General features: G+C 43.7%; 7 protein-coding genes across 15 annotated transcripts in view; 2 read left to right on the top strand and 5 right to left on the bottom strand.

Annotated features, from left to right (window-relative positions):
* Positions 1-14256, bottom strand: part of LOC308324160 (interleukin enhancer-binding factor 3 homolog) — an 18043-nt gene extending 3787 nt beyond the window's left edge. For 2 of the 5 annotated variants that reach the window (XM_080776116.1, XM_080776120.1), the window contains exons 1-14: positions 14161-14256; positions 12589-12685; positions 10782-11017; positions 9483-9657; positions 8404-8551; positions 6492-6583; positions 5155-5250; positions 4898-5009; positions 4611-4741; positions 4306-4417; positions 3446-3559; positions 1762-1967; positions 742-921; positions 325-606 (exon numbers count right to left, since the gene is read on the bottom strand). In XM_080776116.1, the coding sequence (XP_080632242.1) occupies positions 325-606; positions 742-921; positions 1762-1967; positions 3446-3559; positions 4306-4417; positions 4611-4741; positions 4898-5009; positions 5155-5250; positions 6492-6583; positions 8404-8551; positions 9483-9657; positions 10782-11017; positions 12589-12591 (1887 nt within the window). In that variant the 5' untranslated portion in view covers positions 12592-12685; positions 14161-14256. The remainder of the gene's footprint in view (positions 1-324; positions 607-741; positions 922-1761; positions 1968-3445; positions 3560-4305; positions 4418-4610; positions 4742-4897; positions 5010-5154; positions 5251-6491; positions 6584-8403; positions 8552-9482; positions 9658-10781; positions 11018-12588; positions 12686-14160) is intronic. The other 3 variants (XM_080776117.1, XM_080776118.1, XM_080776119.1) reach the window with 3 other exon arrangements.
* A 3786-nt stretch (positions 14257-18042) lies between these two features.
* On the bottom strand, positions 18043-47280 carry rab40c (RAB40c, member RAS oncogene family). 2 transcript variants are annotated; one of them, XR_013964887.1, is made up of 7 exons: positions 45758-47280; positions 35899-35959; positions 30546-30606; positions 29748-29825; positions 25216-25438; positions 23339-23698; positions 18043-23307 (listed from the first exon to the last, which is right to left on the bottom strand). XR_013964887.1 is itself a non-coding variant. In XM_080776055.1 (6 exons), exons 1-6 carry the CDS (start codon positions 45897-45899, stop codon positions 23421-23423), a joined length of 843 nt encoding a protein of 280 aa, XP_080632181.1. In that variant the 5' UTR covers positions 45900-47280; the 3' UTR covers positions 23330-23420. The 2 variants fall into 2 exon arrangements, 1 of the variants encoding a protein (XP_080632181.1); XM_080776055.1 differs by lacking the exon at positions 18043-23307 and having other exon boundaries at positions 23330-23698.
* A 1829-nt stretch (positions 47281-49109) lies between these two features.
* On the bottom strand, positions 49110-62164 carry pigq (phosphatidylinositol glycan anchor biosynthesis, class Q). The gene is made up of 14 exons (XM_080774976.1): positions 62035-62164; positions 61293-61496; positions 60590-60776; positions 60076-60287; positions 59703-59899; positions 58899-59030; positions 58151-58271; positions 57262-57388; positions 56630-56783; positions 54404-54515; positions 53354-53434; positions 52550-52664; positions 51645-51706; positions 49110-51347 (listed from the first exon to the last, which is right to left on the bottom strand). Exons 2-14 carry the CDS (start codon positions 61443-61445, stop codon positions 51195-51197), a joined length of 1806 nt encoding a protein of 601 aa, XP_080631102.1. The 5' UTR covers positions 61446-61496; positions 62035-62164; the 3' UTR covers positions 49110-51194.
* Positions 62165-63430: 1266 nt separating this feature from the next.
* anapc2 (anaphase promoting complex subunit 2) lies at positions 63431-79870 on the bottom strand. 2 transcript variants are annotated; one of them, XM_080777116.1, is made up of 14 exons: positions 79543-79870; positions 78746-79001; positions 77537-77864; positions 76826-76958; positions 75934-76144; positions 75213-75332; positions 74813-74930; positions 74093-74271; positions 73205-73346; positions 72986-73061; positions 72360-72563; positions 71835-71967; positions 66775-67016; positions 63431-65274 (listed from the first exon to the last, which is right to left on the bottom strand). In XM_080777116.1, the coding sequence occupies exons 1-14, from the start codon at positions 79639-79641 to the stop codon at positions 65065-65067; spliced, it is 2451 nt and encodes an 816-aa protein (XP_080633242.1). In that variant the 5' UTR covers positions 79642-79870; the 3' UTR covers positions 63431-65064. The 2 variants fall into 2 exon arrangements, with proteins under 2 accessions (XP_080633242.1, XP_080633243.1); XM_080777117.1 differs by having other exon boundaries at positions 74813-74891.
* LOC308324815 (E3 ubiquitin-protein ligase RNF170-like) lies at positions 67427-68245 on the top strand (the record flags this gene model as incomplete). Its single annotated transcript, XM_080777118.1, has 1 exon — positions 67427-68245. One exon carries the CDS (start codon positions 67427-67429, stop codon positions 68243-68245), a length of 819 nt encoding a protein of 272 aa, XP_080633244.1.
* Positions 79871-88676: 8806 nt separating the features above from the next.
* Positions 88677-90709, top strand: LOC308324017 (uncharacterized protein). Its single transcript, XM_080775912.1, has 2 exons — positions 88677-88750; positions 90106-90709. Exon 2 carries the CDS (start codon positions 90122-90124, stop codon positions 90611-90613), a length of 492 nt encoding a protein of 163 aa, XP_080632038.1. The 5' UTR covers positions 88677-88750; positions 90106-90121; the 3' UTR covers positions 90614-90709.
* A 3054-nt stretch (positions 90710-93763) lies between these two features.
* On the bottom strand, positions 93764-140282 carry xylt1 (xylosyltransferase I). Of its 3 annotated transcripts, XR_013964811.1 has the most exons (12): positions 139899-140282; positions 120165-120699; positions 116749-116921; positions 115841-116043; positions 110332-110412; positions 109933-110149; positions 109069-109245; positions 105674-105942; positions 101778-101973; positions 100291-100627; positions 97677-98056; positions 93764-97636 (listed from the first exon to the last, which is right to left on the bottom strand). XR_013964811.1 is itself a non-coding variant. In XM_080774907.1 (11 exons), exons 1-11 carry the CDS (start codon positions 140217-140219, stop codon positions 97734-97736), a joined length of 2832 nt encoding a protein of 943 aa, XP_080631033.1. In that variant the 5' UTR covers positions 140220-140282; the 3' UTR covers positions 93764-97733. The 3 variants fall into 3 exon arrangements, 2 of the variants coding, with proteins under 2 accessions (XP_080631033.1, XP_080631034.1); XM_080774907.1 differs by having other exon boundaries at positions 93764-98056; XM_080774908.1 differs by having other exon boundaries at positions 93765-98056; positions 139905-140282.
* Between the last annotated feature and the right edge of the window lie 3897 nt (positions 140283-144179).

Genomic DNA, 144179 nt, shown 5'->3' with positions numbered 1-144179 from the left:
AAAACTATAGGTTACAAACGTAACCCCGGTTCTTCAATAATACGAACGAGGTGACTCGCTTTGGGAGAGAACGCCTTCTGGTGTGATCACAGGAGCATTATATGATAAGCTCCCAGAGAATTTTATTGGCTCTCAAGTTGAGCACATTCCTGAGGTAGCCGATTTGTAAAATGTCTGTCTGTGATGGCCTCCTTGCTTGCGTTTACATGCAACTTTTGATATTGCCCCCAGATTTTGTATTTCCACAAAAAGCTGTGGAATCATGCACAAAATGTATCCATATACTGGCAGTAGCATAATTAGGATCAGTGCTCTTTGGCCTACCATGGGTGGTCCCTTCTTCTTCTTGGAGGCCTCTGTTACAGAGCCCTCTGGGAACAGCCTCTCCAGAGCGGCCAGGGCAGCGTAGGCCTTGGCCACCTTCTTGTTGGAGCCGGTGCCCTGGAACTTCATCCCATCGATCTCCACCTCCATCACAAAGCGCTTGTCATGGCTGCCGCCCGTCTCCGAGATGAGCTCGTACTTGAGGCCGCGCCGCTTCTCGTTCAGCTCCATCACCGGATTCTTCCCGTGCTTGGTCAGAATTGGTCCCTGCTGGCGAGCGCTCTGCATGAACGTTATTCATGATGATATACAGGAAATGTGCTTTTTTTTAACTAATTAAATCTAAATTTATTGACTGTGCAGATACTGTAAGGGAAATTAGTTTTTGTTATAATGTGTGTGTGTAATGTGTTGTACCTCTGCAGAAGCATCAGTGCTCTCTGTAGTGGCTTGGCCTGTGGTGGCAGTGTCGGGTTCTTGTTTGACAACAAGCTTTGGTATGTCGACAGTGGGAGTAACTGCTGTTGGCTCCTCCGCTTTGACAGGCTCAGCAGTCTTGAGCTCCACCCCTGTGGGAAGACCCATGTCCTGAAGGACCTGAAGGGTGTCCATGCAGACAATTAGCAGGTTAGGGTGAGGAGAAAGGTACACAGTCAGCACCACAGCAGACTCTAAAGCCAGATCCCAATACTCAAAGGTTCTGACTCCACCAGCATGGCTGTGTTACAGTGAAAAGAGGTAGAAATTGTATTGGAATTTAATTATACAGTGCATTCGTTAGGGGCAGAAATGTATCCTGTCCACCCCTTTGTTGCTGAACTAGTTTTACATTCATTAGCCCATTCTGGTTATATCTTAAATTTAATTACAATCTCAGGGGCTACTCCCCCTGGACTTTTATAAAATACCATGCTTTTTAACCCAGATTTACTTAAACGTCCTTTTAGAACTCTGTGGTATGGAAACACTTGCATTTTAGTAGCCGATCTACAAGCTCACAGTAGGTTTGTAGATACTGCTGTAAAATGTATTAAAAAAAAAATCAGCCTAAAAGGAGAATTCCATGCTAGAAGGTTTTCTTACCTTTATTTGTAGTCGTTACATCCCCACCAAAGAGGTCCAGGTGTTATTTTGTGCAAAACCTCCTTATTGGCCATTTCCCCTACCATAAGCCCTCAATGAATTGAATGGGGCTATGGGGTGTTGTGCTAATTCGCTTATTTCCATTGCTTTTTGTATATATCCTCTCTTCATAATGTAAATAATATCCCAAACTGCACAACACCCCATAGCCCCAATCAATTCAATGCAATTCATTGAGGGCTTATGGTAGGGGAAATAGCCAATAAGGAGTTTTTGCACAAAAAAACACCTGGACCTCTTTGTAAGAAAGCCTTCTAGCATGGAATTCTCCTTTAAAGCAGTCTTGGTGCTCACCTTGACAGCTACGTGGAGCTTGGCAGTGCGTTTGGATGGGCCGTTGGCTTCGAAGGCCTTGCCGTCCACCTCTACGGCCATGGTGAAGACCGGGACATGGACGGGCCCTGTCTGAGAGACAAGCTTGTACTGGAGGCCTGGCTTCAGCTGGTTCAGCCTCATCAGGGCGTTCATGGCCTGGGGAGGCTCAGATTTCTCCTCTGGGGCTGGGGAGGGAGAGACAAAAGGTGAAATGATTGTGAGCACAGTATCGCAATCGAGAAAGGCTGTCATAGGCAGACCTGTATCACGAGAGAAGACAGACTATTCACTTCAATAAAGCCCTTTGAATTGAAATTGAAATGAAAGTTTGAACAAAACATTTGTTTACGCAAAAGAGGCATCACAGATTCTTTCAGAATCCTCAAACCACTTTTAACACACTGAAGTGGGAAGTAGACGTTTTAAAGTAAATACAATACTTCCCGGTTCCTAGTTGGCACGAATGAATGGTAAGACCACCAATGTATAAGCCCCCACAACATTTTAGGCAAGACAGCCAGCAGTGATTCTCAGTCTTTCATTTCAAGGGCCCCCAGTTTGACATGCCACAGACACCCATTTGATCTCTGGAAACCCAGTCTACAGTACTGTAAAATCCTGAGTTTGTCGAACTCTGAGTGAGTACTATAGATCAAAATGTGCTCAGTTTTGGCTATTGTCTGGGTGTTACTTTCTATAAATAAATTGATTAATACATTTTCGACTATGGGAGGAAAAAAAAACAACTTTAAAAGATGTTGTGTACACGTCAGTGAAATTAACCGCTAGGAACATCCCAGGGTACAAATTGACCCATTGTTTAAATGGATGCATTTGTACTCCTGGTGGTTCCCAGACCCAACGTTGCGAAGCCGTGTATTACAGTATGCCCTTGATACGATTAAATCAAATAACTTGCTGTCTGGCTCTTTGTGTCTTCTTATGAGCTCTGCACAGTTGCCTGCTGGCTGAGTGAAGTTGCTATAGATTCATACAGATCTACATTACAACCAATGGATTCAAACAGAAACAGTTACTTAAAGTAGCACTTATTTACACTGGTACTATCCGCATAAAATACAGTTCCATTCATCAAGGTTTTTGCAATGCACTAATTATTACTATACAGCATGTGGTGTTTGAGGGTTAGGGCCTACATTCTAAAGTAATTTTATTTACACAGGCCATAAACAGCAAAACCTTTAGTGGTCCATTTACACTTTCAGAATAACAAGTAAGCGGCATACCTACCATACCTATCAAAGATAGTTGAAGAATTTCAAGTGTAGAGGTAATGATAGGAAATACCAGCGAGCGTAGAGGGAGACTGAACTGAAACCTGGTTAGAGTGGGTTTTCAGACTAGGGCGGAAGGTGGAGAGTGACTCTGCAGTGTCCTCACTGGAGGAGGGAGGGCTTTCTACTGCCAGTCTAGGTCACTGGTTGTCAACGGTCCTTGAGGGCGTTCTACAGGGTCCCCGGCTAAATGGCCGATAGTTAGGAACCAAATGGACCCTTACAGTTCTGTAACTGTCCGAGTTCAAATAACATTGAGGATTTTACAGTATAGATTGGTGAAGATTTAAAAAAATATATATACTATGAGGTCTGTGGCCTAATCTGTATAATGAAACCAGGAGTCCTTCAAAATGAAAAACACTTACACTTCTTCTGCAGCTTTTTCTTCTTCTTGTTTGGACTCTTGTCATCCATTCCATCCTCTTCCTCAATTGGTCTCTTCATTGGTGGAGCGTAGGTCGTACTAGGCGGGATTTGCACTGAAAACACAACAACCAGACATAGGTATATTTTATTACATAGCAGTCTGTAGTTTATTCAACGCCAATAAAACCACAAAGAAATTGAGTAAAAATGGAAGAATCAAAGAACCGAGGTCTAGACGGTGCTCAGTAAACAGAATGAAAACAGAAGAGCCAAACTTGTCAAAATTAAACAAGGTTACAAAAACGAAAAGTAAAACAAAAAAGGAAGAAGACCAAACAAAACAAGTGACAAGCCAATAAGCTTATCTTTCTGTCAAGGCTGAGAGAAGGTAGAACCAGTCATTTTATTTTGACTCTGCCTACTTTCTATCTTGGGTTGTGACACATTCTCTCCCACGTTTTCACTCTACTATACCATACTGTATGTATGCATGTATGTATACATGCATGTACGAACACACACCATATGTACAGAAACAAACCTCCAGTACACAAGCTGGTCACATAATACCATGTTTGAGGACAGAAATTGCAGTATTGAATACTATACTATGAAATTGCAGTATTGAATACTATACTAGAGATGGTCATTTGGACACAAAGGGACATTTCACTTAATCGTCCAGTCACTCAATGTGAACACATGCACCCTATGGCCCAAAAATGTATGTAGTCTGTGTGTTTGACTGGATGGCCATAATGCTTTCATGGACTACTCCACCTTGTGGATAGGAGAGGTTGCCAGAAAATGTCCCCTCTACACCCTGCGATCATACTTCCTGGCCATATGGTGTTTCTACCTGTGTAATCGATAATTGTCTCGCTCCGGGGCTTCCTGGGCATCTTGGAGGGGAGTGGATCCATTCCCAGCACTTTGTGAAGCTGTCCGAATGCAGACAGCCGTAAGGCATGCTGAGGACACAAGAGACAAGACGAGGTCAATTTCACATGCAATGCGCTGTTGAAGAACAAGGCGCACACCTCATGCCTGACTTATTCATGACAGCCCATCATTTTGCGCACGAGAACTAGGAATTTTCAGTGCATGACACTGGACCTCAATTAAATAAATCCGTCTTCACTCTTCAGCCAGACCGCAGCTCACCTGTGCGCTCTGTGTAATGTCTTCTCTTTGCTGGCGATCCAAATGGCCGATGGCATCCGTCAGGTCCTTCTCACACGGATCACAGATTCCAGAACCATCTGGAGGTAAAGGAGTCATTTGTAGGCTGCCTTCTTTAGGGCGCCAATAAATGTGTTACTATATGCTACTAAATATTTTCACCTATAATGACATTCCCAAAATAGGGATACTGGTGGATTATTAATCCAAGTATCAATACTCTTTCATAGTCAATGAAATGAATTAGTTTGGTTAACCTAGATGCCTACCTGCCATGAGGACCCCAGAAGCTAGACATTCTAGAACCCTCCGCAGGGCTTCCCCTGCGCCCATTGGTCGGTTCCCTGTGCCGATAGCTTTCTCACACAGCAACTCCAGCGGCTGCAAGGTAGGAAGGAAGAGGAAGATCTCATGATGCTGTGGAACAGGATAGTACCGATGGCAACAACAACACACCACCCTGGCCTGTTTCGCCTGCAAAAACCCGCAACAATTTACTTGCGAGGATGCCAAAGGCGAGACTCACCCAGCCGCGGAGAGGAGCCCATGTGGGGACACGGGCACACAGGTCCCTCAAGATACGGATGACGATGACGCAGGAGCGCAGCCCGTTGGCCCTGGCCTGTGGACACAAAAGGGAGGGAGGACCTTAGTCTTAATAGGACGATGTCAGGAAGGAAAAGCAGACGAGCATAACGATACACATTCAAACTGACAAAAGTAATAAAATAAAAAAATAAAAAAACAAAGCCACACGGACTACAAGGATTTAACTTTTGTCCTTATGGAAGAAATCAACAAGGGCTCTGTAATAGCACACATTAGAGAAGGTCTGTATGTGAACTGTACAAAGACATTCATGGCTGTTAAAAGTAGAGAGCTGGATTGATGAAAGTAACAGTTATTGTGGGCATGGCAGATTTGGTATGTGTGGGTAAACTGTACTAATGAATTTAGTTGAGGAATGAGGCTGTATAGCATATTATGAACAAAACCTACTCACTACTACAAGTGATGTCAGTGATACTTCAGTGGGTCATTTTTGGGGGAGAAAATCAGTAGGAAAATACGTGCGACTCTCAAATATAGGAAACGAGGTGCAATATTCCTGTTCCAATTGCGGCACAAAGAAAACCGAGACATATCCACAGAGCATGGGAATAATCGAGGCCACAAACTCTACAAGAACAAGCGGCAGGTGATGGACAGCTGACAAGAAAATCTGATTTATACTCGTCATAGGACGTGCTGTGAGCCAAAAATAGCTGATCTACAAGCAACTATTTTTGGTGCGCGTCGAGTCGTGCGACAGAATAAATCAAGCATAAAAGTGGAAAAGGCCAAAGATGACACAGTAGTGTGAATAGTTATCCACAGCCTTTTCTAGCAAATTAAACAACTAATAATCATCCTCTTTGATGGTAAAGCAGGTGCTCTACAAGCTTGTATCCAATACGAAATAATATAACAAGACTAACTCACACCATGTTATAGAAATATTGCACCTGGATATATAGATCACTCAAGCAACTTGTATGCTTTGTTAATTTCAATTCAGCAGTGGTTAATGTAAATGATTGCCTGGGAGATTGTTGAAGCATGGGGACTAAAGGCAGCAATGGACTAGTGGTACTACAATAGAACCTGGTTAAGTCAGCAAAGCAACAAAAATGTAATGACAAAGGTTTCCTCAGAAACTCTCGTATGCAAGTGTTACACTTAGAAAAAAAGAGGGGAAAAAACAACGGCCCAATAAAAGACAAAAAACAGCATACATGAAAAAAATAAGTTTAAAAAACCAACTCAAAACTACTTTTGTGTTTTGTTTGTTTTCTTAGAGACAAATAAAGACAAGATGCAAACCTGGAACCACTTGGCGTGGCGGAGAGATGCCAAGGCAGTTAGGCATTTCTGCCTGTCCAGAACATCCGGAGGATCGTTGACTGAAAGCGTTTCTATTGGCGGGTGGAATAAGAAGACAAGGTACAGTTTGACCAAGGGGGGTTCTGTCAGACCGGCCAGGGGGGAACACAGGCAGCCTTCCCAAACCACAGGCAGGAATAGGGGGGAGAGGAGGGGGACCCCTACCGTTGGAGAACAAACCAAACATCTTGCAACCTCCCCCCACTGTTAATATGGCTTTTTAGAATGGTCCCACAACTAAAAGAAAGACTACTTGGGAGTAACAAGTTATACTATGTGATGTGGGTTTGTGTGTGGTACCTGGAAAACAATGTATGTATGGGGGCGTTAAGCAAACTGTCAGAAAGGGAGGTTGCATCTCCATGTTAACTTATGTTGTAAGCCTCAGTTCCAGTGGTTAAAGTTCTGAGGTGCATTTTTCTTTTTTTAAACGGGAGGCAGAACCCCTCCCCTTCGCCCCTGTACTGGGTACACTGCACTTAGCCCCTTCCGAGACAGAGAGCGTCCAGTTGGTCAAAGGTCCAGCGTCCCTAAAATTGACAAACTAGAAGGCTTGACAGAGAGAATCAGAATTGGAACCACAGGCAGCAGTTATCAGATGCACAAAAAAATCGGATATTCAAACAGGTCCACACTGCAGCAAAACTGATGGCTTTTAATAGAAGACCCAAAAGCTTGGGGCATGGCTGCTGGCATGGGGTTACAGATGAATTCAAGGGGTCGACACCTGGTCAACTGATTAACCACATGAACCTTAGCATCCTTATTCTGGGCATGTCATAATAGGTGAACTATCTGTGACCATAGCTGAGCCACAAGCTCACAAAGCGCCACACTGCGATGCGTTGTGAGCTTGTAGGTCAGCTACGGTAATTTGTGAAAAGATGTTTGTGTAGAGGGAAAAAGAGTGGGCCATGGATAGACCCCTGGGGGACAGTCAACAAAATATATAAGGTTTAAAAATGGTTAACAATTTAAGCGCCATTATACTTCGTCATGTGATGAATCGCAAAAATAGCCAATGTGCAAGCTCACGTCTGCCATTTTTGCAGTTTTTCCCCCAACTATGACGACATGCCCAAAATAGGGACACCAGGATGAAAGTGCTTAACCCCATCTTCTTGTTGCAGGCATCAAAAAAATGCAACCACAAGTAAAGCGACCATTATCTCGAGCACTGAATGTTTTCAGAGCCCATCTCCAAAAGAGCAGCCGGTTTCAAGTGTTTACAGTACCTTAAGCTCGTCTAGCCCAGTGAACAATTAGGGTAGGTATTTGACTGTGACTGGGCGAACATGACATTCAGCCATGCAGAGTCAAAGGGGTCCCTGAGCACCATCTCTAACCCCTCGCCCCTTCCCTACTGAGGAATGCCAGACACTGCAGCCAATGGTTGGGTCTAGCGACCAAAGACGTTCTCATCACTCCTTTTGTTTTTGCTAGTCATTTTTGCTGCAATGCAAACCGTTCATCATCAAGATAAAAAACACATGCAAACAAAGTGGTCTCTGGTTTTTTTGTGTTAAATTCTCAGTAAGCCTTCATATAGTCGGTTCTTTGACCATAAAAAGGGGGAGAGAAAGCCATGTCCGATGGTGGTCAGTTAAGACTAGCTGTCCTATACTGTATATTGGGCCATCAAAAAATGTACAATCACATTACATGGAACTATGAGAAATGTCTAGAGAGCTATAAACATAGCACAGGTTCATTATACGACAGCTGGCTCGTATCCCCTAGCTCCATTGACAGCCCAATAAACAATATCTCTCTAGGCTGCCTGCTTGGCTTCTCTGCTCAGCATGGGCTCCGCTGCATGGGGAAGACGTGGAGCCCTTGCGTGGCATCTTACCTCCTGCGGCCGCCTTCTCCACATCCTCGCGGACCAGCGGCGACGTCATGTGAATAGTGAGGGTGAGTGGAGGCTCCTTCGTGGTCTTGATGACAATCGTGGCTTCGCGGATGTGCTGGGTCACCACGTATGTGTCCTCCGAAATCGTCTATGACAGAGGAGGGAGAATATGAAGGCTTATTGTGTGATTTGTGTTGTGCAGATCAGTTGGGGACTAATGGTGTTTTTCCATTGCATAGAACCTGCACATCATTTTTTCTCTCTCCATTGTACATTTCATCGAACAGCGTGGCTCTCTAAAGGCTCATACATACTCCAGTTTTTGGTGATAGCTTAGCTTATCACCGTTTTAGGTGATAGCTTATCACCTAAAATGGTGATAAGAGTTGAGGCCATCATACTCGCAGTGACCCCGCCTCCCTGTGGTTTACATAAATCAAAGGGGCGTGCCCACCCAACTTCTAGACCAATCAGTGAACGGGGTGATAGCTCCAGAGTGAAAAAAACAGAGAGATGGGTCTGTGTCTGCGGTGATAGCTGATCATCACCATCACGCTGATCATTCCAACCCTTTAAAAACTACACCGTGGTGATAAGCTATCACCAAAAACTGGAGTATGTATGAGCCTTTAACCATCCATGAGGCTTGGACGGTTTGTGTGTCTGGAGCTAATCTCACAAACCACTGACTGGACGAGTGAAACTCCCAACTTATTGACTTCCGGGCATGCTCACTTAAGCCAATGATCTAGAATGCTGTAGCACCCTCCCTCCCCATTCAACAGCATAGTTTCTACGCGCACCCACTACAAACTGCTGATGCTCACCTATAAGGCAATTACGCCCATACCGCTCATTGTTTTCCTGGTATCCAAGTTTCCACGAGGCATTACATTGTACTCACTACTACAAGGTAACTACTATGACTAGTTACCTTGTTTTTTTTAACTAGGGCTCCCTTCAACTTAACACATTACACTGTAGTGTAGACTGGGCTCCCAGAGACAGACATTTTATCAATTGAGGACCTGTGGCCTAATCTATATCAAACTGGGTGCCGTTATGCAACCTCCTCTCACCTGGAGCTGCACTGCCAGGTTTTCTGACACTTTCTTCAGCAGGGTGATGGTGGGCTTGTCCTTACAGAGCAACACCAGCTCCAGATCTAAATCTCCCTTCAACAGGAGGCCCTTGGCCACTAGGCCCACCCTCATCACCCCACGCAGAGAGCGGGTTGCCAGCTCCTTGGGGTCACTGAGTGAAGACACCAGAGGGAGGGAAGGAGAGATTAGTTAGAACACATTTTTTTGAGTGGTGCAACCACTCCCTTACGGAGCTGTGTGTTGGTGCCTGGCTGGGTGGGTATGAGCACGAAAATAGCATGGTTGTTTTTCACCACCTGTGCGCAACCTAACACACAAACATATTAACTGTATATATATGATGAATTCGGGTGTGCCAGTACAGTACAGTAGAGGGTACAGTAGAGGGACCCCCACACGGTAACTCTGTCATTTCTCAGCCGTTTCGGGGCGGCTTGACGCCCGCTGGGGTCTGGAACCTCCCGGGGACCCCCACACGGAGTTGCACCACTCACTTCACACAGAGTTAAATATTTAAATATAAATGAATAAGCAGGCAAAAATGTGTTAACAAAAAACAATCCACTGCAGAGTAGGGCTGGGCAAGATGTAGGATTATATTATAGTCTAATAATTGAATGCCATCAGGGCCTGAATGCCAGGAATTGCACAAAAATGTATTGATTCCTGAAAATGCAGCACTTATATGCAGGATATTACTGCACACATTTACAAACATACAGCAATGTTACTAATACAATCAACATGAATGCTGGAGAACTGGCTTACACAGTATACAGTCTATTATGTGCTCTCTCCAGAGTGTCCGCCGTCTGCCACTCTCCACAGGGAACGAGCACCCCTCCGCTAGCTATGCTTATTTATATTTGGGTGTATGTCAGGGTTCCCCAATTCATTTTCCTCAAGGGCCATATTTTGACTAGCGTATCAGGCTGGGGGCCGAGTCTGCACGTGCGAGTCGAGGTCTTGCCCTGAAAATTCATTTTCAGGGCAAGACCCCATTTGAAAAGGATGCTTAGTTTGACATGCATAGGCTACGGACCCCCATGTAATGCCATCTATATCTGGGACCCCTCAAAAAAAATCTTTTGGCCCGCGGGCTGCCTATTGGGGAACCCTGGTGTATGTCATGGTGTTGCGCACCAAAATAGCCGATCAATAAGCTTGTATATGGGCCATTTCTGTGACACCGAAATCATTACCAAACTATAAACCAGGATTCACGTGACGGTTATGTCTAGTTTGTCTACTGTCTGACATTCCATGTTCCTTCACCTCTCTTTTTCAGTCTCTGTGGCATCCGGTTCCGTCTTGATGGTAACAGTAGTAGTACCCTTCTCCTGTTCATCCAACCAGTCGGACACAGCTTTGAGGGCGCGCTCTGTGTGAGACACCATGTTCTGGACACTCTCCAGCTCCTCCTGTGTGGGGTAGATGGCCTGGTGTTTGGCCATGACGTGACGATCGTCATTCATGAAGATGCGAATGCCGCGGTGCCGCATTGGAGGAGGCTGTGAACAGAAAAGAGGACAGCTCTTCAGTAAGAAGATTTATTTAACATGCATTGTTGCGGTCGGGCAGAAACATTCCATCTCCGTGCTTATGTTTTTCCGTAAATGGTAAATTTACATTTTTATTAGCAGAATCACTCCTCGTTTCCTGTCAGACTTCTACTGGAAAAAAACTATCCAGCTAGGAGAGGGTGTTGGGAGCACCCCCTCAGACAGAAGAGACCCCATTAAAACACAAAAGGAAGAATGCAACACCTTTCTTCGCATAATGTAGCCTGGGATTTAAATCTAGTCCCTAAATAGAAGTGTGAATGACTGCATTTTGTTTTCTCAATTCACACCATTGGCTTACTTTTCTAAAAATGTGAATAGTATCTTTTAATATCACAGTTTGTTAGGTTCAACAAAAACACCAATGGCGCTTAATATACGGCATGAATGTTGCCGAAACGTATTTACAGTCAGCAGAGCACTGAAGTGGAAGCAGTGGCATGTGTTTCTACAGTCTAGAGCAGCTTGTACCGAGTGACAACATACTGGCACAGGATGCCACAAGCCTTAAATTCCTCCTATATGGTTAGATTGATCATGTCATGGGACCCATACAGACAAAAGCTGAACAATTTTGGAGAGTCCTTGACGAATGTTAGAATTTATGTTCTAATTCAGAGGTCTTCAAAAAATGTCAGGCCAATGACCCCTTAAGTGCTTTACAGAGTCGAACATAATCGACACAGGAAGCGCTAAGCAACAAAGGGTGAGAGAAAACTCCCCATGCGTCAGCTAAGGAACGAACCCCAATCCAACGGGAGGCGGCCTTTTTTCCGACAGCATTCTAGCCGACGGGGCAACGGTCCGATCCGCAGTGGGGGGACATTCGCTGCGATGCGAAAAAGTGATGGTCCGACATGCGCTGCTCCCGTGCTTGCGGTTAGGGTTAGGTTAGGATTGAGGTTTCGGATCAATATGCTGTCGGAAAAAAGACCTGCACCCAATCCAACTACATCTCAACTCACAACAAAAATAAAGTGGCCGTGTGTCAGTACCTACAGTGTGTACAATCTAATCTGTCATAGCTTCTATCTAGTGGACGAATAGTTGATTGCACATTATAGACCAACGCAAGCCTACAATAGGACCTAGGACTATGTAAGGACTAAATAACATTGCGTTTGTTGTGTGCGTTTTCACTCAGCCCTCCACACGTCAAAACGGACTCTGTCGAGGCCTTCAGCTGAGAGAGAAAGATGAAGCAGGGACCCCCCCCCCACTACATATTGTATAAAATTGTGTTGGAGATTAAACTTTTTCATAGATAGTTTCATAGACTTGTTTGACAGCAATATCCTCAGTGTTGAAGTGTATTTTCAGACATTTAACCACATAAACGGTCAATTACCTCAACCCTTACCTCTAAACCAAACCTTAGATGAAAACATCTACAAGCTTGTAGATTTGCTATATTGATTTGATTGTATCGAGATGCCCAAATTAGGGGCGCAAGGTTTTTAAAGTTGTTACAAAAGTATTGGCATATATCCATGGGTTGATGCCTGGCCATACTAAATTACCATAGTTGGTCAGCAGAGAGTAGACTCCTCTTCAGTCCAGTCAGTGAATGGCAGTGCTAAATGTCTTCACAGCAGCAGAGGACAGCAACTTTGGCCCCTTTTGGAGAAAAGACACGAGATTAAGTAATTTAAAATTATGTTTCAGTTTTGAGGAGAGTCTATGGTTCAACAGGAATGCCAGAGATGGAAAGGGTTCTGCTTATGGCTATGATGAACAGGGAGAAACCACATGAACCCTAGCATCTTCCATATTATGGGGGCAAACATTGACCAAAACCTACAAGCTCACTACACGCTGCGTAGTGCAGATTATGAATTCATAAAAACAACAGTTGTCGACAGGCTGCCTTCTGATTTCCAGGTGGCACTCTACCCACTCAGTCTCAGTTACGCCAACCCAAATATATGTACGAATGTGGCCTACACAGCAAGAGATTTATGATACTGTAACCAAATTAACTCCTTTAAAGATTAGTTTTCTGTTTAGGCTAAATTAAGTGCCATCACTGGCAGAAATGTGAATGATTGTGGGGTGCAGTATTTACTAGTCTAAACTAAGTATGCACCCCTGATTGGGCTAAATTAGTTGCCAGGCACACAGCCTAAATAATCGTGGGCGTCACTTGCAGGGCAGCGGTTACATTCAAAACACCCACGTTTAAGCAGTTACAACCCCAATGAATGACATGAAAACAAAACACATCATGTTAGCAAGTCTTAGAATGAAAGAGCTGAAATTATAAATCTAAGCAGTGATCCGTTACAGGTAGAACTTGTTGAATCGTGCATTCCAACATCTTCGTCTTACGTATGCAGGATTGCAGGTTAATTTATCCACCTCTGAGTGAGTGGACAAAGGGAACCAAATGGATCCACGTTCCATGTGTTACTCTCTGACTTAAATGTACTACGGTACTAGAGATGAAGACTGGCTGAGGCCACTGGTTACCTAACCTCTTCCTTTGTCTTACACAATCAAATCCTCACGTGTTGCATTTCATCCATCTGTTAACTCTGTGCATCAAATGGAACACAAAATGGACGAGTTAAATGTAAGACAGGCCACTGATAACCACACCAGCCTCGCCAGGAAGAGAGAATCGGTCCAGACGAGACGCCATTTTAATTCTAACCCGCTATGTGTGGCTGCTGCCTGGTGGAGCTTTTTTAGTCCCCACCCCCCAAATTATCCTCTCCGTGCTAACTTTAGCCTCATAGCAGTCTTGCGAACACACCACCACCCGGTTAAATGTCTGTGTTTATCAACACTGACCTCAGACAAACAACCCCAAATACACACGAGCAAAATAGGGATTAAAACAGCGAGTTTCACAATGGTCTAGGTTGGAGGAAAGCAGCCATTATCTTCTCTCCATTAACTAGCATTAGCCTTAGCTAGGTTTTGGTTCAATGAACAAAGACTAGTTGCTGCGGGACCGTTTTTCCCGATATGCCGCTACATTAAAAAGGCCTTTTAATACTATTATTTTACCGTTCTTCTCGGCCACTCACTGGGTACAGTCGTCAAAATCTGATAACAATGCATGATATTATATAGATGTTAGCACGTACCGTCAACGTCTTGCTAAATGGACGTCTGCTTGAATGTCTGCCTGCCGCCGCACGTTTTGCTATTGCTAATTTGCTGCTGCTGCTGCCTCCTCTCCGTTGTACAAGACGAAAAGAAACGCCCACGACCCGCAAATGCTTGACCGTCATTGGCTGGCAAAGGTGAATGGCATCAAAATGTGTCCAATCATAGGTTAGAGTAGCCCCAATATGTTCCCTCAGTAGGGACCATAGAGTATAGGGACTGAGGGGCTAAGGTTAGAGAGGAATACTCTTAGAGTATATATACTCTAAGGGAATACTCTGAAGAAGAGGAAGTAACCTCGCGTCACCAGGCTTTTTTTTCACACACAAAAAAATTGAAAAATAAATAAATAATAATAATTTATATTTTGGGCGACATCGTCGACATTGTTCTTAAGCTGTTAAAACGCACTAACCCTAACCTAACAAAAACGACTTTATTGTCCAAAAAGGTAGTCCGCAGTTGTTGGAAAAATCACACCCGTGTGAAGTGACTAAGTGAGGGGCGCTCTTATCATCATATCATATGTCAAGTACATGTATCATCTCATTCTGGCCACTAACCATTTGAGTCCTCACTTTTGTCTTCAATGTTTGTGTTTACACACTTTTGTCTGTTTGTGTTTGCAGTGCACAGATCGACCCTCAAAGCCGCGTCCTGGGTTCGATTCCCGCTGGGGACGCTGTGGGTGCTGGCGGCGTGTTTCCTCCTCCGCGTCATCAGTGCCAATACCCGAGGCGGGGTTGGCGAAAGGGCCTTTCTGTGTGGAGTTTGCATGTTCTCCCCGTGTCCCCTAGGGTAGGTACCCTCACAAAAAACATGCAGTAATCCTGGACCCTAAACTGCCACCCCCTGGCCAGCCTGGAGCAACTTGAACTTGGACACTCAGGCATGAAGGAAGCATGAGTTCAAGTCCGTTGCTCTCCCCATGTCCCCCATATATGGGGACTAGGTTGACGGAGGGTGTGTAGAGCCCAGGATCACATTAGAATCTAATGTGATTAGATAATTGACACAGGGGTCAAAAATGGGTTACAAAATCGTGGGATAAAAAAAGAAAGAAAAGTAGTATGCGGTTGTTGGAAAAGTAGCAGTATAATTAGAACTTGTGAGGTCCATAGAGTCTAGGGCCCTCATTTATCAATCGAGTGTAAAATCTGCCACAGATTCGAGTGCAGGTTTCGTAGTACACCCACGTCGCCACGGCATTTATAAAGTGATCGCAAACAGCTGATCCTTCCTTAATTTCGTTCTGACGTTAATAAATGTGACGGCTGAAATCTATCTGGCACGCCCTATGAAATCAAGCCTCGCCCTCGTTTTTGCGACCTGAAAACGGCAATACGTTTCCTGAAACCATGGTTACATGGACTTGCTGCCCCAGCTCTCTCATACACACACAGACGCACGCACGCACACGCAACTTGCAACTTGTTGTATCTTAAATAAATAAACCTGCATGAATTAAATAAAGCTGTAGGTCTGTTTCTCCTCTCGCTTCGCTTCCCCCTTGCTGCCCGCCTCACCCCCCCCCGCACGCTGACGCACATATCGCAATTTGCAAGCAACTGTCACTGTCTGTTGTTAGTTGTACAGTAACAGTTATATTAAATTATTAAAGTATTTTTAATTTAATATACAACAAGATCTATTAGTGAACGAAAACCTGAACCTGTGAACCATGAATTAAATAACAAATAGGCGCGCGCACACACACACACACACACACACACACACACACACACACGCTGCTGTTTTGCATAGGTGCTGCTCCTCGATCCTGATCCTGTCCTGTCTGCCTGTCTGTCTGTCCGTGACACCGTGATCAACTGACCATGCACGTTCGACAGTCTATTTAGATTGCCTCACAGTCGCTAGTCGCTGCAGTGGATAGGCTGTCAACTCAACTCAACTGTCAATATATGAATGTGCAGCTAAAACCGTAGCCCATGTGGCTGGCACTGGAGGAGTGGTGGTGGTGGGCTGGCTGGGTAGCCTACATCTCCGATGCGGTTCCCACTTGCGCTGGCGGTACATTTGGCATTCGAGCGACGCGTCGGGTTTATTAAACGAGGAGGAGATTGCACATGTAACTCCAGAAAGACATCGGCCTACTGTAGATTAGGCTACAGTATATAGGCTACCCATGCATGTTGGGACTCTCCGCAGCTGCAGGCAGCACTGCACTATAGGCTATACTTTCCAACGTCATGGAAATATTCCAGCACAGACAGCGCAAATCCTCGCATGTATGCGCTCATGCAAAACACTGTTTAAATGGCTTAAATCAAGTGCGATTTTAATTGTAAAGTTGGAAAGCTCCTATAAATTTAATATGACACAAAGACACATCTTGTAGGTCCATTCCTTTTTTCTTTTTCTTTTTTTACATGTAGCCCATATACATACAGTTTTATATTAACATTTTAGGAGTGAATACATATGTTTCGATGCCTTTGGCAGCCTCTCAGCTGGTCAAACAATGCTGCTCCGCCGTTCTGCGGAGAAAAACATGCGTACGCCAGCTGAGGAGCAAACGTGGATTTTCAACGTTGTCACGTTCAATTTCAAGCTTTGGCGGAAATGGTAAATGTCAAAAATGTCGGTAATTTCGGCGTGCACCCATATTTTGGCGTACGCACGGTTGATAAATGAGGGCCTAGATGTTTGACTTCCTAGTCTAGATTCTAGACCACTGGACTAGCGATGTGGCTGCCAAAATTGGGTTCTGTGGTTGTTTAAAGTGCAGTGTTGGCCTGATGAAACACCATAACACTGTAGTGGTGGATAAAGCAGGATACACAACCCCAATCAAATACTCATATCACTCCACAGTATGCTATGTTTTCAGAATTGAAATTCTAAAGAGACGCCTCGTTCTTAGGCTAATATTTTCAGCAGAAAAACAAGCACAGTTCTACTCAATCAACTTTAAATGAATAAGTGTCAACCAGTACGGAGTGAAAACAGCTCTGTATTAGCATAAGGCATAAAAGACTGGGTCTCGCTGTATTACTCAGGCTGCACTGCAGTGTCTATTCACAGGCGCGAACCCACTACTGAGCGGCACGAGGGCTTTGACCTGCTCCGTTTTCGACCTGGGCCGGTTGACCCCTCCTTAGAACTGTAAAAAACACCTGTAAAGAAAATAGGTCAGGCTGCAGAATATGCTTCCTGTCGTGTCCAGTGAAAGCTGTTGATACGTTTTATTTGGACTGAGAACAGATTGAAGCCAGGAATAGTTGAGTAACTAATCAGTTTGGCTTTACAGTCGACAACTTTGTTAGTCAATAAATAATCAACATTAGAATGTTCAGTTCTCAACCTCACTAACTTGAAAACTAAAAGCAGGACTGTGGCAGACACAATGTAATACTTTATTGGAGAGACACATTCTTTAATTAAATTAAGACTTTATTTAGATCTATAAATGTCACAAATGTATACTAGGCTACACTGACTTATCTACAGACAATAGCTTTTATTTAGGTATCCATTTTAAAATGCACTATTTGATGTTTTATAATAATTTCTTCCGTTTTTGTCTATGCACTTAAGATCCAGTAGGTGGCACTCTATCCAAAGCAAAGCACCTTAAGAAACTGCAGCGCAAGCATCCATTCCAAAGGGTCAATGGTTCTCAAACCTTTTCATGTCCAAACTTGAAGGGCCACCAAATGTGGGCCAGGGACTACAATATTTGTGTTGCTAAAATGATATATATATATTTTTAATAAGAAATATATATATATATATATTCAAGATGCCCTGTAAGTTGTAACCCCTGTTGTCCAATGATGCAACATCTTCCTGAAACAAAATGTGGTTGAGGGTAGAAAAATGTATGGCGGACACACGTAAAGTTTATAACATTAACATTTTTATTGTGAAAAAGTCTTCATACCCCTAAGCCATTGTACTGTACAATCAATAATTTAAAAAAGAAAATAAAAAATGTTCAGCTTGGTGTTTGAGGAACATTCACATACACACAAACCCTCACTTTGCTTACTCGGCAGCTTCAATGTCAAAAGAAACACCCCAAAAATAGTGTTTACCAAGTCATTTTCACCATAGTCTTTCCCGCTTACACAAGCCAGTTATCATAGGCTATTCCTATCAGGCTCTCAGAATCCACAACACAGTTACAAATACGCTCTCATTCTCTACAAATCAATCCATCCTTTTTAACCACTTGAACCCCAGCATGCTTATTTGGGGGTAACCACAAATACAAGCTCACAACGCAATAACACATGCATTGTGAGCTTGTAGATTGACAGTTTTTGCAAAGAGATTTGCTGTAGATGGCCCAAGTACATAGGGTTTAAGTGGTTAAACCCTGTCAACAGTTACAAGGTGAAAACCTGTTTGACAGGTAGAAGATAAACTGACAACCCCCTCCCCCAAAAACCAACAGAAGAGGGTGGTAAAACACAATACAAATAAGGCTTGATGTATACTTTGTTGCGTGCGTTGTTGTGCATTGAAAACAGCAGATCTACAAGCCCACAGACAGAACTTGCAGATGTAGTATTATTAGCTGCTGTTTTCGGCACGTGACACCGGCGTGCAACTTGTATGAATCAGGCTTAAGCTTTAAAATGACGAACCAAAACGTCTTTTCTATATCACATGTACTGAAAGGTCTGACGCACATTAATTAAAAAAATATATAATAATAACCACCCACTGAAGTGCCGCTGTCAGTGCCGAGCAACAGTGGATTAAGAGACAAGAGAGGCAGACCTCTTCTCAAAACATCGGCTACGAGTTTTCTCAAAGTCCTTTATTTCAGCGTCTCGTTTGTTCGTCGTGCTCACAACACTGGTCTGCGATGCTAATAAAAGCGTGCTTGAAACAGTGGGGATGGAAGTGTGTGTGTGTGTGTGTGTGTGTGAAAGAGGAAGGTAGGGTAGAGGTAGAGGACTAAAACAATACTCCATCTCATATCCTCCCTTTGGCAGGGAAATAAAACGTCCATTCACACCACTCAGCCAATGCCTGCTTTATATAGGAAGCATCTCTCGTCACAAACGCGAGGACCGGCTCATTCCTATTAACCACATTCACGCAGCGGCCATTTGTTTTGCTCCTATAGGCTATGTCACATGACACCAGAGCCAAACGGCCAGCGTGCGGTCAATTGCCCCACAAGATGAGGTGGGGAATAGGACTTACCCGGAGACTGTAGCCAGAGAGCGAGAGAGTTCTGTCTTAAAAGCAACTAAGCAAGGAGGCTTCATTGGGTGAGTCAAGGCATCTTGAAAGTCTGGAGGTCAAAGGGCAACTCCCTGAGATAAGAGAAGTGAGAGGGGGGGGGGACAAGTGTAGGGGAGAAGAGTGTTCCTACCGTTTCCCAAAATAGCAGATCTACTATTTTTGGCACGCGACACAGGACAAAATGTAAATCGGGCCTAAGACGTCCCATCACATCACACACGAAGGAACAGCAGCAGCCCAAACTAGATTTTTGGAAATGTCAAGACTGTATCCCTCCTGACACAAAACAAGTGAATTTAATTGAATCTGCTTCATACCGATTTTACAAAAGATTGGGCATTCAGAGATTTCTTCAGTTTGAATGTACCCTCGAGCTTTAGGGGCAATGTTGCAAATTGATTGCTAGCATTGAGAGACAAAGAGACAGAGAGAGAGATCGAGACACAGGATGGATTTTGCACTGCAAGAGTTTACATTTGTTTTACATTTCTGAAGTGCAGACTGCGTATCTATGCTCATTTAAGAAAATGTTCAATTAGCAATGACCTGAGTTACACATGGCTTATTCCGTGTGTAGGTAACAGTATTTGGTTACTGTATTAACATCTCTCTTGTTTTCAATGTATTTATTTGATATCTCCCAGACCCGTTTGACAGTGCCACTCCTCCTTAATGTTCACATCTGTTCAGCTAATAGGGTGGCTTGTATTTAAGTTTGTTTTCAAGTTGTGTTGTGTGAAACGAGAAGAGTTTTGACGAGGGCATAGTTCCTGAATTCAAGTGTGATACCTAAAGAAGCTGTTTCAAGGAGAAAGCCCATGTGTCGTCTGGTGTAAAGGGGAGAGAAAGGAAGCCAGGTGCAGGTAGTGACAGGAAAACATTGGTCAGATGATGTCCAGGAGAGTAAAGACTGATAAATAGAAATCTGGAGACCACTCTAGCAGGCTTCCTACTGGCTGCTGGGGGGAGGAGAGAGAGATGAGAGAGAGAGAGTTGGGGTGGACTGATAAAGCCCTCCAGAGATATATGAAAAGAGCATCTATAATTCAGCAGCTATGAATCATGGGGCAGCATGTGGAGATGGTGGGGGGGGGTGGGGGGATGAGAGAGAATGTAGGGACTAGGGAGAGAGATGAAAGGCAGGACAGAGCCTGGAGGAACGGGGTGTGTGCATGTATTCGTGAAACGGAAAAAAAGAGCCCATGTCGTCGATTAGGGCAGATCGTGCCTGGTTTATACATAAGTTGTGGTCGAGTGTCGCACACCAAAAACAAAACAAAAAACAGCTGATCTTTAAACTCACTGCACGTCGCAAAGCGTTGTGAGCTTGTAGATTGGCAGCTATTGTAACGCGACACCCGCATGCATCAGAGTATAAATCAAGTCTCCATAGTGTCTTCATGGGCTTGGCGCACCAACGCCATCTGTTCCTTTAGGCTCATTCTAAATATGCTAAGCATTGGGCTGAACTTTGACCTTGATCTTTGGCCGATAAAAGAAAACACAAAACAACATAAAAATCAATAGCAATAGAACTCAGTTTGATCCGAAGAGGATTAAAACACAGTTATGACTGTGACGGAACGGGTCGATTACAATGCAATACAAAAAAATGGACGCGGTGTAATAAGAGGTTCTTGGGTGGAACATGCCCTGGGGAAATCAGGAGCCGAGATGAGAGAAGTGATGCCACATCTTCTTTCTGTCTGAGCACTGAGCAGACGGATGCGTAAAAACGAAGGACACTGTTTCGATATTAACACAACCCTTCTACCCGACTGCACTCTCTGAACAATTCACAATCTTAGCTTAACGCTGGTCTCCCTAACAGAGCTTGTGCTTCTTTTATTCTTTGTGTCTCTCCTTAGACTCATCACTTTGGCACTCTTTATTCAGCTGGATGACGACCCAATGCTGGAAGGCATGCTTTTGTTTTCAAACAGCCGTGGATACCTGTGCTCTCCATCTCAAGAGCTTTTATGCATGCTGTAGGCCAGACGCTGAACTGAAGGGATGGTAAACCTATTAGTACATGCTATGGATTTGCCTCCTTCTTTTTGGGGGTGGGGGGGGGGCTGGTTTATGGAACAAGAGAAGCATCTTTGAGACCCATGGGGGGGGGGAGTGGAGGTAGAGTTTGGGAATGAAACAGGTTTGGCAAGGAAGTGCTTGGACTGTTGACTGATCTTAAAAGATTTGGCACAGGAGGAGGTGGGCAAGTAACAATACGAGTTATGAGGGTCAGCCATGTGTGTTCTCTTCTGTGTGTTGTGTAACTTGTGTTCACAACAAAGTACAAGTACAGCAAGTACTAGCTTTGCTAGGAGACACAGACCTCATTAGCCATAGCAGGTGGAGGAACACATTCATGAGGATGCAGCAGCTCTCACCACTCAACAGGTGTCAATGGGCTCGGGCCTGTGGGGGTCACTGGCACTAAATATTTCCAGAAGGGGGTCTGCAGCTAAATACATATTAATTTGTGGGTCCCTGGACTCCCTGACATGAAACAGTTTAACAACCGCTGATCTGAACACGTTGGATATAAAATATAAAACGCCAGCCTGTTGGAGAGAACCAACCGGAACTCCATCCATCAGCCAGGATGTGAAGAAGAGGAAGTGGGGGTGGATTGGACACACCCGCCGAAAACCAACAAGACCACATCACAAGGCAACCACTGGACTGGAATCCACAAGGCAAACGCCAGGCTGCGAGAGGATGAGAGAGGAAGTAGGAACTAGGAAACCCAGGTAAAACAGGAGGAGGGAAGAAGGCGACAGTCAAATGAATGTGCATCTGGACCCCAACAGCTCCCTTGGGTGGCGTCTAGACGTGATGCAAATGGAAAGCTGTCCTGTTCGACCTCGTCTTGTACTACGACTCCCAGGGGGTCTGTGGCCGATGAAAACCGATGAAAAAGTGCTCCAACTAAAGATACACCTAGAGTTTGTTTCGACTTGTAAATTATTTGTGATTTCAAAATCAGTGAAGGTCATGTGAAAACGGAACAAAACGTTGTGACTCACAAAGCAGCGTTACAGTCAAATGCAAGGGGGTTGTGGCCAGAACAGACATTCGTAGCCACTAGCCAAAGTTATAAATGGGTAATAGTGGGTTTGTGATCAGCAATAGTATTGATCGCTTACTTGTCAATAGACAAATGTTATATGGACAGAATAAGGAAGGAATACTGATGGTGCAATTGAGGGGGGGGGGGGGGGGGGAGACAGAGACACACACACACACACACACACACACACACACACCAAAGGTCTCAAAGAAAATAAAGAATTCAGGTGACGTTTATGACACAAACCATGAGTGGCGCAATGTAGATTAACTAAATATGGTTGCAAGAGTTTCTTAAGGTTCCTGTACACTTGTTGTCCATTTTGTACATGTAGTAATAATAATGCTCCCGCAGACAGGAGAACCCCGGGACTGAAAGGGATTCTATTCCATATGTCTTGTCCCACTGTCAGTGCTTGGTAGTGGCCAGCAACAAGGCTGTAAAGACGCCACCAGGCTCCTCCTTTGCTCATTAGATGAGTCACTCTAAGAAGGTGGTCTCAAAGCAACAGGCGTGACAGGATGTTAGGGGAGATGGGAGGACTGTCGCTTCACCGAGTTTTATCACATGAACCCCATGGCGCTTTCTGATAGGCGAACATCCTGTGAATATAGCCGGTCTACGTGCTCACAACGTTGTGACAGGCTATTTTCGCAGAAGAGTTTTGGTTTTAAGGGGAAAAGACCCCTGGGGCACACCGGTCAACAAAGTAATTTAGGAGTGGTTAAGCATTCACGATTTACCTCCTTGTTCCGAGCACAAATTCCCAGGACACGGTTTGTACTCCCCACCAAAACCCACCCACAGTCCACACACCATCTGCCTAACCCTAACCCTAAACCCACCCACATTCCACACACCATCTCCCCACAGTCCACACACCATCTTCCTCTACTGGTCTCCTCTCCCGTCATCTCCAGCACTCCCCCCAGTCCACAGAGACTAAGAGATCTTGCAGTTGTTGCGGGTGCAGTTCTGGGGCGGGCTCTGGGGTGGACGGATGGACTTTGATCGCTTCAGACTGTTGCCCTTGGAGCCACCGGCCGGGTTGTTGGCCAGCGAGTAGGAGCGTCCGTGCATCATGACGGCGTTCATGCCGTTGGCCATGGAGAAGGACTTGAGGTGGGACTTGATGGCCACCGGCAGCGGCAGCTTGTCGATGAGGTGGACCGGCGTGCAGGACACGATGGCGCGGCAGCACAGGTCCTGCAGGCTGAACACTGCAGATGGGAGGAGAGAGGGAAGAGTTCAGCACCAGGATGACAGCAGACTACATGAACCCTAGCAGAGTCTCTATTCTGGGGGGTTGGAACAGTATAGGCGTAAATAGCTGCACTATTTGGTGTAGAGCGAAAAAGGGAGGGGACCAAGTATAGAATAGACCCCTTGGGGTATCCCTGTTGAACAAAGTATATTGTCGAAGTCGGGCAGAAACCTCTTATCTCCGTATTCTAACTTTTGGCGGTTGTTGTTTTTTTTCTCATAAATGATGCCCTACTTCATCATACTACAGCGTCACACAAATGCATCAAGATCCATCAAGCAGCAGATACACAAGCTCGAAATGCGGCAAGAATCGGGTACATGCATACTATTGGTCCGACTGTCATTAGACCAACAACCTACCTCAAACCCCAACCTAACCATAACCGAAAGCACGGGAGCAGCGCATGTTCGACCCATTTTGCAGAGGAATAATGTGAACTTGAAGGGAGTTCCTCTCTAACATGGAGGATGACTATTTAAAAAAGCTCCAGGCAGAACAGCTGAGGCTTCTTCTCACTCCGTGGATCTCACACAGCAGACACTCAACTGACTGAACATCAGGCCAGCCAGCCTTGGCAGACCTGAGTCTAGAGCCTTAGTAAGCACTTGTTTTATTTACAGAGGGCGAGCTGGGACATCTCTCTCCATCTGCTTCTCTCTTTCTAATTACACATGATCTGAATAAAGGCAACCATGACAGAGGTAGAATTGGGAAGAACTAATGAGAGAGGAGAGGAGAGAGGGAGGGGGAGAGAGAGAGAGAGAGAGAGAGACAGAAAAAGTATGGCCTCCATCTGAAGACCAGTACATTAGCGTACATTAGCACTCCCAAGATGTGAGAATGAATACACTTATGTATGCTACAGTCAGTCCTGGAACTTCGTCTTTTTAGGGGCACGGCCACTTGGCTTTTGGTCGCGGAAGCCCTGTAGTTAGAATGTGCAGGTATTTTTTCCGACAGCATATTGATCCGAAACCTCAATCCTAACCTAACCCTAACCGCAAGCACGGGAGCAGCGCATGTCGGAACATCGCTTTTTCGCATCAAAGGCGAATGTCCCCCCGCTGCGGATCGGATCGTTGCCCCGTCGGCTAGAATGCTGTCGGAAAAAAGGCCGCCTCCCAGTTAGAATGGTGGTGTGTCGTAATGCCACCCAAATAAAACAATATGAAGTCCACTTCAATAATTAATTTAATTTAAGGGTTGAGAATGAATTTGTGTTAATTATTCACTGCAGTACAACTATGAAAAAAAAAAGAAAGATTGGAATTCACAAATTATCAATATTTGTACAAACTCATGAAAAGTTCAGTCACTGGACTGATTTGAAGATGGACTCAGGCGGTGTGAATAATTCAGAATCTAAACAGACACTGAAATAACAAGACAATTAAACAACCACAATCACCTTAAAGCTCTGCTCCACCCATCCACCCATTAATTAATTAATTAATTAATTAATCCACCCACCTCGGTTGGGCCTCCAGAACTTCTCCATGCCATGCCTCATGAGGACGATGCGCGACAGCTCCGTGAAGGACTCGATGACGTTGAAGTTGCACAGGGGGCTCACCTCGAAGAAGGTCATACCGTTCTTCTCGGCGTAGGCGCGCGCCTGCTCCGTGGGGACCTGCCGCTTGAAGGCCAGGTGGAGCCGGTTGCCCACCAGGATCCGAGGGACGCCCGGTGCATGCTGGGTAGACGGAACGGGAGAGATCAAGTAAGCCATGCAGTAGGTTCATCATGGAAGTTGTAGTTTTCATGGTGTTTTTGGCACTCTTTGCTCCAACTGAAACACCACAATTACTTTTTGGGCACTCAAAACAACAAAAAAATACCCTCATTCTGGGGATACCCGTGTATAGACCCCTGGGGGACTGATTAACTTTCTTTAGTGAATACATTTTTATTGTAACCATTCTGTATTGTAGAGTAAGTACAATAGAGTGGCGGTTAAGTGTGGTCTCCTCGGTCCCAGGCTTACTTATCTGCGAAAAGAAAAGCCTGGTCACAACTTAAGGCAGAGAAGCTATCGGCGAACGTATCCTCCGGAATATCCGTCAGATGTATTTCCCCCGGATACGATATTTTCCCGACCAATCACAACAATTCGCGGAGAATGTAAACTGATTTGCAAAGCATCAACGTCATTTCCTTGGGCAATACTTCCGCTAAAATCCTGCAACTTCCGCTGATAGTTTTTTCAGCGTAGGTCTTTCCCAGGGTGACTTCTATTAGATAATGTGGTCGGATAGGAATAATAGTGGTTGACAAGTGGTACTGCATGAAACTCAAAAGAGACATGAAAGTTACTCATTATTGGCTCATTATTTATGAGCTTGTAGATCGGCTATTTTTGGCAAAGGGACTTGGTGCAGATGGGGAAAAAAGCAGTCAAAGTACAGTTGTAACTCAAGTCCAATTCTCTAAGACTAAATTGCTCCATTTAGAGGCCCAGAGAGAGTGGGAGCAATAGAGCGCTAGACGGAGATGGAATGAGAGGGCCCTGGCACACATTAAATGGAACAAAGTGACTAGCGGTGGTCTGTTACTTATTCATCAGGCCCGGGGCAGGAGAATAACTTGCCCTGTCACTTCGACTTGTGTCTCCCCAATTCACAGCCATCTGTTCTGACTGACATAATAGAAGATGGCAGCCTGGCCCAGTGGCCGCCTCTCTCCTCCTCCATGCACCCTGTCTGTCTGTCCAAGTGTCCATTTGTCTCAATCCATCACTCGGCTACAACAGTCAATATGGTCCAAAATTAGTATCACAACTTAATGTGATGACCAGGAAAACATTTAAGCTAAAACAGTCAAGACTAATATTGATAGGAATTTGTCGACTAATCGATTAGTTGATTTAACCAACAAATTTGTAAAAGTGTGTTTCCCGAATGTACAATCATGCAGAGACCAGCCTTTTCAGGTTGATAAGGTTGATAAATGAACAGCTACGATATTGAAAGTTATAGACTAGACTGTCAACTAACTGTTGACTAACATGGTCTTGGTCGACATAAGACCAAACTACGAGGGCACAGCCCTATTGATGAACTCAAATTAAAATTATTTCACAACTTAATGCAGGGCCAGGAAAATATCTAGTCTCATATCAGGATTTGGATACAGTATTGTGTGGATGTATTGCTCAGCTCTAGGCAGTAATAGTTGAATCAATGACCTAGTATGACTCTGGGATGTACGCGGTCATTGGTACATGGCTCGTCTCCCAGAGCAAAACCACTAAGTCCACTTAATAACTGGGTCTGGGTTGAAGCACCAACGTTCCAGTGTTTTTAAATTTCCAATCTACAACCCTGTTTGCCTGCTCTCCCGTATTCTGTTTCTCACTGCGTTCGGACATTTTCCCTTCGCTTCGCATATGGACCCTTACGGGTCCATATGCAGAAACCCTTACGGGTCCATATGGTTTAATTTCATAGTTACTCTCGGAGTTAAATGAACATTGAGGATTTGACTGCGTTGTGGCTGCGACCCGGCAGCCACAGGATTCTGGGGAGGTGGGGCAGGAAAGGCAGATCTCAAGCACACACATACCAGAGGCCAAAAATACCAGCTAAGCCCCTGCTGCGCTTGCGCGCGCACACAAACACGCACAAGAGAGAAAAGGACATCCTCCACTTCCGAATCAGCAGGAAGGACCTATCAGAGCCAGGGGGACCCCCCCCCCCCCACACACACACACCCACACACACACACACACATCTTATACATAATAAGTTAATAACCTAAGATGGTAGGTGGTTACTGGTTGATAAGAAAAAGTCTCCCGTCATGTTAATAGCAGACAGCTAGAAGCCACCAAAATTGGCAGCGAGTTACTGTGGTTACCACTAACCACTTAGCACGTATCTTTTGCCATACGACATATGATTCTATTTTTTTTTTTTAAGTTTGAAACATTTTGCAGAACTTGCTCTTCGGTGAAGAGCCAGTGGCTTCCTGTGAGGATAAGTACAGTTGTGAAAATTGAGTGAAACTCTGACTTTTTAACTAATTACAGTAAGCTTGCTTTAACCCTGTGCTGCATGGGTCATCCTCACTCTCTCCTCCACGTTAAATAATTAAACACAAATGCCTTGATCTAAAAAAAACAAAAAACAACCACCAATAAATCTAATCATTATACAGTACATGTCCACAAACCTAAAAACCACGATATAGCCTGAGGAAAGCCATCTGTGGGATTCCTCTGTGTTTATTTGAGGCTACTTTGAATCCAGTCCGAGCGAGAGCCACACCATGGCGATACACGTTTGGCTTTGGCAGAGCATATTTTCCTACTTGCCATATTTTCCTATGTCCCATATTCCTCACCACTCAATTATGTACCACCCAATCTTCCAAATGCAATGTAGGCCAGTGTTTCTCAACCTGTGGGCTGGGAACCCACAAAAAGTGGGCGAGATGATGTTCTGAGAGTCGGGGCAGGGCACAGAGAACTTTGAACAACCAGACGGCTGTTTTTATTAGATTTATTTTTATCATTCTAATCCTACTATTTTAGCTTTCTACTCGTTTTCTGTGTCATTGAGTACTTGGAAAAGCACTATACAAGTCTCATGTTTTATTTATTATTTATTTTAACCACTTTCAACCTTGGTGTCTCTATTTGGAGCACGTCATTACAGGTGGAAAGTTTTAAAGGAATTTCAAGAAGTTTCTTCTCAACATCTTTGCTATACATTGTACGAGGAAGTATAAAGGACTTATTTGCGTAATGTGTTGATTATATTAATGTGACTTCTAGGTTTTCTGCATTTCTTCTCAGTATACAATTGTGTTTCATGCGTTGCTGGGGAATGCAGTGGCGTAATTGGCAGAGAGGGATGCGTGTGGCTGATGAGGGAATGACACTGACATTAGTCGTGAGCTCAGAGAGGCTGTGCTTATACAGTAAGTCACAGTACGTGTGAGTTGACAGTTGACACCAAGGGTTCTGGGCCGTTGCATAGCCTGCTCTTTGCTGTGCTGTGTGTCGAGGACCCGGGAAACACAAATGGTTGAGTGCTTCTGACAGAATGACACTACAGACACAAACACATACTGACAATAACCGATCCATTTGTCATAAGCACAATTAATAGGGAATGATGCCATAAGTTATTTAATCCTCATGCACTGAAAATGCCAGATCTGATTCAAAGCAAAAAAAAACAAAAAACGATGCTGCGTTCATGCTAGCGGCACCAAAGCAATGGAAGTCAGTGACATGAAGCTACAAAGTGATGCCCAACTACTGTAGCTGCAAAACGTTTTGCAGTGCTCCAATGAAGTGGTGAAGCCTCAATTATGTTTTTGTTTCCCCAGTTCCACTCTGCTTCTCTCCCCCCAAAATTCAGTGCTGCCTTCCGTAAATGGAAAAAAATCTCATTCTTGCCGTTAACCAGTTCCCTGTGCTATTTAACCCTACGTTTTTTCATTGATATAGTGTGGTCTGAGCAACACTTCAACGGCGAATCGGCAGCAATGTAGTTGGCCACGCTTTTTGTAGCTTTGTCGCTGCTAGAGTGAACACAATATTAGTTTGTTTCTTTTTTTTAATAGCTTTTAATCAGATTTGGCATTAAGCCCGTAATGCAGCAGTGTCGGTGGTCACTTTGTAGCTTCATGTCACTGGCTTACATATCACTGGAGGCAAAGGCCTACCTCCTTTGTTTTCATTGTCCATGAGAACTGATGTTGGACTTCGACCCTAGCCTTCTTTCTCTCAAAATGAGATCTGTGTGGCCTCCTGGCTAGCCGGGTATCACCCAAAATGAGATCTGTGTGGCCTCCTGGCTAGCCGGGTATCACCAAAAATGAGATCTGTGTGGCCTCCTGGCTAGCCGTGTATCACCCAGAATGAGTTGTGTGGCCTCCTGGCTAGCCGTGTATCACCCTGGCTAGCCGTGTATCACCCCCCAACATGCTCATCCATGCCCCAAAATACTTCAGCCCTCTCTTCCATCTCCATTTCATCGCTTCTGCTGACTCACCTCGTCAATCTCATGGATCCACCGGTCGATGCCGTCGAAGGACCACCGGTTAGTGATGTCATAGACCAGCAGGATGCCCTGCAATGAACACAAACACACATACATGGTCAATGCAGCCAGGCACAACATTGTCTTAAACAACCTCTTCCTCTGAATCGTGGTGTTAAGGGCTCATTACTAAATCGTCGCTACCTCGCGGTTACAGTATTAATGCTTCAGATGACTTATAAAAAGACGGTAGGCAAATTAGCTTAGCTTTAGCCAATTTTGCTTCCGGTTCATTTTGGGGTGAATTTTGGAGTCTTCAAAATAAAACGGCCGGCTGAAGGTCGAGGCAGGGAACGAATCAATGCTAGCAGTAAATGACTTAAGGGGCACAGACCATAATGTTATGTGTACTACCTATAGCTGTTCAACCTGACATTCCAATTTTGGGCATGTCCTTATCGGTGTCATATTGGCTATTTTAGCATCGCTACACCGTCATATGGCAAAGTATAAATCAGGCCTACAGTATGTGTTAAGCTATTGGACCTTTAATTTGATCATGCTTTTAAAAGAAAAGGAAAAAAAATAGATTCATGTGTATTCTAGAAACATTAAATGGTGAGTTTCAGATAAACATGTTTTTACAAACCGGTATACAACATTTTGTCTGCTGCCATTTCATAAACCAATGCTGTGTGTGCATACTCTATATACAAGCAACAGTGCGGCACATGTATGCTGTACAGAATCCAGCTTGTTATTCAGTGGAGACTAACAAAAGCAGTAACTGTCTTTTTTAGTTTTCCTCACCTGAGCACCACGGGAATACGAACGGAAGATGGTGCAGAAACGGCCTTGTCCCGATGTGTCCCTGGAGAGAGCAGACAGAAAGAGACAGATAGCGGGAGGGAGAGCATAGATGGTCATTGCCAATGCACAGACCAACAGCCAGTTATAACCTGTGTCTCAGCTGGAATCCAGCAACAGTAATGACAAGAGAATTGGCCTGTGTGTATCCTTTATCTATAAGGCTGGGTACTCAACCAAATGATACAATATGACAGAGCTCAATGAACATCATGAAAATCTAAATTTTAAGACATCAAATGAAATATATATTGTATCTTGTATCATTTACAAAATAATCTCTCTCCCTGTGTTGCTCAAAAGTCTTTCAGTAAATAAAGGCCAAGGCACATTATGTCATTATTTAGCAGGTTAATTTATATGAATCATCTCAATGTCAAACATCCCAATTTGGTCTAACAAATATACAGTAATTGCAACACTTTTAAGTCGCATCACCTTCTTAACCACTTCCAAACTGGTGTGCACATTTTAGGCAGGTTGCAGGCAGGTCATTATAAACAAACATTTCCGAAAGCTACAAGCTCACAAATCACAATATGATGCATCGTGACACTGTGTGATCTTGCAGAACGGCTCCTTTCTGCCATGCGCCACCATTGTACGCAAAAGTCTAAAATAGGTCTTAAGTGGTTAATCAGCCACCAGTGCCTCTCTGTTAGCATGAGCCGTGGCAATCCAAGCCTGTGTGGCCTGGCTAGCACACACTGGCACCTTGCTCTACAAACAGCACTACACTAGAGACTGTGTTTGTCCAGGAAATACACATGGATCAAGTACATGACAGAGGTTGCTCAGCAGTGCTCGGTATAGCCTATTGATATCAGAGAGGAGAAGAAGGCCGGAGCGGAGTTCCTGCCTGTCTGATACTGACCTCTAGGTGTTCGTGGCTTCATTAGCTTTATGGACCAACTGAGTGTGAAGTGTACAAGCACGAGGATGTGTTTGATGGGTCAGTCGCTGTCAAATACAGCGCCAGTGATTAACGGCCTTCTAACATCACAAAACCTATAGCTCTTTGAGCGTGCGAGAGTGAGAGGCTTACAAAATATAGGACGTGGATTCCTAGTGTGTGTTTGTAGAGCAAAGAGAGACATTTCACTGAGTGCAGTTAAGGCATTATAGACCTGAGGAAAATTTGAAAAAATTCTCACTTTTCTGAATCCTGAGTTTTCTGAAAAACCCATGTTTCTATATCAGTGGTTCTCAAACATTTTCATGTCAAGGACCCCCAGAATTATATGTAATATGTAGTTCCAGGGACCCCACAGAAGCAAAGATTTGAGTTAAAAACATTTGCTCACATATTCACGATCTTTCACAAATAGCAGACCAACAAGCTCGTAGTGCGACACCGAGCTTGTGCTTTAGCTATTTTCAATAGCTAAAGTATAACATAATGCTTAAAACACCTAAATGGGTTCCCGCCCAAAATGGGTTAAGGCAAATCAATGGTGCATTGGTGCACAGACCTGATGTTGTCCAGTTTGACTTTAGATCCCCAGAACCACACTAGTAGAGCGGAAATATTTAGGTAAAGCTTGTTCAAATCCGCTTCCCAGAGTGGGGCGAGGTTTCCTCATTTCACCCATGATTAAAACCCAGATAATAAATTAGAATCAGAGACAAAAGCGTAATGTTCATACAAGAAGTGTTTTGGAGTGGTCTACTCTACAGTGACAACATGAAATGCAACCGACAGGGCAGCATAGAGATGACACAGCAGGTCATTCAAACCACTGGCAGCCACTGGCTCTCAAGTCTGAATACTTTGTCCCATTGTCATATTGCCTTTCCAACAGGCAGAATATTGTTTTCCTTGAACTTCAAAGGTCATCTTTACACTTAAAGTTCAAGATGCCACACTTACTACGGCATGGTACTGGGTTGACTAGACTCAACTCGACACTATACTCGCTTTTGGTACAACATATTTTTTCCGTACTGTTTTCCATTGCAGACTCCTAAGACTGCTAAGACCAACCCTCTGCGTAGGAGGAGAGTGCTAAAGAACAATCAATGGCAACTTGTCTGGAAACAATCTCAAATTAACCTACTATAAAGAAGTCCAACTAAAACTCTTTACAGTTTAGGAGAGAAATAGCCCATGCAGTCGCTTAATATTGAATAATTTCACAATTACAACGGCTGGTTAGCTATTCAAAAATAGCAGATACACAAGATCAAGGTGCGTCACTTTGTGCCTCGATGCGAGCTCGTACATCTGCTATTTTTTTATATTCTTAAAAAATCTTGAAAGTGTGAGAACTACTGATTTAGAAGGCATTTGTAGTATCGGCCTCAGGTCTCAATGGGTTAAAGGTTTACCAACAGTAATGGGGAGGAGCTTCCATGCAGAATATTGGAGTCCACTGTGACGATTCTCTCTGACCAGTCAGTAGTCTGCTGTGTTTTCATTCTCTCTGACCAGTCAGTAGTCTGCTGTGTGTTCATTCTGACCAGTCAGTAGTCTGCTGTGTGTTCATTCTGACCAGTCAGTAGTCTGCTGTGTTTTCATTCTGACCAGTCAGTAGTCTGCTGTGTGTTCATTCTGACCAGTCAGTAGTCTGCTGTGTGTTCATTCTGACCAGTCAGTAGTCTGCTGTGTGTTCATTCTGACCAGTCAGTAGTCTGCTGTGTGTTCATTCTGACCAGTCAGTAGTCTGCTGTGTGTTCATTCTGACCAGTCAGTAGTCTGCTGTGTTTTCATTCTGACCAGTCAGTAGTCTGCTGTGTTTTCATTCTGACCAGTCAGTAGTCTGCTGTGTGTTCATTCTGACCAGTCAGTAGTCTGCTGTGTGTTCATTCTGACCAGTCAGTAGTCTGCTGTGTTTTCATTCTCTCTGACCAGTCAGTAGTCTGCTGTGTTTTCATTCTCTCTGACCAGTCAGTAGTCTGCTGTGTTTTCATTCTGACCAGTCAGTAGTCTGCTGTGTTTTCATTCTGACCAGTCAGTAGTCTGCTGTGTGTTCATTCTGACCAGTCAGTAGTCTGCTGTGTGTTCTTTCTGACCAGTCAGTAGTCTGCTGTGTGTTCATTCTGACCAGTCAGTAGTCTGCTGTGTTTTCATTCTCTCTGACCAGTCAGTAGTCTGCTGTGTTTTCATTCTCTCTGACCAGTCAGTAGTCTGCTGTGTTTTCATTCTGACCAGTCAGTAGTCTGCTGTGTTTTCATTCTGACCAGTCAGTAGTCTGCTGTGTGTTCATTCTCTCTGACCAGTCAGTAGTCTGCTGTGTGTTCATTCTGACCAGTCAGTAGTCTGCTGTGTTTTCATTCTCTCTGACCATATTTCCTCATCTAAGCCTCCTGTCACATGGTGACTGGCCCACTGGACTGGCCTGACGTCAGTTGGTCTGCGAGTCCGGCCTCTAATTGGACAGAGGTTGAGCGGGAAAGTGATGGATGTTTAATTTAACAGCACCTCAGAGACAGAGTGAGAGTGTGACTCATCAGAAAGACAGACAAAGAGCCAAAGAGCGAGAGGGAAAAAAAGCCTGATTTATACTTGGTTGCGCACTGGAAATAGTTGATCTATAATAGTCGATCTTCTGGCTCGACTGTATTTGATAAGCAACAAGCATTTCAGGCAAAATTGCAACAGGAGCAGGGGGAGAGGGAAGGAGGGATGCAGAGAGAGACAGAAACAGTTTCAGTACGGTAAGTCCATGGGGTGCATGTGTTTGGTCCGACGAACAGTACTACAGTCATGAGTCTGACACCCTACCCAAAACCCAACCCTAAACCTAACCTCACAGGAAGCCATGGGTTAGTTTTAACCTGCAACGTGTTAGTTGTAACCTGCCACACATGTCAGGAGCCACGGATTAGTTTTAATCTGCCACAGGCATTTTAAGCTGCCACGCATGTCGGGAGCTACAACAAACCGGGCCACGGTGTTGTCGGACTGTTAGTATCATGTCTAACAAATGAAGTCCATGATGCTTCTCACATCCAGCTACAATTTGGCCAAAGTGTGGCACTATAAGAAAATCAGTACGGGTCATCCCCTGCGATTCATGAATACCAACAGAAAGTTCCACAGTAATCCAGCAGAATGGTTTTCATGATATTTTGTTTGTTTGGGAGTAAAAATGTATGCTAGTGGATGTTTGTGTCTATAGTGCTGGAGGAAACTTGAAAGACCATGGGGTCACCAACACCAGGAGGGGCCATGATCTGGGATTCAAGTGTGAAGCGAATTCCATGGCCAATGGCCATCCAGCCAGCAGTTTTCAGAATATCCTTAAAACAAACCCAATGGCTTTTAAAGGACTCTGAGTGCCTCTCAGAGCAACTCTACCAACGTGATGCCCATAATGGTCCAGCCTCGTTCTGTAGAAGATACGGTTTAGACTAGACTGTAGTACACTCACTTTGGTTAAGACCCAATGTTGGTCAACTCAACAAGATGTTCTGACATTTTTGATTCCTTTGCGAATCACTGATCTAGCAAAGGATCCTGCCAATAACTTTAAAACTGAACCAGATAGTTAAACTAGGGACACAATCTTCTTCCCCAAGCACTCAGTACAGAAGCATCATTTATACAGTATTATGTGTTTCTAGAATAATAGCACACTATAAAGTTAATTTCATTAAATAAAGTTTATAAAGAAAATTATTCCCCGCTTCCCCTTCGCAAATTCGTCTAATGTAAATCAAATGAATCTAAGCAATATACTATATAGCTTGCCACTTATCAGGGATGAAAATTCGAAAATATATTTTAAAGATATTCTAAATATATTTTCGAATTGTCAGAGGGTGTAGTTCCAGACTCTATGTAGAATAGGGATGCTTGGGTTTGTGTTGTCAAGCATGGTGGGGAAGCAGAAAGAAAAAGAGAGGGTGTGTTTGAAGGACTCTCTCTGTGGGAGAGACGAGGCGTCGGTTCGCCCCTGAGGAGCCAAATTCCTTGGCCCACTTCCAGTTGACTGGCCCTTGCTCGTGTAACAGTGGGTTGTAGACGCAGGCACTGCCGCTGCATTGCTTTGAAGAATGAAGACTACCATTTCCAAGGCATTTCAGCAGAGCGAGTGCAATGAAAAAGACATAGGGGCTGGGGTGATAAAATGATATCACGGTATATGTGCGGTACAGAAACGCATCAGAAAAACTCTGCTTCCTCTTTCTCTCCTTCAGGAGCCTAAAGTCATAGATTCGGATCAGCCGCAAACACCTATCCTACCGTTTCTATTCAGATTAGATAGCAGGTCAGATTCCCAGAACGTACTATTCCTTGCATGTAAATGTAACCTGGAATGGATTATGCATTGGGCTGTGTGATGGTGCTTACCAAAGCTCCAGCTTCACTCTCCTCCCATCCAGCAGAATTGTGGTGGTCTTATAGTCAATACCTGGAGAAAGAGACAGAGACAGACAGAGATTAGGTCAGTGGTTTTATACATTTTTGTGTCCTAGGCAGGCACACCAATGGGCAAGTCCAAATCTCAAGGCAGTGAAAGAACACCTGTATTCTTTGCAAAAACAGCTATGAATACAGCCCCTCCTGGCCCATCCCCTCTATCATAACCGTCCGAGAAGCCATCAGCTGGGTGAAGCTTAAACTTAATTTCCCTGCTCTGAAACCTCAGAGGGAAGCTGAGCGTTACATCAACAAAGTTTCAACATTCATTAACAACAGAAAACTATTTATGTAACAGCTTTCGAGATGTGATCAACATCTATTTAAACAAACTATTAATACAAAGGTATTACAAACTGGGTAATAAATCATAAAAAGAGTAATTAGGATGGCAGATGTTATTGCTGTCTTATCAGCAGCTCATGGTTAGCCCAGTGTCAGCAAATACCGTACCATAGTTGTCTTTTATGAGATTTATGACATGTCTTTATCAAGGTGCCAGTTGTTCCATAAGGGTACCGCCGTTGCGTAATGTTCTACTCATCCACCACTGTCATTGTTCAACCCCAAGCCTGAGTGGAACTTGGCTTTGGTTCACAAAGTTCCTCTCAGGTCAGCTGGTCTATATTTGTTTTGTGGCCTTGAAGTGACTTACTCCGATATTCCAAGTGTCATTTATTTGCAGCCTGTCACTTGGGTGCCAGCTGTGTGCCATTAGCGTTGCTGCTCCTTCACAACAAAAGACACACAGCATATTGAAATCCTCTCTAAATTTAACTCTGAGAGTGTAGTGTACAAATCAAACCATTTGTACACTCTCTCTGAGTGAAATTAACAGGATTGAACTATGCAGGCTGTAGTTTATGGAGCAGACGTATCATTTCATTCTGATATCGGAATGGTCAAATCAGGGGTGTGTGTGTGACTGAACACAGTGCTCCTGTGTGCTCAGCGGTCATGACAGAGCTAGTAGGTTGGTGGCGCAGTGCCAGACTAGTGTTTAGCCCCGGGCAGCCAACAGATCTCCGTTCTTCTGTGGCACCTCAAACCTCTTACAAACATGTCTCCACTCTCTCAATGCTACTCTGTTGCTACACCTGCCTCTGTGGTGGCTACAAGTCTGAACATGATGTGGATCCGCTTCCCCTGTCACTCTGGTTTTCACCGCGCAGCTTGCCAATATGAGTCGTTTGGAAGAGTTCTCACGATATTTAAGGCCCAAACATGGATATTCAATACGTCTGCCTATTGTCTCCGTATCCACATTGTCGTGGATCGTCTTTCTTATGTGTGCTTCCTTGCATATTAATATTATTATTTACTGTAACCAAACACATGAAGGCCATTAAGCCAAAACTCTCACTAGAATACATGGACACAATATTTAAAAATACTGCGTATATTTGCTGTGCAACTCCATGCGGATGCCCCCTGCGTTTTTTGGACCCAATGCCTTTTCCCAATTTTTAATTCCAGCCCCAACTCAGTCATCCACCTGCTTACTAATGCTAAAACATCCAACAGCTGAAACAACTTCAAGTTTTCAACCCTCTATCGTACATAAATTAATATTTACTGAGCTACATTAGCTGTGTGCTTTGTTACCATGCAACCTACAGCCAGCCAAGCACTACATTAACATATCTGGAGGCTCCAGTATTAGCAAAAAACTCATTAGCAAACCATAAAAATGCTCATTTTACTAGCAGTGTATCATTTTCCTGATATTAACAAAAGCCCCTCTGGCCGATAGCAGTTGGTGGTTAACGATGTTAGCAATATCCTCCAATTTGCTGGGCAATGGAGACACAAGCCAGGCTAAAGTGCTGAGCTCTCAGCTCAAGCAAGCCAAAGAAATTGAATTGGAGTGAGTGCAGGGCATTGGACCAAGTGCTTCCTCTCGCTCTTCAACCTGCCAGGATTCTTTCAGACAGACAGGACAATCAATAGCCTCTACCAGTCTTTGAACTGGCTGCTTGCTGTTGCTGCTATTCTGGGAGTGGAGAGACTTTGCTTCCTGTCAGGACATTCTCAAAAGTGGTAATGTTAAGTGTGTGCGTGCGCTGTGCGTGTGCGCGTGAGTGCATGCATGTATTCAAAACAATCCCACCCATACAGTATGCATACTTCATACACACACAGCGAGTGGTTTCAGCCTCAGAGGGTACAGGCAGCTGTATAAATGTATGAACGCGAGCCGACGGTATTAACAGCAGTGAGCCCGCCCGCATGCATGGCATCCGGACAGGAAAGAGACGGAAAATGGGAAGACGTGGAGTGAGGAAGAGAGCCGGGGGGGGGCTGAAGACGATGCAAAGAGCAAGAAAAAGAAAGAAAAGACAGCAAGTGCAGTTAGAAACCAGGACGGGTGGGCGTGAAATGGGATTTGACAGCAGGGTGGAAGCACGCTGCTGTGGCGCTAGGCCCCCTTTAGTGACAGCAGGGTGGAAGCACGCTGCTGTGGCACTAGGCCCCGTTTAGTGGTAAAAAGCATAATTTATACTTGGTTGAGTATGGTGTCGCACATCGAAAATCGCCAATCTACAAGCTCACAGCATGTCATAGACCAGGGCTTCTCAACGTTTTTGGCTGGGGATCGCCGGAAATACTTTGGCCATGTCTCATGACCCCCGTCCGCCCCCTCCCCACTACCCAATACTAATTGACCGCTACAATAACCTTAATAATAAAGTTGGGGTTTTTTTTTATCTGTGGACCCCCGGAAATAATTTGGAGACGCCCCCGAGGGGTCGCGACCCCCAGGTTGAGAACACAGACAGTGGCCATTTCCGGTGTGTGACACCGGCACACAACTACATCAGGCTTAATGGTCAGCTGTGGCCGTCAGTGGATCTGTGTCAAGGGGATTACACCGTCTACCTAAACCTACTCTACTCTACTCACGTTCCATCTCTCTTTCACTCCCTCTTGACGTGTGCATTCACAGGAAACACAAGTAGGGGGTTATCCGAGTGTGGAGTCGCCTGCTTCCAGGGGCGAAAACTAATCACTGCGGAGCATTGGGCATTGTGAGAATACCCAAGTCCATTGCCGTAGTGACACAATGGGACGCTCTGCCCTGTAGATACCTCGTCCTTCCTTGGGGAGAGTTCCATTGTTGTATTGGGGCCTTTGAATGAAACAAGAGGATTTTACATTTCTCACTTGGGGCCCTCTCCTTTTTGGATTGTATTCGGCGGCCCTCTCGGCCTCCCCGACCGAATCCATGTCCATCTGATGGTGTGAAGCTTGTCATGTAAATCCACTGAAAATGACTAGTTAATCCCCCTCTGTGATTTCAAAGCAGATGCAAATCCATCCAGACCGTCCATAAGTAGTAACATTCAGTAGGTGAATAGGGCTTATATTATAAAAAATATAAAGTGTGTACTTGTTTGCTTGCCTTGCTCATATAATTAAAGTAAAATGTTCTTTTCATGTATTGAAAGTTGTGTTTTATCAATCAAACATCACACCTGTGTGAAGTGAGGGGCACTCTTATCATCATATGTCATCATACATCATCTCATTCTGGCCAATCATTAGTATTTTAATGTTTGTGTTTAGACAAAACAAACACTCAAAACTGGCCATTCATTATTGCATTTAATGTTTGTGTTAGGACAAAGTTTGTGTTTACACACACACTAAAAGCTGGACATAGCTAGAGTCCCGCAAGAAATTAATCTCAAATTGAATTTGTAATAAAATCTAAGATTTTCTAACTGATTTAACATTTTGCTGTTAAAAGAAATTGGATATCTTTGCCAAAATATGGGCATGGGCATCTAGCTGAGATTTGATAATGATGACAAACTGTATGGGGATTGGGGATGCAAGCAGCAAGCAATGCAAACAGGCCCATCAACACATTCACTCCTCTTCTTCTGTCACATCCACATCAATATGTTAGATCTTAACAAGATCAGACAGATCCAATGTCTGAAAACCAGATAGACCTGAAAAATAAGTACAGACTGCCATCATTTTCACCTAAATGTGATTTAGAGGTAAAGTGTGATATGGATAGCACTGCAGGTCATGTCACGTCATATTGTATACTAGTTCTGTACGCATGAAGAATGACTACAATGAGTTAACACAAATCTACATAGCCAATCTGCAAGGTATCACGACCCGATGCATTGTGAGCTTGCATTTAGTCTATTTTCCATTTATTGACACTTAAACAACCAGTTTAACTCAGGCTCACTATACACACCCAAGACAGAGAGAAGTGTCTGCCAGCCAGACTGGTTAGACAGCACTTCCACACAGCCAGGGTTTCCTGCACAATGTTGTTGTTTTTTTGAGGGGGCTAGTGAATCATGGTGTGTGTGTGTGTGTGTGTGTGTGATATGAAATGTCCAGTACCTCCCTAGTGCCTCCCCAGTGTCCCCCTGAGTGCCTCCCCAGTGTCTCCCTGAGTGCCTCCCAGTGTCTCCCCAGGGGCCAGTGCCTCCCCAATGCCTCCGCCCTCCCCAGTGTCCCCCTGAGTGCCTGCCCAGTGTCCCCCCAGTGTCTCCAATAGCAATACTTATTAATTAATTAATTTATTAATCAAAATTATCGAGCCAGAAGGCCTCCAGCGCCTCCAGCACCATGCCAAAGCTTTTTCCTGCAGGAAACATTGGCAGGACAGAGAGAAGTGTCTGCCAGCCAGACTGGTTAGACAGCACTTCCACACAGCCACCTGCTGACGAGGGATAAGTGATTGGACACAAAGAGAGGCATGCAAACTGGTTAATTAAGACCTGGAACGTATGTGTCACTTTAGCGTGTAACCATTATTTTATACTTTAGCTATTGAAAAATAGCAGATGTACAGGCTCATAGCTTGTACGTACGTAATAGAGATGCTTGTAGATCTGCTTTTTTTTTATCATGAAAATGTGTGCAAACCATTGAATATATATTCTTTCACAGCATGCCTTTTCATATCTTTGCTTCTGGGGGGTGCCCTGGAACAACAACATATTTATGCGGGTCGGCGGCCAATTACATAACATTTTTGGGGTCCTTGACATCAAATAGTTTGAGAACCACTGACAGAAGAAACTGTTAGAATTTAGATGACATTTATAGAGTCGTTTCCTCAGGTCTTAATGAGTGGCAAAGATTGCGGTTTGGTGACATGGATGTATTGTGAGGGAAAAGACATCCGTAGACACACTAGAGCAGCGGATCTAAAAGCAGGGTCCAGGGACGCCACTATGTTTGAAGATCATCCTTTTTGGCAATCCATTTAGGCCTGGCCTAGTCCCGTAGCATTCCCATCCTGTTCTACAGAAGCAGGATTTAGTCTGTGACTACAGGACCGAGACAGAGGGCAGAAGGCCAAACTGAGAGGCAATGGCAGCCATATAGCCTTCATGGACATAATAGAATTCCTCTCCTGGCGTTAATCATAAATCAAATACAATTGGATTCGTGCTCATTTAACAGATAGTGTGCTGAAGTGCTAAAACAGTTTCAAACAGTCATTTATAGTGATTTATTTGTTTCCCGGCCGGTTACCATAACAACAAAAACATAAACTATATATACCATAAACTGTATCTGCCCAATCAGTGCATCCCTAGTGAATAGTAAAAGCACCTTTTATGAGCCCCAACCCTGCAGCTTTCCCCCAGAACAACCACCCACCATCATTAACTATGGATTTACCTGGCTGTGTGACTTCGAATAGTCTAACAAAAAAGGACATAACAGTGGTGGCAGCTGGCAGGGAAGACTGTGAGCTCTAACAACAAACATCCCCCCAGCTGAAATGAACTGAGTTCGTACATCCCAAGGGGGATAGGGAATAGATACTGAGCCATCTTCTAAGCTGCGCTTAGAGCTATGTGTAAAATATATTGAACAGCAAAGATGTGAGATGTTTCACTGATATGGCTAGGCTTTGTATTCAACATTATAATCAATGCATGAAGCAATTGATGATCAGCGATCATCTGTTGATGTTGCTCAATATAAAACAAAATACACTTCACCACACTTTTCCTTTATAGAACTGAATCAGAAACTATAATTATACCATATACCTGAACCAGACATTTGCATTCATAATTTAACACTATTTTCTCTCCTTTATGTCATCATTTTTTATTTTTTTTTAATTATTAATCAAGGTTGTTGGGCATGAGGGGAAGAGGTAAGACAATGAGAAGTAAGTAATTTGGTTGGAATATATAAAACCGAGTGTATCATTTGTACATTCTGTGTTAAATGAACACTTGATTAAACTGTGTAAATACTGCAGGGTGTTTGGTTGGAAAACATCTAGGCCTTGCCGCTATTACTGCGATACCATGGCATGCCTCTACATTTAGTGTTGATCATTTTCCTCAATTTTCAGTCATGATGGGGGGTTTTTTTGGGCCAACAGCCAACACACAGAACACCCGCAAAGTGGACAAACTTTGCTTTGTAAAAACTATTTCATAATGTGGCATTGTGGATCACAGAATCCACACAGAAACGGTGTGGCTCCAATGTGGATCTTGGACTACATACAATTAAAGTTAACATAGTTCTACAACTATAAAGCATGGGGTGGAAATAGTGGCCTGCTGGTAGTTTGCACATAGAATAGAATCTGGCACTGATCGGTCCAGTGGTTCGTGAGATTAGCGACGGACACACACATAGACCCTCCTCTTCTAGATGGCTTGCCTGAGGAACCACACCATAGAATACTGCATGCAGCAGGCCAGGCATACAACAATCACCAAGGAGGAAATGGACCACTCAGGCACAGCACACAGTAAAATCATTAATCCTTAGTGTATATTAAATTTGGATCTTACGGGTCCATCTTGGTAGTATCTACTGTACACTCAAGAGTTCAATCAACACTGAGGATTTTACTGAGCACGGAGCCAATGATCATCAACCCACAGGCAACTCCATCCAGTCAAAAATTACCATCTTTGCTGGTCTTAAAAAGGACCACTTCACCACTTTTTTCACTGAACGTATTATATAGTGTACATGCCCAGAATATGGACGCTAGGGTTTATTTAGTAAAAAACAATACTTCACCTACTGTATTGCAAAACTCGCCCCACCCCGCCTCTCTGACTGCCTCTGTCAGAGAGATAAAAATCAATAGTAGTGCATCTGTCTGCACAAACATCTCTGATGCAGCGCATTCGAGCCTGTGAACCCACCCCCTCTGCCTTCCATATTAATGAAGCTATGGTTTGGAGGGCTTTTGATCTCGCTCGCATCAATTAGTATGTCCTCCTGTTTTAAGGACCTTTTGGAGGCCTGGCCAGGACCCAGCTTGCATTTTCGGCACGGCACCCGGCCAGCTTCTGCCAGTTACTAGATTCATGGTGGTTGACTGTGATGAATTTAGCTGTGGTATTGGTATATCGCCAATTCACCACTGAAGAAGTGACACTGTCATCTTCTTGAGAGATGTTTTTAAACAAAACACCACCAAACAATTCTATTTTTTTTCATCATAATCAACAAAATAATTGTCTGAACCACTGAAGGCCTATTTCTACTTCATTGTTCAACGGTGTCACACAAAAATACCCAAAATTGTAGATTGTAGATATTTTTCGGGCAAAGAGAAATTTTGTAGAGGGAAAAAGGGAACCCTGGGGGTCTCCGGTCAAGCTAATGTGTGCCAGACTGCCAGTGCCTATTTTGAAAGAAAAAAAAAAGTAATTGATTATTTTTTATAATAGATTCATTTGATTTGTTACACCCCACGTCCCCCAGCAAAACGTATACATTTTACCTCATAAGGAGGACAAGTGTAAACCATATCAGTCCAATGACCAAATGGATCCTTTGTACTCTCGGAGTTAAATGAACATTCAGGATTTTACAGTGTATGCTGTATGCATAGGCGTCTCTGCATTACAATGTCATAAGTCATAACGCAGGATTCCTTCTCTGTATGACATCCTCGCCCTCTACGCTGAACTTTAAAAAGGGTACAGATATTCACAAAAACACAACATGCTGCCAACAAGTGTTGGTGGAATCCATTAGATTACCACTAGCAAAAGAAAAGGCCTCACAGAGCTGACTGATGTATTTTTCATCAACGTTTCCTGTCATCATGAACATGGGAGGGAGGGAGTGAAGGAGCGAGCGAGGAGAGGTGTTTTTCATCTCAGTAATGAAATGGATACTTGGGGAATCGCTTGCCGGAGCATCTCTGGTGAGGATTTTGTGTCAGAGGAGTGCGTCTCTTCTCTAATGTAGGCACATTTGCACATTTTCCCTTGGGGCACAAGCACGGGCAATGTGCAGAGTAAAAAAGCTGCCTTATGCTGAGAGCCGGGCCTAATTAACCACATGAACCCTCCCTAGCATCCCTATTCTGTGGGCGAACATTCTGGGAAAATGTACAAGCTCACAACGTGCAGCAACACAGCCCGTTGATGAGCATGTAGATCGGATATAGGGGGAAAGGAACAGAGTATAAAGCAATGAGGGTACTCTAGTCAAAATAAGAGCGTTTAAGTTACTGTATGGACATTTGCCCTTTTATACCCCTCCTTCCCTTGATGAACCTAACTAGCATAGTCAGGGTGAACCCATGTTGTCAAAACAGAAAGAGGTTTCCCCATTCCTCTGGTGCAGGATTCACATTCCACTAGCATAGCTGGAGTGAGCCTTGGGTTGAGAATTAGTATTCAATTTGTTTTGTATTTCCCTCAGCCTCTCTCTGATTGGGGCTGAAGTGTGTGTGTGTGTGTGTGTGAGACGTATGTATGTGTGTGTGTGTGTGTGTGTGTGTGTGTGTGTGTGTGTGTGTTCGCAGCAGCTCTTTTTGAAGCCACTGACCACCGTCCTGCCCCAACAGCAGCCAACACTGATCAGATACAGCCTGTCACTTTCAGTAGGATAGAAGTGACTGCTGTGCTTTCACACCCAGGGAGGGTCTACTCTGTGTGATTGAGCAAAGTGCTGCAATAAAGCTCCCACCGAGTCCCTCAATGACCCTCCAGGACAATTGGCAGTGTCAGTACAATGCACATGTAGATGGATATTGGAGCCCAGCATGACCGTACAGTCAACAGACATGATCCTATCCGCACCTACTGGTACCTACTTGCCAATTATGAGCACAGCACATAAGGCAACACAGCTTAAATCTCAGCAGTGCTGTGATGTTCAAATCAAACCATTTATACTCATTTCCATGAGCACTGTAATGGCAGGCTTGTTTGTTTGAGCTGACTCCACTTAACCCATAAGCACACATACAGTACACATGCAGGAAACCTGGACTAACCAAAATACAAAGCAGTTTATGTTGGTGTTGTCATCCACACTGTGTATTCATGGGCACATAGATTTACTCACTCTGTGTGTGTGTGTGTGTGTGTGTGTAAGAGAGAGAGAGAGATATGAGTCACCTTCCTTTGAGTCTTTCATAAACAAGATCTCGTTAAGGGGTCATGAGGTCATGACACACCAGGCGCCATGCTGCTGCACCTGCACACTATATTATTGTGCACACACGCTTAGTTGCGTATATTGTGGATACGTTTGTGCATGTGAGACAGCTAGCCAAACACAGAGATAGTGTAACGGTGCATGCTGCTAACGGATGAATTGGTAAAGACGAGGGAGACTCAGAGGGAGGGTTGGAGTAAAGAGGGCTCATTGTGCGCTCCACAGTGCCCATATTGAGAGGCATGGCAGCGAGCGTTTGGGAGGTTTTGTGGCGAGCCAGCATGACACAACACAAGGCGAGGGCAAAACAACGCAGGCCGGTGCCCAGATAAGGGGGCAAATACATCAGTGACTCACTCACCGCTGCTGTAGGCGTAAGGGGACTCGGCCGAGCCGTCCTGCAGGCTGTCCAGAATCTCTCCTTTGCCCACGTCGCTGTCTCCTACCAGCAGGAACTTCAGCAGGTAGTCGTAGCTCTTCACCGGGCTGCCCTGGCTGCCCATGGTGCCTCACATCTGTGCCCAACAGGGCGACGGGGGGAGGAGGGGACTACGGACAAGGGACCCTGGCTCTGAGCAGACCCCGGCGTAGGAAGGCAAATGGGGTGACCCCCTACGTGAACTTGACCGCCTTGATGAGACAAAAGGGATGGTTGTGTCACAAACTTGCCCTACGTTGGGACAGTGTCCAATACTCTCGTGTTCTTCGCTTGGTGATGGTGTGCCACTTGGTGTTTTGTCTGCAAAATGGACAGGTGGGTAAAAACTTAAAATAAAGTTAAAATCCTCCAACACAACTGCTTCAGAGTCTGATAAAAAAAACAGCATGGGTTCCCAAATTGGGGCAAAACATCCTCCAACTCTCCTAGTGGCCAAAAATATTTAAAGTACCCCAAACAGATATAAATCTACACTCCCCTAAAAGCAAACATTGGTCCTTAGATTACAACTGTCAGAAATTAGAATAAGTTACAGTCTAAAAAGTGTAATTATACAATCTAATAACGTTGAATGACCAGGAACCAACCACTTATTGTGTGGAACATGAATACAGTTTTGATAGGTTCACATCTATTACGGATTAGAATGCCTTTAAACCAAGCAAAAATAAATATCCGTTAATAGATCCAAAAATGGTGGAATGGCTCTTGTAGTGTTTTTGGCAGGGGTCGGTTTCATTGTGTCATCCAGTTTGAAAGCTCTTTTGCATTGTTGTTTACAGACGTTTTCGTATTGCCGTTATCACGGAACCATCTCGCAGGTCAACAGGATAAACCAACACCTCGGAAATAAGACCACGTTGAAACCCCCCCAAACAAACCACTGAGGCAGTATCTAACCTTACAAGTCTTGTCCACATGAACCCGACCCGCTAGACTAGCTTCAGCGCTAAACTAGCGTAGCTTAGCACCGTCACTTAGCCTGCCAACCTCGTTATGGTTTAATAACAAGTGTTGTGATATTCACTGAACATATTCGCATTTAATTTTGCGAGGCAGATCCACACGGTTGCAGAAAACACTGGTGTTGTTCTCCACGGCGGGCGAGCTGGCAGCTAGCAGAACGTTCACTGGAACGGAGCGGAGTGTTTTTCAGGCCCCCGTTCCTTTTCTTCAGTCCGGGGGACAACAAAGATTCCCAACTTCGCGGCGTTTAACGTCGTTATCTCCCCCCGATGTAAAAGCACGGGTTGTCCCGAGGCTGCGATTCCTTCTTCCGCGGAGTGGAGAGAGTCACGGCAGGGCGACCGGTTCACGTCCAGCCCGGTTGTGTGTACGTGTACGGGGTGATCTCAATGGGAGATCTTTCCATTTTTCTCCATGTTGTTCAATCATAACAGCGATAGAAGCCCTGCTACTGCAACAACAACACGCTACTACACCGTCCGTGGTCCGCTCACTGAGCCACACTGCGCCCGCGCTGCTGCCTCGGCACACAGTACATTTTTGCCCTGAATGTTTCTTCTGGATGTTCTTTAGATTTGCAATGCCATTGTTATAATAATATCAGAATACGCTCAGTTTCAGCTAGTGTGCTTTTAATAACTACGTGCGTTGGAGTTGTGGAGATACAAAATCATGCTGAATTTATACAAAGTATGTAAAGGAAATCTTCGTTATGGCAAATATATACCCTATACGAGGCATTAAATAGCTCTGCCTCCACACTCCCGCCCCCTGTCAAGTCCCGCCTCCCCATTCATCTGACAGGGTACTTAAGCCTACATGTGATTTGTGCGTAGACCAATCAATCACCTTCGCTGTCAACAACAACAACACAGATGCAGAAAGTGTTGTAAACTAATAATGCCTGAGTGTGTGAGGATAATTTACAGTCAGCTGAGCTGTGTGTGTGTGTGTGTGTGTGTGTGTGTGTGTGTGTGTGTGTGTGTGTGTGCATAAAATGATGTCACAAATATAATACAAAAAAGACCTAAGGGCTTGTTCCCATTGTGGTACAATATGTATTCAATTCATTGAGACATTTAAAGAGAGTGGAGAGTCATCCGCAACCGAACTCCACAGCTCACCGGGAGAGGAGAGGACAGGGTTTTGTTCACCTCCCTTCACCACTCTTTGGGGAGGTCAAAGTGTAGGGTCAGCCTCTGACCAATCTGAGATCTGAGATCCAATCATCTCTCCATCAGATAAAGAGATTTCTGTATAAGCTGGATAACAACATACATGATTTGCTAATCGTGTGTGTGTGTGTGTGTGTGTGTGTGTGTGTGTGTGTGTGTGTGTGTGTCAAGAGTACAGAGCCAAAGGTCATATGTACGAATTGAGGGTTTAGTAAGTGGTTAAAAATCTGGAAAAATAAAAACAACATAATAAAAAAGATGTGTGTACAAATAAAAAAACATTAATTAACACACCACTGATGAAAGTGCTGTCAAACGAACGTCAAAGTCTAAGCTAAGGCCTGAATGTGTTGAAGACCCCTGCTCTAAGCTTTCCACTTGACCGCCTTAACTCCTGAAAGCAAATTAGGGCTAATGGGACTCTTTCTATGTGCTGTTATAATACAGTCTACTCATTATTTTAATATACTTTCAAAGGCTTCCGTCTATGATGGCAGTGCTATGACTATGACATCATAAATTACTTTTTCTGTACGCACTGCCGCACTGACTGGTGCGTTATCCTCGTTATCCAGCCTTCATCAGTGTGGACTGTGGACATTTTAATGGAGAAAATAAAGTTAAAACTCGCTCTTGCCACTGTATTACCCAGTTTCTTTATTTATAGTACTATGACATCAGCCATAATCTGCTGTCGAAATACACATTTCATATTTTTGGGAGGCAAATACATATGTACACAGTAAAATCCTGTTAAATTAACTCAGAGGAGTCTACAAATTGGTCCATTTGGTTCCATGTGTACAGTGGACACTCTAAAGAGATGAATGAAGACTGAACATAGAAAATGTTGGGAGTTGATGCAGCAGTATTGAATACTGGAAAGCTCCCCCCTGGCGTAAGGTGTAGGCTGAAGCCAAAGCTTTTTATGCCTACCCTTTTTTTAAGAGTAACATTAGTTACTGACAAAACAAAAACAAAGTAAGAAAAAAAAAGTAACCCCAGTAAAACTATGCCTAACCCCGGGCTAAACTTATTACTAAGTAATTAAATACATACCGGTATATAAATGCAGCAGTCTATTCCCATAATAGCAGGTTGGCTTGACTTATTTGAAAAGAAGAGGTCATCACTTTAAATATCAATCGGGAATTTTATTAAAGGGAAAAGGAGTATCTTCAGCTGTCAAACACATAGTAAAGTTTAAGACAAAGAATCAAGCAATGTCTAAAACGTTGTTAATCATTTCAGTAACATTGGCACAATAGAGTGAAAAGTTAAAGTAAAAAACAAAAATCAAGAAAGTAAATCAGATGACAAGACAACAATAATTGTTCAACTTGAGAAGCAGTAGGTCCAAGGACAGATGCAATTACACAAAAAGCCAAATCGTAAAGTTGGCACACAATTGATTCAAATGTGACATGGTTCTGAGCGGGAATAGCAGTAAATTATATTTCCGACTAACTGTTCCTTTGTGATGGGCTCTCTCAGACCAAAAACAACAGTGGAATGTACAACAGCAGGGTGTGTCCTGCAGATGAGCACCGGCAGTAATAAAACACCATGTACTGACAATAAAGAAACTAACACCACATAAGCCCATACTTCTTCTACAAAACGAGTAGCGAAAACAACAATGTACAAGTTCATAACACGTCACATCATGATGCGTTTTGTGCTTTAAGATAGCCTATTTTTAACTACTTTTCAAAATGTAATTTATTTAGGAAATTATTCAAAAGTTTGGGAAATCGTTTTACATTTTGTTAACAGTGTCATCTTCATAAGACAAGTGTTTGCTGATGATATTTCAACTTATTTTTGTTTGTTTTGGGACAAAGTAGGCCTATAGAGTGGCCTCAGGTGAGGCATTTCTACCCAGAAGGCAGCAGTCCATTTCAGGAGGACTATACGTCCGCCCATGTCACATAAACGCTCACTCAGCAGTTAATGGAACCTGAAAAGGAGGAAACTGCATAGGCTTTTCAAACACCACGTAAATTTAACTGAAGATGAATGCGATATTATACACGTATAGCCCTATTGTATACCTTGTTGTACAGCTATTTTCACATATTTTGGAAGGTACTGGAAATCTCCACATACCGGTATTCCAAAATAGGGACACCGGATTAAAATGGTTAAAGCTGCTATAAGCAATAATGTTTTTTTTGTATTCAGACAGCCAGCAATGAGTAAAATGCTCCCATTTTTTGTGTCTCTGTGACACATCTAGGGGCCACAATTTGCATTCAAAGATGTTCATAGAAGCTTTGTCATTGGTAGAAAAAGAACCTGTCGAAATTACTAACCAATCAGGAAGTAGACAGGCAAATCGACCAATGGGAAAGCTTAAATAGGAAAATCTTTCAATGCAGATTGTGGCCCCTAGCTGTGTCACAGAGACTACAGTTTTTGGGAGCGTTTTACCCATTGCTGGCTGTCTGAATACCAAAAAAGCAAAAAAAGCCCATTAAGATTTTGACATAATATTGCTTATAGCAGCTTTAATGGCAGTGCTATAGAGACAATGCGTTCTACCAGTTTGATTTGATGGGACGTTCACAGTGAGACAAATGGTGTTTTCAAGTATGCTAGCCGCTACCTTATATCCAGTTATCTATTCAATCAGATCTCCACAAACAAATAACAACAACAAACACGTTTTCAAAAGTCTCCAAATTTCAAGGAACGTTGTTAAAACACAAATAAATAAATTATACATTCGATTCAGCAAGCCACTTTCGGGAAAGAAATACAAAAACCTATGTATTGAGGGAAAACAGAATCAGAATGTATTTTTTTTTTGCAAAATATCCGACCAATATTAAGTTAATACTTTTAATAACATAAAATCATAAAATTATTCCTATCTATCTCTGATCAGTGCAGTTACTGTATTAATACCTGATTTCAATTTGCTTAGCATCTCTCCTACACGCAGTCACGCACTAGCCTAAAGAATCTCTCAATGGCTGTAACATCAACTCCATATCTAAGCTACTGATTCGCAATGCCGCACATTCTCCCTCTCACACACACACACGCACGCATGCGCACGCACACCTTCTGTGACCACTCCCTTGGCCTCTCACCTTGCGGGTCCATTTTTAACGGAAACCTCCAGATTTTACGGCTTGCATCTCTCCTGGCCCAGTCCCCCTGCCTCCTCCTACCCCACCATCTCCATCATGCATCTCATCCACAGCGATCTCTCAGTCCACCTTGGTGGTCTTGTGTTTCCAGGGGTAGACCAGTTCTCCAACAAACAGCTTCTTGGCCAGGGCGAGCCAGGATTCCTTGGGGTAGCAGCTGTATGTCGGGGTGCGATAGGTCTTTACCACATCGCTGAACTTCAGCGGGTTCATCTAACCGGATGAGAGGAGAGGAGAAACTGTGAAGGACAAGCTTCTACGTCGACGTGAACAGAAGTGCGTCAACATTTTATAGATTAAATAAATATAAATACATTTAACAATTTAAACTCGCAAAAATAGACCATCTACAATCTCATAATGCACCACGACGCATGATGAGGTTTCAGATATGCTATTTTTGTAGAAAGTTTGCCTACTAAAAAATATGTCCTTAATTAATGTAGAAAAAGTAAGTAGAAAAAAAGGGTCTTAAAGGAAATGAAAGGACAAAGGCCAAGAGAAGCTTACCTCCATCATCAGGTGGAGGGCTGTTCCTGGCTCTTCACACAGCACCCTGAACTTCACCCCCTCTGCACAAACAGCATCAACACGCAGCCATTACTATACAATGACACCCGTTAATACATCACACATATACATATATATCATTTCATTTAAGTAACTGTCAATTCGGCCAGGGACCAACTTTAAACTTTTGCCCTGTCATGCTTGAAGCACACAGGTAAACAAACGCACACACAGTTCTTTTCCACCTAAAGTCTATCCTTTATCTATTATTATTATTATCATCATGATGATGTCATTTTTTGTAAACTCTTCCCTTGTGCCCGTTATGCAAAGGTCTGTACAAATAAATGTGACTACAGATATTCTAATGACACAGGGAGAGTGTGGAATAATGTTGGCTGTTGGATAGCAGAACAGGAGGGGCCTAGATGCAGCCTAACAGGAAATGCAACACAACTGCATTGGTCAGATGTCAGTTGGATGTTCAAATACTGTAGGCTCTGTGCATTAACTGTCCTGGGTGCAATATTTGTTTTCCTAGGAGGAAAACTGAAGAGGAGTGCTTGGTTTTGTTACATCAGCAAGGCAGGGATACGACGAGTGGACCTTCATTTGGGAAGCCATGGTGGATGTTGGTTTGGGTACCATTTTTAGTCTTTGCTGGCATTGGACCCACAACCTCCCAATCTCACAGAGGACACTCTAACCACAAGGCTATTTTCGCTATTCATCATAGTATGAATACAGGGCTTATCCACTAAAACACTCCTTAGTTGACTGGGATTCCCCAGGGCTCTATGCTGAAAACAGCAGATCTCCAACCTCAACTGCTATTTTTCACCAAACGTTCGCCCCAAGATTAGGGACGTTGTGGCTCATGTGGTGAAGTGGAGCGTGTACATTACCTGCCAGCCTGTAGGAGCGACAGATGCGTAGGCCAATGCCAAACAGAGGGAAGGCGTTTATGAAGTCCACACTGAGGTGGAGCACGCCCTGGAACAGCACCACGACCAGTCGCAACTATAGCCCCACCACACAGAGACATGCAGGAGTCACAAATACACCATACAGTCCACATGGATGTACAATGGATGAGCAATGTGTGCATGTGCACCATGAAAACAATAGAGAGAGACAGGAAAGACTGTACACAGTAAAATCCTTTTACTATTAAAGGAACACAATTAATCTTTTTTACACCCCTACTGATTAAACACTTAAGCCATTAAAAACAAAATCAACCCCCCCCCCCCCCCAAAAAAATAAGTACATATATATTTTTTTAAGATTAAGCCACAGCTTCTGTAGAGCCTGTCTACAGGAATAGTGGACACATAAGGAAAGAAAGAAATGTCCAGTTTGTAACCTGTGAGATTAAGCTTAAAAAGGACAAATGTTGGAAAATGATTTCCAATGAGGAAGTCCAAGAATCACTGAAACTATTACAGAAGAAACTAAAGGTCTTATTGATGTTAAACAACATATAACCAAGTTCCAGGCCCAGTACACAGATATGCAGTAGTAGTTTAAGAAGCTTCATCATTTCTACAAGAGGTAAAGGAGGCCAACATCACTGCACTGATTACAATGATTTGTTTGTTTGTTTTAGTTCGTTTCAGTTAGGCATCTTTTTTGTTTCATAAAGCATACTTTTTAAAATGTTTTTTTCCAGTTCTAATAACCTTGGTGTGTAGTCTGTGTGTACGTACCAGAGTGAAGACCAAGTAGTACAGGGCTGTGGTGGGAAGCAGGAACAGCAGAATGGTGAACAGTAGAGTTCCGATGAAGAGCTGAAAACACAATGCACCGTCAACACCATACAATCATCATATCACGATCATGACATTTTAATTGATTGAACATTTTATTCACAGTATGTCGAATGGGTACAGTTCAATACAAACACTGCTAATGAGGATATAACCATGAAAAGGCTTCAGGGTCCTCCATTGTCAATTCATCAGTACATTTAAAGACGTACACATATACAAATCTATGAAAAAAAAGGAAATCAAATATAGTTAAAATAAAAATATAATAAAAAAGGTGAAAAATGTGTACAGTATGGAAAAATAGGAGGGTTACGAATTACTCGGAGTAGAACCGCTGCTTCTTCACCTGGAAAGGAGGCAGCTTAAGTGGTTTGGGCATCTGGTCAGGATGCCTCTCGAGTGTCTCCCTAGGGAGGTCCTCGATGTACGTCCCACTGGGAGGAGACCCCGGGGCAGACCAAGGCGCAGTTGGAGGGATTACAATGACTCACTGGCCTTGGAACGCCTTGGGACTCCCCAAGAGGAAGTTACTAATGTTGCTCTGGAGAGGGAAGTCTGGAGTTCTCTGGTGGAGCTGTTGCCCCCGCGACCAGACTATGGCTAAGCGGTTGAAGATGGATGGATGGATGAGGAGCGAAATAAATTTAAACCCTTGTTTGAGCCGAATCTGGGTTGCACATAGTTAGTTGAACTCCCTCTGGTGTTGTGATTGTGGACTTCGTTGACATTAAGGAAGTATTTGGACAGGTACATGGGTATTTTAGTAGTGTAGTGAATCTTGTAGACCAGGCCCATTGCAAATTGCTGTAATCTGTGGTCAACCCTAAGCCATTCTTGACAATTATCTGCCTTTAATTGTGACAGTACAGTAAGTGTATACTTGGGGAAATGCTACTGAACTTGAGCATGTCTGACTTTGTAAGTGAGTGAATACATGACTTGCGTGTGTGTGTGTGTGTGTGTGTGTGTGTGTGTGTGTGTGGTTACCTGGTCCAGGTCGTAGGAGCAGGAGTCCACTCTTTGTCTCAGCACGTTCCACTTCTTTCCTCTGAAGAGTCTCCAGAGAGAGGACAGTCCGTAGACTTTCATGCAGTACAACCTGACACAAACACAGACACACAGTTCTTTTCACTTGACACTGAGGATTTTGACCAGCTGGTCATAAACCAAGCAGTCCCCATTACAATCTGCACAATCAATCAGACCGGTCTGCCTGGTTCTATTCTCCCCCTGACATAGTCTAAAATTAGTGCATGAAGTTGACACTATTGATTGAAAGCATATGAATTACAGCAGGCTGAACAATGATAATATGTTTATTCAGTATTAACCACATAAGGCCTATACTGTATGTGTATGCTTTGGGTGCGTTCGTGGAGGAGGAGAGGACAGATCCTATGTAAAAGTGGATCAGCTTATGGCTGGTTTAATTTATTCAGCTGTCACAGGAAAACATCCATTTCATTATATTTTATTTTCCATCAAGATTTATTGTGGCCAAGCTCTTAAAATAGGCTTTTATTTTTCGCTGTTCCAACAACCTCACCGAGTGAAATGTGTTGTATGTGTCAATCAATGTACTTGGCCAAATATTTGGATTCAACAGTAATTTAAATACTAACTATTCAAAAATGTTTTTCAAAATAGTAAAAAAGGCAAAGTAGTTTAGGGATAAGGGGTTTAGCATGGACAAAAATAGAGCCCGATATATATTATATATATATATATATATATACTAGATTTTCGCGGCCCGTACGTTGCAGCGCACTATGGGAAGAAGGTAATTGCGGGAGTTGACTCCACGTGTAGTAACGGATGGGTTATTAGTTATTATTATGTGTCCTTATTAGTGTAGTGTAGTGTAGTCAACACGTTATGGCTCGTACACACTGCCTGGTATTTGCTCCGATTATGCTGTCGGGGAGCATTTTTGGCGCTCGCCGACAAAACCCCTGATCTGACGTTAAGCGGTGCCCAAATGGTAGATCACGATCTACAAAGGCTTTGCAGGTAGACCACATGACATGCCCCTAAAAATATATATAATTTTAATATAAAAAACGATTTTTGCATCTGCCGCTTTAGATGACCTGAGATGACTTGATTGATTGACATCAAAAAGGGCCTGTCAGCTCAAACACACAATGCAATACTTGTTGTTGCTTACAATCATCAGTAGCAGAGTCAAATACCAACAAAAATAAAACCCTACGATTTCCATTTTCCCCCCTCTATTTCCCATTCCATGTGGTCCATGACATGAAAATGTTTGAGAACCACTGCTCTAAAACAACATTGGACAATGATGTTTGACAGTCAGCAATATTGTTGCTTATTCTAGATTTATTTTCTGACTTGATCTGGCCCGTTAACATTTTCATAGACCTGGTTGCTTGTTTCCCTCTCAGTCAATGTGGCAACCCTGGTCAAAGCCATGTCGACTGTCTGTTGTGGTTCCGTATGATAATTTAGCTTAGCACACAACAGCTAGGAGGACTGTTTAACAGTATTTTGCGTAATTTATGTCCCCGATTTTATGGATATGAACTTATGGCTCCATCGCTGCCTCTTTCTTTAGTAGAAGTAGAAATTTAACGTGTTGCTGACTGTTGACCGTCCCTCTCACACAAGCGCGCGCGCACACGCACACGCACACACACACACACACACACACACAGCATCCTGGCCGCTGCAGACCCAGAGGCTCTGTGCAGTGAGACCCCGATATTTATTTATTGGTAGCCTATATTAGCCCAATTCCTGTGTGTGTTGCGTGCCGAGAGAAAGAGAGAGAGAGAGAGAGAGAGATGTAGCCGCTGAACGGGGACGGGGTAGTGTTGTGCTTACAGGCGTGCGTGTGTGTGTGTGTGTGTGTGTGTGCATGCAATCAAAAGCCAATGCGAAGTTGCGAACAAGAGCTAGTGACGGGTGAGCATGCACATTTTGGCTCTGATTGGCTAGTGGCCACATCTTTTCGCCACGTGACAACTTTACAAATGTTATAATAGATATATATATATATATATATATATATAGGAAATTGGCCCCAACTAGGCTCTCTCACAAGAAGCAAACAGTTGGGAGACACTGCCCCCTGAAGTACAGACTCTGTAATATGCTCGGCTACACAAAGTGGAGGGTAGTCAGGGTACTGTAGCTGTTCAAATCAATACTCTTATGGTTGGTTGTGTGTGTGTGTGTGTACTCTCTCACCTGGCTCCGTACACATAGAAGCAGTAGATGTGAAAGGTGAGCAGAGCCACCATGTCAGACAGCACTGAGAGGGCAAAGGTCAGACCCAGGCACGCCGACAGGCCCACGTACCACAGGATCCTCTCTATGAAGGGAGACATCAGGTGGATGTAGCCTGCAGGAGATGGACCCCATGGTTGAGGAACAAAGACAAGGAGAGGTGTATCTGTGTTAGGGGTAGGACTCGGAATCACTACAGAGCTCAAGATCCAAATTTAACATGAATTTCAGGCTACGATTCAAAATGTATTGTGATATTATTTAAACTAAAGCTACACTATGTAACCGTTTTTAGTGAATAAAACAATTCATTGATTTAATACATTATTAACAGTTTGCAAAAAGTACAGAGGTACAGTTAATCAGTTATATAATAATGCTAAAAGGATAACATGAAAAGCCCCTATGTAAAATGGTCCTATGTATTCAATTATTCAAGAATTATAAAGACATACAGACAGTACTATACAAAATAAATAATAATAAATACAATTAGATTCTGTAGTCAGGTTGGACACCTATTGGTTGACAAGTGGTCAACCAATGGGTGATTGATGTGTGTGTGTGTGTGTGTGTGTGTGTGGTGGACTCACTGATCCAGAGGTGGATGTGGTAGAGGAAGAAGCGTCCCAACACCTGGTCCAGAGCTCTGTTCATCTTCAGTCCGGCTGGCGCTCCCATCAGCCACTGCAGCAGCTCCTCTAGCTCCTTGGCCACGTGCTGCGGATAGAAACACGTAGCACAAGGTCAGGACACACTGACATTTTCATAGCACTGTTAAAACCACACGTTTAAAACCACTTAAACCGCGCCCGGTGGCCTGCCACACATATAGGTTCGAGTCCCGTTCATGAGGACCTTTGCTGCATGTCTCACGCTCCCTCTTTCCTCTCCATCTATATTTGAAACTATCAAAGGCAGAAAAGCCAAAAACAAATCTTAAAAAAAAAAAAAACCACTTAAACCCTATACATTTAGTTGACTGGAGTCCCCAGGGCTCTACCCTCCGGTTTTCACTCTACACTAAACATCTTCGGTGAAAATACTGTAGCTATTTTGGTGAATGTTTAATCCAGAATAGTGCTGTTAGGATTCATGTGGTTAAGTGATGACCTTTGTAGAATGAGCTTCAGTTCCAACTTCACCGTTACAAACCTCGGGGTCAGAGCTTTCATGTGACCGCAGAGATAAAGAAATGCATCAGCACTGCAGTATAGAGGGCATGCAGCTGCGCATGCATAAATTGAGTGGCAAAGTGAGTTTAACATCGTTTAATGTTGTTTAATGCAATCAGATAGGATTTCAAGGCCAGAAAGTACGGTAGTTTTTTTGCACTCAGTGGGTGTTCCCGCATAACTTCCGGGTATGATGATGTCACGTGCATACCCTCTATATTCAGAGGCCTTCAGCCCAATTTACAACCAGCATCAAAGAGTTCACTCAGGATTTGGGTGGTTACAGTGGACACACAAACACACGTACATCAGCGATGGGCACCAGTGTGTTGGCCAGCATGGTGATGCGGTTCTCTCTGTACAGCCAGGAGATGAGCAGGAGGCCCAGAGCTATGTCCACCATGAAGGACACCAGGATGTTGGCTTTCCTATTGGGCATTCGCAGGCGCGCACACACACACACACACACACACACACACACACACACACACACACACACACACACACTTATTTACAGCGGGGGACAGCCATCGTGCGATTAAGTATAAATTAGGCTTAAGGTTGGAAAATGGAACAGTTAATAATCATACAGTAATAATAATAGGGTTGTGAATGAACATTCCTGCTTCTTGGCACACAGATTAAAAGAGTCAAGTGGCCTAATAACCAAGGGATCCAATATCTCCCTTAGCTAGGTGGGGGGACAGTCTTTGTATGAGTGGTATATTTCAGGTTCGAATGCAAGTAGATTACATGTTTTTGCCAATTTCCCCCCCATCATACCGTTTTCCTGCCTGTGTAATCTTGTCACTGCTGACCCCTACTGGTTGGTTGTTGGACTGGTTGGTCCCAGGGATGGTATCACACCTCTTCCTATACACATGGAGGTGCCTGCCGCTTCTTTTCACGTACCAGTGAGGAACCACCCTATTCACTACTACTCAGTTCAACACACCTGCCTGCTGACAGGCATCCTGGATCAACCCTGGAGTTGCTAGTGCAGTGTCCCATGAACACGTCCAACTATGTTTGTTCCCACGATTACACATGCTTACCTCATGGATTGTGTGTGCGTGGCAGCTTTCTTGGGTGAGTAGAGCGTGTGCATGTGGTCCGTCCTGTAGCTCAGCTGGACACACGTGGACAGTTTACTGGACAGGAAGCGCACCGGGTAGAGGTTGAGAACCCTGAGACAGAAAAAGTAATTAGGGACTCGGTGGATTCTATTTTGATCCTTAGTAAACTGATTTATTTTAGGAGTAATGCCAACTTCATCTAAGAGTGAGAACCCCACACAGATCATTTATCAGGTTTAATTGTGTAGTGTTTTTTTAACAATTTTTGGGGCTTTTTGCCTTTATTGATAGATAAAGGAAAGGAAAGGGGAGAGAGATTGGGTGGAGACACGCAGCAAAGGTCATCGGGATCGGGACTCGTGACACGCGCTCAGGCTGGATTACCAGCCTAGGTGCCTGGACCGCTTGGCCAGCCCAGGCCATCTGTGAGCATTTCTAATTATGTTACAATTTTAGTTTTTTCATGGGGACAAGAATTCTATACATTTTAAAAACAAACAAACAAATGAAAGAAATCCATGAATAAAAATAAATAATTAATTTCGAATTAGTGAAAAGATCTGCTATTTAGACCAGTTTGGGTCCCGGGAAAACGTCTTCTCTCTTTTGGGTCTCGACCTGAAAGGTTTGGGAACCACTGCTTTATATAAGAACAGAGCGAGGACAAAAAGGACAAAAGAAAGAAACACTGATGGGGCAACTTCATGGCATAAAACTGTTAGTCCGTCATAGTCCAGTATAGTATATTGTCTCTCTCCTGGTGGAATGAACACATCCTCTCACCGTAGACTACAGATCCAGGACCAGATGGAGAGAATCCAGGTGATGAGGAGGCAGATGGGGGTGGAGGCTTGTTTGAACAGCTCCACTACGATGCTGGCCTCGCGGCCCTCTGACTGCCAGTGGGTCATCTTCAGGGGCCCGTCGTCGTATTTATCCAGGAAGAACAGCGGCTCACTCTGAGACACCGTCTGGAACATCTGGGACAGAGAACAACACATAGAGCACAGTGGTATGAACTGACAGGTGTACAAAAGACTGACAAAAAAAAATGGAATATAATAATATTAGTCTACTAACACAATTATCATGTCTGTATTTGTTGTTTGCACAACAAGTTAGAAATAAACACGCAGCATGTTAATGTTTCCTGTACCTGTCGCAGTTCAGACGGTGGATCGGCATTGGGGTCACGAAGCCCGTTCTGTATGGGATGGAGCTGGGACAGCATGACCTTCCTCTGCTCGTAGTGGACGAAGATGACCTTGTTCTCGTCTTCTTCACCTTCACCGTCACCACTCTCATTCTCCTCTGACTCTTCCTTCTTCTTCTTCTTCTCCTTCACCTCATCCTGTACTGGTCTCCCGTCTGGTAATAAACAAAGATTTACCATCAGTCAATCCCCACTTAGCACTTTGTTGTGCACGTGTTGTTGTTGTTGTTGTTGTTGCACACTGCAAATAGCAAATCTTCAAGCTCACAACTCTGACAAGTTGTTGTGAGCTTGTAGATGTGCCAATGTGTGTTTTACCTTGATTAGAAATGTGAAAGATTACAACTTTTTATAACATCTTGGTTCTGATACATTAATTAAACCGGAACAAGCCTGTTGTATGTGCAAGCACACACACCTGCACCTAATATGCAATATTCTTATTCAGCAAACTCACTCAGGTCTCGGTGTTGGACTTCACAGGTGAAGCCCATCTTGCCGATCTGCCGGCTGAGCTGGAGCCAGCGTCCCTTGGGAAAGATGGTGCTGAGGTCCCGAAGGAAACTCTCCATGCCCTCCTGGCCCTCCTTGGGCATGCTCCATGAGCCTAGTACAGTCAGCTCCACTTTACTCTGGTCCTGCATCTGGTGTCATATGGCAACAGTGAGGGATAATGGTTGGAAATAGAGGTGTGACCATTCATTCACCCATCTCACCATGCAATTTTATACACCATATTAGGTTCACAATTAGGGGTGCAGAAGTTAATTGTGAGGTGATGTACAATTAGGGGTGCAGAAGTTAATTGTGAGGTGGTGTACAATTAGGGGTGCAGAAGTTAATTGTGAGGTGGTGTACAATTAGGTGTGCAGAAGTTAATTGTGAGGTGGTGTACAATTAGGGGTGCAGAAGTTAATTGTGAGGTGGTGTAAGTCCCAATTTTCTGACAGTGATGCTTACATGTTTTGTCAGTCACCCTGTTGCCATTTCCCGCTTCAACAGAAAATTAACATGCTGCCATACAAGTTATATAAAAGACCAGCAAGTTGTAGAAAGTGCTTTGTAAGGATGGCTGGGGAAGAGGCGCACACGTTTCATTGTGTGAAGCAAAATGCAGGCTTTGTCACTCACTCACACACACAGTGCTGTGCTCCACTGACCTTCTGGATGTACTGTTTGACCTGGCCAGGGATAAAGGGGTAGTGGATGACCGTCAGCACCACAGCCGTGTCATAACCAGGGATCCAGCGTCCTACTAGCAGCCCGCTGTCGGCACGGTTACAGCACTGGGGGAAGAAGATCTTCAGCACCATGGCGACTTTCCGCTGCAGCACACGATTCAGGATCCACAAAGTTCTTTGTATCTGAGAGTGGTTTGACATCACACACATGTTGAGTGTTGACCACACTGTGAGTGTGTCTTTGTTCACATCACTTTGTTGTAATCCCAAAGTAAAAGCAGACACATGCCCTCCCTTTGCCCTTCAAATATTGAGCGTTGGGCATGTTGCTGTGGCAACAGAGCCTGGGGCAAGGGGTAGCTATTGATTTGCAATAATTGGCCAGCCAAAACCGCTAACAGAAGAGATTTAAGTAAGCAACTCAAGCAATTTAAGCTAACATAATTGATTCAATATCAATGACAAAACAAACAAAGTAGTAAACTGATGAATAGCTTTAATATCTCACCACACCAAACTAAAAACATCCCAGCGCGTGCTCAAGTTCACCACGACTGTCTAGAGTCTAGACTGCTGCCAACAAGTCCAAGTCTCGAAAATGAGTAAATGACCGCTGTTGAAAATGTAAGTCAACATAGCAAACTACCGGTATATTGCAAGGACCCGCATATAAATGTAGATACGATATTTACTAAGCGCGTAAATATAATACATTTCTTACCTTTCAACAACATGAGATGAATTTTACCCTTCGAACAAGACAGCTATTCAGAGAACGTCGCCATATTTTTTGTTGACAGTCCAGTGCTACAAAGGCTCCGACTGGATACACGTTCATATCGTCGGTTCCGCGGTGCAGTTGTTCAGAATGATGCACGTCCCCGCCCCCAACCCACCCCCTCTCCCAGCCAAGCCCCCCCCCCCTCCCTCTCTCTCTCTCTCTCTCTCTCTCTCTCCCTATATATCTCTCTCTCTCTCTCTATCTCTCTCCAATATATGCAATAATCTGTTAAACCTGCTAATTAATAACTGCATTAAGTTACCATTATTTTATCTTGACGGTTGATAGATTTATGGATATGGAAATATGTATTGTTTCCAGTGAAGTTATTTCGCTACTTACCAACGCTGCAGTAGCGCTGCTATCAGAGGTCTGTGGTGAATGAATGAGGAGTTGGCCAAACTGTAAAGAACTTATCTGTTCTCTAATGACACAGCAAGAAAATTGGGTTGGTAGGTTTAAGTATGTAGGACTAGTAGCAAGCCAAAGTTTGTGCTATTGCCGTAGAGAATGCATTGGGCGTTTAAGTTAAATAACTCAGAAACTATCATTGTAAATTTGAAAGCACTATATTTCTAAAACTATGAAACATTTCAAAGATTCCTTTTCAGGCAAACATGTCCACCGTAAAATGAACCCAAGTAGGCTATAATGGGGTTGGTAGGTGTAGGACTAGTAGTAGTAGCAGCATGCCAAAGTTTGTGCTATTGCCATAGAGAATGCATTGGGCGTTTAAGTTAAATAACTCAGAAACTATAAAACATTTCAAAGTAAAACTTTCCAGGATGTGTCTCCACAGTAAGCTGAATTATAAAAACTGAATAGTTTTTAGGTGCAAAAATCTGCCATTATACTGTGTAGCATGTTTCGAACACTGACATCCAGAAACCACACTTAAGAGATGAGTGTGTTCGTGTAGTAGGCTATCTAGGGCTATAAGTTCTACAAAAGCACCAGCGGCATGAGCAGAATTAATAATTACAATAACATAATGAGAAGAGATTAATGCATTGCAATGAGAATAGACATTCCAAACGTTCAAGTCTGACGTGGACGTCCACCCAGTAGGACAGGGATTTGAAGTTGTGCTGAGTCAGATCACTATTACTAGATAAACACACATCTTTTAAGTGTGGTTTCTGGATGTCAGAGTTTAGAGGATTTGAACTCACAACCTTTGGATCATAGACAGTGTTTTAACACGGTGAGCCACCATGCTGCCTGCTCCGTTAGTTTTCTTTCTCCTTGTAATTAACAACAAACGACGATACAAACAGCCAACATTTTAATGGTTTATTTTGTGCTGTTGCTTGTCTTGTTGTTTACATTTTATTTACAATAGAAACAATCTGTCTTTTAACAATCCATTTGGTTTTTGAATGCACAGCCAGCACAACAGCTCACTGTGTGAAGATGTGCGCTGGCTTTAAAGTGGAACATCACGGTATGCTGCCTCCAGTTGCCTGGACACTACAGGGCCTCGTGTGGGGAAAACGATGCGATTCTATTGGCTGTCAGTGAGTTACGTGTAGACAGCACAATAGGTCTAATTATTAGGGTGTGATAATAATTGTACCGTTTTTGTTTTTGACCCAAACTGCACAGGATTTATGTGACTGCTTACCTCCTTGGATATTTGTTTTCAGGCAGGGAGACAAAACTTACAGACATTAATTACAGCAATGAGTATAAGTCCAGATATCAGGCAAATCGGTACACATTATCTTTACAGTCATGTGATCAAGATGGGTCAGATTGTTTATATTCTATGCTACGGTAAGACATTTGGCTATTAACAATGCACGCCCATAACAAACGTTCCTGACCTGGTGGAGAGCACCCGCTGAACAGACCTGTGCTCTGAGGAGCACTTTTTCTAGTTTTGCTTCACACTGTAGTATGACAAAGTAGGGCCTTACGCAAAACAAAACATGAAAAGATTAAATGATTTACAAAAATAAAATAAAAAACAGCAATGATACGTAAATGAAACGTATTGCTATGTTCTATGTGTTAACGTTTATTTTTTTAAGAAATCTACATTGGTACCACATGTACTGTAGGTGCAGAACAATCGCTTTGTTCCTGGTTGTTGGTTCAGGGAGAGAACATGAACTCATACAAGCTTCAACTGTTTTAGCCACAAGAACCCTAGTGTCCCTATTATTGGGCAAACATTTTTCAAAAATAGATTTACAAGCTCAATGCATCACGCTGGGAGCTTGTAGATTAGCCATTTTTCAGCAGAGATTTGGTGTAGAGGGGAAACGAAGGGGTCGTCGGCAGACTCCAGTCAAAGTATATAGTAGGGTACTAGGGTTAAACTTAGTGGTTAAGGCATTAGACAACTTTTGATGCTTTCACTCAAACTTGAGATGGGTTGAACTGGAACAAAAGTTAAATTCAAAAAGTCCTGGTGTATTTTGAGTCAATGCCTTTGTATTAGTTCAGCACTTGAAGTCTCCTTCCCACTCATTCATAGAATGGTAGATCCTGAATTGTTCATTGGATAAATACAATTCCATTGGCTAAAGCCTTTAACCAGGGAATGGTGTTTCACCTCTGCCATCTGACACATCTTCAACTCATGAGATCTTTCCAGTAAAACTGCAGTCATAGAACATTTGGCCAGTAGAACCTAAATACTTTATTCATCGTGTGATACATTCAAGACAAAAGAAAAGAGGAGGGGGGCCTAGTATAGACCCCTGGGGGACTCCGGTCAACGAAGTATAATAGGCTTTAAGTGGTTAAGGGGATTAGTTCTGGCTCACGGGTCTCTGGACATTCGGTGTGGAGTCGACAGACAGAGTCATGGATGAATCCATCAGCCTGAAGAACAGAACCGGTGTGCGCACACGCGCGCGCAGACACAACCGCATCCTCCATCTTCGGATTCTTCTGAGAGCAGTCCTCATTTCAGTTCATTTGTCCTTTCTCTGCCCCTCTGTCTTCCGTGGTGGTGGTTCCTCAGTTGGCCTTGGGTAGTCTGTATACGCCCGAGGTGGTCATCAGTTGGTGCTCTCTAACCTTCCTCTGGAGGAAAGCCTCCAGCTCATTGACGTCCATCTCCGTCACTACGGGCCCCGTGGACACGAACATCCGGAGCATGGTGTGGATGCGCTCCAGTGACATGCTCTCCAGGTTGGTCAGCATGGCCTGGATGTAAGCCCAGAACAACTGCACAGAAAATAGACAATGGAGTAGTTTATTTACCGGTAAATATCTGTGCCAGACCATTTAACACATGGAGTGCAGTGATTTTTTCAAATATTATTGCGACTGTAGGTCGCAGATTACTTTGAAAACCTGCAAAACCTGTCAGTCAATCCAGCACGCCTTGTGACACACTGCATATATGGCCATCTCTATATATGAAGATCACGACACCGACCTCATCAAACCCTGGTTAGCCATACATGGAGAAGACTGGATCGTCACCTAGATTTGCATACAGTATATGGAGCCGGCCAGCAACTCTACATCTGACCTCAAACCCTTAGATCTCCATATATGGAGCTGACCTGTTCCGACATTCCATATGTTGATCTGACCTCATCAAACCCTGTACACTCAAGACAGGCTCCAGTACAGTATTAATTCCATATCTGACCCCCCCCTATGCCAAAAGCACCAGTGCTCGCCCAGCAGTCTGCTGTCACCCAGGCGGATGTGTGCACGCGACCTTGAGGTCGCTTGTACAGTATGTACACTTGTACAGTATTTGTTCAAATCTCGTTGGGACATGCCCACTAGTTCATTATGTAGCCTGGTTTGCCTGGTGGGTGGTGATCCACCTGAACTGAACTTCAGAAATCCTAAATACAGTGGGGCACGGTGGCACAGTTGGTAGTGCTGTCGCCTCACAGCTAGAAGGTCCTGGGTTCGATTCCCGCTGGGGACGCTGTGGGCACTGGCGGCGTGTTCCCTCCTCCGCGTCATCAGTGCCCATACCCGAGGCGGGGGTTGGCGAAAGGGCCTTTCTGTGTGTAGTTTGCATGTTCTCCCTGTGTCCCCTAGGGTAGATACCCTCACAAAAACATGCTGTAATCCTGGTCTCTAAAACTACCTCCCCCTGGCCAGCCGGGGCGCCTGATGGAGGGGAAAGGAACTGGTCGGAATCCTTTCCACGCGCTACGTCCGGCCGGGGAAATTCCCCTCTGTCAGGTGAAAAGAAGCAGCTTGGACTCCTCATGCATAGAAGGAGGCATGAGGTCAGTCCGCTGCCCCCCAGGTTGGCAGAGGAAGTGTAGCGCCCAGGATTACATTAGATAATTGGCACTGGGTGAAAAGAAAACTGGGTTACAAAATCGTGGGATATTAAAAAAAAAAAAAAAAAAATCCTAAATACAAAGGGAAGAAAGACATCATTGCACATAACCACACCAAGGGGTCTAATGAAGTTCTGTCACCTCATAAACACATGAAAAACTGGAAAAAATCACGGTGAAAAAAACGGATTCATAATTCTACAAAAATAGATCTTTATATAATATATCACCTTATAACTGGTGTTAAAAGGTCTTACAGTAATTACGTAGGAATAACCCGATTAAGAGCTTTATTTCCATTTTATATAAATTTATTTAGATACTTCAAAGCACTTACTGTGACTGAATCATGGCAAAGGTGTTTAGAAACTACTTGTGTGTGTGTGCACGTGCACGCGTGTGGTCCCACCTGCAGTTTCTCCTCTCTCTGCTCTGACTGCGTTGTGGTGTTGGAGTCTCCCTCCTCGTCGCTGTCGATCAGCATCACTCCCCTGTCCAGCCTCTCCTTGGATGAGCCGGTCTCCAGCACAGAGTAGCGACTGCCCGACTCCTCTTTCAAGACGCCCTGCTGCTGCCACAGGGCCAGCTTCCTGTGAACCATCTCCTTAGGGACCCCCAGCTTTCCGCTCAACTCCTCCAGGGTCCAAGAACCTGACGCAAGCACACATCAAGCACAAGAGGAAGCAAGAGGAAAATGACAAATGAAAGAGGGGAGAGGAAACGTAACTACATGAACAGCAGAGATTTGGTGTATAGGCAAAAATCACACACGTTTGAAGTGAGGGGTGCTCTTATCATCATACATCATCATGATGTAAAATAGGCACTAAGTTCGGGTTGGTTTGTTCTTCACGCCCTTATCTCTGGTCCCACCCAGAGGTCCCACCCATGTGTTACTCCACATTTGGGCACGTTACTTGATGACGTAAGATGTGAGGCAGCTGGCCTAAATGTGACTACATTAGCTGGGGAAGGTTCAAACTGCCCCTCACCCGTCTGAGGAAGCATTGCTAACAGAGACGTCTCCGTTTTGCGAGGCAAGAAGGCCATCGGTGTGTGTGATGGAGCAGAGTCATTGCAGCGGGTTGGACTGCCTGATCCCGGGTGAGGACATGCTCATCGAGGGAGTCAGCAACCAGGTGCTGGTTGCGGTGGTGCTCGCACTCTTCATTGTGCTCCTGGGAGCCTTACAGACTCTGCTGTACTGTACATGGCAGCAGAACATTCACCCCGAGAACCAGGAACATGTCCAAGCCGTCCGACAACAGCTCCGCTCAGAGCGGGATGAGAACCGTCCTTCAGAGGCCAGGCAGCGTTATTACACGGACATGTCCTGCCCTGTGTGTCTACAGCAGGCTGTGCTGCCCGTGGAGACTAACTGCGGACACCTCTTCTGTGGCCCTTGTATCATAGCCTACTGGCGATATGGAACTTGGCTGGGGGCGATCAACTGCCCCATCTGCAGACAAACGGTGACGTTATTCTTCCCTCTCTTCCGCGAGAGTGACCCTTCCCCGCAGAGAGCCCAGGACGGGGAGGCGAGACCGCAGCTCATCCTCAGAGACGTCAACGACTACAACCGCAGGTTCTCTGGACAGCCACGATCTTTGATGGACAGGCTCAGGGACGTTCCTACCTTGCTCCGTCATGCTTTCAGAGAGTTGTTTACAGTGGGTGGATTGTCCTTGATATCCAGGATCCGGATATACCTATGTCTAGTCGGTGCATTCGCCTACCTAGTTTCACCGGTTGACTTCATTCCCGACGCTCTCTTCGACAACCTCCTGGGCTTCATGGATGACATCATCGTCATCATTATTCTGTTTATTCACATCTCCATCATGTATAGAGCGGTGATAACACGGAGACTCGATGGCTGAAAGGTGCAGCATACTCCAAACGAAATAAAACCTTTAGCCGAACTGAACAAACTTAGAGCACTGTTTTTCAAAGTCTGGTCCGAGGCACACCAGGCATCTAAAGCTATCCTTACAGAACTGTAAGTCTGAGAGAGTACGATGGAACAATATTATTTTTTAATCTTTGGGACCGCAATCATGCCAACTCCGGGTTTGCTTGCCATCCGGATGCAGTTCTGCATTGGCTCAGGTTAGGATGTACCTCTGAGAGAGTATAAACACAACCTGTCACTGGAAAAGACCCCGTGTCTGAGAGTGTACAAATGGTACCATTTGTACACTCAGTACACTCAGAGTTACAGTTCCATAACTCCTCAAGGACCCCGGGGGTTCCCCGGACACCGGGTTGCGAACCACTGAGCTGGCTTTAACTCCTTAAGGACCCCGGGGGTTCCCCGGACACCGGGTTGAGAACCACTGAGCTGGCTTTAACTCCTCAAGGACCCCGGGGGTTCCCCGGACACTGGGTTGAGAACCACTGAGCTGGCTTTAACTCCTCAAGGACCCCGGGGGTTCCCCGGACACCGGGTTGAGAACCACTGAGCTGGCTTTAACTCCTCAAGGACCCCGGGGGTTCCCCGGACACCGGGTTGAGAACCACTGAGCTGGCTTTAACTCCTTAAGGACCCCGGGGGTTCCCCGGACACCGGGTTGAGAACCACTGAGCTGGCTTTAACTCCTCAAGGACCCCGGGGGTTCCCCGGACACCGGGTTGAGAACCACTGAGCTGGCTTTAACTCCTCAAGGACCCCGGGGGTTCCCCGGACACCGGGTTGAGAACCACTGAGCTGGCTTTAACTCCTCAAGGACCCCGGGGGTTCCCCGGACACCAGGTTGAGAACCACTGAGCTGGCTTGAACGAGTTGCTGTGTTGCTAGGCAGACTACCAAACGGGTGTGGTTTACCCTTCAGAACTTCACATTTGTGAAGTGAGGGGCGCCCACTGTCGCTGCCACATGATGTCACGGGGGCGTTCATTCATTGCCACTATATACGTTATGAGACATGAGACATGAATGCAGTGTGTTATTTATTATTGTATAAAACGGAACTAGTCACAAGATATATTTATATTGGCCACATGGCGTCTCATGTCGTCATTTAGTACCCTAAACAAACATTAAAGGTCCATAGACTTGGCTTCTGTTAAAAAACTCTGTAGAGTGCTTTAAACAGTGCTTTAAACACTTGGCTGTCATATGACGTAATTTCGACTGGCTTACTAACTTATAGGGAAGTAACTTATAGGGAAACGTAGCCTCGGTCCCAGGCTTACTCATCTGCAAAGAGAAAAGCCTGGTCACAACCTAAGGCAGAGACGCTATCGGCAGAAGTGTCAGTCCGGAACATCCGTCAGATGTATTTCCCCTGGATACGATATTATTCCGACCAATCACAACACTGGTTTCATTCACGGAGAATGTAAACTGATTTGTAAAGCATCAACGTCATTTCCTGGAGCGGTACTGTACTTCCGCCAAAATCCTGCAACTTCCGCCCAAAACAAATGATACAGTGTAGGTCTTGCCCAGTGTGAGGGGAAACACACTACCGTCCAGGCACTTAAATGCGGCTTAAATGTGACTACACATAATGTGAGGAAAGAGGTTTTGCTTTACAAGGCAAGAAAAGAAGGCCATCGGTGTGTGCGATGGACCAGTCTTTGTGGTGGGTTGGACTGCATGATCCAGGATGAGGACATGCTCATTGAGGGAGTCAGCAGCAGCCAGGTGCTGGTGATGCTCGTTCTCTTTGCTGTGCTCCTGGGAGCCTTACAGACTCTGCTGTACAGTACATGGCAGCAGAAACACGTCTGAGACGCTCGGCTCAGAGCAGGATGAGAACCCTTCTTCAGAGGCCAGGCAGTGTTATCACACGGACATGGTATGATGAGATCATCATCACACATCAGCCAATCAAAGCCTTCGACTCCGTGCCCACACGGACACACACAAAGCTGCGCATAGGCCACTCAAAAATAGCATGCTTAACATTTGTGGTCAAGAAAAAAGTCTATATCAGTCACAGAGGTTTGACTGTATAAGGTGGCATGTCTGATAAAAAAATGACTATCAAATATCTAAATACTGAAACAAGCAACTAAAAATGGTCTGGGGTGCACAAAGGCCCAAGGAGAGTAGTTTGAAAGTGAAATACTGTATCCCTGTTTAGGCTTGATTTATACTTGCATGTGTGCTGTGGCTGTCACGCACCAAAAATAGCCAATATATAACATTTTAGAGCTTCTAGATCAGCTAGTTTTGGCTAACTAATCAACTATCTATCATAACTATAACTATCATCATATGATGATATGAGCTCAAGCCTCAAAAGCATCTAAAGTTGCTTTTGAGCTCATATCATCAGAGCTCAAATCATCAGTTTAGCCAATAAGGTTTTGTACCGCCCATGTTTGGTTAACTTTTAAATGAATGTACCATTGCAACCATTTCTTCTCTTGAGTTTGGTATCAGGGTCATTCAATAATATCTCAATGTGCATATCAATTCATAGTAGCGATTTACATCTGAAGACCGGTGCCACGTGGGAAGGTCATTTTTCAGTAGGGGTGGGACGATTTACATACCTCCCGATTCGATACGATATCGATACCTAGGGTGCTGATCCTATTTATATATTGATCTATATTACGATTTATTGCCATTTTTCCCCAAGTTACTATGCTTTTATTATACTTGATACATTACATTTTACAATTCTAAACAATAGACCATGAAAAGTTCAATCTTACTAGAACATGTTATAACAATTTCAAGGAATATAGACGCACGCACACACACACGCACACACACACAGTCAAGTGCAAGTCCCGGCGACGGCGGCAGCTTGGAAATATAAACATTATTTTGAATTTGTGGAGAATAAAATGAAGAAATAACAAATTGTGGTCAAATGTAAACTGTGTACATCTTGTTGTATTTGTTGTATTTTTCCACTACATTTCATAATGATAATTGCTTAGCAGAGTTCAGTGATGCAAATGCATGTCAAGTTGATCTACAGATTGTATTATTCTCATAACAGTACTGAAATTAGCCCTTTTTTCAAGTAACTAAGTTACTTTTCTTACCGGTTTTCAGTAACTAGCACAACACTGCCTACAACTGATGTAGGGTTAGCCTGGGCAGTATTCCTTTTTGGGTTTATGATCCGGTCGGGAGCGGATGATATCGTTACATCACGTAACGTTGTAGTCATTGTTTTGTAGTCATCAGGCAGGAACCATCAATCTGGAACTTCCTTTCCCTCAAACAAATTTCTTTTCAATAAAAGCCGCAGGCTTTTATTGTTATTCTTCCGGTTTGAGGGAAAGGTAGTTCCAGATTGATGGTTCCGGCCAGTTGACTACAAAACAAAGACTACAACATGATGTAACGATATCATCCGCTCCCGACCGGATCATACGGCAATTTTGTAACACAGACAAGGCTTTCCTCCGAGGTGGAAAGCCTGGTGAAGCGAGGTTAATGTAGGATAAACCCACTATAAACTCAGATGTGAAGATCGTTGCTCGTGAACAGATACTGACTTTTGTCCTGGAAGTGCAGGATGATGGCAGCGTGGATGGGAGACACGGTGAGGTTGGTGAGCACTCTGTCCTCCAGTTCCACGTCCAGCGTCACTGAACCCAGGAGGGGCTTCCAGCTCAGCGTCCTCATAGCCTGGAGACAGACAGACAAACACACATACATACATACATAACACATGGAAAGAAAAATAAACCTTGTTTACACACACCTGTTGCACACTGTGACTTGCATTAAAGCCCTTTAGGGGGAACACTTCCCAAGTTTTCCTGTTGCCATTTAGGCCTGCCGCAATTAATCTCCGGACCGGCATTATTTGAGCTGATAGAAATGACTGCATAATCGTTAGAATGGTTTCCATTCATCTGTAAAAAAGCTGGATGAAATTAAATAAGTCATATCATCTATGCTCCATAAATGATCTCGTTTAAAGCTCCACTAAATGTTTCTTTAGTGAATACACAACTGAGGTGGTGGTCACTGGTTATATTACAAGAGTGTTACAAGAGTGCAGCCTTGTCCCAAACCTTGAGCTTCTCATAGCGGTGCGTATAGGCCTCCATGGCCTGGGAGACGGGTGGAGGCAGCTCCATCTTCTCCTCCTTCAGCTGGGGCCAGAACTCCGAGGACAGGATCATGGCCGACAGGGCCAGTGGCGGCTGTTCCTCCTCCCCGAGGCGTGCCTCCTCCTCGCGGATGTTGCTGTTGATCCTCCTGGAGTCTGCTACATCCTGGAAGACAACGAGAGGACAACCGGAGTCTCACAGGGCTCAATACTACTGTATTTTCTGTTATTGTGGGGAAAAGCTTTCGCTGAAAATAGTTGCGTCGCAATGTGAGCTTGTTGATGCTGGAGTTTGTGTGATTAACATCTTGCCTACGATATGGCCATGCCTTTTGTGTATTCGTAAATACTTTATATCTAAAACAACGGCCACCTTTGTTTCTGGCCTTTAACTTCAATTAATCTACAATTAGGGATAACTTGTACCTCGTCTTTAGCCTGACCACATTTATAGCTGGTGTTAAAAAAACCTGTTATAAACCTGATATAGGAATCTGTCTGCAATGTGTATTTGTGTTAGTATTAGTAACAATTCATGCAGACTGTGTGAGTGACACCAGCTTAAACGAAATAAGACAGTTGGCTCACCTTCAGCATGACCTCACAGAAGTGCATGTGGGACTCCCCGAACCTCAGCTTCAGTAACTCCACATTACGGATCTCCCTAAAGCCACACAGGGAGATGGAAAAACACAACTCAATCCTGAATCCTCAGTCCTCCTCACAACGCAAACAAAACGGAAACCTTTTGGGGAAGGGGGGGGGGGGGGAGACACCAACATTTCCCGTTTCTGCACAGCAGTATACCTAGCGGTGTTGTAGTTGAGCTGGAGCAGCAGCCTGTCAGCCAGGACGGTCCTGTACTCATCTATGAAGATCTCCTTACTGCCATAGATGCTGACCAGCAGGCTGATGATGTCAGAGGAGCGACGCTTGGAGCCTGTCTTATCTGAGACCAAAAGACAAGTAAACATGTTGTCTTTTTTTTCTTATTTTTTTCATAAATGATTGCCCTTTGTTGTATGACAGTGTGTTGCGCAAAAGCAACAAAAATAGTCAATCTACCAGCTCACAAAATGTGTTGTAAACTATTTTTCAAATAGATTTGCCTCTAATGACATGCCCAAAATACAAACAGCAGGTTTAAAGTGGTTAAGTCTGCTTGTGAGCTTATAGATAATATTTAACCAATTAAATTTAACCAATGAAAAATTGGACACAGGTCCCCCCGCCCCATTTCCTGAAAAGCATTCACGAGTAGACAGATGATCAGAGATCTCCGCCAGTCCACCTACTGAAACATTTGTGGGAATCTAAATAAAATGTGTGGGCTAGAACAATAGCGAGAACATTGGGCAGACAATTGAGGAGTAGGGCGTGTAAACATAAATTTACATTAGAACATGAAAAAGCTGTTCTTCTGTTCAAATCCAGACTCAAGATGCACCATGCGTTCATCTCGTAGATTTTACAATATAAATTGGGGTCCCAGAAATCCCATTAAATGGGGCTTCATGCAGGTCAAACTGAAAGGGACTCCTTGAAATACAAATGTTTGAGAGCCGTTAACATCTTCTCTAATGACAACCTTGACATAGCTTTTCAAATGGGGGTCCACAGGCTAATAAGTGTCAATTTGGGGGTCCGTGACGTGAAAGAGTTTGATAACCACTGCAGTAGGCCCAGTGTACTGACCAGTGATGGCGTCGGTGGGGTCTGGGCACCACTCCTCCGGGTCGCTGCCCTCGTCGTCGCTGTCCTGCATCTCCAGGGTGACGGGGTCGGCCCGAGACAGCTCATTGGCCAGGTCGTTGCAGCCCTCTGCGTCACCCGTCAGGCCGGCGACGATCTGTCTGACCGTGTCGTCTCGCGTCCTACACACACACGCGCACACACACACACCCATACACACGTCAACGTTACGGCACACAACATCAAGTACTGCAATCAGCTGCTAAAGGTGATATACTTCGCCGTATGACTTGTGGTGGTTAAACCACCTTATTACATGTCATGACTCATGTCACCTCACCTGACTTGGAGAGTAGGTATTTACTCGAGATGTCTGCCTAAACATGTTCCCCAGCTAGCTGCATTTAAAGTATCAGAACCCGGCCAGAACAAGCATGTTTGCATCGGTGGCAAGGAAAAGCTCCCCTTTAACAAGAAGAAACCTCAGGCAGAACCACTCTATGGTCGGATTATGCCTCCCGGTTTTGGGGGAGGGCAGGGCTTTTCAGAGTAAAATCTGCCATATCTGCTGGCACTCTAGTGCCTATATTTTGATGCTGGCGCATCCGTTGTGTTAATATATATAAATGTGAAGCCTGGCACGGTTGTCCAATCTATCCATCCAGCAGCTCAACAAATTCAGTTGAGAGCTAGTGTCACAGACAGACACTATGGCTGAAATACCTGAGATACTTGCGAATGGGCAGGCAAGCCACCTGTAGAATGACCATGGATGGATCCAGCTCTCTGAGGGCCTTGATTGCTGAGATGTACACGGTGAGAATGTCAGTCGTGTGGACTCCTGAGGTCAGTTGACACAACAAGACACAGTATAAGAAGAAAAACTCTCCCTTTGTCCCAGCATAGAGTACCAGTCATATCCTACCCATACACAGTAAACAGCTAAATCTGCAGTGTTAATTCAACTCTGAGTGTGTGTGTGTGTGTGTGTGTGTGTGTGTGTGTGTGTGCACACATTTGTACATACTCAAGAGTTACAAAAATGGATACAATAACTCAGAAGAGGATTTTACTGTGTATAGTGTCTGTTTAATGGAGCACATTGTCCCATGACAAAACTGACCAGGGTGCAAGAGACGACTCTCGAAAGCCGATTTCAGCGAGGTGAGGAGCTGCTGCCTCTGATTGGTTCTCTCCAGGCAGAACTTCAGGTCTTCAATGGCCGGCTTTGACTCTGGGAAATCTGACATGTAAATGTAGACAGTGAGCTCATGCAGACGTACAACTGTAGAATGACATACATAACGTCCCTTCGATCCTACAGTAGATACTTAAAATATATATAAAAATAATAAATTAGAGGTAGCTTTTGTCTATTATGTCTGAATTCTAGGTATGATCAGATAAACATTTATTGTATGTATATTTATTAAAAAGTCATTACATTTTTTTAGCTGTTCCCTCCTATTTTGAGGGGCGCTTCTATACACAGATTTAATGTTTGTCTTTAGTTCAAAGTTTGTTTAGTAAAAGCATTGACAATAAATAAAATGTACATCATAATGTGTCGTTTACGTCATATTGTCTCTTTATTGTGTTCGTGTTGGCAACGTTTGTTTTACATCACCATTACAACACCTAATCAACATTAGTTAGACTTTAATATATTAACGCCCCTCAATTCAGACGGGTGTGATTTTTAAACCAGGAATTGCTTGTGAAAAACCTATATGTGGTTACACCTTTTAATTCGGAACAGCTTCTGTGTCACATTAGTTGTTGCTAACTTGCTATACAAGTTGAAAACATGGGAGGGAATCCCGCATTCATTTTAGATGTCTGACCTCTGATGATGCTGAAGAGCTCGTCGATCCTCATGTTGACGTAGATCCTGCAGAAGAACTGGTGCATGTGACACCTCCAGTGCTGCAGCACGGCGCTGGTAGGCCTGCCCGCCGCCGCCTCACCGCCGGGAGACGTGAGCACCACGTCTCCCCCGCTGCTCACCTTGCTGCTGAACACTCTGCTCAGCCAGCCCAGCACCAGTTCCAGCCACTGGTCACACACACGGGAGGCGTTTATAGACAGAGATAAGGTGGCCTTTTCTGATGACATCGGTATCGGCAATTATGTTTACAACGTTGCTGCCAGGCAATAACCTCTTTTTTATAACTTACATTTTTATTGTTTTACAAGACAAGACAGAAAAAACAAACTTACAATACATATTACATCACAGACGTACAAAAAATAAAAAACAGAAAAATATGCAATATGCAACAGGCAGGCAATAACCTCTTATCTCCATATTCAAACTGTTTGTGTAATTAACGCCCTACTTTCTTGATCACACAGTGGCACACAAATGTATCAAAAGTAGCAGATCCGCATTTTGAGCTTATTGTTAGATGTGCTACTTTTGCGATGTTTATTATTATATATATCCTGAAAGGTTTTGGGGGTTTCCGCCCAACAGTTTTGACTGATATTTTGCAACAAGAAAAAGTGCACAATCTTGAATAGAATTAGAAAAATATTTAACTACAATCTCACAATCTCCCCTTTTAGAAGATGAATACGTGGAGATAAATATGACTAATGGAACTAATGTAATTAAAAAAATGAACTAACTAATTAAGAAATAGATATATTAATGTTATAGTCATTCAAATCTTAGTGTTTTGACAATTATTCAGCAGCCCGAGAACAGCTGATGTGAAGCAATAAGAGATTTACCTCCTGGAAGTCGAGCAGAAAGGAGCGCTCATACTCTCCTCTGCAGTGCTGCTCCATGCGTTGCTCAATCAGCTTGTGGAGGATGGCTGTCACTGCTTCAGAGCTCACCCTCTCTAACAGCTGCAGCCTGGACCTGCAAGCACACCAAGCAGAACAGTTCAATCCTCAAGAATATTTATTTTCAGGCAACTAAAGAGCTACAGAGAAAGGGAGACTCGTTACTGAACAAACTCTCCATAGCAATGACCTAAATATAAAACTTGTTAATACTAATAATTTATCTCTGAGAATGTACACGTGTGCCAAATGGAGCCGTTGGAATGGTATGTTCAAACTGTACTAAATTGTTGAAACCTATTACCAATAAACATATATTAAAAAAAAAAAAAAATGGAGCCGTTGGTGGACCTGTTTCAGGGGCAACCATAAAGGTGCCCTGTTTAAATTAAATCCGAAAATATTTAAACCACAGCGAGATAACTGCTAGAATAGAATCCATGGTCCTAGCATTTCCCTAGTCTTACTAAGCCAGATGATCATCTATGCATACTGATACATCAACATTTAAAAACAAACTGCATTGCAGAACTAATGCGAAGACATATTGTGACAGACTGGTGTTCAAAGTAGTGGATTGCTAGCGTGGGTTTTCACTGCTGTTGAAGCCCCAGCTCCGAATTAACAAAGAAAACAAAATGTGAACACACTCACAGTATCCGGCTGAGCTCCTGCAGTTGACCCAGGGCGTCCTGACACCAGCACTGCTGGGTCGGGATGCCACATCCGGCACACATCGCCGCCACCACGTCCGGTCCCTCCGCCCCGTCCTCTGCTTCGGTGGCGCTCCCCTCCTGGCTCATGTGCACGGAGAAGGTCCTGCTGTAGAACTCCAGCACGCGCTCCTGGAGCACGGTGGAGCTGGAGAAGAGGAGGAGGGCCCTGATGACGGTGAAGGCCCGCTCCCTGAGGCCCCTGACCCCAGGGCCACACAGGCCGCCGCGGCCCTTGTCCTGCCAGGCGCCCAGCCTCTCTAGACCTCCTGGGAGAAAGAGCGAGGGGGGGTTTATTTCTTTATTAAGTCTTTTGTGGGGTGCTCCTACATTTAAATTACATTTGAGCCATTCAGAACAGTGGTTCTTCTCAAATATATGTTCATGTCTAGGACCCCCAATTGATAGGAATTTTGCTGTTAATTAGATGTTGTAATATCTGTCTATACCTACTGTATACTGTAGGTGGGGGATAGTGAAACCTATGATGTGAATAGTCATTCTAAATAATACATTCTCTCCTTGGGATAATGTCTACTACGAAATAATGTGGAATTAAACTGTTCCTCATTTTGCTGGAGACCCTGTGGAACCCCCTTAAGGAGGCCTGGGGTCATTGGCCTCCACTTTGAGAACCACTGACAGAAAATTCATAGATTAGAGATAAATAGAGAATAGACTTAAAAGTCAAGACAAACAGTATCACAGCAGCACTGCTTTGTCAGAATATTCACATGTAACTACCTGTAATAGTCACTGTTGTATCTCCTTTATCTTCTTTAATATTCTTTCCATAATTGAATGCCCTTATATTATACATAAGACGGCCACTCAAAAGTAGCAAAAAAAGCTGGAAACTCAAGCTTGCGGATCTGCTATTTTAGAATAAATATGAACATTTTCACACATACGCAAAATAGGGACACCAGACCAGATTGAAAGTGGTCAAGTCTGTGGGTTTTATAAATATGTAACCAATGAAAGGTACAGTATAATAAGAGCTTGTCACTAAATAATAACTACATTAGATCCATTATATTTCCTGAAAAGTAACAGTGTGTACTGTGTAGTCTACTTTTACCCGTACAGCCCTGGGCCTATGTACAGACTAGAGCCATCATAATGTGTCCTATAGGGTGGAGTTACTTGCCTAGGAATGGTTCTAGTCTGTCCAGCAGGGTTTGAAAGGCAGTGAGGAGAACCTGAGCCCGGTCTCTCTCATTCACTTCGTTCTCTGGCTGTTTGAGTCCGGCCCAGAACTCCGGGGCCACGGCGCTGGTCAGCCTCGTCTGCAAGGTCTCCAGGAGCCAGGCCCCGAGAAACTGACCCAGGCCCCTGGAACTGAGCAGGACCAGAGACTCCGTGAGAGACTCATCGTCCGACACAGACAAGTCAGTGCCGGACACCTAAAACAACCGTGGAAAAGAAAAATCATTGACTGTAGGCTATACTACTTGTTTAAGTGTACAAATGGAACCATTTGTAGTACAGTCTCTGAGTTTTTAGTCTTTAGCCCTGGGGAAGACCGCTTCAGGTCAAAACATGTTGGGATTGTATTAAATAAACAAAAGGCTGCTGTTCCCTGTTTTAACCTTTTTTTATCTGATGTTTTATCATCAGATTTATTTTTACTCAGATGAGCATAAATATTACACCTACATGATCCCGCAAGGGAATTTGGTTTTCAGCTTCACCCAGCTGATAGCTAATCAAGTGGTCAGACTTGAGGTCTTGAGCACAGGGGGGGATGCAGTTAGGGGTTGTGTCTTGCCTTCTGCTTCCCAGGTGGGCTCTCTACCCCTTTGTACAGTAGTATCCATTTGATTCCATTTGTAGTCTCAGTCAGACACTTAGTCAGAATTACAAATGCATATTTGTTCAGTCTCATTAGTTACATAATTATTAGGGGTGATCATTCACATAATGATTATCATTTACCCTACTCACCAGAGCAGCAATAACAGTTTCCCAGGCTTTAGGTACATCTTGGGCGGTCGAAAATGACATTTCTGTGGCATCTTCTGAATCCATCATACTGTCTTCCATTGCACTCTTATTCTGTAAAGAACAACGTTGTGATCTCGTCTAGCTATGGACACATTGCGGTTAATAACTTAATATTAACACATGAAGCCGTTTAGATTCGCCACCTAAAGCCTTCTAAGAGCTCTACGTTATGGTCATTACTACCGATGTTGAAATTAAATAATAATGTATTTGTGTATTGTTTTGTTATAATATCCATGAACACTGTAAACCTAAGCTGTAAACTCAACTACTTGCTGCTTTACGTTGTCGCGCTCTCCTTTCACTTCTTCTACCCTTTCTGTGTTGTGTTGGCAACCAAAATGTTACAATACCACCACCTGCTGGATTGTGTATGAGTACAACGGTACAACATAGGCTGCAGCCAGACATGAGCCTAAAGAAATCGTAGGCGCAGACGTCTCGGCGGTTTTTAGACAGCTGGTGGATGGAGAAAAAGCTCCACTCCGCCGACGACTTGCGCGCAACGGCCAGCCGACAGCTGACGCTCTCCTCTGCGGCAGAGACAGCTGCCGACAAGCGCGTGTCACCCGGCAGTGAGATAGGCACTAGCCAATGGAACAGATGCAGCCGCAGCCCATCCACTGGGCGGGTATTCACTTGTAGTTTTCTTCTTTCACGGAGTCAAACGCCCCCTGGGCAGTGGGCACCTCGAAGTAACATTCTGTCCACTCCAAATTGTTAACAAAACATTGAAAAATCGTCTGAAGAAATGTAAAGCAGTGGTTCTCATGTTTGCTTGAGATCACCCCTGTAATCTTTTCATCCATGGCACCCCTGGCTGAATTACATTGTCATTTACTGTAACCCTGATCCATGATGACATTGAAAATAACTTTATATTTATAAAATAGCGCGTTCACTTCACCCTCCACAGCCCTTCTCATCATCATTAACCTCATTCTCCGTGGTGTAGTGGTTAGGGTTCTGCGCTCTCACCGCGGCGGCCCGGGTTCGATCCCCCGTCAGGGAACACTGTTTTATGATGAATTCCTGTTCTGTTCTTTAACTATATAGAAGTGTCTATTTATACGTCTCTAAATGTTTTGATGAATTGAACCATGTGGACCCTGTTGTAAACAAGTGTAATGCTTAATTGGGTCGTTCACTCACAGTTAACAGTATTTGTATTGAGTTTGTGCTTGAAATGTATTGTAATTCTGCAAACTGTTAATAAATATTTAAATCAATAAATCAAAAATATCCTTCTCCTTCTCACCGCCGGGTGACACACTTCATTTTTATGCTTATCGGCAGCTTACATCTGACGCGGACGAGAGCATCAGATGTAAACTGGCCGTCGCGCAAGTCGTCGGAAAACAAAACTATTGTAGCCTCGGCAGGGAGGCGAACCCGGGTTGCCAATTCCAAAGGCACATACATTAACCACTCGACTAGAGAGTCATAACTTGACAGCCATGTTGCAACGCAGCAGCATATAGCCTACACTAGAATGCGCCTTTGTGTCAACATTTGTCACTCACTCACTTGTCACTCTCACGCCCACTTCGCCAACCAAGAAATAGAAGACTACATGCCATTGAATAGGCTTCCGGGTGCGTCCCCTCTCGGGACCGCCCACTTTCCGCAGAGTAGAGCGGAGACGTCTGCTACCTACGATTTCTTTAGGCTATGGTGTGACTGCAGTGATACATACTCTAAATGTAACCGTAACACACGTACGCGCACACACACACAGTCACGCACGCACGCACGCACGCACGTACACACACACACACACACACACACACACACACACACACACACACACACGCACTGTAGTGTGGCATTTGTAACATACATTGTAATATTTTTTACATAACTTACATTGTTATTTAAAAACAACCGCTAACGGAAGGTAATTTATCTGGCGACTTTTAAAACGATAAATATACACACGCACTGGTGTGGCATTTGTAACATATAATACGTACATATAATTACGTAACTTACATTGTTACTTAAAAAAACAACCACTAACGGAAGGTAATTTATTTATCTGGCGACTTTTAAAAGTCGCCAGATAAATATAAATAACATTAAATAATATAAATAATAATATTTATTATAAATAATATTTTTCAACCAGGCTTTCCACCTTGAACGTTTCACGTCATATTAGGGGCGGGCACAACATCTTGGCGGCTTCCCTGATTGGCCAACCCAACCTGCCGGCCTCGGATTGGCCGAGCCGTGTAACACTGTACAATTAAACGTAGAACCGCGCGGTTTAAACCTTCAGTGTTCATCGCAATACTCGAATAGCTCCCACGGAATTGTTTTCGCTGAGCTAACTAACCGTTTACTAGTATCATCATGGGTCACTGTGGAAGTAAACCCCGTCTGACTCCTCCTGACCGTCGGCGTCACACGACCACCGTCTGGTCCGTCTCACCACCACCGTTGGTACCGTTTGTTCAGGTAAGTGTCCGACCGGTAGACCTAGGACTATAGGTTTTTAACGAGAAATTGACATGAATTCGTTTGAAATTATGTTTGTTGTATATTAGTACTCACTTTACTGACATGTTCATCAGTGTCAGTTAAAGATTAATTACACTTTGGTTATCGTCGTGTTACCATCGTCGTGTTACCGTCACCGTGTAGGCCTACCTCTTGCTTGCTAATATTGAGGTCGGAGATGTAATGTACGTTACATGTTACATTTCATTTAGAGCACTAGAGAATTTAATATTACGGTAGGCCTACTTTTCAAACGGACATGCTTTGGCACGTTTGACACAAAATAGTGTAGTTACACACTTACAGCAGGGAATCAGGGATGCACACGCAGATTAGACGTTGGTGTGTCTACATGCAGAAACGGTCGGACTCGAACATGCGCTGCTCCCGTGCTTGCGGTTAGGGTTGGGCCTACACTCGCCCCGCCATATGTGCCCTCTCCCTACGCTCATTCTGTAGATCTCGGAGCTACATAATGAGCATAGTGTTGAGGGAACATACTGGGGCTAGGGTTAGGTTAGTCTGTTTGAGGTAGATTGTCGGTCTAATGACTGACAGCCATGGTAACTCCAACCAAAACATTGATGAGAACTCCACATTGCGCTGTTAACTGTTAAAACGTGATTCAAATAATATACAAAAAAACTATACAGTACAGTGAAATTGAGTGAATACACCAGTACATACAGCATCACATGATATTAATCAGTAAGCATGTATTTACGTGTATTATTTAAAAAAGGAAATATGGTCTTAAATCAGGTTAATACAGGGAAAGAATAATAATTAATAATATTCTGTTTATTTTCCAGGTGTATTTCCAGGACAATGTGCTACCTCCAGCCCAACACAACCTACAGTGGCATGCAATGGGCGGTGGTTCTTCAGCGGAGACCACTAGTAGGCCTACTAGTACTTTTATGCCAGTCTGCACAGTGCCTGTCATAGACCCACCACAACATTTTGCAGATGTAAGTGTTGACTTATTTTGTTTTACAAAGAAAGGACCATGAGTGTAGTGTGTTGTATTCACTATAACATTACATGGACATGCTCATTGGCATGCTAAAGAAGAATTACACTTTGGTAAAGGTTTGTGTAGGTACCTCTTGCAAGGAATGTGTAACTCCAAATACTGATGACATCTTCAGTAGTTGCTCTGTTGATTAAAACCTGATAATTCAGAATATTGCATGGTGAAACAGTTCTCACACAGTAACTCCTTTAGAACACAATGCGTTGTGGATTCTGACATGTAACATTACAAAACTACTGAATTTGTTGCAACCCAAACCTCTGCCAAAGTGTAATCTAACACTATGACAATACTATAGTGCAACAGTACATGTACAGTTGTACACTATCACATAGTAGCCTATAATCAGTAAATATGAATTCACATGCATTTTTGTTACCCTGTCTTTTTAATTACCTGCTCTACACTATATAGGGTCTTAAATGAAGTTAATCTGAGATGAACATTTAATAATAACAATGTTCTGTTTAATTTCCAGGTGAAAACCTACAACCCCAACATCCCACACAGTCACAACCTCTTCAAAGATGAGTCTGATGACGGTTATAGCTCTCTGGAGAGAGAGTCTTTACAGCCAAAGAGGATCCCCAGATTCTCCACCCCTGAAGTCTGTGACTATGTGCTTTCTATGAACTCCAAAGACACTTTGAACATACTGTACATAGCAAAAGAACTATACACACACACCCTGAGAGACAATATGGAGAAGAAAAGCTAAAAGCACAGAGATGAAACTGGAAACCAGAGGTGCTGCTTTGGAGCTTTTCATCGTGAACAGGACGTGACATTTTTGTTTTTTTAGTACAAATTATTATTTTATTTTATTATTATTATTATTTTAATTATTTTGTAATGTTTTTTCAAATGTCATGTAGTAAATCAGTTAATTTGTAATCAGTTTTTCAATGTATTTCAATTCTCAATAATTTGTTTCAAAGGTTATGTGAATCATTGTGTAATAATTTTTGTATATATTGTATATAGTTAAAAAATATTTTTGTTTCACTATCATTAAATATAAAACAAACGTTTTGGGGTCGTAGTTAATTCACATTAATATCCCAGCATAATTCATATAATATTAATGTAATATCTAAGGTACAAGCGATCACTGTGCTGTCATATTAGAAGTAGTGCCAGTATTAGGGTTGAATATAATTGACACAGTGACCAATGTGCCTCCATTTGGAATGATCGAAATTAAATAGTAAATATATATAAATGTGTAATGGGGCCATAACTGAATGAGTAAAGATGCCGTCTGAGAAACAAGGTTTGTAGTTAGGATGGGTAAATGCAGATAATACACTTCATGTGCAAAGAAGGCAGCTAGTCCACGCACAAATATCCCAGTGCCAAGATAAGGAAACAGCAAACTGACTTTCAAGGCTACATGCCATTATTAGACAAAACCGAGATAGTAGAATAACTGGGGAAGGTAAGAGAGAGAAGACATAGCAAGGAGATGGAGAGAAACAGTGCAGCATAGAGAGAAAGGTGGTGAATAAAAATGGAAAGGACAAAAACTGTTTTTAATTATAACCTGATGCTTGTAGTACAAGCATCAAGGCATTAGGTTATAATTATAAACTCATTGGGGTACAAGTACAAGCCTTGTACCCCAATGGTGTTGATATAGAACCATGTTTCATTATTAAAGCAGTCTGAACATTTAAGAATGACAAGCAATTAAACAATAGTAATAAGTATCAGGCCACCAGATGTCACCCTTGTGCCATTTTAAGTTTCCCATGCTGTAATTGTTTTATTTAGCCTACTGTTTTGGCCTACTCTGACCTGCACACTGCTACTTGCTGGTTCAAGAGAATTATTTATAAATTATAAATTATTTGCCAAAATTATATTTAATAAATAATTTTGGGGGGCAAATAATTTTGGCCATTAATTTTGGCAAATAATTTTGGCATTTCTGGTAGACTGTTGTGGTGACCTGCGGTAATTACGGTGACTGACCACAGTGTCATGATTTGGGGTGCAATGTCCAGTGCAGGTGTTGGTAAATTCTGCTTTCTTAAATCCAAGGTCACGTTTTAGAGAACTTCATGATTCCTTAATCTGAACTGTAGGCCCTATTATGTGCCGTCTAAATGTCGCTTTCTACAACAATAATATACATATACACTATGCTTCTGTGCAGCGAGTTAGGCAAGTTTACTACTTGCACTACTATTCATCTAATATGCTACACCCTTCCTTAAGTGTATCTCCTCTTTTGTATCTGCCAGGTGTTTCCTTACTGCTGTAGCTGAATCTCCCCCATGGGATCAGTAAAGGAGTATGTCTCGCTTGGTTTAGAGACTGCCTCTAATCCGTTTGTTTCCTTACCAGAAAATAACTTCAGTGCTTTATCAGTATGAGTGAGTGACAGATACTTGGTCACATCAAACCCTGCTTGAATCTCTTGAATTCTTATTGCGACGGTAGGTCGCAGTTGACTATGAAAACCTGCATTTCATGTCAGTCAGTCACGCCTCATGACACGCTCCATATATGGCTGTCTCCATGTTGACCCTCCCCACCAGTCCTTCCTCTTCGTCTCCCTTTTGAATGGTACCTGTCCATTCAAACTCTAGACGGGCCTGCCTCAAAGTCATTAGCGCAGCCGAGACCGGCAGCCAGCAAAAGAGTTCTCAACAGGTCCGGAAATTAAGGCCCGGCCTTACCTGGGCCCTAACTGGGCTGGCCTGAGGCCCCGCCTGACCTTACTAATTAGCACACATTTTACGCCATATCCGGCCCGAACACGTCAACTAAAAAGAAAAATTCAATATATGGTCATTCTCAGACCTACAAAGAAGTACATTTACTTGAGTACTGTACTTGAGTAATTTCTTTGAGGGGCACTATAGCCTCTCCAACGTCTGGCTTTCAGACATGATGTTATGTGGCAGCCAAGTCTACTTTTTGTTTTGTATGGCTGTGTTTACTTTGGGGACTATATATCTCTGCTGGTATTATAATGGTAACATCCCATAATGCATGATGTCATTGCTTGGTCAAGTGAAAGTGAAACATGAAGAACATGAATCTGATGGGCGAATCTCTTAGTTACACCAGCATATTTATTGTGAACAAATTACCACTTCAAATTAATTCATCTTTTGTTTAATTTGCTTTTGTTTTTGTAAAAATAAGTCTTTGTCTAGTTTGATTATATTTAATTAGATTTTTTTTTAAATGCATTGAAGTTTGAGGATAAACACAAAGTACTTCCATTGTGGTCCTCTCACAAGTAACAATAACTTAAAAACACTTTACTATACAAAATAAATGACTATAACACGCATAAAAACTAATGCTCCACTAACTATCCCTAGACAAATTAACTTTAGCAAAGGAACCTTTTCTAATAGTCAAGCTTTAATCTGCTGCTTAAAAGACCTCAAGTTCTTTCTTATCTTGTCTGTGGCAGACAATTCCATTCCATTGAGGCTACAGCACAACCAAGGCCAAGATGATAGTAACATTTTACATGCTGTTGAAAAAATAAAGACAATGGTAGCCCTGCAGGAGGGGCGAGATCCAATTGCAGACCGACCGACTGACCGACCGTTAATGTAATGTATAGGCTATACTGAACAGGCTAATACATCTGAACAGTTGTAGGTCAAACGTTTGCACCCCAGAATTTGCAATGTGTAATTCGTCATCCACACACACGTAATCTGAAAAACAGGGGGGAAAATGTAGCTTGCAGAAATAAAGCACCCACGTGTAAATCGGATTAATTGTAATCCAACATTTACAAGAGCCCATTTTCCAGTCCAACTTCAAATCATTTACTTCAACCTCTCAAATCAGTAGTTGCAACAGCACAGATCTGATACAAATCACAAATTTGTTAAACTACGACTCGGATATTAATTGCTACATACGTCGCAAAACCTGATCTGAGAAAGCAGGGGACATTGTGCAATCTACACGGCCAAGGAAAGTGTCAAATAAAGCAAACTTTATTTTTATAAAAATTAATGTAAGCCCTATAAATGAATGTATTAACATTAACTATAGGGCCTAGGCCATAGTAGGTACAATCATCAGCTACAGTAAATATGGTGAGCTAATTTGAAGGCATCTTATCAAGTTGCATAATACAAATACAAAATACAATTTTATACAATATTTATTATTCAGTGGGGGTCCCTGCTTTGTCTCTCTGAGCTAAAGGGATTACGGTCAGGGTAAGGCTCTGAGAGGGCAGTAAAAGCCACATAGAATTTGAGCATTGATATCAATTCAGATGCGACGAACTTAGGCTATTATTCATTATCTTTGGCTAATTTCTCCAAACTTGCCTACTGCATATATTATTGTCATTAATACCTAGCTCTGTTCCATAGCTCTAATGCGTTGCATTAGGGCAGAATCGTAGAAGCAGTAGAAGGTTATGGATCAGAGCTAATTAATACCATGCTATTTTGGTTTTGGATAATTCTCAGATTCTTTCCTGTATTAATCAATTAATGCATAATGTATTTACACATTAAAAAAGTATATATAGACAATGACATTATATTTCATTAGATTTCCTCTTATATTATGAATTATTATTATTACTCCTCTTATTATTAGTCAACCCCCCATCTTCCAATCCTGGCTTCTCCTCCATCTGACCTTGGAGTTCCTCTCTCTCCTGAGAAAACACTTGGCCTGGCCTCGTCTCACTGAAGTTGCTGAGTATGATAGCGATCACTTCACAGGCCTCCCTCCCACTAGAGGAACTCCACCACACTCCTCCTGACAAAAGACAAGACACTGATGTATACCACGTATCTAAAATATGTGTGGGAAATTCCAAAGGGAAACACTAATTTACACACACACACACACACACACACACACACACACACACACACACACACACACACACAGATGCTGTAGAATAGAATACTAATGCATAGAATACCTATATGCACAAGTCTTAATTAACCCTGCACATCCCTGTATTTGTACATTATAATTTAATGATACACAGTCACAACTCACTATGTGTTACTCTTTATCTACTGTACAGTATCTGTATGCATACAGCATACAGTATAGTAGGCCTACCTGTCTATTTCTGTTGCTGTCCTGCTTTGCCTACTGCAGGACACAGATGACAAGATAGTCACCACTGATAAAGTATATACATTATCAATGGTGATCTTCTGGCCATAAAGCTACCGGTATGTGCATTGTCACTGTGCAAATAATGTGCGTGATTAATAACTAACTTCATAATAAACAGAATAACATATATTGTTGTGAGACCCTTGTACAAATCTTGTACTCGAGCTCACTGTTGCTTTAACTGTTGCCACATTTGATTTAATAGAGAGGTTTTTACATCAGTAGCCTACGTGTTTCTTCTGTTCCTGATTGCAGTGCCAGTAATTTTTGAATAGTCCAGGGTTCTTGGTAGAATACCCAGTATTGCTTCTGAGAAAATAGATGAGATGACTCCGCCTACTACTTCCTATTTTAGGAAAAAAGTAAGAAAAGAGGTGAAACGAAACCCATAACGTCCCATTCAATACATGATAGCATTTGAAGACCAGCAAGGAAAATAAACCTCTATTGTCATCTTACCGTGCACTTTAATAGGAGGTAAGTTGATGATTGTACGTATTGGAACAGATATTTTGTAGGCTACTTAATTGTTTCAAACATAATCTGTATTATTAAACCAATAAGAATAAATTGTGTCACCGGGGCAGCCGTGCCCTACACAATCAAGGACATTGCACACACAGCTGAGTAAAAATGATCAAACACCAGCCGAATGGGAATCTATAGTTCATAAATGACATTTTAGGTAATTTAACAATGATTTAAAGAGTTTTAAATTCAATATGTTTGTTTGTTTATATGATTATTTATTGACATTCAAGACAAGTTGAATTATTTGTTTCACCTCACCTGCCTCTGATTGGAAGGGGCCAAGCACTGTAGGGGTGTTTGTTGATGTCGTTTAGTATTGTGTTTTGTCTTTGTTTAAATTGGCGCCTGGAAACGTACCGGTATTTGGTTGTAAATTCCTTTTGATAGTAATTGTGTAAAATAACTTATGGGCCTTTGGTTGTGTTTGAGTTAATTGAGTTACAAAAATGAGTGTTATATTTGTCCCACCTGTTTAAAGCAGGGCTCCTGCCCTGCATTGCCATTTCTCCTGGATTTGGTAGCAAAGTCCCAAAATTCACCAGAACACAGGAACTTACATCTATGTTCTATGTTCCCAGGCCCCCCAAGCAGGGCATGCAATCATACAGAGATGTTCATTTAAATAATTAATGGTTATTATTAAAGATGGATCTTGCTTTGCTTCATCAAAAGATCAAATCAATTTATATACTGTAGGTGTACTTTCTGCGTTTTAATGGCTGAAACTGTACCCATCATTTCAATTCATTTTCCAATGCTAGTAAAGCAAGCATGATAAAAGTACCAAACTCCCAAAATTCACCACAACACGGGAAATTACCTCTACACTGTTAAAACGTTTCGGGGGAGGACCCCCAAATATTCCCCGCAAAGGGATTCTTATTGTAGTGCAACCACTGTCCGTGTTCCTGTGTTAACCTACCGGTATGTGTTAACCTATGTGTGTGGCTATGAGTACCAGTAGGGGCAAAAGTGTCACTGTTGTGCCAGAAACAGAGAGAGATATTGTTGCACTGTTGCCTAGTGCTAATTACAGAGTGTCCCCACAGGCAGACCTTCGCGCATAGCCGCGCACGTTTTCGGCTGGAGGTGGAGCTTCTTTTCCATCCACCAGCTGTCTAAAAACCCGGTTTTGAAGCTGTGGGCAGCCGAAAACGTGCGCGGCTGTGCGCGAAGGTCTGCCTGCGGGGAGAGAGAGAGAGGCAGGGGGAGAGGGGAGTTGCACCACTCAGTTCACACAGGTGTGATTTTTTTATATGCATTTCACTTCAGCTCAATTTATACACCTACTGTTTTGACAGTGACACCAGCACCAGTATGTTCCACTGGGCTGAGGATGACTTTCTCCCACCTGGAGTTGAACGCCGCCATGGCCATGACACGTCATCTCCAACATCTGGTAGAACCTACGTCATGTACCATGGAACTGCCAGGCAAAATTACAATTCCATCCTGTCCCAGGGCTTCTTCCAGTCGGAGGACGGGATGTTGGGCCGTGGGGTGTACCTCAGCCGGGACCTGGATAAAGCCAGCCGCTACCCACTTAATCAGCATGAGTCCCAGCGCGTTGTCTTTAAGGTGCAAGTCAACGTGGGCAATGTGATCGCCATCAATTACAACCATCATCCGCAGCAGCACACCTGGCATGACTATGGTTATGACACGGCCTGGGTGCCCCCCAATTGTGGCATGGTGAAAAGCGGTTTGGAAGAGAATTGTGTCTGGGACCCGAATCGCATCTCCATTCTGAGTATCATCTCACCCCAGAAGACGACCTCAACACCACAGTACCACCAGTACTACCAATAAGGCCTCACAGTTGTTACTATGTGATCAGAATTTGTTTCATAGGCTCATTTTCAAATTTTGATTAAGAAAGCAAATTGTGTTACTCGATCACTGTATCCTGGCTAATAAAATTGATTAAAAAAATAAAAGTGAGCTTTGAGTGAATTTATGAGTGAGTCAGAACAGATATTTTCATTGAATAGCTGTAAATACTGTAATAACAGATTTCATTGGCTGGCCATGGTCAGACAAGGCATTTAATTTGTACACTATTTCTGGCACATTCTATATACTGTAGAGTAGACATGTTACACTAATGCTCAAACTTTCAATCCCACAAATCCAATTCAACTAAGGCTCTCTGAAGCATATTTGACATTTGCCCTGCAGTCAGTACTAGTCCGGCAACCAGGGGTGGGAGTGGGAAATGTGTAGCCTAGTCTTTTTTTTATTGGCCTAAAATATAGGGTTTATATGTGCCCATAATATTAACATCCTATAAGGCAAAAATGTCAAACTTGTTACTTTCATTGTGCTTTAAGTAGCATGTGACAAATGTAACCGTCAAACTGGGTGGTTTTCATGATTCTGAATCTATTCATAAGCATTAGTTTTGCACAAAAAACACTTGTTGGGCTAAAACGGCCATAGCCATCATCACAAATGTGATGAGGTCAGCACATTTTGGGCACATTAAGGTTAAGTGGCTATGGCCGTATTTAGCCCAAGTAGTGTTTTGGGGGCAAAGCGAATGCTTGGAATGGATCCAGAATCATGAAAACCCAATTGACATGTCACATGCTACATAAAGCATATAACCCCCTATTAAAAAGATTCTCAATGCTGATACCGCTGGTCAGCAAGTGGATTCATGAATGCATGTATATATCTCGTATATCTCATGGTAAACACCTGGATCATGGGCTCAGACCTGTATAAACTCACCTCTTTCAATGGGAACCTCATCCTTCCCCTGTGAAGACAGGAAACCAATAATATTCCATGTTGACTTTTAAAAAGTCCAGCCTCCTCTGCATTTGTCATTGCAGCGAATGAAATACAAGGTGGTGGTGGGTGTGATTCAAACTATGTAGACCGACTTATATCTGTTTTCTATTATTTGGATAATGCTGCATGAAACATGATTATCCTTACATTTAAATATTACACATGTAAAGATATTTTAAAATATATTTTAAAAATATATTGTCTGGCTACAAACTTCTAACTTTGAATGGCACGGTGTTTATTTATCATTGTAGGCTACTTTTTCTTTCTTCATAATTATGAATTGAATACCCAGGGGACCTGAATGGAAACAAGACCGCAAGGACTTATTTCTGTGATATCGTTTTAGACTACGTTTCTGTGCTGTTTACATTTCTGCCTAATAAAGTATTCAAGTGCAACTGTTAACTCCTCTAGAAACCACTAGGGGGCAGCAGCCTTCTACACAATGACATTATTGTACAAAAGTAGCTCTCCCCACACTACATAGAATTGACGTGTTCTAATCTAAGAGACCCTCCTCAGGCATCTTTTATGTTTTCTTCTGTCCACATCCTATGTTTAATGCAAATAAGAACTTTCCCATGGGTTACTTACTTATTATAAAATACATTATCATTAGGCTTTATATCCATTACCCATTATTATAATGTATTTGTACATTTTTAAATGGGTTAATGGGATATTATGGTCTCTAGGTCCTAGGATGATAGCTCACCACGCAAAACTTGAAATTACTCACATATAGTAACATACCCTCTATTCACATTCCTTTTAAATTCCAGTCCCCTGTCATTTCCCAAGGAAATGTCTTTTGAAGTGCAGCCTGACTCAAAGGACAGCCTAGTGTAAAGGCTTATGGTCTAATTAAGATGAGTCCCTCTGATAAGGGAACAGCTATTGAAGAGTTGAAAAGAGTCAAAGAACTGTGTGCCGGTCAGGCACTGGCAATGAAAAGTCCTGTCTCCTAAAGCCATAATCACATACATACACACTGGCAGAAAAAGGAAAGTCTGATCAAATGGACTGTGTGTGCATGTGTGGTTCATTTGCCTCAGCTGTCAGCAATGCTCTGACCGCCATTGACATTACTGCCCCTGGCCCTGCATCATAACACAACACACATGCACGCACGCGTATACTGACATAGACACTGAGCGTCAATGTAAATTGAAAAAAAATCCTTTTAGTCATTATTTGCATCAGGTCCATTGATTCCATCAGCAGCAGCAGCAGCAGGTTCTGTAGGGGCTGAGGTGTTCAGCATGCCTCAGGCCGTGCTGGGCATCTGGAAGGGGACGGGCCCATGATGCCAGGTCTGTGGATCTGTCAGCGTGGTTACACAGCTGCTCAGGGTGGAATGATGTCAGCCTTAACACTGCTGAAGCCAACATAAATGCTCATAAGAAACAGAAATGTGCAAACATGCATGCACACACGCACTCACGCCCACAGGCACACACACACACACACACATACAAACATGCGCACACACACACACACACACACATGCGCGCACACACACACACACACACACACACACACACACACACACACACACACACACACACACACACACACACACACACACACACACACACACACACAGAGATGATGTCTCCTGTGACGTCTGTGTTGAGACCAAGCTCAAGGCCTGAAGTCCTGGTGTGATCTCCTACTGTGATACCAGCCAGCATTAAAACAACACAAACTGACTGACCCCATAAAGAACCTGGAAGACATTTATGTGTAGAAACATGACAGACCACAAGTTACATCAAATTACATCTCAAGAAGAATGTGAAGGAAAGAGGGCTGAGCCAGTGACAGAGGCTGAAGTTCAGCATATGATTCAGGAGAGGCAAGAGAAGACTCCAATTGATTCAGAAAGAAAGATGCAGACAGGGACGTATGGCAGACAGACAGTATGCAGGTCTTCACTGCTCTTACTTAGAGAACAGCTGTGTGGTTCTGCTAAAGAAGAGACTATCAAGAGAACTACAGTAGGCTACAGTAATGTACTGTACAATGCCTAAATCAGCCTTGAGTCAGTCAAGCTTTGTGTGAGGCCATTTCTGAGCCATACTGCAACACTCTAAATTGTTCTAAAATTAGTGAACTATTAATTAGAAAAATGACTAAAATCTCTGACAAAAATGACAGACAATATTGAGATCAAATTAAATCAACTATATTTTTTACTGCCATGCCAATGGAAACAAACCCTCGGGTTTTTCGTATTATCGTGCATTATTTTATAACCTCTGCAAACTTTTAATAAAGTATTCAATCAAAAAATCCATTATTGCAATGCGTATAAGGCTATACCAAGTCAAGAAGCCATTGGATATATTGTTAACAATGTGAATGTAGTTGGTGTTTAGATATTTATGTAATGTAGGCCTATAGGTAATTTCTTTACAAAAACAACTTTGAGTGTATACTCTTCTTTCTTTGTGATTTTTGAACAATGAGTAAGAAATACCAGAATATCATTTTATTCCAAAACAGACAAATTACATTTATTCATAAATTACAATCTTCAAATTGACCTACATCTGTAAAAGAAGCATCTGTTGTGAAACAGTAACAGTTCTCATATATTGTAGAATGGTCACAAGGAAATGAATGGTTTTCTATCTGTTGGCAGTAGATTACATGTGATGCTTTTTGCATATTTTGGTCCTCTATAGCATTCATTCTCAAAGTGGGGTTGGGGGGGTCCCAGCAAAATTAGTTAATATTATAGCGTCACAATTATTTTAACTACTTTAACCAAAACATTTTTTTAAATACTTTGGCTATTTAAAAAATAACAGATATACAAGCTCATAGAGCTTGTATACCTGCTATTTCTTTACATATATATTTTTAATTTTTACATTGAACATTTTTAACTCAAATCTTTGCTTCTATGGGTCCCTGGCATAAAACATTTTCAGATGGGGGGGTCAAATATCAATTTGGGGGTCCTTGACATGAAAATGTTTGAGAACCACTGCTATAGTCCAATGTACAGTAGGCCTATAGTCCAACAAGGTAGAGCATTGCACAGCTTTTCACAGTTCACATTCTCAGAATGTCTTTCTTGGCACAGTAAGATTCTGGACAAATAAAATAAAAGTGATTGGATGCTATTTTCATATATGTATTATTTTTTTTAACTCCTCAAACAAGCTATAGGCCTATTTTATGGTGAATTATTTAACATACACCATACACTGTTCTTGAAGGTTCCAGTGACATATACAGGTCATATTTATTTTACGATGGAAAAGGCTTTGTCTTACAGATGTTGTCCTGTCCTGTTGACCATTAAGTGCTAAATAACATAAAAACACTGGTTGACGCCAGGCATTATGCATTAAGAATAGGATACAAATAGAAAATCATAGTCATGTCTCCAGTTTGGTCCCATTAATGTAATACGAATGCCTTATTGCTTAACCACTTAAACCCTACAGTATATACTTTGTTGACTGGAGTGTCCCAGGTGTCAATACCAAGCCCCCTACTTGTTTCCCTCTACAACAAATACAAAATAAACAAGCTTTCCCTCTACAAGCTCGATATATAATCGATTGAATCAATTAATTAGATTTAACTGTTGAACCCCTAATTTATTATTGATGTAAAGACACACGTGACATGATTGAGTGTGGAGTATTTTAGGAAAGATGGAGCTCCCCAGTGGAGGAGCAGGATAGAAACGTTGAGGTACATCTCAATGATTGATGGTGTTCCTGTTCTCCTGTCCCCTGCTGGGCTGCTCTGCGCTGAAGTCACAGGCCAATAAATGCTTCATGTCAGAAGGTGGAAGCGGAGTGAAAACATCACGCTCCGGGGGAATTGTCATTTTGCTCGGGTATAGAAAAATAATATGTTGTTGCTGTCGGGCAGAAATCATTTCCATAGGCTACTTTAACTCTTTTTCCACAAAAATGTTCAAAAACGAAATAGCAGATCTCTGTGAGCATGTATCGTATCTGCTATTTTTTAATAGCCAACGGAATGATAAAATCTAAAACAACACAGATGCTTTCCCTTCCCGTCTTAATGGGTTGATTAAATACTGAATTTTCTAAAACCAATGTTTTGCCACAGTTTTGGGTCGCGGACCCATTCTTCATGGGTCCCGAGTAAACATCCCTTTGTTCCCCGTTTACGACATATTTCTTTTAAAAAATATTATTTCATACGTTTTTAAAAATAAATACATTAAACAATGAATTATTACATAAATTAAAATAAATGTAATTATTTTCAGAAGAATTTCCTCAATAAAAAAAAACCCCAAACTTAAATAGCCTACATTTCATAAATGTAAAAATATTTTCACTAGTCTCGAGCCAAATTTTTGTTTAACATTGTTCTTGCATTCAATGTCTTGAATGTTGTTTTGGCACAAGGTTTGAGGACAGTCAACATACAGTAGCTGCTATCAGTTACTGGGAAGTCATGTCCAAGTTGCATGTACAATACTGCAAATCACATCTGACTTGTACTACACCATTCTTACTGTATGTCAAAAATGAAAACCTACTCAATTAAAAAGGAGAAAGGAATGAATAGAAATGCACTGAAATAGAAGTAAATTGCGCACTTTAGCAGTAACACCAGGGTGCAGAACATAAAACAGAAGGTGGGATGTTTTTAGAATGCCATTTAGAAACACCACAGGGATGAAAATAAATGACCAGAGACATGGAATTAAAGATGGGACTAGACCATGCAGGGAGGTGAAATCCATCCCTAGCATGAATTACACCCTGGGTAACCCCTAAAAAGCAGCATCACTGAAAAGATCCACAAGTGCACTGTGAGTAACTACTACCCAGTATACAGATCGTCTCTGTCGGTTGGAAACCTCATAAATCTGTTACTTTCTGTTTTTAAAATGAAAAAAAAGTAGCAGATCAAACGTTTCGAGCTTGTAGATCTGCTACTTGTTATGCTTTTGTGTGACACTGTGTGATCAAGTAGGGTGAAAAAACATAAAAAGTTAGAATATGGAGATAGGAGGTTTCGGCTCGACAGCAACGATATCCACTAAGTTTGACTTGTCTTGTGCTTTCAGATCGATCAGTGTCGACAAAGACAGGAGGAGACAGTGTTCAAAACATTGAGAAGCACACAGAAACAGATACACTAAGGTGTACAATGAGGAAATGACAAAACTATTAAAGGAGCCTTTACAAATAAAGGCGTCTGGTTTTTACAAAAACAAATGTCGTCCGCTGCACCAAAAAAACAGCATATTAAAAATTAGTCACTGACTAAAATGAACAAAGAAACTCTATTTAAATTCATATAAACTTCTGAATAAATAGCTGACTTAGCACTGTGCGCTTCCACACGCATGTCCACTCTGACAGTGCAGAGGAGAGAGAGAGAGAAGGTCAGAGGAGGAGAGGGAACGAAATCTGTCCGGATCTCCAGCAGTGCTGATTTTCCACTCACTTCAAGTCTCAGGGCTCTCTGAAGGACTCAGACATGGCACAGAAGAAATAGACGCAAGCTCACGCACGGTCGCTTGCACGCACGCACGCACACACGCACACGCACACGCACACACACACACACACACACACACACACACACACACACACACACACACACACACACACACTCACTTCCATCCAATAGCATCCAAGAATCTTCCTTGTCCTCTTCGACCTCTGTCCTCATAGTCGCGTCCATACCTCTTGTTTTTTTTTAAACTCTTATCTTTAACTTCACTCTTTAAATAAATAAATAGCCCATCACACAAACAAAGCATCCATCAATACGCAGTCACTGTGTCCAATCTGTTCTCCATTTTTATCCATCCATCCATCTCTCTGTCTATCTCTCTATCCACCTGTCCACCTCTCCGTCTAGGTGTCTACCTCGCGATCCATCCATTCACCTCTCCACCTCTCAAGCTATCCATCCATTCACCTCTCCACCTCTCAATCTATCCATCCATTCACCTCTCCACCTCTCAATCTATCCATCCATTCACCTCTCCACCTCTCAATCTATCCATCCATTCACCTCTCAACCTCTCAATCTATCCATCCATTCACCTCTCCACCTCTCAATCTATCCATCCATCCATCCATCAGGCTGGCCCTGTCCTTGTGTCCGTTCGCTACCTAATGCGCCCGTTCTCCGCGGGTGTCGTCAGTTCAGACTTGGGATCGGGTCCCAGGGAGCTCCAGGCCGTGAGGTGACAGCGTTGCATGATGGGACAGGCGCTGGGGCCCACCGAGCACACGTCAGCGGGCGCCCAGCGGCCCTCCAGGAGTCGGTCCAGCCAACGGCGCAGCGGGGCGCCCGTCAGGCCGGCGTTGGCCTCCGCCTCCTCCACAGCGCCCAGGCTGACGGGCAGGCGCAGCACCGGGTTGAGGCCGTGGAAGCTCTGCTCCATGTAGGAGTTCCGGGCCGGTCCGCCGTGGAGCCGCCGCGCCTCTTCTGGACAGGAGAGAAGAGGGGAGGAGAGCAGGGGTCATCCATATGTGTCCGTACACAGGCTAAATGTGTGACAAGATCTGTTCTTGTCCGTGGCAAATGATTTATTAAATGTTTTACATTTGGAATGTTCTTACTTACACACACACACACACACACACACACACACACACACACACACACACACACACACACACACACACACACACACACACACACACACACACACACACACACACACACACACACACACACACACACACACACACACACACACACACACACACACACTCTCTCTCTCCCTCCTCTTCCTCCCTTTCTCCTCCATCTCTCCTCTACTCTTTGCCATCCTGACCATTACATCTCTCATTAGGCACCCAGCCAACAACAAGGATGACATTGTGTGTGTGTGTGTGTGTGTGTGTGTGTGTGTGTGTGTGTGTGTGTGTGTGTGTGTGTGCGTGTGTGTGTGTGTGTGTGTGTGTATGTGTGTGTTACTTGCATCCTTGGAAAGACCAAACGTGCTGAAAGATGAAAATGACATTACAGTATGTAGATACAGCTAATAAATCAAGCTATCCAGCCAGCCTTTAATACCTTAAAGGGATAGTTCACCCAAAAAAAATATTTTTCTATCAATTACTCAGCCTTGAATTAATGGACATTGTTTAGTTTTTGTCACATTCCTAAGCCTAATGACTCTCTGATAGGAGACATAAGAGTCTCCATTGAGTCTCCTGCCCTTTAAACCCTACACAGTATATGTTGCTGTACAACGTCTAGTGACGATACGCCATGTTGTGAGCTTGTAGATCAGCAATTTTGGTTGATTTCGGTCAGTTTCCGCCTGTGGCGACAGGCCCAAAATAGGGATGCCAGAAAGTAGTTAATATGTCACCTCATAAAGTTCACACACCTGTTGACTCTACACTCAACTCAGGGGAGACTCATTCAGATAGAGGTGACCTACTGTGTGTGTGTGTGTGTGTGTGTGTGTGTGTGTGTGTGTGTGTGTGTGTGCGTGTGTGCGTGCATGCTAGTAGTGAGTGACTGAATGACTGGATCCTATGACTATATATATATATCAATGTTGTTGACAGCTGAGACGGCATGGCCGTGTGTGTGTGCGTGTGTAATTCTAGTCTTAGACATAGCTTCCCCTAACCCTCTACGGGTGTATGGTTCCAACAGGTGTCAGTAGCGGACACAAGCACGCCGCTTGATAACACTATCCAAGGTCAAGGCCAAGGTCGCAGCCGCTTGGGTCTTTGGAGTCAAAGTTCACAACACAGGCAGCCTTTCACTTTTCCGTGTGTGATCCCCCCACACCCCCAAACCGCGTTCTTATTCAATTTGTGTTCTCTTTGCTTTCAAGAAGTGTGCGTGTGTGTGTGGTGTGTGTGTGTGTGTGTGTGTGTGTGTGTGTGTGTGTGTGTGTGTGTGAGCTCCTTTAGATACATTAGCTCCAGTCCCTCTCAGTCCCCCTCTGTGACTTTCACATTAGTCAACATGAGCTAGTTGAGTTAGCCTCATTAGCCTGTTAACCCCAAACATTGTCCCCATTTGGGACAACCACACACACATACACACAGACACTCTCTATCTCTCTATCTCTCTCTCTCCAACGAGAGAGCGACAGAGCACCAGAAATGTTTTTTCACCTTCAAAATAAAAGTACAGAATGAAAAGACCGTGGCAGAGGCGAAATTATAAATGAATTAATACCTGGCAGGGAATGTATTAACATACTAAAATACAGTTCCGGATTGCAGCTTTATTCAAACTATAATGAGTGCCTACTGCCTAGCAGCAAAATCACCTTTTAGGTGAAAACGTTTCCAGATCAACGGGTATAAAGCATATCCTGCCCCAGCCTGTGTGATCCCTGGTCTCGAGGGGCGGGTGCCGGTCGAAAACAGACGGTGGATCCTATTGGTTCACCGATCTGAGTGCCTGCCCCCGCCCACCTCCTCCCCGCCCAGTAGAAAACAGCGGAGAACGATTGGAGAACGAAAGCCTGGTGACGCAGAGGTTAGCGGAGAACACTGACGTCATCAAATTTGTTATTGGTTAGCGAAATACAAGTTGGGTCCCACTTCCTATACCAGATTTTCCAATGGGTTTCCCCAGGCTTCCGAATGTGAACGAAAATAAAAGCTGGGGTACGGAAGCTACTGAAAGGGTGATCACCTAAAATGGTATAGCATGCAGCCACCTCTCTCTCTCTCTCTCCTCACCTGGGCCCAGGGGCTGCTGGCGGTGATACTCCAGCGGCGCCACCACGAAGGTGGTCTGCCCCAGCGGGTTCCAGTGGTGCAGCACGCGCAGCGTCCACACGCCGGGCCGCAGCGGCAGGCTGAGCGGCGGCCGGTAGTGCGTGTACTCGGCGCCGGCGTCCACCAGGATGTCATAGGTGGCGGCGATGACGTTGGTGGGGTCCACCCACACCACGGTGGCCGTCAGGTTGCCCGTCCCGCGGCTCCAGCGCTGCACGGCGGCCGGCTCGTCCTCGGGCCCCAGCAGCCCGCCCCAGTTCCGCAGGATGCGCTCTTTGGGGTCCCAGTCCGTCCCAACCTATGGGTGACAGACAGAGAGAGAGAGAGAGAGAGAGAGGGAGGTGTGAATGTAATGAAACCTCTTATCCACATAATATAATACAATAATAATAATATAAATAAATAATAATAATATAAAGAAACACAAAATGCTAACATATTATGTTAGCATTTTGTGTTTCTTTAGTTTGTCTTTGTAAATTGGCGCCCTACTTGATCATACTAAAGCGTCCCATGAAAGCATCAGGAGTAGAAGATCCACAAGCTCGGAAAAAAAAAAAAAAACATGACTCGTTTTGAACTTGTCGATCTGCTACCCTTGTTGATTTGAAATGGAAGCCTGAAAAGTAACAGTTTTGGACATATAAGATTTCCACCTTAGAGACGCTATATGAAAGTGTAATAGACAGATGATTATTTCCTGATGGACTTCCATTAGGAGGAGTAAAACCAGCTGGCAGGACGATCATTCTGACACATGGCTCAGATGCTGGAGCCTTCAGACCCCCCCCCCCTCCCCTCCCCCAAAAGAAAAACAAATAAAGAAACGAGCACACCAAAATACTCATTGCCTCCTCTTCCTCTCACTCTTTTCTTCAAAACTTCCGTTTTACCTTAACAACATTAAATATGACCATTGGCTGTGAGTTGTGTGTACCTCTTGTTCACTGTGTTGACTATATTTTGCATGCATGTATGTTTCTATTGATTGTTCTTGTAGTACACAGTCAACGCTTCAGTATTCAATTTATCCATTTATTAACACTGAGTGGAACCAAATGGACTTGTAAGGGTCCAAACGAACGCTGTAGGATCCGAACGCCGCGGATCATTAGGAAGGCAACAACAACGTCATTAGAAAATTCTGTATTTACTCTAAAGTAAATAAATATATATACATTGCCCCGAATACATTTCTGATGCCTGTGTCAGGGACAAAGACACTCACGACTAAAATGTTGTTTAGAGAACTATCCCGCCCGAAAAATGTGAGTGTGAAAGTGAGTTTAACATCGTTTAATGCAAGCATGACGTTTCTGTTTGGATCAAGTCCAGAAAGTAGTTTTTTGTCCTTCAGTCGGCGTTCACGCAAACGATGAGTATGATGACGATGTGTGAAAAATCTTACATTAAAAGAATCTGTTTGTTTAACTGTTAAAGCTTCAGACCTGTATGTGCTGCAGTCTGTTGTTTGGGTTGGGGGGCGTGGCCAGGCTGAAGTGGTCTTTGGGCGACGCCCACGTCTCCAGGGTCTCCAGCTGGCTGGTTGCTAGGTTACTGGTGTGGTGACGGACCAGGTAGCCCTGGAACTGGTCAGACAGGAAGTAGAGGTGGACCGCCACGGGGTGACCCACCGCCATGTACCTGAATACACGCACACACACGAGCGCGCACACACACACACGCGCGCATGTACATGCACACACGCACGCACACACACACACACAAGCAAACAAACAGGAAGTTGAGTTTAAGAGGATGCTTCTTGATTGTGAATAAATCCCAAATAAGACACACACAGCTATGTGTTGATTGGCTGACGTCAATGGCCTCAAGATGAAAACAAAATCTTCTATCCTGTGCCAACCGTCAAAAAACACATCAACCCCAACATGCACGCACGCGCACGCGCACGCGCGCGCGCACGCACACACACACCCACACACCCACACACACACACACACACACACACACACACACACACACACACACACACACACACACACACACACACACACACACACACACACACACACACACACACACACACACACACACACACACACACACACACTCTCTCTCTCCAGCTATGAGTCCCCACCCAAACAGCAACAAGTAGTTCCTTGTGCCCGGTGTGGGTCTCCACCCCACATGCACGCACGCACTTACACACGCACACACACGCGGGTGGAAATAGCCAGCCTGCCTGGACACTGAGGCCTGTTTGTACCCCAGAACAAGCTAACTTTATCTGTGTATTTAATTTGGCATGCACGTGCAGTCATGCGCACGCACACGCACACGCACACGCACACACACACACACACACACACACACACACACACACACACAGGGGCGCTGCTGAGGCCCATTGGAAAGACACATACAGTACACATTCCATCACCTCCATGCCGGTTGGGGGTTGCGAAATCACAAGAAGCAGTTACTGTACACATGGTGTGGTGCTCTGCTAGAGGGGAACCGTCACAGTCCAGGCATAAGTGGTGTATATCGTCTTCGTCGGGTGAAAAACTTGTATGTCCAAAACTGTTACTTTTTTCAGGATTCAAATTCAAAAACAGCTAAATCTACAAACTCGAGCTTGTGTATCTGCTACTTTTAATGCTTTTGAGTGACGCTGAAGTATGATCAAGTAGGTTAGTAGGGCATTCATTTATAATAATAAAAAAAAACACGTAAAGGGGTTTCTGCCCGACAGCAACGATATACGTCTAGAATGCCTTCTACTTTGAAGGATGAGGGGAGGACGTCACCACTGCTTTGGGGGACGTCAGGGTGCTACTGTGGTAAAGACAAGGATGAGGGGAGGACATCACCACTGCTTTGGGGGACGTCAGGGTGCTACTGTGGTAAAGACAAGGATGAGGGGAGGACGTCACCACTGCTTTGGGGGACGTCAGGGTGCTACTGTGGTAAAGACAAGGATGAGGGGAGGACGTCACCACTGCTTTGGGGGACGTCAGGGTGCTACTGTGGTAAAGACAAGGATGAGGGGAGGACGTCACCACTGCTTTGGGGGACGTCAAGGTGCTACTGTGGTAAAGACAAGGATGAGGGGAGGACGTCACCACTGCTTTGGGGGACGTCAAGGTGCTACTGTGGTAAAGACAAGGATGAGGGGAGGACGTCACCACTGCTTTGGGGGACGTCAGGGTGCTACTGTGATAAAGACAAGGATGAGGGGAGGACATCACCACTGCTTTGGGGGACTTCGGGGTGCTACTGTGGTAAAGACAAATCCCGTCTCACTCCTGCTAGAATGACTCCTGACTTTTTTTTTAAGATTTGTTTTTGGCTTTTTGCCTTCATTGATAAGTGAAGACAGAGGGAGAGAAGGGGAGAGACGTGCAGCAAAGGTCGTCATGAACGGGACTCAAACACGCGACGCGCTGTCAGGCCAGTGTCAGGCCAGTGCCGTTGACTTTTCACTCCCGTCCCAATCCTGGGATTAATACAAATTGTAATCCCATCCCACGGGAATCCCACAGGTCCCACAGGAAGGAATCCCGTGGGAATCCCGAAAGAAATGTCATCCTCTACTTAGCGCCACGTTTTGAGCTTTCTGTCCGACAGCAACAAAGTCATTTCCCTACTCCTACAAGTTGGCAACAGGGTGTGTCACTGAGAGGAATAGCGTGTTCCTCTGCATGCGTTACACCGTCCCAATGAGAACTGTCAGTTGAAAAGAGGCGACTTCATGTGTCGGAGCAGACGTGCTCATCTAGATTACACCCTCCCATGTGACCATCCGTAGCTGTAAGGGGGAAACGGCTAAATTGGGAGGAAAAGAATAAAAATAAACCACCAATGCTTTTCAGCAGTGCTTTCCTTATAGGAGGGCTTTATGGTGGGTTTTTTCACCCTGGGGGACTTTCTGGAGGTATGGATTTCCGCTCCAGTAAAAAGGTCCTATAGAATGAATTCACCAAGGTTAGAAAATGTTTGTCTATGAAAACCCAGCCGTTCTCAGAGGAAAAAGCTTCAGATTTTGCACAGCATGAAGGCTCGTTATGCTCATAACATTGTTTGGATGTTCTCAGACAAATAGAATTAGACTATTACAAAAAACTATGGAATGGATGAAAGAAAACATACAAATTCTACTGTGGGGAAGTGGAACTGGCTTAGGGGGCGGGGCACGTCACCTCCTGAACGATGAAGTTGTTTGTTCGACACGCTCCCAGAACGTCTTTGGAGAGCTCGGTAGTGAGGCTGAGGAGTACCTCGTAGCTTTATTTGTTGTACACATGTACTGTACACATGTACTGGAGGATGACTCGTGTAATTAGGGGAGGAGATCGACTCACTTATAGTCAGTTAATACGCATGCACGCTGCACGCACGCACACACAGGGTGCGCACGCTTTTCCGACACACCGAAGATCCGAAGCGGGGGGACATGCGAAGCGCGCACACACACACACACACACACACACACACACACACACACACACACACACACACACACACACACACACACACACACACACACACACACACACACACACACACACACACACACACACACACACACACACACACACACACACACACACACACACACACACACACACACACACACACACACACAGACTGGCAACCTCATCTTAGAAACCTGTCATGGCAAACTGCAGTAAACACTTTCCACTGTGTGGATATATTATATATTCCTCATTATAGATTACTCTCCATATTTAAGACACTGTACATAATACTGTATAAGGCATATGGATTGACTGTCCATATTTACACACACTACTTTTTATGTATACGCTTTGCTATACCTTTATGTTCATTTATATACCTGTCATAGGCTCATACAACATGCGCGGTCCAATCAATATATGTTACTGTTTACCTTTTTTATTTTTAGTTTATGACTTTAGCTCAAGACCCAAAAGATAAATTAAACGTTTAGCAGATCTTTTCACTACGTCTTAAACATTTGTTTTCAAATTTACTGATTATTTTCTTCTTTTATTTAATAATGAAATTACTATGAAAAATCATATTTAAAAAAAAAATTATATTCAGGCAGATGCCTGATGAAGGTCTGACGACCGAAACGTTGCTCAATAAAATCTAAACTCAAGTGAAGACAGTGTGCGGGATTCTTTTTCTCTACTTATCAGCTCCAGTTATGCGACGCACCTGTCCATTGTAGGTGTGCAGAAGGATGTTTTTCTTATAATTATATTCATGAAATTCTTTTTTGGGAATGTTGTTTTTTTTTAATGTTTTGAAATAATAAATAATTAAAAACAAAATGTAGGAAAACAAAACCCCAGTGTTTGGGAACCAGTGCTCAACGTTGCATATATACCTGCAGCTCTTGTCCTGTGGGTGACCCTGCAGGGAGTTGGAGGCCCGTGCCAGGCCCATGCGTGCGAAGGCGTGGTGGTGGCTGAGCAGGGCGTCTGATAGGCCAGCGGAGCCGTCCGTCTCCTGCTCGTAGGCATTCTCCCAGTAGGCCTGCAGGCCCGGCGTGCCCTGAGGGAGCCCCCCGAACAGGAAGGAGTCCAGCTGGTTCACGATCTCCTGGCTGACGCTGGCCTCGAACTTCCGGGCGAAGAAGGTGGGCCGGGACGCTTGCTGTTGAGAGGGAAGCGGCGGCGGCAGGTTAAGAAGCTGCTTTGTGCCCACAGAAAACATTTTATATGTCTTGTCCAAATTGTCCAGAGTGCCATACACGCTTTGATGGAGACCTCTGCTCAATGATCATGGGCGTGTCTCTCCAACCCTGTCGTCAAAGGAAAGTGACATTGATGAGAGGGGCACTTCTCTCCTAAAATGTAAACAATTTTCAGCTTTAAGGTGACCAGAGCGCTCCACCAAAACATTAGATTAGGACAGCAGCCCTTGAGGGGATTCCAGGGAGTTCCCTAGATAAATTATTTATAGTTTGGAACCAAATGGACGCTCACGGATCTGTAACTCTGAGAGCGTAACGAATGGAACCAAGTTCTCAGCGTCCAAATGAACACTCAGGATGTCTGTGTGTTAGCAACTCCATCAGAGCAGCAGGGGGCTCCTGCCTGGTCCATGCACCTTGACAACCATTGTTAAACACTACGACGTGTTGAGAGGTGTGCAAAGGGACACTGCATTCTGCAGAACAGAGGTTGTTCCCTCCTCCGGCAAACTCTTTCCACATGGAAGGGCCCAATTTTGTGTGACAATTCACCCGTGGACCATTTTCACATCCTCAGAGTTCAGTTGAACATTGTAAATCCACAGGTGGTCTTAACCGCTCGAAAACATCAGTGAAGCATAATGAGCATGAAATGAAATGATTTCATCATTTATTAGTGATCTGTTTAATATCACACACAGACACACACACACACACACACACACACACACACACAGAAACACGCGCGCGCACGCGCACACACACACACACACACACACACACACACACACACACACACACACACACACAGGTGTGCGTGCATGTGTGTGTTTGTGGGCACGTGTATGTAGTGAAAAACCCTGATTCAAATCTCACACAAATCTTAGGAGTGAGACGCAGGTTACTACGGCAACCAGAGAAAATGCCATGGCAACCTCCTCGGAATGCACACACACGCATGTGTGTGTGCGCACAACGCACAACACACAACACACACACACACACACACACACACACACACAGGCCCTCTGTCTGGAGCAGCAAGAGACTGACACCATGCCTATCAAAGGAAAGGAGAAGATTTCTCCCTGTGAGGAACTCAAATCCACAGCCTTCATCTGAAATCCTTGTGAGGACGGAGGGCGCAGGTTGATGACATCACCAGAAGAAGGGTGTGGCTGCACCACAGCGGTTTGTGGGCCACGGTAGGACTTAACCAAGGACTTAACCAAGGCAACCCCAAGATAATCACTGCCCTCACAACTACACAGGCTGTGTGAGCCTTCAGTTGATGTGTTTATATACTGTGTATATAGATACAGATACTGTATGTATGTAAACCCCAATTTATGCTTTGTCACACACCAAAAATAACTGATCCGCAACATCACAACGTGTCGCCAATGCAACGCCTAGCTGAGTTTGTAGATATGTCATTTTCGGCACACGAGAAATACGGCTTTACGGCTGTGTGTGTGTGTGTGTTCTCCCACATGTGTTAACCTAACCTCCAGCTCAGTCCTACAAATGGCCTCACTACCTGGCAAACCCTTGCATTATAATAATGACAACCCTTCTCTACCACAGTAGCTAAGTAGCTACACAGCTCTATAAATACCCTGGGCCTCCCTCTACGAGCTGTTTTAGGATCGGTTTCCCTTGGCAGGGCTTCTTACGGAAACCATCAGCATTTCCACCACACACGCTCAATGTCCTTATATCTCTTGTTACGCGGGCCAGTAGCCAAAGCCAACCACCCTCCTTGTAAAAGAAACAAACGCACATTTGTGAATGCTAAGCTATTCTGGTGCCTGGCCACCGTGGCACCCCAAAGTTGCCCTCTTCTTTAGCATTGCGTCGCTGTAGGGCAGAAACCTTGAATCTCCATATTTCACCTTTTGTTTTTATATAAAAGACCTGTGCCCGTCTACTGGCCTACTTGAGAATGATGCAACTTGGGAACCTAATAATACCCGTTGTCATAGCATCCATTTTTAACTGTGTGTCCCACATGGAGATGGAGATCTCTGTATCTGAAGAGGGCAAATTGACTGACTGGTTAAGTAGGCTAATCAATTGTCAGGTATGGGGTTGCCATGGCAATCAATTTGCTGAGGCAGAGGCTGGGAATTGCACAGGTGAGGGGATTTAGGCTGACTTTTGTGGTGGTTCTGGAGAACCGTGGGTCCAACTCGATACCGGGCACTGCACTCCCTGCGGGGATGTGGAACGCGTGTTTCGAATATGAAGTTGGTGGGGCAAACGGTTCTCGAGTTACACGCATCACAACCGTACACACACACACACACACGCATGCAGACACGCAGAGGCGTGGCACATTTACGTATAGTAGGATCATGTTGAAGTGATTACGTCTGTCTATGAGTTTCTAAATATTTACCCATTAAAAATAATTAACATGAACTAACTTAGCTAGTTGATGTACCACCCAAATGCAGACGACACGGCACGTTGACATATTGTGAGCTTGTAGGACAGCTATTTTAGGCGTGTGACTCTATCACATGACGCAGCATAAATTGGGGTTTAGACTTTAGGCTATTCTTTTTTCCAACAGCATTAGCTGGCAACAAGCTAATACGTCACACCTAAGCCAAGTCAATATCCAGAAAACTAGTGCACTAGGTTATTTTCGGCCACATAAATGGAATGGAAAGTTAGCCAGAAAGTCTCAGCTAGTGCTGGCTCATGCAGGCAAAAAGATGAGCTTCATGGGAAAATACAGTGGCTCTTCAGGAAGATATTTTGGACCTTCGTTTACCTCCATGACTCAAACATAACTGCATGTATGGAACACTCTTAAAACCACACGCATTCATGAGTTTCACACCAAAATTATACCTCCACTTGGAAAGAGTTACAATTTCTCTTACAGAATGATATGATTCTTGGCATGAAAGTGCTACTCATTACAGTAGTAGTTTTTAAATCATTGATCCTTTTCTTATAAATCAGTTACACCACTCGGTTACATCACTCTGTTTGACCGTCTCTTGTGGATTGGCAATTTTTGCCGAATGTTCAGCGCAGAATAGAGACGCTAGGGTAAAAGACGAGGGGTTCACCTGGAAGCGAGGCAGGTCGGACGACTTGAAGTCATTGGGTGAGCAGCCGCACCAGTCCACTATGTGCTTGTACTGGCACTTACAGCCCAGCTTGCGGTTCCAGTTGGTCAGCCTCAGGTTGTTGTCCACCATGGTGTGACAGTGTACACTATTCTCCAGGACTGTGTGAAAGAACGACTGGAGAATGAGGAGAGGAAGAAAGAAAGAGGGACAGAGTGGTGAACAGGCAGGGGGGGATAGTTAGAGAGAGAAAGAGAGAGAGAGATAGATTTTGAATGCCGGAATTTCATCCCCACCACAGCAGACAAAGAAGACATTTCAGCCAATAAGAATCAGCAGCAGTGTGTTAGGAGTTAGATCGGCCGTGTGGGACGGTTCCCGGTTCGATCCCCAGCTCCTCTTCGCTGCACGTCCAAGTGTCCTTGATCAAGACACTGAACCACTTAACCTCTGTTCAGTACGTGCATGCGTGCGTGCGTGCCTGCATGCGTGCAACCACTGGTTACCAATGTTTTGAACAATATTTTGTTAAAAAGTGCACAATTTCCATTTGATTAAAGTTTCTATTTGATAATATTTTACGTATATTTATTTAACCATATTAAAAACAATAGCAGATCCACAACCTCAAAAAATGTTGAGGTTGAAAGTGGTTAAAAATTGGATCACACCGAATGAATAATTGCAGATACCAATGTTGTCATCCAAAACGTCAAATGGTCCATATATCGACCAAACCAATATATACCGTAGGCCAGGCTCTAAAGCTTTAGATATGGCCAATCTAAGTGTGTGTGTGTGTGTGTGTGTGTGTGTGTGTGTGTGTGTGTGTGTGTGTGTGTGTGTGTGTGTGCGTTGCTGTACCTCTGCAGGCAGCAGTGTATAAGTGTAGAAGCGCTTCATGCTTCCGACCAGCTCGTCCTGCGAGCTGACCACGTAATCCACGAACGCCCGGTTCAGCAGGAACCAATCGGAGCCTCCGTCCACCGCTATGCCCTCTGGGATCTTGCGGTCTCCGAGACGCCACATGTGGGTGTCACACTCGTAGAAGAGACGGTCCAATCCTTGCTTACGGATGAAGCTGAGACACACACACACACACGAGCAAGCACACACACACACACACACACACACACACACACACACACACACACACACACATTATTCATATAGCCTACGGTGTATGTAAAGGTGCTCAAAACATTTCGTGCAAGAAATGTGGTAGAATGAGGAGGCGGAGAGAACCTATAGAGATGTAATTACCGTGCGTTGTCTCTGCCATGAGATTTGATGAAGTTCATGTCTCGGTATTTGGAAAGGAAAGCCACAAGTTGGTCATTGGTCCTGAGATGAAGAAGAAGTTAACATTAGTACTCCACACGCATTCATCTTCACTAACAATAGCCGATATACAAGCTCACAACAATGATTGCTGAATGGCGGGGCTCCACCGGGCGCGTTGCGTCAAAAAAAGGGAACCTTCCCTGACGGTGACGGAGACTAGACATTGACGCGCCCGGTGGAGCCGTGTAACAGTGCCTCTAACATTCTCATATTCACTCACAAATTGTTGATAAATTATACAATTATACATACTGTCACGGCCGGGCAGAAACATTGTATCTCCATATTTCATCTTTTAATGCTCTATTTTATACTTCATTGTGTGACAGTGTTGTGCAAAAGTAGCAAAAATACAACGCAACGTTTTGTGAGTTGGGTGAGCTTATAGTTCAGCAATTCTTGCCAATTTTAACAGGAAGCCTGTGCTCCATGTGAGGATGCTCACACGGCTGCGTGTGTATCTCCATATCTATTTTAAATGAGTGATTACACAGGGTTAAAAATGGTTGTAGCGCTGAAGCCCCAGGACGGTGTTCAGGAGGTGAGGCCCTGACAGATGTGCTGGAACTCGGTGGGCAGGATGCAGCATGCATGCGTCATCTCCTCTGTTGTTCCGAGGATGATATACTGCAGCCTGTCTGTTTGGTGGCCGACTCAAACCCACACAGCTCTAGAGGAGTTAGGGAGAGACGTTCTGTGATGGCCGGGTACAATGTGGCCATCACTGCCCACGGCAGATTACACTTCTCTTCAGTATATCCTCCACTAAGCCATCTCGGTTATCGTCGCTGTTGGGCAGAGACCTCCATACTTTCTTTGTGTGTTTTTTTTTGGTAAATTAACATCCTACTTGATCATATACAGCGTCACACAAACAGATCTACAAGCTCAAAATTACTGCTACTTTTGCTATTTTAGAATTTGAATCCTGTAAGCATTGGCTAAATGAAATGACTAGTACACTTAATCTTGAGAGAATAAGGTATTTCCTGAGAGACAGGGAGAAACAATTTGATAAGGTTTGGCTGCCCCTTGTCCATTACTTGAGTAGAAACAATTAATAGACAGGATACCACTGATATGGTTGACTGTACGCCATTTTCTTTTCAGATGTTTTCAATGAGCATTTCCTCATTTTACTACTTTATTCTATATTATGCGGTGTCACTGAGCAGTATGGGTGGGACCGTGGGAGGGTTGAGGGTTTTCTTTCTCTTTTTTGTCTTTGTATTTCTTTTTTTTATAAAAGAAAAAAATATTTCATATCATAATGTTTGTGTAACAATATATAATCTGTTCTCAATAAAAACCTAAAAAGAATTTGAATCCTGAAAAGTAACCGTTTTGGACATGCATGTATGAGGTTTTTTGCTTGGTTACGGTTATCTCACTCACACACACACACTCACGCATGCTCACACACTCACGCACACACGCAGGCACACACACGCACACGCAGGCACGCACACCAATCAGTATTCCAAGGCCATACCTCAGTCCTTTGAGAGAAGCTGTAGTCCCTTGGCGCTCGCGGTAATTACACTTGGCTAATACATCTTTAATTAGCTAAGCATTACTGCTTCAATTAGCTTAGCGTTGGACCAAACTTATCACCACTGCTGGCACACAATGCCTACATGCTAGACAGCCAGACAGGCAATTTGGATCAGTCTAACGACAAGTCCCTGTTTGCCAATCTGCTGCCGACAGTGACACTCTTATTCGAGGGGGTTTCGGGTTGACTGGTCGAAGAATTCAAGAAATAATGAGAAAGGAAATGGAGATTAAAAAGCACTTATGCCCTATTTTTTATCTCATCGTACAGTGGTGTTGAATGGCGAAAATAGAAGATCTACAGTACGGTACTTTACTAAGTAATACTTTAGAATTCTACCCTGTCTGTGGACTTTTGTTTCATGATGCCATGAGATGCTGTGTTTTAATCATAATAAAAATCGAATCGTGGTTGAAAGTGGTTGAGACGAGAGAGAGAGAAAGAAATGGAGGAGAAAAGGGAAATAAAGAGAGAAGAGAACGTTAATAATGTTCTCCTGCTATATTAAAGAGGCATTTCAGAGAAATGTAACATCCAGTTTGCCTCCAGTAAGTCACACAAGGTCAGAAACAGATAGTTGTTTATGAGAAGCCCAACTGAGCTACAGTATCATTTTTATTCAATTTCACGCCTCGACCCCAGAGCAGCTGAAACCATTATCTTTGTAGACCGACGCACAATGAAAACACAAACAAAGAAACCACATGGGAGGAACACAACACATCTCCGTGGATCTTTATCGACAAAACCAGACACCATTGTAAGGATGACGGGTGTTATTTGGGGACGGATGGCTGCCACCATTTCTTTTTCTTTTTTGCCTTCATCTCCAACCAGAGCAAAACGCAGCATGCTCCCTATACGTACGTGCAGTGCTCTATACTCTGCCATGGGAGCAGGGCTGGCCTCGCGGAGGCCTATAATGAATAGACAGGGAGAGGAGAGACACAGCGCTCTGTGATTACCTCCTTTGCTAGCCCATGCCGCTCTGCTGGAGAAACAAACCACAGGCATCCATATGTGTGTGTGTGTGTGTGTGTGTGTGTGTGTTTGTGTTTGTGGCCGTGTTTGTGTGCATGTCAGGTGCGCTGGAGTCTGCACTACACTGACAAGCTTTCATATGCCTTCTCACAAGGAGGTAATTGAACAGTATTTATGACACACACACACGCATAGATGTTCAGATTGTGCACACAAAAGCAAGGAAATGTACATGAGTGTGCACAAATTTAAATGTAACTTAAATAAATGCTTGCATGCTCACAAATATGAATGCACACACACACACACACACACACACACACACACACACACACACACACACACACACACACACACACACACACACACACACACACACACACACACACACACACACACACACACACACACACACACAAGGGCATTAAGCAACTAGTCAACTAATCAACTAGTCGACCATTAAATCCACTAGTCGACCTGGTTGGTACTAGTTGACTAGTTGATAAGAAAGGGAAAAAAAACCTCGATTTTGTAGGTTAGGTAGTTAAACAACTAGTCGACTAGTAAACTAGGCAACTAGTCAACTAGTAAAAATTACTAGAAGTGAATGCCCTAACACACACACACACACACACACACAGAGAGAGGCACACGCGCACACACACACACACACACACACACACACACACACACACACACACACACACACACACACACTGCCCCATTAACTTGCAAACAATGTACTTAGATACAGCTATTGACAACATTGCCCTAATGCCGTGTCGGGGGTATAGATCTGAGCTAGCAGCGTGTGATCAATGTGGTGTGTGCACAGAACAGAGAACAGAACTGCATTAAGGTCTGTCAATGAACGATAGCTCTCCTGTTGGTGAAAACCCACATCCCCTCCACAGCACCAGAGAATATATACTGTATACCTGGGCTGAGACTGGAAGGTTGGGTTTTGAGCCCGGGTCATACCAAAGACGCTGAAAAATGGGACCCTGCTGCCCTGCTGCTTTGCACTCAACAATAAGGGTTTGTTTGTAAGTCCCTGTGGCATACAGAGTCATGTCCAGGGGGTGTACTTGTACATCAAGCTGCCTCATGCTACAGAAACAGGAGATAGGCTCCTGCCATATGGGCCTAATGGCTCAGTCAAGGCTTACTTACAGTAAGACCGCGCTGTACTGAACAAAACCCAAAGCGGTGTTACTCACCGGTCATACAATGAAGTACAGCATAAGTCAAGCTTACTGTACACGTATACATTGTGAATCATGGCGCATTGTTAGCTTGTAGATTGGCAAGCAACAATGTTGTACCACAGCGTTTAAAATTAGGCTCAACCATTTTAAACCCTGTACTTAGTTGACCAGAGCTCCCCCAGGGCTCTATATTTCACCAAAATAGAGCCAATGTACAAGATCACAAATATAGCCGATCTATAAGATCACAAATAAACCAATCTACATACAAGCTCGGCTAGTTTTGCAAAATATTCACCCCAGAACAGGGATGCTAGGGGTGAAGTAGTTCATCCCAAAAAAACAGCCATACCGACCGAACCGAATCGTTACCATGAGGCATGAACTACCTTTAAGTAACACTAATACCGCTTAGGGGATGACTCTTTTCCTTGATGCTTAAGCAACAGTTAGAAATGAGAGAATCACAGGGCAATAATATCTCTACCGGGAGTCATAAATATGTCCGTGGCAAAGACTTGGTCTTATCCGTAGCAAATTTTAGATTTTATTTTTTACACACCCTCTCTTTTACACCCCACTCTGTCTCCCTCTCTTTTACACCCCACGCTGTCTCCATTCCCCCAATCTGAAAACCCATTGTCAAACAAGAATGGCTCACGTCATAACTGCCAGGTGCAGCAAGCTCACTATGGGTTTTATCTACCATTGGCTCAGAGCAGCAGTTCCCAAACCGTTTTGGCCATGCACCCCCTATACCTCCCAACCTAGCTGACCCATGGAAATATACATTGCATAAGCTATATAGAGACATACATTTCCTATTTATCCACATATATGCACATATATGAACCTTAATAAGGCATATATGCAGCAGATGCTATATTCTGCATATACTTGCCATATATTGGCATAATATGTTAATATATTTAAAATAAAACCATAGCACCACCATTAGCCTTTTCATGTCACGCACCCCCTAGAAGGCGCTCAGGCACCACCACAAGGGGTGCACGCACCACAGTTTGGGAACCTCTGGCTTAGAGGATACGGCTTCACGTTTTTTTTTTAATCTCCCATTGGCTTAGAGGCGCTAGAGGCAGCCAATCATGAAAATGTGTCCACTAGGTCCTCACTAGTCTCAACATCAACAGTATAGCCAGGTTGCACCTGGCTAAAAATAAAGGAAAAACAGTGTCCTCGAGAGACTACCATTCCCCTAGCTGCCTCGCACAGCCAGTGCAGCTCTGCTTCAAACGTACAGACTCCCAATCCATTACGGAGTCACTGGACTCACAGTGTATTGGACGTGTAACCTGATCCATGAGATTCTAAACAAACACAACAAGGCCCCAAAGGGCAGGCCAGGTATCGGTTAGAGCCCATTAGCCCTACGCAATGGTTTAATGAATCGGCATGGTGTTTGCTTGCTTGATGCATCGTTTGATGCTATCGGCAACTTGGGAGTCTCACATCTGTCTCGTGGGGAGGAGAGGCCACAGCGTGAATTTCAACAAGCCTTTATGGATTACAGTTTGTCTGCATAGTTGCAACGCATTGAGTTGCAATGAGTTGCATTGGTGTGGTCTACCTTAAAAAAACGTTTTGTCCCAACCCGACCCTTTGGTGTGGTTTGGGCTTAAAAATACAGAAATGATACGTTGAATTCTCAGCCCTTCTTCACCTGATTGGGTAGTCAGCGGCGCTGAGATTAATGAAGAAGTCCCACGCCCAGTCGGTCATTTTCAGGAGGTCTTGCATGCTGTGTAGGTACATGCTCAGCAAGCTGGCCCCACCCCAGATGGTCGCCATACGCCACGGAGTGACGCGCACGTTGGAGTACTTGCTAGCTAGCGCTAGGACCTCTCTGTGGAGGTAGTTGGAACGCTGGAAGAGAAATAAAGGGAGGGGGGGAAAGTTAGGCATGCAAAAGAACATGGTAACATCCTCATAATAATTTGTAACTCTGAGACTGTACTACTAATGTGACCAAATGGTTACATTAGTACAGTCTCGGAGTTAATGTATAAAGGGGATAAAGGGGTCCTCAAATTACATAATATTAACAACACATGTATTTGTTACAGGGACACAGAATCATTAAGGGAGAGTAATCATGCATTATATGCAGTCTGATGACAGTTGTCATAAAAGAAATAAACATAAAAGCTTTCATTTGTACCTCTCTATAGAGAACTATAGTGGTTAAGGAAATCTCTAGCAACATGTACTTCAGTGCAGAGGACTGGGCAGCATGCCCTACAAAGCCAAAGTGCAGTAACTACGGGGAAAGAAATTGGCCGATAATGGGTTTAAAATGTTTCAAATGGTCAGCCAAATGCGATATGGGCAAATACATTATATTACACTAATTGTAAATGTATTGTAATTTGAAATTGTATATGTAAATATGTTCTTGAGTTAATTGTTTATCCCCCAAAATCACAAAGACTAATTTGACCTTTGGGATACACAAATGTTTCCAAAAGACATAGTTGCTGTCCTTTGGCTTTGTAGGGCAGTATGGTAGTCTACGACAGTCTCTGTTTAAACTTCTCTACAGAGGTCTATGGGGGTCTGCAGTGGTCTCACCTTGTCTACATGGATGTAGTAGTAGTGAGAGGTGTGGTAGATAGCTTTGAAGAGTCTCTGGAACTGACGCGAGGCCCGGCCATGGACTACCAGGACATAGGCGATGCGCACAGGCACTGCTGGGGCAGCCTCGGAGGGGTCCTCATCCCATTGTACGTTCACAACGGCCTTCCCTGCGAGAGGCAAGAGAGGGGCTGCTTTACTACCAGCAGCAATACCACAATGTAGAAATACTACTTTTTGTTTTTGTTCTAAGGTTGTCACAAGCTCACTCTGAATGTATGCATCGTGAATGTATGTCTTGTAATAAAAATCTACGTTTACAAAGTAACTTCTAGCTAAGGTTTAAAATAACTGGGCCTGGGCCGTGGCTCAGCGGTCCAGGCACCTTGGCTGGTAATCCAGTCTGGCAGTGTGCCGTGGGCTCGACTCCCGATCCCGACGGCCCTTTAATGCATTTCACTCCCCCATCTGTCTCCCGCATTTCCTGTCAGCCTACTGTCTGTCCCTCTATAAAAAAAATGAATAAAGGCGAAAGCCGCAAAAATAATAATAATATAATAATGCATTAAAAAAATAATAACAATAATAACTGCAGTGGAGTAAAATGTATCATTTAGTAGTGAAAAAGAAGAAATACTCAAGCAAAGTAAAAGTACCTCAAAACTATAGTACAGTACTGTTTACTACAACAGAACCGTGTCAGCAAACAGACTGTACTGAACCAGCACTGCTGCTGGGTTGTCTGACAGTTTGATGCATTTCAGAGACACTGATTCAGCCATTTTTCAAGATCAATGTGTACAAGACATGGATTTAAATATAGTAGCTATTTCCTGAATGGAAGTTGCCAGCTGCTTCGGCATAGAATGTTTAATTGAAAGACATGTCCTTGAGTCATTTTTCAGGATAGAAAGAAATGGTTGAGACATGATCGCACACAAGATCCTACTGTATTTCATCAATGCAAGTCGTCAGATGCTTCCGCATAGAACAGTGGTTTCTGGATGAGGGCCCAGTTGAAAATGTCACCCATCTGACCACTTATGTTAAGTAGTATGTAAAGAAATAATACCATGACATTTAATTTTATGTCATATCATCAATAACATCTTAGTGTTTTGTCAATTACTTGGGGAGGCCCAATGTCCTCAACCCCAAATGCAGTATATAAGTGCCCGTATAGCTTCCCTTATGAGAAACTCACTCTCACTATCTTAAATGACAGAGGGCATTGCTGGCGTAGGACAGGAACAATGTTTCAATGAAAGGCATGTTCTCTCTGCCCAGAAACATTCGCAGATCACAGACTACATTTCCCAGGCCTCATCGTCGTCCCCTGGCTTGCGGTTTGGAGGAGCTAAATGTGTCCTCATTTATATATAAACACACACACACACACACACACACACACACACACACACACACACACACAAAAATAAAACGGACGGTCACGGTGTGCCATCTAAAGATGGCGTCGGGTGAGGCCTGCTGGGATATGGGGCGGGGCCGTGGGTGGCTGGGCGTAATTAGTGAGCATCCTGGGGCCTGCTGGGATAGGAGCTGGAGGAGTAATGACAGTAATCTGCCATGCGAGAGAGCAGCGCTGCTGCTGCTGCTGCTGCTGCTGGCGCAACAGACCCAAGCAGAGAGGAGGAAACTATTGGTATTCAGCCATCAACACACACATAAATGCGCAAAGTCATGCAAGCATGCGTACACACACACACACGATCACGCACACACTCACACTCATGTACGCACACGCACACGCGCGCACACACACACACACACACACACACACACACACACACACACACACACACACACACACACACACACACACACACACACACACACACACACAGAGAGAGAGAGAGAGAGAGAACACACACACACATACATACATAGTATACATACATACTGTACGTACATGCGGTCACACACAAACACATTTTACTTCAATTTTATGAATGCCATTTTTAATTGACCTGATGAAGCTCATGTTCAGTGCGGTTTCGATCTTTAAACTCTGTTATTCCTTTAACCCAGCAACCACTGTGTGTATACAGTAGTTAACCCCTCATTATAAATGACATTTTTACCATTGTTTGCCATTTTCAACCCTAACCCTAAAGTCTGCGTTATACTTAAGTTGCACGATGGTGTCACGCAAGTTGTAGCGGCTTGTACACAACTACACACATGCACACGCACGCACACACACACACACACACACACACACACACACACACACACACACACACACACACACACACACACGCATGTGCGCAGCTCCACGCACATTATCAAAGGCTTTCCAGACATCAGGCTGAAATGCCGAGTTCATCACTTCTCCTAAGCGGCTTCAGTCTATACATATAATGACTAGTACATCATCAAAGCAGCCTATAATCACATAAATGAAATGTTGAACGGCCCAGGGCGGATCACTGACTTGAACTACGACTAAATCATTAGTCAGCCATTCCAAATATAAACCTACAAACTGCTCATCTAATTAGGGTGTATTTAGGAGGTTTGAGCTGCATCCATGTGGCATTCAGGAATCGGGCAACGGATTGATCACTGAAAATAGAACAGGCTAAATCAGATTCGATTCAGATTCGGGACGCCCCTCGGCGAGATCCAACTCGCTTCTCGCCTTGGCACGTGCCGGCTTCGAAATGTGAAATATACGAATGTTTAATTTGTAGGCGAGACTGCGTTCTGCCTCTTCCAGGCTGCTTTACATTCTCCCTCTGCTTCCCTCCACCCTTTCATTTAGTCACTGGCTCCGTCAAGGCTTTCTTCTCTCCTTGTTCTTGGCTTTCGTTTGTTTCTTCAAAGAGGGGAGGAGGACGCCAAACCTAAACCTCACCACACCGCACTGGTGGATCAGTTACCTGTCATTGTCTGGGCACATCTTCGACCATGTTTCATATATATATAGACATGGGCCATTTTCCCGTCATTGGTATTATTTTTTTATTTTGTGTACATTTACAATTGCTTTCGCGCTGGTGTCCCTATTTTGGGCATCCCTATAAGGCAGAAATGTTATTTTTCCACCGACAAAATGCCTACAAACTCACAACATGTTGCATAGGAACGTGTTGTGAGCTTCTATTATCAGCTATTTTTGTACATTTTTGAATAGGGCTTAAGTAGCCTGGAAACCAGACGAATCCCTGGGGAGATTGGTCTGGCACTCCTCCGTTTGAATTACAACGCTCACCCCAGATTTTATGGGTGACCAATCAGAGCCCACAAAGTGAGACTTGGAAATAAATCTTCCACACCGACGTTCTACACAGTGATATTAGTCTGCCCATGCCAGGCTAGGGCGTAAGTGGTTAACTGAATAATTTACTTAAATGTAGAAAATACTATACTACTGCAGCTTCTGTACTCACCTTCTAGGGGGCAGTAGCGAGTTACTTTCTCAGGCATGAGCATCCTGTCCTTGTGTTTGCAGTAGACCTCCACTATCTGCTGGCGACACTCCCTGCTCTTGGCTCTGGACAGAGCCGAAATGGCCTCTTTCCCGCTGATCTCACACTGCGGCTGCACCTTCCTCTCGTCCGACTTCCTGGACTGGCGCACGGCGAGGTCCTGCTTGGACACCCGAGTCGGCGCCGGGACAGTGGGATCCTGAGGGCGCGGCTTACGGACATGCGCGTGGCTGCGACTGTGCCCCGCCCCTCTGGGTTGGACGGGAGGGTGCTTGAGGACCTCGTTGGCCGATTTTGCCGGCGCGCCTTGTTGCACCTGCGCCTTTTCCAGCTTGCGTTTGCCGTTGGCGGCCGACGCCCGCTGGTGCTGGGACTGGGAACGCGCACCCAGGTTGCTGTTGCTGTCGATGGTGTCAAAGTCTTTGGGGACGGAGTTCTCATTGTTGTTGCTGTCTGGCCGCACTTTCTCTTTGGGGCGGTGAGAGTGGTAGCCATCCTGAGGAGGAGAGAAGAGAGGGAATCTACAATCAATGACAACGACTGGGTCATTTCCCCCACTGTCTGATTATGACAATGATTATGATCTCTGGTCTAGTTAAAACACTTCCAACCTGATGTCCCTATTTTGGGCATGTCATTAATAATAATAAAAATAATAATTAACTTAGAGGCTGCCTCTAAGTTAATTCCAGGCCGTTGGCCCATAGAAGCAGAAAGCTGCTTCACCAAAAATGTTTAGACGCCATTCCTTAGGCATCGAGCAGTCCAGCAGTGGCGGACCTGAGGGGCAAACATTTTACCCATCTGGTTATTTTTAAGTGGTGTACGTCATGTGGAGAAAAGCACACAGACTTGGAGGTACACACCTCACCTGCACCAACATCGCATCGCAGTGGTTCAACTCAAGACGCAAAAGATACATTTGGTCAAATTTTGGTGTCTCCCCGAGGCCCAAACATACAACAATACATTCTGAATTAATTACTTTAGCTCTCTTTAGTAAGTAAGTAAGTAAAGAAAGAAAGAAAGAAAGGTGGCAAAAATGGGTCGTGGAACCTTTTCAACCTTTTCAACAGTTGGGACAGCATGTACTTCCCACTGTTCCTGGTGTTATTTTGTTCACAGACACACAGACATCTCGTCAGGTTTACATGTACAGCACATGTGTATTTTTACCATGCTGCCACAAATCACTGTGGGCAGGCTAAAAATACGAGTGGACATGTCAAAACATGTTAGTATACAGACCCAGTGTAGTAACAAACCAAACTTTTATAGGTGTTGTTTTTGGATGAGATAAGAGTGAAATAATGGGCTACACACAACGAGAGGAGAGGAGAAAAGAAGAGGGGGACTGTGAGACGCTGAAATGAGGGGGAGAGAACACAGGTGTGGAGTGTATCGATCCAGTGAAATAGCTGTCATCTCCCATGGTGCATCAGGAGGACAGGGTTACTACTGTATCACAAATACAAAAAGAATAATAATAATTATCACACAAATACAACACACACACACAAACGCATGCACGCACGCACGCGCGCAGACAAATTACACAACTCTCTCCCTCATCAACAGCCCACAGTAAGAGTTTAGAATTAGGTACTTTGAAGAGAACTTTGAACACAGATCAGAATAGAGTAGTTCTACAGGACAGACAGTAGTTCCGTCACAGAGTGCTTTCTCCAGAGGCTACAGGGAGACAAGAGCGAGGAATGAAGCTTCCTGTATTCAAGACTGTCACCTTGGCTATGACCTCTGACCTCAGAGGTGTGCGTGCGCGCGCGCGTGTGTGTGTGTGTGTGTGTGTGTGTGTGTGTGCGTGCGTCCGTGCGTGTGTGTATGTGTGTGTGCACGTGTGTGTATTGTGCAGTTTAAATCTAGCTCATGCATAGGGAATGCTGGTAAGACATGAGCTGTTTGCTGTCTGTCTGACACTGATTTATGCGCGCATACACACACACGCGCGCGCATCACACACACATTTGTACAGTACATGGGAGAAGGCAGTAATATCAGTTGTTACCACCTGCACTCCAGACAACCTGTCATTATCTCATCTCTAATACCAGCTTACAAAACATGTACAGGGCTCTCACATCACGCACACACACACAGAGTGAGAGAGAGAACATCTATTCGGAATCTACAAGGGAAGCGTTGTTGTAACCATGTATGATTGGGGGCTGTGTGGCTGTGTGTGTGTGTGTGTGTGTGTGTGTGTGTGTGTGTGTGTGTAGGGCAGTGGATATTTCCAGCTCCCTGGTATTAGGGTTAATGCTAAGGTATGGAGACACCTAGAACAAACATGGACTCGCCTCCAGAGAGAGAGAGAGAGAGAGAGAGAGAGAGAGAGAGAGAGAGAGAGAGAGAGAGAGAGAGAGAGAGAGAGAGAGAGATGCAGTGGGACAGAGAGAGAGGAGAGATGGAGTGAGAAAAGGCCAGATTGTGAGTGTTGAAATGGAAACTACAACTGAACTAATATTGGTCCTGTTATTGCTGCCACTACTGTCATTATTGCCACTACAACTAATGCTGTGCACACGCAATACCAGCAGAATCCTGAGTGCTCATATTGACACATTAACCCTGGCATCCCGATGCAACTGCTATTTTTTGCTAATCGTAGTTTGTCATCTCAAATGGGAAACAAACTACAAAATCAGACTATAGGGTTTCATGCTCCTTTCATGTTAACTCGTTTTTTACGTGCAAACACGAGCAATTTACAGGGTCTGTTTTCAAGCAAAACTGCCCATAATTTGAATGCAGGAAATCACCAGTGCTCGTGTGTAACTATGTAACTACTGTACTGTACTGTAACTCTCTCTCTCTCTCTCTCAACTTGACACACTGTGCATTTTTTCGCAGAGTGTGCGTAGATTCCATGGAGACTGCAAGGCCACAGCTAAAATACCACAGCTCACCTACAAAGACATCATTCTTTCTTTAGGCTCACTCTCTCTCTCTCTCTCTCTTGCACGCACACACACAAACACACGTTACGGCTATGCAGACGGGCATTTGCTGACATACGCCGTGGCATGCACGTACACACGCACGCCCACACGCACACCATGCTCGGCTCCAGGATGAAATGACTGAGGGGGCAGTTGAAAATGGCGAGGGGGAACACATCATTTTGATACAGTAAAACAATAGGTACATAAAACTTAAACTGTTGATAAGATTGCGTTTGACATCTGTCATATTCTGTGGAAGGAAATTCTAAAAACTAAATAAATGCGACATGACCTCAAATGATTTGAGCAAAACAAACTCCTTCGCGACATGAACCACTTAAACCCTATTATACTTTGTTAACATGGTCCCTCAGGGGTCTATACTTTGTTAACATGGACCCTCAGGGGTCTATACTTTGTTAACATGGTCCCTCAGGGGTCTATACTTTGTTAACATGGTCCCTCAGGGGTCTATACTTTGTTAACATGGTCCCTCAGGGGTCTATACTTTGTTAACATGGTCCCTCAGGGGTCTATACTTTGTTGACCATGGTCCCTCAGGGGTCTATACTTTGTTAACATGGTCCCTCAGGGGTCTATACTTTGTTAACATGGTCCCTCAGGGGTCTATACTTTGTTAACATGGTCCCTCAGGGGTCTATACTTTGTTAACATGGTCCCTCAGGGGTCTATACTTTGTTAACATGGTCCCTCAGGGGTCTATACTTTGTTGACCATGGACCCTCAGGGGTCTATACTTTGTTGACCATGGACCCTCAGGGGTCTATACTTTGTTGACCATGGACCCTCAGGGGTCTATACTATTACTTGGCCCCCCTCCATTTTCCCCTCCCTACACCAAATCTCCTCGCTGAATATAGCCGACCTACAAGCTCACAGTGCATCACATTGTGGTGTGTTGCAAGCTTGTAGATTGGCTATTTTCGCCTATTATGACGACATGCCCAGAACAGGGATGTGGTTAAGCGGGATGAGCTCAGCTAAGACACGCGGATGGAGAGATAACTGTGGAGAAGATCCCCCGGGCAGACAAGCTCATTTTCTCCTGTTCTCCAGCACATTCATGACGTCAAATGTGACACACCAGAGGAAAGAAACTCAGAAAGGCATAAAATGAGTCAATTGCCTATTTTTGGTCCGTTTCCCTCATATGTAAAAATAAACCAGAGTTTGGTGGAAAAGGGTTATAACTTGTACCTGCACATCTCTTGCGTTTTATTGTCACTGCTGCTGCTATGACAGCTGAATTCATCCACAGGGATCAATAAAGATTTATCCCACGCACGCACGCGCACACGCACACACGCGCGCGCACACACACACACACACACACACACACACACACACACACACACACACACACACACACACACACATCTAGAGGGTTCTTATTCCTCAATCATTTCTTAAGATGTGTCATTTTATTGCTTCGATCAATGTTCTCTCCCTCTCTCTCGTTCCTTCTCTCCTTGTATTTTGTCCCCATCAACAGCAGGCTGTTATTGATGTCAGCGCTGCCTCACACCCCTGCTGCTCCCAGAGAAAGACACTCACACAGCCAGCCTTCTTCCCCCAGGCACCCGGGGAAACACAGTAAAGTAGTCTTTGAGAGGGGGGGGGGGGGGGAGTGTGTGTGTGTGTGCACGCGTGCGTGCGTACTTGTATTACTATACTTGTGAGGGCCGAAAGTCCCCACGAGTATAGTTATCTATTTTAACATTTGTAAAGTTGGTCACGTGGCCAAAAGATGTGCGCTCCAGCCAATTAAAACATGTTCGGAAAAAGATGTGCGGCTGGAAGGAAGGGGACGAATTGGATTTTGCTTATTCCTTCTAAATGTCTTTATTTAAAATATCACTGACACAGCGATTCCCTTACTTACATCAATATTGTTCTTTGTCAATAGTTGTTTTTTGCCTAAGTAAAACAATTAGAGTGTTCGCAACCGCCTGTAAGCCACCCCCACACACACACACACACGTGTCCCACACACACACACACACACACACACGTGTCCCACACACACACACACACACACACACACAGGCGCGATTACATACAGTTTCATTCATGCAAACACAGCACTTCTGCCGCGGAGTGCGTGGCGAAGTAACTCTGGGATTGAGTGCCCGCGAAATTCTAGTAAATAGACAGTTTTCCTGGTCCTCACCAGAGAAATGGTTGTTTTATGTTTATTATTTTTATGTTTTGTGCAACATTTCATCAATGAAGGATGTCATTTCCAGTGTTGCTGTGACTAGCTCCATGACGGAGCCTGGTCAATCAGCATGTGGTCAGACTGACTGTGTGTGTGTGTGTGTGTGTGTGTGTGTGTCTGTGTCTGTGTGTGTGTGTGTGTGTGTGTGTGTGTGTGTGTGTGTGTGTGTGTGTGTGTGTGTGTGTGTGTGTGTGTCTGTGTGTCTGTGTGTGTGTGTGTGTGTGTGTGCATGCGCCACGTGTTATGTAACACCATGTTTTCACAGTCAAGTCCTCATTTAAATAGGTCTGCTAGCTAAACGTCCAACATTGACCCCATATGTAGGCCTACTAGTTAACCAGAACAACCACGTATTCCAGAATAACCCGCTGCTGCTACACTGGTGGTATCCACTATAACTTTTGTTGATTTAACTGCTACTTTAACTGCATCATTCCATTGCTCTTTAAAACCCCACACCTTATCATGCACCCTATGTGCATTGTGCAGTATACAATACATCTATCTTACACAGTGCTCATGTTGACATGCTTTCCCTGTTTTTGAAACGGTAATGATAGGAGCTTGTACGACAATGGATTTCACCCACTTGTAAACCTGTGATGTGACAGAGTTGAGTTGAGTGAGAGTTTGACCTGAGCCCTATTTTACACTTTGACGCACAATGTGGCATGGCGCGAGTAGCCCATGTATACGAGAGCAAGTACACAAGCTCACAGAGTGTCGCAAGCTTAAAGATCAGCTATTTTCACTAATTCAGTGAATTGTTATTGCAATTATTGTTGCACAAAACTCAAATTCAAGCATACTTCAAACAACAACCGCATGAAGCTGAAGAAACGCTTCTTCGGCGCCTCAGTCTCAGCAAAGCACCAGTCACTTCAAAAAGCACACCTCCATTTAGAGAGTAAGCACTGAACTACCATGGGAATCACTGCCTCCTCCTACACCAATTTGATACATCTAAAGCACTTTTATATCAGAATTCTAGCTAATTGAACCCCTGGCAGTCAAATAAGAGGAGCCAAGAGCATTTCCCACCAGTGCATTACGGTCTGTTTTTCAGAGTATGATTGTAATTCCATGGTAACCGAGCCCACATCACACACATTACGTGACGATGTAAATATAGCGTCTGTACGGAGCCATCTATCAGCATTCAGAAAGCCTATGGCGAGACGGTTGGAGGCCAATATGTAGATTTCGAGTAATGACGGTGATTTGTTCCCTCTCTCTTCCTGTAGAGGTAGCAGTGGGTGGTCCTGATTTGTCTCTCAACCACGTCTGCAAGGCGTTTCCACTGCAATACCAGGATGTGACCCTCGAATGCATGAAACCCTATACACACCTACTTGTTTTAGCTGCAATTTTTAACCGCACACATTCCAGCATGTTTCCAAAAAGACTTCTAGATCAGCTATGTTGTACGAAAAAACTATATAGGGCTTAATCCCCTGTCTAGCGAAGATTTGGAGAGATGGGGAGCCCCCCGTCACAAAAAAACCATCATCAGAACACAAGAGTTTTCAATGTTTTAACCAAAAAATAAAAAAAGAGTTGCCACAGTGCATCATGGCTGATAAGGCATCCACCCATCCACCCATACACCAAGTGGACTGCAGACTGCAGAAATTTAAAGGCACACTTAAATCCAATTCAATTTTGGACCTAAATCCCAATGTTGTTCTTAATGCATTTGCCACATTTGTAGTATTTGTTTAACATAGTATATACTTTTAACCCATTTTGGGCGGGAACCCCTTTTGGTGGCATCATGTTATGCTTTAGCTATTGAAAAATAGCAGATCTACAAGCTCATAGCACGCCACCGAGTGGCGCGCTACGAGCTTGAAGGTCTGCTATTTTTGAAAAATCGAAGAACGACTGACATAGAAACATAGCTTTTTCAGAAAACTGTCAGGATGTAGAAGACATTTTTAGACACAGCTGTATACAGCATGAATAAATCACTGCTGTCGTGCAGAAACCTCTTATCTCCATATTTAAACAAATTGACGCCCTTCTTGACCATACTACAGCATCACACAAAAGCTTTACAATATAGCAGATCTACAAGCTGGAAATGCTGCACGTTTTTATCCCGTAGTTATGCTGCTTTTGCTATTTTTTAATCATGAAATGTAACAGGAGTGGACACATAACGTTTCCCGACTGTATACTGTATGTCCTCACAAGAGTTTCAAAGTCGTCAGTGTGCCTTTAAGACCCTTTTTCTTTCGCTCTATGTTTCCTGTCTTTTACATTTCTTTCACTTTATTTCTCTCTCACTCCCTACCTAAATTCCTGCCTTCGTTCTTCCCTTCAGTCCTACTTTCTTCTCAAGACAGTACTGTAGACAGTACTGTATATGAGAGAGAGGAGGATTTAAAGGGTATGGGAGAAACGGACACTGTCACTGTCTGTGACAGATGGCATTTGAGAATTAATGTCTGATTTCAAAATTAGCAGACCCACAAGCTCAGAAGCGCGTAGCTCCGCTATTTTCGGTGCACAACCCTGGATTCACAACTGAGTGTAAATCAGGCTTTAAGGGTTTTCCCTTCAGAAGCATCTCTTAATGAAACGTTGAAAATGAGGAGTTGAGAGGGTCCGCCGGGCCTGGGAGGGGGGGGGGATGTGTCACTGAGAACACCTTCAAACAGTGATGAAGGGCTCTTTCACCTCGCTGAACGCTACTGTACATCATGGGGCCCGAGCAACGCATCTATCAAAAGCAGCAGAGTGTGTGTGTGTGTGTGTGTGTGTGTGTGTGTGTGTGTGTGTGTGTGTGCCGTACGTTTCTCACGCACATATAAGAATAGAGGAAGTAGCTAATTGCCATGGTATTACACACAGTGGAATCTGCATCTGTGGGTGTGTGGTGTGTCAGTCAACGTCCCTCCCCAGCTAACAGCAGGTCAAATATAAGCACCACTCTGCTCCATATCTGTGTCTTAGCCAAACAAATCATCCATGACATGACATGACATGACCAGCCCCTCAACGACATGCAACCACTGCAAATCACACAGCAGCACATCGCTGAACAGACGCCAGCCCACACACACACACACATGCACGCAAGCACGCACGCACAGTCGCACACACACACATGTACACACACACACACACACACACACACACACACACACACACACACACACACACGTATGCATGTATGCACACAGCTTTGCACACATAATAGATGTCACGTCCTTCCCTATTGATTCCATATCTATTTTTTGCATTTGTCACACAGTTAACATGTACTGTATGTCCATTGTCCGTTAAGCACTTTCCAGCTATTTTATGATATATAGAGGGGGGGAAGGGGTACTCAAGATGTACTTCACCATGTTAATTATTTTTTTCATACCTCCAGTTCTAGGAAACACAGAATGGGGGGATTTTTTAAAATTATTTCCGCACAACAGCTCTAAGGTATATTAATGTCATAGTAAAATGTTGAAAATGAGTGGAATTCCCCTTTTATTAGACCTTTCTGCAGCCAGTGATAGGATCAGAAAATAAAAGAGCCACTATCCAGCCTACTAACATTTGTGTCAGAAGATGAGTAACATATAATACTAAAATAGACACAGATTTTAATTGAATGATCAAATTATAGTGCCTCTTCAATCTTCCTTAGTGTGTGCATGCATGCCAAAAGCACCGAGCAGGCGAGCACACATACTACACTACAGAGACTACAGTACCATTCACCTGGCAAATGCAAGTTCTACGCCCAAACTAAAATCCAGAAAAAGGATGATGAATACCACATCCCTGAGAGAGGAGAGAGAGAGAGAGAGAGAGAGAGAGAGAGAGACAGGGAGAGTGGGATGGGGGTCTGAACAAAGAAATAACAGAGACAGATGGGGCATATGGGGAGAAAGTAAGCTAAATGTTCGCCATTGCGGTGAGACGTGGTGAAAGTAGACCCAGCACTCATGGGATTGCGGTGGGATTACTCGAGGGATTTAAGTCTATGAATGCTGGCTTTAGGGGTGATTATCTGAAAGAAAGAAAGAAAAGGAATACAAAAATAAAACATAAAGAGGCTCTGTGGTTTTAACATCAATGCGTACTTAATCGCTAATAGAGAGAGCATGACACGGTGTAATGTATGTGGGTGGCAGCCATGTTTGATCATTAGACCATCAAAGGCAGATACGATACATTGCATTGTTCCTCTCTCTACCCTCCGTGGTCTGGCTCTTTCTATTGCACTGTGTGATAAAGCAGAACTTCTCTCTACCCTCCCTGGTCTGGCTCTTTCTGTTGCACTGTGTGATAAAGCACAACTTCCTTCAAATATAATTTTGTCTAACTCACAGATCGACTATGTTCAGCAAGCAACATTATTGTGCATGCGACGACGTATGAATCAGGGTCTCTGACATCCTGAACTAGGGTCAATGGTAAAGCAGAGATAAGACCATTGACTGTGGATAGGAGTCTATGTGACAGTGACAGATGCAGCCATGACAATGGAATAAGTCATTTACATCCCCTTTCTGAAAGGGAGCCCTTACAGAACAGACGCAGCAGCATTCTTCCAGACACTGTCACAGGTTTGATCTTAACACCAATCGTACCCAGTAAAGTAGCAGTCCAAAACCAAAAGATCTATAATAATGTTATGTATCTTATTCCCTTAGGTTTCTTTGTCACTTAAATCCTACTTCAATTAATTTCAATTCAATTACCTGTTATTATAGTGCAAAATCATAACAAGTTGTCTCAAGACGTCCCATTAACTGCACGAAATGTCAGGCAGACCCGGGCGGCCATCTCCTCTACCTTATCGAGGCATATACTTCCTCGTATGACAAGTAGCGATACCAGCCGATGTACCAGCTCACAACGCACCATGATACGACGCGTAATGAGCTTTTTGAACATGCCCAAAATTGGTATGTCAGGGTTAAAGTGGTTAAATAGGTGGTGTTTTGGGTTATCTCACGATTTCATGAAGAGGGTTCCTGAGCAGTAGAATGTCCCAGGTCTGGTGCAGAAGATGGACCAAAAAGAACACATACACAGAAACGCTGTCTGAAAGGCCTTGTATCAGGGTATGTTTCCAGAGATGTATTGTACGGCCTATAGGCACGACAGACGGACCGCCTGTAGGCAGGACAGACAGACGGCCTGTAGGCAGGACAGACGGACGGCCTGTAGGCAGGACAGACGGACGGCCGGCTGTTGTCTTGGTTTGGACAAGGACACTCTGGCTCTGCTGCCTGCCATCCATCATTGTGCTACAGTAGTTTCAGTCTGCACTACAAACACCCTCATTAACACACACACCAGGCCAGGACAGTTGGGGAGACCAGGGTCAAGTTGTGAGCGTGTGTGTGACTGTGTGTGTGTGTGTGTGTGTGTGTGTGTGTGTGTGTGTGTGTGTGTGTGTGTGTGTGTGTGTGTGTGTGTGTGTGTGTGTGCACAATACTTATACAGTAGCATACTTATGAAGGCCAAATATATCAACACTTTACCTGTCAGGATTAATTAATTAATTCACCTCGTATTGCCAGGATCTTCCCCCGTTCAACCCTTATTTTGAAGAGCCAAAACGGCAAATGCTCCATTGTTGTTGACAACGTCAGCTAGCAACCCAATGCTAATGTAAGTAGTATCACGACCTGATCGATCATAATCGATATAAAAGACCATTTGGCGTAGAATTGATTGACTCCATTGGCTGTTGGTCAGATTAATTCAAATGACGCAGATCTACGCCAAAGACGGGCTCCGAGTTAAGTATAGTAGAATTTGAGACATAGACATTTTCCTGAACCTGACAAGAGAAAAGGTATATATAATTAAATATTCCAAAATAATTTTAGAGTGAGGCTTAAAATCAGCAAAAGATTCAGGTCGGGGTTAGGATTAGGATTAGGTATTTGGAGGATACATTTAGGGTTAGAGTTAGAGTTATGTCTGATTTATACTTAGTTTGTGTGTGTGTGTGTGTGTGTGTGTGTGTGTGTGTGTGTGTGTGTGTGTGTGTGTGTGTGTGTGTGTGTGTGTGCATGCTTTCATGCATAAGTGCATGATGTCATATGCGTGCGTGCATGGATGCATGCGTGCGAAAAGGACAACGAGAGAGATACTGTCTGTCTATCTGTCTGTCTGTCTGTCTGTCTGTCTGTCTGTCTGTGTCGGCATGCATATGTGGATGTGTATAAAACACAGGTGTTTTATATCCAGAGGCGGATAGCGGTGGGTTTGGTGTTGTCGGTCTATATAAGCCATCAGGGCAACATCCCCAGCCTGGCCCAGTGCCCAGGAAACACACCTCACTGGCAGGGTAACATCCAGACAGAGCGAAGGGTCACATAGACTGGAGGGTTAAGGACACTTCGCAGAGTCCCAGTAATAGCCTTTTTTAGCCTTTTGTTTCCCAATGCTCTTTTGGGGGACAAATTCAACCTAACCACATTAACCACTTGAAACCCAGCATCAATGTTCAGGGGAGGTGGGGGGGGGGCGTAGCCCATCTACAAGGTCATAGCGTGTTGCAGACGAGTTGTGAGCTTGTAGATTGGCTATTTGGTTTCTGAAAACCTTCAAATTCTAATTCAAAATTATTATGTTGCTATACATGTATAGCAGCAACACAGAGTTAGCATCCGGATTCAAAGGGATAACAACGTATAGGTTGCAACAGGTCTACTTCTGTGTTCATACGGGCAGATACATACAGTAGATAGTCTACCATTCATTTTTCAAGCCAGCGATGCGAAGCTACAAAGCAAATCCTGACGTTTTTAGCTTCTACAAAAGATGCAAAGATACAAGGCTGCAAATAAGTTGAACTGGCTTCAACTTCAAATACAAAGTGACAAATATGGTGTGAATCTGTATCTTTGCATCTTTGCATCTGCCCGTGTGAACGCAGCATAAATGAGTTAATTACAGTGACTGACAACAGCAAAACACTCGTACATACGTACATTCCAGCATACCTGTTTTTCTATAATAGCTGATCAGCAAATGTCCCAAGCTAAATTTGACATAGGCCTATTTTTATTTGTCCCTTAGCTATGATATGTTCCCCCAAGACAGAGAGAATAACTAGTCTCCTAATTTGAAAAACATGCTGGAGTATGTGTGAGTGTGTGTGTGTGTGTGTGTGTGTGTGTGTGTGTGTGTGTGTGTGTGTGTGTGTGTGTGTGTGTGTGTGTGTGTGTGTGTCCGTCTGTCCGTCCGTCCGTCCGTCCGTCCGTCCGTCCGTCCTGTAAGGTACCCAGGCTAGGGGAGATGAATGTCTGTGTTGTGTTAGTGTGGCGCCATCCTAACCCGCTGTAAACATGTTTATAGGCCATGAAGGTGCCTTATGTTCCACTGCTGAAGGACCAGAGAGAAAGAGACATACACGTATGCACGCACACAACATGCATTAACAAGAGATTACGTGACTAAAAACGTACTACATTTGATCCATTGGAACACAAGCTTATTTTTTTCGAATTCCCGAAAAGTAATGATATTGGACATACATGGTTTCCACCCGAAAGTGACGATTATACTTACACACAAACTGTGTGTGCACTATGAGAACGCACACACACACACACACACAAACACACACACACACACATACACACACATACACACACACACACACACACACACACACACACACACCCCCACACAGTTTCCACAGCTCCCACTGCTTCTATAAATCTATATCCTAGAAAGCTCTTACTTTACTGCTACTCTACACTGCTAGAGGCAACAACAACGGAAGGATTAACCACATGAACCCTAGTGTCCCTACACTGGGACATTTGGTGAACATCGTCGTTCTACAAACTTAAAACGAAAGTGCTGCATTGCCACGTGACACATTGCAAGCTTTTAGATTGGCTATTTCCGCAGAAAGGAGAAGAGATTGGCTATTTTCATGGAAGAGATTTGGTGTAAAGGGGGGGGGGGACTCAGGTGGCCTCAAATACAGATACCATGGGGGATTCCGGTAAACAAATTATGTTGGGTTTAAGTGGTGAAGAGTTCAGAATAAGATTCATATCACAAGATGCATGGACCAGACATACTGTATCAAATTAATCTTGACACAGGCGCGATAACAGTACATAATGGCCTTGGGGGTGTTTACCAGCGGCGCGAAAATTAATAGGTTCACAAGTTTGACCCAGCAGCGGTACAGCTGGTGCTAATGGAAGATCACTGGCTTTTATTTAGATAGATGTAGGCTGTTTGCTTGTACACAGATGCTAAGTATGTTACAGATAGTATGTTGTTTAGACAGATGCTAGATTTGATGTTTCCCTACTATCCTAGTTGCTTAATCTTTACCACACACTTAATTACTTTCTTGGCACAATATTTATTTGACTACTTAATTACTGTTATTGGTTGACAACTAGGTTTCAGACCATTTACTCTGATCTTGCACATTGTAAAGCCCTTTCCGACTGGACAAAGAAATCCACAAACATCAGAATTAACAGAACCATGACACACACACACACACACACACACACACACACACACACACACACACACACACACACACACACACACACGCTTATGATGGTCATCTCCTCAGGCTATGGGATCTAATCTATACGCTCGCTCTCCGGGATTCAAAAGTCAGCGCACTCTCGTTTACTGCAAAAGCCAACAAAACGTTTTAACGAAGATCGACTGTTCCATCCCGAGGGACTTTTTGGTTGATTGCAGAGCCATTTGAAAGCTCAGACAAAACATCCAGAACACCGTCGGTCATCCAAACATGCTCAAGTTTGCTGGCTTTTATGTATACCCTAGCGGTGTGTGGTGGTGTGGTGCAATGCAAATTTAACATCGAAATAAAGAATATCCCTGCCAGCATATCATCCATATTTCATCTTTTAACGATTTATTTTCTTTTTGTTTTTGTCAGGTGAAACCTGACCTATGAACGCTCATGAAATGTAAGTGACCATGTGCGACTAATTGTAATTGCCTGCTTCTAGCCAATGGGACAGCAAGCAACGGCAAAGCTCCCTTGGCAGAATACAAGTGTGCATATGATATTAATCTGCTGCATTTTCTCCCTGCTCGGCACGATTAAACACCATCATTAAACATTAAGAGCAGGGAGATAGATACCATGAGCAGAAGGTAGGAAGAAGCATGCAGTCTAGGAGAGCTTAAATACCCCGCCCAATTGGTCAGCTGACTGCCACATCAGCGAATGACATGTGGGTCAAACTTGAGTATATGTATGCGCCCTTGAGCACAGCATGAAACCCCTCGAATATATCTGACTGAACAAGCTAAGCTACGTATCATTTCATACTAATATGGGGGGAGAACACAACGGAGACAAGAACACAACGGAGACAGCGCTTCTTTCACCTGACAAATGTGATCATTTCCTGTTTCATAAATGTATGCCATAGGTTATATGTTATACAGTGTCATTTTGAAATTCTGAAAAATGTTCACCAATATAATGCCATGCCCAAAATATAATTGGGAAGAGAACCATTCTTTTCAGCAACAAATGCACAGCGATAGTAAAGAAAAGGGAAGAGACACTTTCTGACCAAACCACAAATCAGACTTCTCCAGCTGAGAAAAGGGAATATGGAACTGAAATCTCAACCACATGTACTATATTTGTACAGTACGTGAAAGTGAATCATGTGACATGTGCTATCAGAAGTATTAAGTATGTATTTATCTGATCAGCTCATCAACTGTGTGCAGTAATAGCAAAGAAAGGGAAGTCGTTAAGACCCATTCAGACAAATCACAAACACTTCAGCCAACAGTAAACGAAACTGAGATTGCCATAGTTCCATAAATTAATGTTCCATTATTGTTTGATGTGCATAATAATTTCTGTTGCCTTTGTTATTCATATAAAACTATTGGCTTATTCTATGTTAGTTCGTTTTTTTCTTCCACATATTATATATTTGCATTATTCTAATTAGCAGCCTATAATAAGACATAAAAGTGGTGGTGAAATCAAAACAGCCTTGGAAAACAAAACTGCTAAGTAGATATATCATGTGGGAAACGGTTGGCCACCTCTGCTTTACACAGTTTACAGAGAGGAATCCCTCACTACCCCCATCTGATGAACGTCACTGTCAGCAGTCTGGTACAGGAGAAGGAGAAGTGTCACAGTACATTAAATTGGAGTAGTTGAAGCAGCTAATTCAGCTGTTTTGTATTAGTAGTAGTTGCAAGTTTCACACAATACAGTAGACTACCAGTTTGTTGTATTTCAACACTGTTCATGTCATACTTAAATAATACAATAATACATTTGAAGGTCTGAAGAAGCTCAAAACGTTACACTTTCACTTGCATCAATAGGTGTGCGGACTCCTTTTATTCTTACTATACTATAGTACTACTAGTACTACTGGTTTTTGTCCAGCACGCAACCTAGTAGGTCTTTAGATATGCGTGTCTTTTAGTTGTTTTTACAGCTTCTTTCCTGTATTCCAATTGTGTTTTATTTAACAAAAGAAATGTCTCATTATTGTAAACATGTGAGGGTGTAAAATACAAAAGCAATAATGGTTTGATTGACCTTTATTCACAGTCCTTACAGTGGTAAGTGGTTTGTTTTGCATGGGTGGATCTATAAACTGCATGTCAAACAGTTCAATTAAAGGACATCATGTAGGCCTATGCATATTTCACCTCATCTGTCATGCTCTGTGGAAAGGAAACTAATTAAAAGAAACATAAATGACTGTAGCAATTACTGTACAGAGAAATTAGATTTATGGTGTCTTATTTTGAAGTTTCATTTGCGTGCATGTGATTCTCCAAACTAAACAGACAAAATATATTTTTATGGGTAGATGAAGCATTGTCATTGGTCAGACAGACAGACACACGAACGCATGCACACACACACACACACACACACACACACACACACACACGCACGCACGCACAGACACACACAGACACACACACACACAGACACACACACACACACACACACACACACACACACACACACACACACACACATCCAGAAAGGTATGATAGATGTTATGAGTGGTTGTGGGCCACGAGAGTATTGTAATTGGGACCCCACAATAATATTTTAACGATAACAACACTTTAATATGAAAAAGTATATTAAAAACAAGATTATGGTATTATTATTTACTGAAAACCTTGAAAAACTTGTCATCATTGTGAAACCAATCAATAGAACTGAGTTCAACAGTGTTCTTTTACAGATATTCAGATATTGGATCTGTTGTTCCAAGCCGGAACATGACAGATGGGTTTATTTATCAAAATCTAATTTGATTCATTAAAACAAACATGCTCTGAGAATGCACAGTGGTGGGCAGCAAAGATTTACACACACACACACACACACACACACACACACACACACACAGTTAGATAGATGATAGATCTAGTTTTTAGTTGGGCTTCTCTCACTCTGGTGTGCGCACGCGCGCACACACACACACACACACACACACACACACACAGAGAGATCAATAGCACTGAGCTGGGCCCATGTGATCCACCCCCACAGAGAGCTCAGATGATGGACGAGCAGCAGCAGGCCTCAACATTTTATTGAGCTTCTTAAAATCATCTCCTTCTTTATTGGAACACGGAGCGTCAACACCCACTTCCTCTTCTATGGTACATGCTCCTTTCTTTCATACTCTCTCCCTCTCTCTGTTTCACACACACATGCACATGCACAGTTACACACGCACGCATGCACGCGCGTGCACACACACACACACACACACACACACACACACACACACACACACACACACACACACACACACACACACACACACACACACACACACACATGATCATCATCATTCTTACATGCATGCTCTCTCCCACTTTTATATTTCTGCCTCTTTCTTTCTCTGTCTTTAGCTACACAAGTCATCTTCACACACAACATACACACACGTTAGTGAGTGTATGTTGTGTGTGAAGATGCCACTCCAACCCCCCCCCCATCTCTCTCTCATCTATGTTCAACAACTCTCACTTCTACAACTCTGCACCAAACCATATCAAATCCCTGGCAGGTACCTCTGCTATTTTAAAGCCAATAACTGCCTGACAAGCACGCACGTGCACACACGTACACACACACGTGCGCACAAACGCACATGCGCATGCACACACACACACACACACACACACACACACACACACACACACACACACACACACACACACACACACAGACAGGCATGTCTGCTGCAGCTGGTTCACTGTAATTAGAGGATGTAAAAATGGACCATGAAACTAGCAGCCATGAATACAGTCCTCATGTTCATGACACACAAAATATATGGTGTGTGTGTGTGTGTGTGTGTGTGTGTGTGCATGTGTGTGTGTGTGTGTGTGTGTGTGTGTGTGTGTGTGTGTGTGTGTGTGTGAACAGCTGGATATGAGAGCACACACCTTATTAAAATAGGCACATACAGCACACTGTGTAACCAGCTACAGCGTGCGTGTGACAACATCAATCATGAGGTTATACTACGATTTCATATGGCACTCACACATGAATATATTTTCACACACACACACACACACGTAGATAATGTCTAGTTTGTTAATGGTAGTCCATTGCTATGTTGTTATTGTTCTACTAACCTGCTGCACGTAATGTTTTTAGTGAATGGTCTTTGTGTGTGACATTTGTCCACAGAAGTAGGTCAGAGTAAGTCAGTAAGTACAGGGCCACAGGGATAACACTTATGGCTAACTCTAGCACAGTGCTTCTCAACCTCTTCTGAAAAAAAATTGTTAGGTTATGTGTTTTTTAAATTAATGTTATATTGTCATTAAAACATTAAGAACTCATGCCGATTCTGCAAATGTCTTCTGAGAGCTTGTAGATCTGCTATTTTTGAATAGCCAACGCTAAAATCTAAAATCCCACAGATGCTTTCCCGGCTTTAATGGTTAGTGTTTTGCCAATTATTTGGGGACCCACTTGTGGTATCCTCATGACCCACCAGTGGCCCCTGCCCACTGGTTGAGAACCACTGGATTAATTAATAATTGAGTATTGTCCCTGATCAATAAACACAATTAATTATATCACAATATTATCTTTGACTGAATATCTCAATATCAATGTTGTGATGATATTGTGGGAATGACTATCGGGGCTTTCACAAAATATTAAAAAATATATATTTTTGATAAATAATAATCAGAAAGTAGTGGAATATTATTAACATAAGTGGGTATAGTAAGGCTGTAATGGAAGCGCTATGACAGTCACATTTAGAAAAGATTGCAATCTAGATTCAGATACCTGTGAAGAATCGTGAAGAATCGTGCAGCACTAGTTGGCTGTCCAATTCATTTGAGTTACTCTTATGTTTTTTGCTACAAGAGAGAGACTTTAAGAGAGGTTGTCTGTTGTCTGTTTAAAGCCACAGTAGTTGGCTGCAGGTGTCACATTTTTAATGTACCGGTTTAATGTTCAGCATCTAAAGACAAGAAATATTGTTATGGAAAAAATGAGAATCGTGTGAAAATCGTGATGTCAATTCTTGTGGAGGAAAATCGAGATTCATATTTGAGTAAGACTCGTGCAGCACTATAGTCACATTACTGTAATGCTCTTAAAACCAGAAAAAGGCAACACCTACAGGCAGTACACCATCATAGATCACAATATTATGAAATCCCATGCAGACGATATCTATCATATCACAACATTGATGACACATGCACATAATCAATTAAATCAAATATCCGGCCATAAAATAAATAACTAGCCTACATGTAATGAACAAATGGACCTGGGCTGGGGTGAGGCAGGAGGGAAAGGGTATGGATTGAGTTCCTCTTGAAAGATGCATGAAAAATGGACAAAGAGTAAGAAAAAAAAGACAGCATTTGTCTCTCTACGAGGAGGGACAGAATGAAAGGGTGATAAAATGAGAAGAGGGAGTTATTGCACCTGTGGTTTTTATGTCAACATCTCTCTTTTTGTCTTTTATGTATTTTTGAACAAGGTGGGAAACTGGGAATTAGGCTATATATATTTTGGGGGAAACCATGTCAACCATATTTCAACAGGTTGATGTTTTGCACTTAGATGCTGCCTGACTACACAGTAAAATCCTTAAATTAATGGATTACCTTAAGTAGCATCCATTTATACTGTAACTCTGAGAGAGTAACCACCTTGGGTACACTTTTATAGGCTCTCAGAGATGTAATTAAACAAATTGAATTAAATAATTAAATGATTTCAATCATAATCATAAATTAATTGATTCAATGATGAGGGATAGCCCACAGTGCAGTGTGTAGCATCTTTGTGGATTACCAACGACACCACGCGGATCCCTTGTGGCGACAGTATTGTCAACAATCAGACGATGGGGGGGGGCAGCTGGATTTAGCAATAGATTAATCCAATAAATCATTTTTAGACTAATTAATAAAAAATAATCGAAAATAAAATAAATTCGAGCTTACACTCACCGCTTGGAGTTTGTGCCGCGCGGCCGCCTTTCCGAGCGGCTGCAGCGGGTAACCGTTCTTGTGCAGTCCGCTGCGAGAGTCCCCGCCGTGGGCTACCGCTGCTTTGTTGACCGGCCCCCCGACCCTGTCCCTCTTCTCCCGGCTGCTGCGGGTGTCCCCTCCGTCGCCTCCTCCGGGGTCCAGGGTGCTGAAGTTCCACACGATGAGCGTCTGGAGCAGCAGGACGGTGAGAGCGGCGGCGATCAGCGCCGACCTGGAGCGCCACCGGGCCAGCAGCAGCTTGCGAGCGCACGGGTTACCACCGCCACCGACCATCTTTCTCTCTTCTCTTCTCCTCTTCTCTTCACTAGAGTCTCAACCCCCCCGTCCGTCCGCTAAACGCCGCCAGCGGGGTATGAATGCTCCCCTGCTGCCCGGGCTGGCGAGGACTGTGCCAGAGACACAGAGGGAGGAGGAGGAGGGGGAGGAGGAGGGGGAGGAGGAAGGGGGGAGGGAGGTGGAAATTTGGCAAAGGCTTAAAATGAGGAGAGAGGATTGGAGGACGTGGACCGAGAGACAGAGAAGCCACGGGCGTCGCCGTGTGGTCCCAGTGTGCAATTACAACAATCGTGTGTGTAATTGTAACCCATATAACAATGATGTGACAACTGATTTGATGCTTTTGGAACCTTCTCAAGGACCCGACTTTTACTTTTATAATTTAAAGCTTAACTAAGTCTTCTTGATCATGCACACATAGGGAGACCAAATTCCTGCTTGGCCAGAGGAGATACAGACAGATACAGCATAACAGCGTTTATGTGCGTAAGTTCAGGCAATACTAGGCCTACTTGTCAACCAGACCAGTGGACCACCTCCAACCACTGCACGTGTGTTATTGTATAGGTTAACAACATACTCTACCATTAGAGATTGGTTAAAATAAAAATGTATTAATTATTTATTCCATACTGCAGCTTTATCTCTGAGAGAGTGTACAAATGTACATTTACACTGTCAGTTGAAAGAAAGAAAGAAAGAAAGAAAGAAAGAAAGAAAGAAAGAAAGAAAGAAAGAAAGAAAGAAAGAAATAGTGTATAACATTAGAGCCTGCTCTAAGGTTTTGTTTTTCAGTTGCAACAACTGCTCTCAAGCGTGTGCTCCTCCGGTTCCTGTGCCCCCTTGAGGAGCCCACAGAAATAGGCGTGCAGAGGAAGGCACCAGAGGTGATGACATTTAGGCTGCTTCTCCAGCTTGTAACTATTGCAAGAACAGCCAGGGCTGCCTCTGCTTGTGTAGCATTCCCCGGAGTGGTATGACTGTCTAATTCCTGTTATCTGAGGAGGGTCAGTGGCCATGACAAGCTAAAAGACACACACACACACACACACACACGCACGCGCGCGCGCGCACACACACACACACACACACACACACACACACACACACACACACACACACACACACACACACAAATATCGTTGCTGTTAGGTGAATCTCATATAGGCCTATCCTCCAAAACTGTAACTTTTCAGGGGAACAGCAAAAAATACAGCTGATCTACAAGCTCATGTGACATGTTTTCAGTGGCTGTTTTGGCTGCTTTTGTGTAGTATAGGGCATTATCTACGGGGGAAAAGCCAGACACAACGACATATAACTAAATGTATCAAGTTGTATTGCTGTCTCAGACTTCAGTGAATCACCTGCATGTGCCTCATGTCTTCCATCCTGTGTTGTTGGGTTTGTTCTAGTTGAGGGAGAGAGGGGGGCTGCTGTCTGGACTGATAGACCTACAAAATAACAAGAAAACGCTCGCACACTGAGGGCTCCAATGCGACAGATGCTTTTATTGCACCAACTCTTCTTCAGACTAATGTGATTATGTGAAACAGAGAGGAACACCACAGGAAAGATCAACATGATCACATGGAATGTAATACAGCTGTGGACATTCTCGCGTGACCAAAAAAACAAGTCAGGATAGTAAGGGACATCAATGACAGCAGTAAAGTGACACATACATGATTGTAAACAACATTTGACCTACATCACTAGTCATAAAAAGATTGTATACAAAATGAAGAACCAGAGATATACACACATACATTATTATAAACACATCATCTACTGTATGACTCAACATCATACAAAAGGACCATCTACTTGTGAGGTGAGACTAATCGATGCCAGGAACTAAAATCATAGAAAGGGGAGGATGTCCTTTTCTTCATTGAGAAGATGGTATTAAGAGCATGTAAACAGTTCACGTTTTAAGAGAGGAGCATTCATATCACCGACACGTTGTGGGAGCTGAACATGTTCTAATGATCTGACAGGATCTACTCTTGGCTGAGAGAGTATAAAGACACAGTTAAATATGCATTTGTTCAACGCAAAATACTGTGTTCAAGTTCAGGAGACTTCGGAATTAAAGCAATTCTCCTGAATGCTGCCTTCCGGTATGGCAGGAGTGGCATTTGCATTCTTTCACCATATGCTGCACTAGTCGTGGTCTGGAGAGGGCAGTTGTTTTACAGACAGGTAAAAGGGCAGGGGCTGAAGCACACTTTGATGTCTATGTGTGCACGTCCCTGCAGTCCCTCCACACACACACACACACACACACACACACACACACACACACACACACACACACACACACACACACACACACACACACACACACACACACACACAATCCTTCTCTTTCTCATTCTCTCACGATCTCTGTTCCCCCTGAGGTGCAGTTTGACTCACTTGCTATTCTGTGTCCTCACCCGTCTGTATACTGTTCGCACGCACGCACACACGCACGCACGCACGCACGCACGCACGCACGCACGCACTCACTCACTCACTCACTCACTCACTCACTCACTCACTCACTCACTCACACAAAAATAAACTCACATCCTGACTTACCCTTACCCTGTTAGAGGACACGTGTATATGTGCATGTACCTGTGTATATACTGTATTCAAGTGTTTGTATTTTGAGCATGAGTTTGTGTACATGCATGATTCTGTGTTTTTTTTGCATATGTGTGCAAGGAGACGGAGAGCGTGCATGTTTGTGCATATTTGCATGTTTTTGTTAAATGTGGTTGTGTGCACTGTGCATGTGTGTGTGCAGGCATGCATGCATATGTTTGTGCGAGCGTAGTGTGTGTGTGTGTGTGTGTGTGTGTGTGTGTGTGTGTGTGTGTGTGTGTGTGTGTGCCCTGGGCTGTGTGCTGTGCTTGTCAGTGTTGTTCAGGCTGAGCAGGAGATAAGTTAAGAATCAAACCACACAGACACACACAGACTAGACAGACAGACAGACTGGACGCAGTCAGATGATGCAGTGAGTGAAAGATTGTATTTCGACTTCACTTGCTTTGGCAATGTAAACGTATGTTTTCTCATGCCAATAAAGACAGAATGTCATAAAAGGGTGAGAGACCAGTAACAGAGAGAGAGAGAGAGAGAGAGAGAGAGAGAGAGAGAGGAAAAGGGCAGATGGTCAGTATACATGCGGTGGGTGTGTGATGATGATGCAGGTAATGGACTTGGCCAGTGAAAAGCAGCAGGTGGGTGTGATGCTAGTAAATGAAGACATCAGCTGCAGCCAGGTCATCAGCAGCTCTGGGCCAACAGGCCAACCTATTAGAAACACCCATCACATGTATGGACGGACACAATGGGACACATCTGTCTACTTTCCCCTTGGAACACATTATCGGGGCCACAGTCCACTGGCACTAACCGTGTTGTGTGTGTGTGTGTGTGTGTGTGTGTGTGTGTGTGTGTGTGTGTGTGTGTGTGTGTGTGTGTGTGTGTGTGTGTGTGTGTGTGTGCATCAAAATATACTTACAGTACCAAACAAAAGTAATCATTATGCAGAATGGCCCATTTCATAATTATATTATTCATTTTCACAACTTCAATGTTGTAGCTGAAACTGCTGGGACTGTTTTCAATTACTTTGTGTACTGCTGGCAATGTCAGGGGTCAAACATTAAATGATGTATTGTTTGAGTGAACATATTTTCTGAATGTATTTAATTTAAATACATTCACAGTGGACAGGGGTAGGTGGTTGTGATTGATAGTTTGGTTATAAAATACATGAATAAACACAAGGCGTAAAGAAATATTTGAGGGGGGGGAAAACTGTTGTGCTGGAGCTGATGAACAGTATTTCTTCTTTCTGAGACCATCTCTAGCATACCAAGAGCTGCTCCACACTGCAGGTGAGAAAGAGAGGCTCATTTCAACGTGATGGGTGTATGGATATGCTTAAAATCTTAGCTT

This window comes from Protomyctophum bolini (genome assembly GCF_963924005.1).
Source record: "Protomyctophum bolini genome assembly, chromosome: 11".
Classification (NCBI taxonomy): Eukaryota; Metazoa; Chordata; class Actinopteri; order Myctophiformes; family Myctophidae; genus Protomyctophum; species Protomyctophum bolini.
The sequence above is the reverse complement of the archived record's forward strand: the minus strand, read 5'-3'. Positions and strand labels throughout refer to the sequence as shown.

Excerpts from the sequence above, each read along its gene's own strand:
- anapc2 (XM_080777116.1), bottom strand. The coding sequence starts at position 79,641 with ATGGAAGACAGTATGATGGATTCAGAAGATGCCACAGAAATGTCATTT. Across the intron at positions 74,931-75,212 it reads GAGTCGTCTCTTGCACCCTG|GAGTCCACACGACTGACATT; the intron begins GTCAGTTTTGTC and ends AACTGACCTCAG. Across the intron at positions 74,272-74,812 it reads CCCATTCGCAAGTATCTCAG|GACGCGAGACGACACGGTCA; the intron begins GTATTTCAGCCA and ends GTGTGTGTGTAG.
- pigq (XM_080774976.1), bottom strand. The coding sequence starts at position 61,445 with ATGGTGCTGAAGATCTTCTTCCCCCAGTGCTGTAACCGTGCCGACAGC. Across the intron at positions 59,031-59,702 it reads TCCTGGATCTGTAGTCTACG|GGTTCTCAACCTCTACCCGG; the intron begins GTGAGAGGATGT and ends TTTCTGTCTCAG. Across the intron at positions 54,516-56,629 it reads TTCTATGTGTACGGAGCCAG|GTTGTACTGCATGAAAGTCT; the intron begins GTGAGAGAGTAC and ends TGTTTGTGTCAG.
- LOC308324017 (XM_080775912.1), top strand. The coding sequence starts at position 90,122 with ATGTTCCACTGGGCTGAGGATGACTTTCTCCCACCTGGAGTTGAACGC.
- rab40c (XM_080776055.1), bottom strand. The coding sequence starts at position 45,899 with ATGGGCAGCCAGGGCAGCCCGGTGAAGAGCTACGACTACCTGCTGAAG. Across the intron at positions 29,826-30,545 it reads CGTATTCCCGTGGTGCTCAG|GGCATCCTGCTGGTCTATGA; the intron begins GTGAGGAAAACT and ends TGTTCATTGCAG. Across the intron at positions 23,699-25,215 it reads GTTCTGGAGGCCCAACCGAG|TGTTCAGCCTGCAGGACCTG; the intron begins GTGGGTGGATTA and ends TCCCATCTGCAG.
- xylt1 (XM_080774907.1), bottom strand. The coding sequence starts at position 140,219 with ATGGTCGGTGGCGGTGGTAACCCGTGCGCTCGCAAGCTGCTGCTGGCC. Across the intron at positions 120,700-139,898 it reads ACAAACTCCAAGCGGTGAGT|GATGGCTACCACTCTCACCG; the intron begins GTAAGCTCGAAT and ends TCTCCTCCTCAG. Across the intron at positions 98,057-100,290 it reads CCAGCAGCCCCTGGGCCCAG|AAGAGGCGCGGCGGCTCCAC; the intron begins GTGAGGAGAGAG and ends TCTCCTGTCCAG.